The following is a 123,206-nucleotide window of genomic DNA, read 5'->3' as shown; positions in this document are numbered from 1 at the left end:
TAGAGGCCATATTAGGCCTGTGATGCCTCAAAGGAGCACCGAACATTTACCTGCAAGCTCCCAGCCCACCGCTGTGACTTTAGCATCCGCAGGGGCTGTACATAGAATCAGCAATGGGTGGGTCAATTTTTTTTTTGCAGTTTAAGACGCTCCAAAGACATCAGGTTCTCAAAATGGAAAAGTGTTGTTTATTTCCATCCACGGGTTCTAGGTTAAGTTTTACCTGTTATTTCAGAGAGGTGTCGTTTTTGTTTGTAGCTTTGTGACCATACTGAACCACTGTATCAAAATTCTCGATCCCCCACACCTCCCCGGATATATATATATACAGTCCTGATCAAAAGTTTAAGACCACTTGAAAAATGGCAAAAAATCATATTTTACATTGTTGGATCTTAACAAGGTTCCAAGTAGAGCTTCAACATGCAACAAGAAGAAATGAGAGTGGGACAAAACATTTTTTGAGCATTCAATTAATTGAAAATAACGACTAAACTGAAACAGGCTGTTTTTCAGCTGATCAAAAGTTTAGGACCACATGCCTTTAAAAGGCCAAATCTGTGCAAAGATGTGGATTCATTGTCATTTTCTGTCAGGTAGTCACACGTTGTGATGGCAAAGGCAAAAAAACTCTCCTTTTTGAACGTGGTCGGGTTTAGGAACTGCATAAGCAGGGTCTCTCACAGCGCGCCATCACTGCTGAGGTGGGACGCAGTAAGACAGTCATTTTGAATTTCTTAAATGATCCTGAGGGTTATGGAACAAAAAAGTCAAGTGGAAGACCCAACAAAAATTTCACCAGCACTGAGCCGGAGGATTCAATTGGCTGTCCGTCAAGACACTGGACGATCCTTGACCCAAATTAAGGCCCTTACTGGTGCTGACTGCAGCCCCATAACCATAAGACGGCATCTGAGACTGAAGGGCTTCAAAAACAAAAAACGTCTTCAAAAATCTCGTCTCCTTGAACGCCACAGAACTGCTCGTTTGGACTTTGCAAGAGAGCACCAAACATGGGACATTCAAAGGTGGAAGAAAGTTTTATTCTCTGATGAGAAAAAATTTAACCTTGATGGCCCTGGTGGTTTCCAACGTTACTGGCATGACAAGCAGATCCCACCTGAGATGTTTTCTACGCGCCATAGTGGAGGGGGCGCCATAATGGTCGGGGGTGCTTTTTCCTTCAGTGGAACAATGGAGCTTCAGGAAGTGCAGGGGCGTCAAACGGCCGCTGGCTTTGTCCAGATGTTGCAGAGAGCATTCCTCATGACTGAGGGCCCTCGTCTGTGTGGTAACGACTCGGTTTTTCAACAGGACAACGCTACAGTACACAATGCCCGCAGGACAAGGGACTTCTTCCAGGAGAAGAACATCACTCTTTTGGCCCATCCTGCGTCTAAATCCAATTAAGAACCTTTGGGAATGGATGGCAAGGGAAGTTTACAAAAATGGACAACAGTTCCAGACAGTAGATGGCCTTCATGCGGCTGTCTTCACCACTTGGAGAAATGTTCCCACTCACCTCATGGAAACGCTTGCATTAAGCATGCTGAAACAAATTTTTGAAGTGATCAACAATAATGGCGGAGCTACTCATTACTGAGTTCATGTTTGGAAGTTGGATTTCTGTTTTGGGGGTTTAGTTTTTTTTGGAGGTGTGGTCCTAAACTTTTGATCAGCTGAAAAACAGCCTGTTTCTGTTTATTCGTTGTTTTCATTAAATTGAATGCTCAAAAAATGTTTTGTCTCACTCTCATTTCTTCTTGTTGCATGTTGAAGCTCTACTTGGAACCTTGTTAAGATCCAACAATGTAAAATATGATTTTTTGCCATTTTTTAAGTGGTCTTAAACTTTTGATCAGGACTGTATGTATATATAATTACCAAAGATTCTTTAGCCCACCTGATAATTACAGTACGAGTGTCTCAAACATTCCGACTCCAGACTGTGTCCGTTATTATGACATAAAGCGTGACCAGTAAACAGGGCATTGTGCAATTGCCTGCTGAGTCAACGTGCTTGAAATGTTGGTGAAAATTTCCAGGTCTCGCGTGTTGTTGTCGATTGGAATGGTGATGTGATGAAAAGCTGAAAGTCATACATACAATGCATATGCTGACACACTCTGCCGAGCTGGTGAACCTATTACCGTTGTTGTAGATATATGGGTAGATTCAGGTAGGGGCGCCTAAAAATAGGTCGGCGTAGCCTAGCGTGTTTACACTACGCAGCCTTAAGTAAGAGAGGAAAGTACATGATTCAGAAAGCACTTACCTCCTTACTTAGGGCGGCGTAGTGTAAACACGGCGGGCGTAGGGGTGCCTAATTCAAATGGGTTGGGGGGGCGTGTTTAATGCTAATGAGGCTTGACCTCACGTTTTTTGACGTTTTTTCTTACTGCGTCGGGCGCCTACATTTCCCAGGGCGCATTGCGGCTAAGTACGCCGTACGGGCCTATTGATTTAGACGAGGACGTAAACGACGTAACTCCTGATTCGCGGACGACTTACGCAAACGACGTAATAATTTCGAACCTCGCGGTGGGAACGGCGGCCATACTTTAACATTGTTATTCCACCTCATAGGTGGAATAACTTTAGGCCGCCTAAGGCCTTACGGAAACGACGTAATTCGACTGCGGCAGGCTCGCGTACGTTCGGGAATCGGCGTAAAAGCTCATTTACATAATCTACGCCGGCCGCAATGGAAGCGCCACCTAGCGGCCATCCGAAAAATTGCAAGCTAAGATAGAACGGCGCAAGCCGTCCTATCTTAGCTTTGTTTAAGCGTATCTCTGTTTGAGCATACGCTTAAACAAACGCCGGCGTAGATTCAGAGTTAGGCCGGCTTATCTACTGATAAGCCGGCCTAACTCTTTGTGAATCTACCTAATAGTCTCTAGCTGCCTTTTTGGATAGCTTTGTGCATGATTCCTTTCCCTGTTCCTGCACAATCTAGGGCAGGGGTCTCCAAACTGCGTCCACGAGGGGCAGATGTGGCCCTTTGCTAGCCTTTATCCGGCCCTTGGGGCACAATTCCTCCCACTGATAGGAGGCACTATTTAACCCACTGCCACCAACAATGGGGCACTATATCTTCCACTGATACCAATGATAGGATACTATTCCCCCTACTAATAGGGGGAATACTCCTCCTCCTATTGACCACCAACCCTAAGGCCATATTTATGTTTACTGATGCTGGGCCGTGACATTTTCTGCCGCTGCTGGCCACAACCTGGCCCTCCTTAAGTCTGAAGGACAATATAAGTGGCCCTTTGTTTGAAAAGTTTGGAGATTCCTGATCTATGGGCAGGGATGTCTAACTCGATTTCACTGCAGGCCTCATCAGCATTATGGTTGCCTTTAAATGGCGGTTGTATCTGTAAGACTAGATGTCCATAGTGCCCCCCTTACATCATATGTCAAGAGCCCCCCCATCATCAGAATTCAAGAGTCCCCCACCCTCCCTTGCATACCAGTGCACACCTTACTTTGTGCTGCTGATGTGAAAAAGCTGGGGGTGGACCTGGGAAGCAGTAAGTGCAGGGTCTGGAGGAGGAACAGAAGAGGGCTGGAGTCAGCTGAATGCTGAGACCAGAGTTGTCAGAAATGAGGAGGAGCTGTGGCTGCACAGAGGCACCAGATCTGCAGGAGGAGTTCTGTCCTCCTCCTCTGCTGCCGACTGCTGAGACAAGATGGTGGCAAAGATGAGGGGGATGCCACAGCTGCAGGAGAGCTGCAAGGACCACATGGAATGGCCAAGCAGGCCGGATACGTCCAACTGGCCTTGTGTTTGACACATGTGATCTAGTATGTTCCCTCCTTCTCTCGTTACATTTTTTTTATTTATAATGCCAAGTAAAAACCCAACAGGAAGAGTGGGCCCCCCTTGTAACGGCCTCAGCAGATCCAGGAGCTCAAGAGCAGAGATTTCAGCACTGGAGTCCTGGATCCATAAAGCCCAATCCAATTTACAGAAATAAATATGCAGTCAGACAGGCATTGTAATAACAGACTCCATGCTCATAGTCTTACCTAGCGTGTTTCCCCAAAAATAAGCCCGGGTCTTATATTAATTTTGGTAACAAAAGACACAGTAGGGCTTATTTTTGGGGTAGGTCTTACCATGTAATGTGCTGTCTTCTCTTCCCCTCTCTCGACCTGCCTGTTAGGAATCCCCAGTGTGAACTTAGTTAAAATGCTTGTAAAATCTTGTAATCCACTCTATTACTGTAGTATATAATGTACAATGTGTGTATTTCTGTAATATAATTGTGCCAAATACCTTCATTATAGCACCGCTCTGCGCTTTTGTGACCTGCCGGAGCTCTCTTCCCTGCATTTATGTTACAGAAACACACACATTGTACATTGTGTACTACTGTAATAGAGTGGGTTATAGGATTTTAAACTAGGGCTTATTTACGGGGTAGGGCTTATATTGCAGTTGTCCTGGAAAAGTACGCTAGGTCTTATTTTAGGGGTAGGTTTTATTTTCAGGGAAACAGGGTATACTTTCCTATTAAGCTGGGTACATACGGACAGTCTTTCTAAACGAAAAAAAAACCTGACAGATCACTGTACCAACACAAGCAATGTTGGACAAGCAATTAAGACAGCAGTTAAGGTCTACTGACCCCCCCAGCCAGACGGCCCCACCCGAATTCACATTGGTTTTCCAGCATGTCCCTTCAACAAAAGCCAGTTGTTAGACTAGCTTCTGTCGGACAGACAGCTGTACGCACTGACCGAAAGTTGGGCAGTTCCTGCTGAAGAAACCAATTTTTATTTTATTTTTTACCAATGTGTACCCAGCTTTACAGCAGCTATGTGGGGTGTTTAAATAAGACTGTGCCATGCAACAGGCACCAGGGCTGGAAGCATTGCACTTAGTATTGTAACTGTCACCTCTACCCCAACGCAGGTGGTCAAACACTATAGCTGGATTCTGTGCTTCACCTATAGAAGCCCCCTTTCCCTTAAAGCAAGCAGGATCTACCGGTACCTGATTTCCCCCAGGACTTACAGGTGAAACTCGAAAAATTTGAATATCGTGCAAAAGTTCATTTATTTCACTAATGCAACTTAAAAAGTGAACCTAATATATGAGATAGACTCGTTACATGCAAAGCAAGATAGTTCAAGCCGTGATTTGTCATAATTGTGATGATTATGGCTTACAGCTCATGAAAACCCCAAATCCACAATCGAATAGAATATTGTGAAAAGGTGCAATATTCTAGGCTCAAAGTGTCCCACTCTAATCAGCTAATTAAGCCATAACACCTGCAAAGGGTTCCTGAGCCTTTAAATTGTCTCTCAGTCTGGTTCAGTAGGAATCACAATCATGGGAAAGACTGCTGACCTGACAGTTGTGCAGAAAACCATCATTGACACCCTCCATAAGGAGGGAAAGCCTCAAAAGGGTAATTGCAAAAGAAGTTGGATGTTCCCAAAGTGCTGTATCAAAGCACATTAATAGAAAGTTATGTGGAAGGGAAAAGTTTGGAAGAAAAAGGTGCACAAGCAACAGGGATGACCGCAGCCTGGAGAGGATTGTCAGGAAAAGGCCATTCAAAAGTGTTGGGGACTTTCACAAGGAGTGGACTGAGGCTGGAGTCAGTGTATCAAGAGCCACCACACACAGACGGATCCTGGACACGGGCTTCAAATGTCGTATTCCTCTTGTCAAGCCACTCCTGAACAACAAACAACGTCAAGCATGGGCGTAAAATGAAGGATGGATGGCCGCACTCCAAACCAAACAGGTTGTCTTTATTTAAACGAACAGCAAAACATACCAGATCACAGCAACAGAAACAGGAGGATAACCGACGTTTCGCACTGACTTAGTGCTTATTCATGGCTTAAGCCATGAATAAGCACTAAGTCAGTGCGAAACGTCGGTTATCCTCCTGTTTCTGTTGCTGTGATCTGGTATGTTTTGCTGTTCGTTTAAATAAAGACAACCTGTTTGGTTTGGAGTGCGGCCATCCATCCTTCATTTTACGCCCATGCTTGCCTAGTGCACTGCCAGCACCCTTGGAATCCTACACCTGTGTATGACCCTATAGCAGACCCACCTTGAGCGGTGATTTTCCTTCTTCTATTGCTTTTGAACAAACGTCAGAAGCGTCTTACCTGGGCTAAAGAAAAACACACCTGGTCTGGTGCTCAGTGGTCCAAAGTCCTCTTTTCTGATGAGAACAAATTATGCATTTCATTTGGAAACCAAGGAGCCGGAGTATGGGGGAAGAATGGAGAGGCACACACTGCAAGATGCTTGAAGTCCAGTGTGAAGTTTCCACAGTCTGTTGATTTGGGGAGCCATGTCATCTGCTGGTGTTGGTCCACTGTGCTTCATTAAGTCCGGGGTCACCGCAGCCGTCTACCAGGAGATTTTGGAGCACTTCGTGCTTCCTTCCTCAGATGAGCTCTATGGGGATGCTGACTTCATTTTCCAGCAGGACTTGGCACCTGCCCACACTGCCAAAAGTACCAAAACCTGGTTCAATGACCGTGGGATTACTGTGCTTGATTGGCCAGAAAACTCGCCTAACTTGAACCCCATAGATTTCTATGGGGCATTGCCAAGAGAAAAATGAGAGACATGAGACCAAACAATGCAGAAGAGCTGAAGGCCGCTATTGAAGCATCCTCGTCTTCCATATCACCTCAGTAGTGCCACAGGCTGATAGCTTCCATGCCACATTGAGGCAGTAATTGCTGCAAAAGGGGCCCAAACCAAGTACTTAGTACATATGCATGCTTCTACTTTTCAGAGGTCCGATATTGTTCTATGTACAATCCTTGTTTTATTGATTGCATGTAAAATTCTTATTTTCTGAGATTGTGGATTTGGGGTTTTCATGAGCTGTAAGCCATAATCATCACAATTCAGACAAACCAGGGCTTGAACTATCTTGCTTTGCATGTAATGAGTCTCTCATATATTAGTTTCACCTTTTAAGTTGTATTAGTGAAATAAATGAACTTTTGCACGATATTCACATTTTTTCAGTTTCACCTGTAGTGCCTGGCCACCACACCAGGGCAGATGCGAACTGAGCAAAGCCAAGAGATACTTGCAGTTAGAAGACAGGTAGCGTGGTTCTATGACAGTCCAGTTAAAAGGCAGGCTGAGTTCAAGGAATAGTCCAATAATCTGGTCCAAAGTCATACACAGGGAAATCCAAACTAACAAAGCAGGGCACACAGACAGGGGGCTCGATCAGGAACAACACACGTATCACTCACTATCACAAGCAAGGCACTGAGCGTTTGGCTTGCTTATAACAGGTGACTGACCACATCAATCACCTTGCAGATAGTCACAGACCGGGAGAATGCCATAGCCAAAAACTGGATGCTGGAATGAGGAGCAGGAGCACTTACAGTAAGTGATCCTGACATTATCCCTCCATCTGAGGAGGGGCCCCTGGACTCTAAGACAAGCTGGGCACCCAGCACTGGACCATTAGACTGGGCAGAGGTCAGTGGATCTGCAAAGTCAGGTTGGTTAGCAGGTGATGTGTCACAGGATAGCTGAAACAATATCAGAATGTAATGAGCCTTAAAAAAAAAAGGTTGAAAGCCCCACCTCGCCGAATGAGGCAGTCTATCCAAAGGATGGATTGAACCTCTTGGACAGGTTAGAATAGGTGTAGTAGAAGTATGGTATGGTGAGGCCAGGTTGCAGAAGGTTCTGAATAAGAAAAAGCAGGAGGCTCAATGGGCTGGACTGGCATAACTGGCGTATTGACTGTCTGAATCGCATTGCCAGGCGTAGTGACTACCTGAATCATATCGCCAGTTGTAGCGACTGTGGAACTAGCGGACAAATTAACTTGGCTTTGCATCCAAGGGAGTTTAGCGACAGGCAAAGTTAGGGGTAATCCAGGGGGCCTGACTTCTGAGGACTTAGAGGGAGTTTCCAAACAGGGCGCAAGGCTGCGAGACAATGGATAAGTTTGGCTTCTAGGAGGAGAGGATTCAGGCTGTAGCAATTGGCTTGAGAGGTGGCCTGTAGAGAATTCAATAGCCTTGTCAGCATCTTTTGCTATAACAGAGTCATATAAAGGCACTTGGCAATGCAAACTGGAGTCACACTTGGAAACTGTCATGATAAGGACCCCAAATAGGACTTTAATAAAGGCACGTGACTGGTACTGGCCACAAAAAAAAGTTATAAATGGGCAACTGGTTAGCAGTTTTAATGCAGGTCTGGGACCAGGACCCAATCTCCTCTGCAGCCTCTGTGCGGGCTGTGAAGTTTTAGCCAGGGATACCCTAAGATAGGGTGACCAGACATCAGGGGACAGTCCCCTGATTGAGGACACTGTCCCCAGACCAAGTCTGTCCCTGGTTTTCTCCCCAGATTGGATTTAATAAGGGGCAGGGGCAATTTCAAAGACAATCAGTGCAGAATTAAAAGAAAAAAATTAGAACTACACCCCCCCCCCCGCTCCACCGTGCCTACAAGCATAGGGGGGGTTGTATTTTTCCCATTATCTGTGCCCCTTTCTGATGATCATGTGCTGGTCGGAGCGGAGGGAATATTTCTTCAGTTTCGGGCGCATGCCCATTTAGCGTCGCTCGCATGTTCTTCTGCCTTGGCTCAAATCCTGGCCAGCCACCTGCCTATCTCCTTGCCTTCCCTGGCGGATTGATCTTCCTCCACTCCCCATCCAGTAGTAGCCAGGGCCCGAAGAGTAATGCCGCGTACACACGATCGGTTAAACCGATGAGAATGGTCTGATGGACCGTTTTCATCAGTCAAAACCAATCGTGTGTGGGCGCCATCGGTTAGTTAACCATCCGTTAAAAAAAAAAAGGCAACTTGTTTTAATATTAACCGATGGATTCCTAACCGATAGGACAAAACCGATCGTTGGTAGGCACGACCATCGGTTAAAAATCCACGTATGCTCAGAATCAAGTCGATGCTAGCTTGGAAGCATTAAACTTCGTTTTTTTCAGCACGTCGTTGTGTTTTACGTCACCGCGTTCTGACACGATCGTTTTTTTAACCGATGGTGTGTAGGCGCGACGGACCATCAGTCAGCTTCATCGGTTAACCAATGAAAACGGTCCATCGATCCGAACTGATCGTGTGTACGCGGCATAAGACTTGAGAGGCTGTGAGGGGGGCGGCGACAGGCAGAGAGTCGCTGATTGCTGCCATTACTAGTAAAGAAAAAATATGTCCCCGGATTTCATTTTAAAAATCTGGTCACCTTACCCTAAGATAAAGGGATAAGCAGAAGAAGAGATCAAGTACCTGATTGTTTCCCTATGAAATTCCCCAATGGTCAGGGTAATAGGTACAGTGCACAAGGTGACCAGGCCCATGGACAAGGGAGTTATCAACAGCTAAGACTATGAAGGGTCTGCGCACCTTACCAAAATCTGTGGACGGTGTGCTAGGTTCCTATCAATGAAATTGCAAGCAGCACCAGAATCCATGAAAGCTGAGAGGTGATGAGAAAACTTTGCAGAACTAAGTTGTGCAGGAACAAATAGTTTATCTCTGAGGGAAACTGACACAGTATAGTCTATAGAAGCAGACCCCATCCTTGGCGTTTCTCAGCTTATTAGGACAGCTAGTGACAAAGTGGCCAAGGTTGCCACAATATAAGCAGAGTCCCTGAGATCTCCTTCTAGATATTTCCCCAGGGGATAAATGGGTAGCGCCAATTTGCATGGGCTCATCCTCCTGGGAGAGGTTGAGAGGGCTCAGCAAAGAAACAATCCTCTCTGTACGCCTTTCCCGTAAACGCCTGTCTATACATACTACTTGCTACTTGCATGGCTTCATTCAATTACTTTGGTTCAGGGTAGTGTACTAAGGAGTCTTTGATGGAGTCTGATAAGCCTAACCTGAACTGGCTTCTTAGAGCTGGGTCATTCCACCCTGAGTCAGGTATTCAGCTGTGGAAATCAAAACAGTATTGTTTAGCGGTGGGTTTATCCTGACGTAATGACCTAAGGTTAGCTTTAGGTGAATGGGCACGGTCAGGATCATACAGTAAACATAAGGCCTTGAAAAAAGCTTCAGCTATTTTTAAAGTTGAAAAACACATGGGGGTCACCAGATAAACGATCAGGCGGGTTAACTTTGGGCTCTGCTGGAGGTGCGTTTACACGCACAGACAGTTCCTGGACTTTGCATGTCAGTTTGCAAATTTCCTCAGCAAATAAGGGAGTCTATTAAGAGTCCATCTTGACAGAATTTTTTTTGTTAAAGGTTTGTGATAATGTCACGTCTACCCCAAACGCAGGTGGTTAGACACTATAGCTGGCTACTGTGTGCTTCACCGATAGCAGCCCCGTTTCCCTTAAGGCAAGCAGGCCTACCGGTACTTGGTTGCCCCCAGGACTTATACACCATGCTATAGTGCCTGGCCACCACACCAGGGAAGATGCAAACTGAGTAAAGCCAAGAGATCCTTGCAGTTAGCAGACAGGTAGCGTGGTTCTATGACAGTCCAGGTAAAAGGCAGGCTGAGTTTAACCTCTTGACCACTAGGCACTTAAACCCCCTTCCTAAACAGACCAATTTTCAGCTTTCGGTGCTCTCACAATTTGAATTACAATAACTCAGTCATACAACATTGTGCCTATCTGAAATTTTTGTCCTTTTTTTCCCACAAATAGAGCTTTCTTTTGGTGGTATTTGATCACCTCTGGGTTTTTTATTTTTTGCGCTATAAAAGAAAAAACACTGAAAATTCTGTAAAAATAAAAAAAAATTCTCGTTTCTGTCATATTAGCAGGTATTGCGGAGTATTGGGGGTATTGCAGAGTATGGGGGGTATTGCAGAGTATTTATGTTATTGCACAGTATGGGGTGTTATTTATTGCAGAGTGTTGCGCAGGGAGGGATGGCTGGATCTGTGACTGCATTTGTCACAGATCCAGCCCACAGCAGCTGCTGTTGCTTCCGCTCTCCCCCCTCTCCTCTCACACTGTACCGATCGGTACAGAGAGGAGAGGGAGGAACCGGCGTCATGACATGACGCCGGTTTGTTTACAAGTGATCGCTCCGTCATTTGACGGAGTGATCACGTGGTAAACGGCCGCTATCAGCGGCAATTTACCGCAATCTGTGATGCGCCGGGTCTAGCTCACAGATGATTCCGGGAGCGCACCCCAGGGGGCGCGCCAGTGAAGGATTCTGGGAGGACGTCCCAGAATAACTCCACCGCGCTGTAGACGTCTTTTGTCTATGGCGCGGTGGGGAAGTGGTTAAGGAATAGTCCAATAATCTGGTCCAAGGGCATGCACAGGGAAATACAAACTCGCAAAGCAGGGCAGGCAGACATGGGAGCTTCGATCAGGAACACAGGTATCACTCACTATCACAAGCAACGGACTGAGCATTTGGCTTGCTTATAGAAGGTGACTGACCATATCAATCACCTTGCAGATGGACACAGGCAGGGAGAACGCAATAACCAAAACCCGGATTCTGGAATAAGGAGCAGGAGCACTTGAGTGGTCCTGACAATAACAGACTAGGTCAGACCAATACATATCTGTGTGAGGATATGTGTGCTGAGGGGTGTGGTTGTTACTTATCTCTGCCAGCACAGACCTCTACAGTGGGAGAGCAGGAAGCAGCATTGTCACAGAGAGTAAAGGCAATTAAAGGTGTTTTCTAGCAAAAAATCTAGGGGGCATAACGTGGTTTACAGGACTTTGAAGGAGAAGTTGTACCAAAGCTCATTTGGCCCTGCTTCTCCTGCGGATCACAGGGGTGCAGTTAGTTCTGCACCCCTGTGACCCAGATTCAGCCAACAGCAGCCTAAAGGCCTCTGTTGGCTGACATCACTCAGCCGGTCCAGGCTCCGGAGAGATCCCGACTTTAATATTGGGGTCTGCCCAGGTGCCTGAGTGGCAGCTGGATCAGCCTCCCAGGCAATTACACGTGCCTGGAGTTTCTACCACTGCGGGTTACCGGTGCTGCCTGGACTGATATGGCTATCTCAGCGAGCTGCTGAGAGGGCCGCTCCCTGCCCCTCCACAGACAGTTTTTTTTTCTACCACTGCGGGTCACCGGTACTGTCTCATTGGCTAAGGAATTGCTGCCAGCTCCTCCTGCACAAGATTGCAGGGTGCTGTGGGACTGGTTTTGCAGCCTCCTAGGTGTGCAATGTGTTCATTCTCGCCTAGGCACAAATTGAGGAAGTGGGAGTGTGTTACTGGGGGGGGGGGGCACTTTAACTTTTGAGTGACGGTCCACTTTAAGGAGACAAAATGGTGTGAGGCTGTATTTGGGCTTTAAGACACTTTCAAGTGATCTAGAATTGACACAGCAGTTTTAGTTTTTCTCAGCCCCCCCATAACTTAGTTTTATTACCTGTTAAATCCTGCCAGTAGATCTGTAATTTATCCACTTTCTTTAACCAGTGTTGCCAACCTACCAGATTGGAATTTACTGACACGACACTCAAAATTTACTGGCACAACCACCTTTTTACTGACATTTCCAAAAGTTACAAAATGACTGTTTTAAGTAAATTTCAGTATTTGGGCTACAAACAAGTACAATGTGCAATTAACAATGTCATTTAAAAGTAGATAATAAAGCAAAAGGCATATTTCTTATTTTTAACATAGGTGAGTGTGTATCGTCATTTAAATAATGCACTGCGTCCCTTAATTTGGAAAAAATGGAAATAGGACGTTCCTTGGGACCTTTAAGATGCAATACCACATCTACAAGATTCATTAAAGGAGAAGTTCAGCCTGGGCTTGCACCCTAAGGCTCGTTTGGCTGGGCTTGCACCCTAAGGCCGCATACACACGATAGGATCGCCAGAGGACAACGGTCTGAAGGACCGTTTTCATCAGTCCAAATCTTTAAAATTTAACCGATGGACGCCTAACCGATAGGTCAAAACCGATCGTTAGTATGCAAAAGCATCGGTTAAAAACCCGCACATGCTCAGAATTGAGTCGACGCATGCTTGGAAGCATTGAACTTCGTCGTTGTGTTTTACGTCACCGCGTTCTGACACGATCGGTTAATTAACCGATGGTGTGTAAGCGCGACAGACCATCAGTCAGCTTCATCGGTTAACCGATGACAACGGTCCTTCGGACCGTTCTCATCGGATGGACTGATCGTGTGTACGAGGCTTGAAAGTCCCAAGGAACTTCCTATTTCCATATTTCTTACTTTATTTTGGATATTGTATGTAAGTAGCTCAGGGACAGGACTTAGAATGGGCTGGTACAACATAAAATTGACTCTCACAGTGACACTGACAGGTCACATCCCCGCCTGAGTCACAGTGACAGTCTCTCTCCATGCCAGGTGGTCGCTTCAGTCCACTCCATTGCAAACAGCACTGACAGTCCTGCTCCCGGCTTGCCTTTCTCCCATTCCGCCGACCTGCACACGATGCTCCTGCCGCTCCTCTTGGCTCCTTTGCACCATGACATCACCAGACATGCTCAGGCACCACCTCCCCCAGACTCGCTCCCCGCCGGTGCTGCCCGAACACACTCTAGCTGGCACTCGGATGGTGTCGGATGGCTCCGGACTGGAACTGCGCATTGGGTCACAGCCATATTTATTACTGGCAACCTTTTCCTGTCACCTGCATTTACTAGCATGTGAAAAGTGCCCATATTTTACTGGCTGCCAGTGAGAGGATGGTGGGCGGCAGCTGTCCTCAGAGAAAAGCCAACTCTGTTTATGAAAGACAAGGAGACAAAAAGGGAAGCGCCACCAAAGTGCAATATGTCAGATGCAAAGTTTTAATCTCAGAGGAAATGCACTTACAAGGTACAAATGTAAAACAGGCTCATCAGGCATAGCTCCCAACTGTCCCTGATTTGGAACAATGTCCCTTTGTCCCTCATTCTCCTCATTTGTCCCTCATTTTGGTCTGATCTGTATAGTTGTATAGAAAAAATGCACTTTTTAATCTCTCAAAAAGTGTTTTCCAGCCATAAACATTTCATCAGATTTCTAAATTGCTGCATTTGTAAATTCCATAAACCAATATAGGAATAGTAGTGATTAACCACTTAAGCCCCGGACCTTTAGGCAGCTAAATGCCCAGGCCAGGTTTTGCGATTCGGCACTGCGTCGCTTTAACAGACAATTGCGCGGTCGTGCGACGTGGCTCCCAAACAAAATTGGCGTCCTTTTTTCCCCACAAATAGAGCTTTCTTTTGGTGGTATTTGATCACCTCTGTGGTTTTTATTTTTTGCGCTATAAACAAAAATAGAGCAAGAATTTTGAAAAAAATGCAATATTTTTTACTTTTTGCTGTAATAAATATCCCCCAAAACATATATAAACATTTTTTTTTCCCTCAGTTTAGGCCGATACGTATTCTTCTACCTATTTTTGGTAAAAAAAAATCGCAATAGGCGTTTATCGATTGGTTTGCGCAAAATGTATAGCATTTACAAAATAGGGGATATTTTTATTGCATTTTTATAAAAAAAAAATTTTTACTACTCATGGCGGCGATCAGCGATTTTTTTCGTGACTGCGACATTATGGCGGACACTTCGGACAATTTTGACACATTTTTGGGACCATTGTCATTTTCACAGCAAAAAATGCATTTAAATTGCATTCTTTATTGTGAAAATGACAGTTGCAGTTTGGGAGTTAACCACAGGTGGCGCTGTAGGAGTTGTTCACCTAGTGTGTGTTTACAACAGTAGAGGGGTGTGGCTGTAGGTCTGATGTCATCGATTGTGTCTCCCCTATAAAGGGGATGACACGATCGATGCGCCGCCACAGTGAAGCACGGGGGAAGCCGTGTTTACATACGGCTCTCCCCGTTCTTCAGCTCCGGGGAGCAATCGCGACGGAGTGGCTAGAAACGAATAGCCGCGCCGTCGTCCCGGATCGCTCCCCGAGGGAATCCGCCCGCCGCACGCAGCGGGGGGGGGGTCCCGATCGGACCCCCGACCCGCGCAAAGGCAAGGACGTATATATACGCCCATCTGCTTGTCCGTGCCGACGTAAATAGTCGTGCGGCGGGCGTTAAGTGGTTAAAAAAAGCACTTGTGGGTTTAACCAATCTTTTTTTTTTTGGTACAAAACTCCTTTAAGGGGGCGTGCCAAGGGGTGTGTCTTATGCCTGCATACTTTTGTTGACAGGTGTCCCTCATTCCCCTCTCAAAAAGTTGGGAGGTATGATCAGGGTCTCATATAGCGCGGTGCGGTCTCGGGTCCATCTGGATCCATGGATCTGCAGGCAGGGTGTAAAATCCATCCTGTGGCCACCAGGAAACAGCCAGGTTCAACGTGGGGCACAGATGATGACGTCACCGGAAAGCGGGACCAGGGAGAGCACCGGAAGGAAGGTCAGACGAGAAACTACAGGCTACGTGCTCGGAGACAGGCTCCTTCTACAGGCCTACTGGAATACTGCAAGTGTTAGGCCCCATACACACGACCGAGGAACTCGACATGCCAAACACATCGAGTTCCTCGTCGAGTTCAGTGTGGAAGCCGCCGAGGAGCTCGGCGGGCCGACTTTCCTCATTGAACAACGAGGAAATAGAGAACATGTTCTCTTTTCGGCCCGACGAGTTCCTCGACGGGTTCCTCGCTGAAAAGTGTACACACAACCGAGTTTCTCGCCAGAATCCAGCTCCGATCGAGTTTCTGGCTGAATTCTGCCGAGAAACTCGGTCGTGTGTACGGGGCCTCATGGAATTTATGTGCTGAGGCCGCCAGGAGGACAGCAATCCGCAGCAGGCCAGCAGCATATGGGAATGTCAGTGAACTATAACACAGGTCTGATCTTGGGTATGTAGCACTACCCCCCTAGGAGCTGCTGGTTTAGATTTTGGGTTTTGTACGTTACCTCTAAGTTCGGGAAGAAAGTTTGTAGTAATTGGAATGTCCACACAAGATGTAAACCCTGTAGGCTTTATTTTCGCTGCATAAAACTTGTGAAGGAAGTAGAGAGTATAGAGAGAAGGGGAAGGTTCAGGTATGCGGTACAAAATGCACAAAAGTATTCAAAGTTCCAGTATTCACCACTCACTCCTGATTGGGTATTGCTCACCCGGATAGACCCCTCTCCCGCATTTTGCAGGTCTGTCCCAGGCACATTCATTCCAGGACAATACAGTGTCCCAGAATGAAACTGACACAGCCACCCCTCAGGGCCAATCTGATGCCCCCAAAAAAGGCCGCCACATCACTGCTTTACTCACTGACAGTACTTGTCCTGACCAGGAATGCCTGGAGGAGCACAATCCCCGCCCCCTGCTTGTGATTGGAGAAATCCTAAATCCCGCCTTTGATGTCCAATCACTGTGCTGTGATTCGTTACACCACAAGCTGATTTTTGGGAAGGGAGGGTGTCCCTGAATGGTAGTTTGGAAATGTGGTCACCCTAGCCTAGAGCGTAGGCCCCAGCCAGGATAACTGGGCCTACCAGGCAGAAATGCAGCCTTGGGCCAGCATGGCCCCGAGGCTAAATAATAACATGACACATACCTCACGCCAAGAGGGCCACGCGGTGAAGGGCCCCGAAAGACTGCGTCTGCCCCTTAAGTATCCCCTCCCAGCATGCACAGCGGGGTCACCACTCCCACTGCACCGCTGCCGAAGGAGGGACACCTAATACACCATGGTACACCTGCGTTCCAACATGGGCCTGAAGTGGTAACGCCAGTACCACAGCCAGAACAGAGGCAAATTTGTATATAATTCAACAGGTCTGGGCCCAGTTATTGGCCCAGACACCCCTTAATTTTGAAATAGCGCCTCCATCTTTGGGAGCAGGGCGTTCATACACCCCACATCCTACCCCCCCCCCCCCACCACCGCCACCACCCCCAGTGTCTGAGGGAAAAAAATAAACAAGCCTGAAGGTATAGTACCTGAACCAAAAACAACTGGGAGGGGGAGGAAAAGGAAGGAAAGAAGAAAAAGGAGAAGGAGAAGGAGAAGGAGAAGGAGAGCCCACCAGTGCCACCTATCAATGCCCTTCAGTGCCACCTCTCAGTGCCCACCAGTGCCACATATCAGTGCCCACCAGTGCCGCCTATCAGTGCCGCCTTATCGGTGTCCATCAATGCAGCCCATCGGTGCCCATCAGTGCAACCTCAGCGTACATCAACAAAGGAGAAAATTTACCTGTTTGCAAAATGTTATAACAAAATATTTTAAAACAATGTATTTTTTTTTTAAATCAGTATTTTTAATTGTTTTTAACAAAAAATAAAAACCGCAGAGGTGATCAAATACCACCAAAAGAAAGCTCTACTTGTGGGGAAAAAATTATCAAAATTTAATTTGGGTACAGGTATGACCGCGCAATTTTTATTCAAAGTGAGTCAGGGCTGTAAGCTGAAAATTGGTCTGGGCAGGAGGGGGTTTAAGTGCCCAGTAAGCAAGTGGTTAAATTCGCCTCAGAACCTGTGTACTTCATGTGTGTTTGGATTTAAAGGGATGAGGTGGAAACCTTGAAAGCATTTGGGGGGGGGGATAAAAGCACAGCTCAACCATTAGGCATTACTGCCCTGCAACTGCTCTTAACTAGACTCACTGAATCATCATGAGCCGCAGATCTAATCCAAATCATGTAATAAATGGCCGCAGCCGGGTCAGTATTTGAGGGTACGCCAAACCGTAAACAGCAACACAAAACACTGGCAAGCTATATAACTTGGATTACTGTATATTTAAAGTGGAGTTCCACCCAAAATTGGAACTTCCACTTTTCGGATTCCTCCCCTCCGGTGTCACATTTGACACCTTTCAGGGGGGGAGAGGAGCAGATACCTGTCTGATACAGGTATTATGCTCCCACTTCCAGGCATAGATCCCCCCTGCTGTCTTCTGGGAGACACACAGCAAGGGACCAGTGGGATTGTGCAGCACGAGTCGCGCATGCACAGTAGAGAACCAGGAAGTGAAGCTGCAAGGCTTCACTTCCTGATTCCCTTACCGAAGATGGCGGCAGCAGCACCCAAAAAACGAGCGATAGATCGGCTTCGGGTGCCATCAGCGTGGGCGCCCTGGACAGGTAAGTGTCCTTATTTTAAAAGTCAGCAGCTGCAGGATTTTTAGCTGCTGACTAAAAAAAAATATTAAAATTGGCGGAACTCCGCTTTAACCACTTAAGGACCCCTTCACGCTGATATACGTCAGCAGAATGGCACGGCTGGGCGCATCAACGTATAGGTACATTGTCCTTTAAGCCCAGCTCCGTGACCGTGACCGTGGAACTCGCGGACCCGATCGCCGCTGGAGTCCCGCGATCGGTCCCCGGAGCTGAAGAACGGGGAGAGCCGTGTGTAAACACGGCTTCCCCGTGCTTCACTATGGCGGCGCATCGATCGTGTGATCCCTTTTATAGGGGGGACACAATCGATGACGTCACACCTACAGCCACACCCCCCTACAGTTGTAAACACACACTAGGTGAACCCTAACTCCTACAGCGCCCCCTGTGGTTAACTCCCAAACTGCAACTGTCATTTTCACAATAAAGAATGCAATTTAAATGCATTTTTTGCTGTGAAATGACAATGGTCCCAAAAATGTGTCAAAATTGTCCGAATTGGCCGCCATAATGTCGCAGTCATGAAAAAATCGCTGATCGCCGCCATTAGTAGTAAAACATTTTTTTTAATAAAAATGCAATAAAACTATCCCCTATTTTGTAAACGCTATAAATTTTGCGCAAACCAACCGATAAACGCTTATTGCGATTTTTTTTACCAAAAATAGGTAGAAGAACACGTATCGGCCTAAACTGAGGAAAAAAAATATTTTTTTTTATATATTTTTGGGGGATATTTATTACAGCAAAAAGTAAAAAATATTGAATTTTTTTCAAAATTGACGCTTTATTTTTGTTTATAGCGCAAAAAATAAAAACCGCAGAGGTGATCAAATACCACCAAAAGAAAGCTCTATTTGTGGGAAAAAAAGGACGCCAATTTTGTTTGGGAGCCACGTCGCACGACCGCGCAATTGTCAGTTAAAGCGACGCAGTGCCAAATCGCAAAAAGGGGCAAGGTCCTTTAGCTGCATTTTGGTCCGGGTCTTAGGTGGTTAATATATAATTTTTTGTCGAATATATATATATATATATATATATATATATATATATATATATATATATATATATGTAATTGGTCACAGATAATATGGTCTGTCATCTGTCTGTCTGTCATCCTGAACCTCTGGCTTCGATACATTGGGTCACTGAACAAGCAAACAAACAAAATATTAAAGCCAGAGGTTGATAACAGCCAGTTCGGTTATGGAAGCTCCCTTTATTTCCAGTAAGAGATTCGTTTTAATGAAAATACACTGATGTGGACTGACATTGCAACTTGATGACAAGACTGAGCACTACGCATGCGCAGGAGTGACGTTCCGTCCATTTACACTTTTGATAAGTTGGAACTTTTGATAGAGCAGTGCAGTGACACTTCGACGTCATGCGTCCCGTTTAACACGTAACGACGTACGTGCGTGACTGCCTGCTTCTACGCCTGCGCATTACGCGCCAGCCGCCTCTGCGCCTGCGCAGTGTAAACTTACCAGTTTTCCGGGGTTGCGAGCCTGCGCAGTGGCTCGGGGCGCTCTCGCGGTATTACCGGCGAACGGGAAGTGCGGCTGTCGAGAGGGAGCGGCTGGGAAAAGTAACGGGACCTGGTCTGTTACGTCACTCGGCCCCTCGACCGGGCACCCCCAGCGGCCCCTCTCTTTAAGGGCTGATATGACGTCATACTATCATTAGGCCTTCCCTGCGATGACGTCACCCGCGCCCTCCCTGGACATTAAGATGGAGGACCCCGGGCAGCAGCCTGACAACAAGAACACCCTGAAGAAGACCAAGTTCGACCTGCGCATCGTCCAGTCCTACCTGCAGCGGGCCCGGGAAGAGCGCCCCCTGCTGGCCGTCCCCGTGGAGGAGCTGGACGCCCACCTGGCCAGCTTCATCCGCACCCACCGCAAGCAGGACGGCTCGGAGTACGAACCGGGCACCCTGCGTGGCATCCTGGGCAGCCTGGACCGCCACTTCGAGAGGTGCGGCTACCCGCACGCCATCTACCGCTCCCGCGACACCAAGTTCCTGAGGACGGTGGCCGCCATGAAGGAGAAGCAGAGCTACCTGAAGACCATCGGCAAGGGGAACCACCCGCACCACGCCGAGCCCCTGACCGAGCGCGAGATCGAGCTGCTCTACGCCACCGGCGCCATCGGCCTCCACAACCCCACCGCCCTCCTCTACATGCTCTTCTTCAACATCGGCCTCCACTTCAGCCTCCGCACCATGGAGCAGCACAACCTCAAGTGGGGCGACATCACCCTCAAGGCCGACGCCCAGGGGCGCAAGTACCTGGAGCACACCAAGAAGCTGTCGCCGGGCCGCGGGGGCGGCGGCGGCGCCAAGTTCCACCCCTCGCACACCATGCGCATGCAGATCTACGAGAGCCCCGAGCAGCCGGAGCGCGACGTGGTAAAGGCCTACGAGAAGTACTCGGTGGAGAGGCCGGAGAAGATGAAGTGCGAGGACGCCCCTTTTTACCTGACGCCACAGCCCGACTGCCGGCCCGGCTACGCCCGCTGGTTCAAGAACCTGCCAATGGGGGAGTCCAGGATTCGCGGCATCATGAAGCACCTGAAGATGGCCGCCGGGCTGTCGCCGCAGAGAAAGATCTTGGGGCGCTCCCCGCTAAAGAGCCCCGTCTTGCTGGGGAGCAGCATGGCTTCCATTCTGTCCGCCCAGGTCAAGGCCCTGAGAGGGGAACCGTCGCTGAACGGCTGCCGGAGCAACGGTGTCGCCATAAAGAAGGAGGGTGGGTAGAAAGCAACGGTGGGGGCCATGGCACTCACCAGACATCCGTCTAATCCAGGGGTCTCCAAACTACGGCCCTCCAGTTGTTCAGGAACTACAATTCCCTTCATGCCCAGTCGTCTGTGAATGTCAGTTTTACAATGCCTCATGGGACGTGTAGTTCCTCAGCAGCTGGAGATCTGTAGTTTGGAGATCCTTGGTCTAATCCATTATATCATGTTAGCCAACTAACAAAAGTATTGGGACGCCTGCCTTTACACGCACATGAACTTAAATGGAATACCAGTCTTAAAGCGGAGGTTCACCCAAATAACATGCATATAAGATCATATTCTTTATACTTCCAACATGTACAGTATGCCCTTTTTTTTTTTTTGGCTCTACGTACCTTATTATGGCTATTTTTAGGGCTGCAACGGATCACAGGTGATCCGAACGGGTCACCCCCTTCGGATCGGCACACACTGTGATCCGCGGATTGCCGTGGCTCCGGAGCTAGGCCGAAGCCGCGGCCTGTCCTAATGTTATGTCCGCGGCTCCGGAGCTAGGCCGAAGCCGCGGCCTTTCCTAACGTTATGGCCGCGGCTTCGGCCTACCTCCGGAGCCATGGCTATAACGTTAGGAAAGGCCGCGGCTTCTGCCTAGCTCCGGAGCCGCGGCAATAACGTTAGGAAAGGCCGCGGCTTCGGGCCTCCAAGGCCGCGGCCATCTTGGTACACCCGGCAGCAGTCCTCCTCCTCTGTTTACACCCACAGAGGAGGAGGAGCCCGCACTCGGACACACCGCTGGAACGGAAGTGACTCGGTCTTACCTGAGAGGGGGGGTTTTCTTGCCTGAGGGGGGGGCTGTTTTGCCTGAGTCAGAGGGCTGTCTTGCCAGAGGGGGGGGGGGCTGTCTTGCCTGAGGGGGGGGGGGGCTGTCTTGCCTGAGGGTATGTGATGTGGATATTACAGTGGGGGGGATTTTTTTTTTTTTTTTCGATCCGAAAAATGATCCGATCCGTGACTCCTGATCCGAGGAACAATCCGAACCGTGAGTTTTTTGATCCGTTGCACCCCTAGCTATTTTCCACCTGGCTTCCGGGTACTCACTCCGGCGGGAGTAGGCGTTTCTATGCAGAGGCGCAATGTCACCTGGGACTTCGCCCAGATGATTTTGACGTCCTTGAGAAAAAGTCCCCCCCGCGCCCCCCTATTGCGTAGGCGTGTCACGAGAGTCACAGAGTTTTCGAAAGTAGCCGTACTGCGAGTCCGCTCTACACGGCGCCTGCGCACCGACTAGGAGCCGTGTAGAGCTGACTGCGCAGGCGCCGTATAGAGCTGACTCGCAGTTCGGCTACTTTCGGAAACTCCGTGACTCTCGTGACGTGCCTACGCAATAGGGGGCGTGGGGGCTTTTTCTCAAGGATGTCAATCATCTGGGCGAAGTCCCAGGTGACATTGCGCCTCTGCATAGAAACGCCTACTGCCGCGGGAGTGAGTTCCCGGAAGCCGGGTGGAAAATAGCCATAATGAGGTATGTAGAGCCAAAAAAAAGGGCATACTGTTCATGTTGGAAGTTTAAAGAATATGGGCCATATTCTCCTAGATTTCCCGCGGGCGGCATGTAAGCCATTTACACTCCGCCGCCCCAACCTACAGGAGCAAGTGCTGTATTCCCCAAACACTTGCTCCGTAGTTTGGGGCAGCGGAGTGTAAATGGCCCGGCGTAGCCACGCGTATCTCCAAGGGGGCGGCTTCTATTTAAATTAAGCGCGCCCCCGATTCTAACGAACTGCGCATGCGCCGGGCTTAAAATAGCCCAGTGCGCATGCTCCAGTTCTCGGCGTAAAACGTCAATGACGCCGACGTGTGCGTCATTGACGTAAATTCGTAGTCAAGAACGACTTAGGGAAACGACGTAGCCGACGGAAAAACACGACGCGGACCCGACGCCATACTTAACATGGCCTACGTGGGACTTGCGTAAACTTACCCCTCATATAGCAGGGGTAAGTTTACGCTTACGTTAGCGACGGTTACGCAAATTCGTTCTGGAATCGGCGTATCAGGCTCATTTGCATAAACAAATGAGACCTGAACGTAAACGCCATCTAGCGGCGGGCGGAGTAATTACATTTAAGATCCGACAGTGTAAGTGACTTACACATGGCGGATCTTAAGTGTATCTATGCGAAAATGATTCTAAGAATCAGTCGCATAGATACGCGGCCCAAAAAAGAGAGATACGATGGAGTATCCTGAGATACTCCATCGTATCCTTACTCAGAATATGGCCCTATGATCTTATATACATGTTATTTGGGTGAACCTCCGCTTTAAGCCTTGTTTTCTCGGCAAGAAAGCTGCTAGGTGAGCTTTTTTGCAATGAAAAACATGCGTGTGTATGGTTTCTCGTCGGGGAAAACTGCAGAGAATCTCGACGAGAAAAATAGAACCTGCTCTCTTTTCCACGTCTGGATTCTCTGCAGTGTTTTCCTGCCGAGAAAACCGAGTGTGTGTATGCTTACCTGGCCCTGGTAAGCCTGCGCATACTCGATGAGACTTCAAAGCATGCACGATAGCTTACAAGGCATAGTGTGGGGTGTAGCAAGATGGCGGCGACGGCATCGAATGTGAAGAGCGCATGCACACGTCACCACGTTCTTGCCATTCAAAAGAACGGTTCTTTTGAATGGGATGTGTGTACACTCGGCGAGCAAGAAAGCTTGCCAGTAATCTCGTCAGGAAAACCAACGCTTTTTTCCTGATGACATTACCGGCCGTGTGTACGAGGCTTTAGTCTGAAGTATGTGTAGGAGAGGAATAAGGAGGGTAAGAGGGTAGGTAGTCTGTGCAGAAGGAGCGAACCGGCAACTCGGCAGCTTCTCCATAGAAAACTTTATCATAGCATCATAGCAGTAACATCATCGAAAATGTTGACGCGTTTCGGCCCAATCCTTCATCATAGCATCATTTTTTGTTGTTTTTAATGCTATGATGAAGGTTTAGACCGAAACGTGTCAACATTTTGGATGATGTTACTGCTATGATGCTACAATAACGTTTTTTTTGAGTTGCCGGCTCATGCTTGTTATGGAAACTGGGAACTCAATTAGCCAGAGCACTGACCACTCTGCACACTAAATTGTACTATACAGCGGTAGAAAATAAAATACTGACAAGAAACACAAACTCCTGCGCACAAGTGGGATCCTTGATAATTAGTCAGATATCTACATACAGTTCTCCTTGAATGTCAAAAAAAACCCGTAGTAACAGAGGCCTTGCTGCCCTTCATGGATGGGGGAATCCTAATAGAAGACAAAAAGGGAGAAAGAAAGGCGCACCAGCCTCGTGTACTACCGTTTGACAAATTTTACAAATTTTATGTTGTTATTTTGTTATTTCATTAAAATTTGTCAAACGGTAGTACACGAGGCTGGTGCGCCTTTCTTTCTCCCTTTTTATACAGCGGTAGAGCTTGGGTGAGTTTTCTCTTGCTAGTATATGCAGAAGAGGGTAGAGCAGTTGGGGGTATGTTCAGGAGAAGGGGGTAGAGCAATGGGGAGTATGTGCAGGAGAAGGGGGTAGAGAAATGGGGAGTATGTGCAGGAGAAGGGGGTAGAGCAATGGGGAGTATGTGCAGGAGAAGGGGGTAGAGCAATGGGGAGTATGTGCAGGAGAAGGGGGTAGAGCAATGGGGAGTATGTGCTGTGCAGGAGAGAAGTTCACAGGGTAGAACAATGGGTAGTATGTGCAGCAGTGGAGTGGGCAATATGGGAGAGGAGTGGAGTGCTCAGCATAGGAAAGCAGGCATTATGTGGGAGAAGTAGTTCAATGTATCTCTTTGTGGTGGTATACAGAGGAGAGGATCCAATGGGTGTGCTGGTTGTGGGATTTAGAAGGGAGTCCAATGGATGTCGTGGTGGTGGTATACAGAGGAGGATCCAATGGGTGTGCTGGTTGTGGGATTTAGAAGGGAGTCCAATGGATGTCGTGGTGGTGGTATACAGAGGAGGATCCAATGGGTGTGCTGGTGTTGGGATACAGAGCAGAGTCCAGTGAGTGTACTTGGCGTGGGATATAGAGGAGTCCTTTTTGTTTGCTAGGTGTAGGATTTAGAAGAGTCCAATGGGTGTGCTGGTGGTGGAATACAAAGGGGAGTCCAGTGAGGGTGCTAGGGGTGGCACACAGGGGAAGGTCCAATTGGGCCGCACTGCTTGCCTTTTAAAAAAATAAATTTAGTGATGTATTAATGAATACAGAGCTGGAGAAAATTACGACAATGACGTCTTGTCGGGAGGCAGCAGTAAGGCACAATGGCGTCTTGTCGGGAGGCGGCAGTAAGGCACAATGACGTCTTGTCGGGAGGCGGCAGTAAGGCACAATGACGTCTTGTCGGGAGGCGGCAGTAAGGCACAATGACGTCTTGTCGGGAGGCGGCAGTAAGGCACAATGACGTCTTGTCGGGAGGCGGCAGTAAGGCACAATGACGTCTTGTCGGGAGGCGGCAGTAAGGCACAATGACGTCTTGTCGGGAGGCGGCAGTAAGGCACAATGACGTCTTGTCGGGAGGCGGCAGTAAGGCACAATGACGTCTTGTCGGGAGGCGGCAGTAAGGCACAATGACGTCTTGTCGGGAGGCGGCAGTAAGGCACAATGACGTCTTGTCGGGAGGCGGCAGTAAGGCACAATGACGTCTTGTCGGGAGGCGGCAGTAAGGCACAATGACGTCTTGTCGGGAGGCGGCAGTAAGGCACAATGACGTCTCTACTTCCTGATTGGCAGAGACACAGATGCACCCGCTGCTGTCAATCAAAGTCAGTAAGCTAATCAAGAGAGAGAGACAGAGGTCTCTGATCGCTAATCAAGGTGCTTGCTGTGGGGGCACCCGACAGAAGTGGGGGACCAGGAGAGCAGAAGAGGAACCCGAGAATAGCAAGAAAGTATAATGTGTGTCTAGTTTAAAAAAAAAAAAACTTTACTATCACTTTACGTTTTTTTTACCACTTCCCGCAAAGCGACGTACCTGTACCTGACGGGGTAAAGCCTGCGGTACTACTAAGTGCAAAGGAGGGATTCCTCCATAAAGAGTACCTGTCACTGCCTATTACTGTCACAAAGTGCTTTACATTCCTTGTGACAGCAATAAAAGTGATCAGATTTTTATTTTTTAAAGGGACGGTGTAATAAAAAATAAACTTAAGTCGCGCCCACAAATGTAAACAGTGTTCAAATCACACACGTGAGGTATTGGCGCGATTGTCGGAGTGAGAGCAATTCTAGCATTAGATCTCTGTAACTCTAAACTGGTAATCGTTACATTTTTTTTTAAAGCATCGCCTATGGAGATTTTTAAGTAACGTAGTTTGTCGCCATTCCATGAGTGTGGGCAATTTTAAACCGTAACATGTTAGGTTTCTATTTACTCGGCGTGACATCATCTTTCACAATATACAAAAATGTTGGGCTAACTTTTTACTGTTCAGTTATTTGTGAAGTGTATTTTTTCCCCAAAAAATGTTTGAAAAGCCGCTGCGCAAATACAGTTTGACATGAAATATTGAAACGACCGCCATTTTATTCTCCAAAATTAAATATTGTTTGGGGGTTCTAAGTAGAGGTAGACCGATATGGGTTTTTCTCTGGCCGATGCCGTTATTTAGAAATCGGGGCGGCCGATATATGATGCCGATTTATGCGGCCGATATTTTAGGCCGATTTTATTTTTTTTGGTGGCACTGGCTCGTGGCACTGGATGCCACTAATTGGCACTGGAAGATGGCACCAGCAGAAGGCACTGATTGGCAGGTGGCACTTATTGACACTGGCAGGTTGCACTGGATGGCACTGAAATATGGTACTAGCAGATGGCACTGATTGGCAGGTGGCACTAATTGACACTGGCAGGTGGCACTGATTGGCAGATGGCACTGGTTGGCACTGGCAGATGGCACTGACACAGGTGACACTGGCAAGTGGCACTGGTTGGCACTGACTGGCAGGTGGCACTAATTTGCACTGGATGGCAATAGTTAGCACTGGCAGATGGCATTGGTTGGCATTGGCAGGTGGCACTGATGGCTTTAGTTGGCACTGGATGGAAGGTGGCACTGGTATTGGCACTGGATAGAAGTTGGCACTGGATAGAAGGTGGCATTGGATGGTGGCACTGGATAGAAGGTGGCACTGGATAGAAGGTGGCACTGGTATTGGCACTGGATAGAAGGTGGCACTGGATAGGTGGTACTGGTATTGGCATTGGCAGATGGTACTGGACGGCAAGTGGCACTTATTGGCACTGTCAGGGGGCACTGGTGCAAAAAAAAAATAGTGTCACTCACCACCCTCAGTACAACAGACCCCCTCCCTTCAGGATAGACACCCACCCCCCTCCTCAGTACAGACCCCCCCCCCCCCCCACCGTAGTACAGACACCAGAGTGCCGTGTCTGTCCCACGAGCGCGGGCCCCTCCTCTCTGTGGGTGTAAACAGAGGAGGGCCGCCGTGCTGGGTGTACCAAGACGGCCGCGGCTCCGGAGCTAGGCCGAAGCCGCGGCCTTTCCTGATGCTGTGACCGTGGCGTCAATCCGCGGATTGCCGATGCCGATTTCTCCAAAACGGCCAAATATCGCCCGATATATCGGTCGACATCTAGTTCTAAGTAATTTTCTAGCAAAAAATACAGATTTGAACTTGTAAGCAACAAGTGTCAGAAATAGGCTTGGTCCTTAGATGGTTAACCATTGTTTTGGCGGTTATGGGGCTGACAGGGAAGCAGATTTCTGATATTGTGTGTCGCCATCTTTTTCTGTGGTTTGTCTCAATCTGAAGCTTCCTGCTCACTAATATCGCTCTCTCCTGTAAACAGAAGAGGACGCGTATGGTCAGGACGATTCATCGGACACAGAGGTCGGGTACAAAGCTCTGGGGCTTCGCAGCTTCGGTACCAGAGAGAGACTGTCGGAGAGCGACAGAGCCATTCCTTCCAGCGTTGTCGGCAGCCCCAGACTCGCCAAGATTAAGGAGGAGTGGGAGCCAGAAGAGGCGTCGGCCAAGGGAGTCAATGTGAAGGAGAAGAGCGTCTTTCCGGGACAGGTGAGGGTGATTGCGCTTCTGTGGATACGCTCAACATCCATTTGGTTTCCCAAAGACCAGATTGTCCAAATGCCAACGGGCTAAGCCAGGGTTTTTCAAAGCATGCCAAAATACGAATGTAGTCATGTTTTTTTTTTGTTTTCTTCTAAGAAGCGAAGGGTGTTAGAGGTAAGTGGTTGGATACAGCTTATTAACCACTTAAGCCCCAGACCATTTTGCTGGTCAAAGACCAGGCCACTTTTTGTGATTCGGCACTGCGTCGCTTTAACTGACAATTGCGCGGTCCTGCGACGTGGCTCCCAAACAAAATTGGCGTCCTTTTTTTCCCCACAAATAGAGCTTTCTTTTGGTGGTATTTGATCACCTCTGTGGTTTCTATTTTTTGCGCTATAAATTTTGAAAAAAAAATCTATTTTTTACTTTTTGCTGTAATAATTATACCCCAAAAATATATTTAAAAAAAATGTTTTTCCTCGGTTTAGGCCGATACGTATTCTTCTACATATTTTTGGTAAAAAAATCGCAATAAGCGTTTATTGATCGGCTTACGCAAAAGTTATAGCGTCTACAAAATGGGGGATAGTTTTATTGCATTTTTATTAATAATATATATATTTTTTTTTTTTACTAGTACTGGCGGCGATCAGAGATTTTTTATCGTGACTGCGACACACATCGGACAATTTTGACACATTTTTGGGACCATTGTAATTTTTACAGCGATCAGTGCTATGAAAATGACACTGGCAGTGAAGGGGTTAACCACTAGGTGGCGCTGTAGGGGTTAAGTGTGCCCTAGGGAGTGATTCGTACTGTAGGGGGGATGGGCTGTGTGTGACAGAACAGTGATCACCGCTTCCGATTACAGGAAGCTGTGTACACTGTCCTGTCACTAGGAAATGCTTGTTTACATAAGCATTTCCCCCTTCTTCCTCACGTGACACGATCGCGGGTATGCCCACGGACATCGAGTCGGTGGGACCCGCGGTCCGAGTCACCGAGCTTGCGGCGGGCATGCGTGTGCACAATGCCGGCTTCTTAAAGGGGACGTATATGTGTGTGTGTGTGTGTGTGTGTGTGTGTGTATATATATATATATGTATGTATATATATATATATATATATATATATATATATATATATATATATATATATATATATATATATATATATATATATATATATATATATAATATTTTTAAAAGAGAAGTATTGGAATATTTTTTTTTTACCGTAATCATACTTACCTAGATGGATGCAGCATTGGACCCCCGGTGCCTCTTCATTGAGAACCGAGCCACTGAACATCGCCAATGGCTCGGTTCTCGCAGATCTCCGCTCTGCCTCCCCATGCTCACTGGAGCGTTGAGCTGTGGAGGGAAGGGGAGCGGCCGTCTCAGGCTCTCATTGGTTCGCTGAGATGGGTATCAGTCCAGGCAGCTGATGGAACAGGACTGCCATTGTCGGGATGATGCGGTGCCTGGACTGTGATGTCAGCAGGGAGTGGACTTCAGATCGCTCTCTGCTGAAAATGAGTCACAGGAGTGCAAAACGAATTGTATTCCTGTGTCCCAGAGGAGAAGCCCAGCCAAACGAGCTCAGGCTGGACTTCTCATTTAAAGTAGTTGTAAAGAAAAAATGTTTTCACCTTCATGCAATCTATGCATTAAGGTGAAAAAACATTGAATGCTGACGCCCCCCCTCCCCCAAGCCCCCTTTATACTTACCTGACCCCTCGAAAGTCCAGCGCGCGGTCCCGAGATCCTCTTCGCCGCTCAGCCTGGCCGCTGATTGGCTAGAGCGGATGGATTGAGAGCAGCGCAGCCATTGGCTGGCGCTGCTGTCAATCACATCTAGTGACGCGGCGCACCGAGGGCCACTCACTGTATCACGGGAGTGCACCCGCAATTACTCACCACCATGCAAGCTCTCACATGACTGTGGTCAGTACTTGCGGGGAGGACCAGAGACAGCCGCCGAGGGACCCCAGAAGACGTGGATCGGGGCCACTCTGTGCAAAACGAACTGCACAGTGGAGGTAAGTATGACATGTTTGTTATTTTAAAGGGAAAAAAAATCCTTTAGTAACCCTTTAATAATAATAATGATGTCATAAGCCAAAAAAATAAAGGGGGTGGTTGTGTATCACATATAATAAATACAATAAATTCATAATAGACAGGTACATGATAATATTCCTATGAACAACTAAATAAGAAATATAGGTTGTAAAAATCAGCACATTACTGGGATTTTTTTTCTTCTATATTATAGTATAGAAAAGTAACCTGGTAATAATTACATAATAATACATAAGGACTATAGGCTGTAGAGGTCAAACTGTCTTGCCGTGGTGAAACTCGTCTTGCATAATATAGACATATGTCATAATATTGCATGATTGAAGTATAGATCCAACTGTCTTGACATTGGATTCAGTATACAGAGATGAGGGGGGGACATGACACCAGGGACACTATGCAGGGAACACTTAACCCCTACAGCGCCACCTAGTGGTTAACCCCTTCACTGCCAGTGACCTTTTCACAGTAACCAGTGCATTTTTATAGCACTGATCGCTGTGAAAATGACAATGGTCCCAAAAATGTGTCACATGTGTCCACTATAATGTCACAGTCACGGAAAAAATCACTGATCGCCGCCATTACTAGAAAAAAAAAATGTATAAAAATGCCATAAAACTAGCCTCTATTTTGTAAACGGTATAACTTTTGCGCAAACCAATCAATAAACGCTTATTGTGATTTTTTTTTTTTTTTTTACTTCCAACTGACTTGACTACGCGTTTCGTGGCTCATGACCACTCGTCAGGAGTAAAAAGTCAAGGATCTCTATAAGTGTAAATAATTAACAAGGTGTATAATGGAAAAAGATTTCCCGAAGGAAAGGATCTATACAAAACATGGGATCTGATACTTGCATATTAACTCAAACAGAAAGCTCAGCTTCAAGAGCGGGAGAAGGGGGTGACAGATATAACGGCTGACCCGGGGCTGAGGCAGGGATTGCCCATACAGACCCTGGGAGCTGCCAAGGAAGAGGGGCAGATGACCGTATGATGGTCCACATGGAGTGTCTGGTATTCCCTGCTTCCTTCACCTGCGAGGAACTTCCCTTGAGTTTATCACCGTGTTGCAATATATGTACATTTTTCCTGGAGGTTTCTTGGGACCCCTTGTATTCACCGAGCAACTTTGCATGTGGTTGGTTCTTCTCATTCCACTGCCGTGATTTTTTATTTTTTTTGTATTTTTTTTTGTTCTTTTCACATTCTCACGGTTCTATAGAGATATGCTTCAGCATGCCTCTCCCCTCCCTGATTTCACTCCTTGCATATCCCTTCTGGGTTCACTGGGACACATCTCTACCACATCATCACACTTTTCCTCTATACATTAATATAATCACGTAGATGTCTTTTACTCAAGAATATTTTTATATTTTTCACGCTTTTTATTTTTTTTTATTTTTTATATCAGTGTGGGTTAGATGTCCCCCCCCTTTTTTCTCACTCCATGTGCACCACCATACAGTTATCTGGCCCTCTCCTTGGCTGCTCCCAGCGTCTGTATGGGCTATCCCTGCCTCAGCCCCGGGTCAGATGTTATATCTGACACCCCCTCCTCCTGCTCTTGAAGCTGGGCTTTCAAGTTAAAGCGGGAGTTCACCCAAAAATTTTTTTTTAACATTAGATTGGGCCTAATTACGGGAAGCAGAATCGGGTGTTTTGATTAAAATCAATGCAGTACTTACCTTTTTTGAGATAGATGTTCTCCCGCCGCTTCCGGGTATGGTCTTCGGGACTGGGCTTTCCTATTTGATTGACAGCCTTCCGACGGGCGCATACAGCGCGTCACGAGTTGCCGAACGTCGGTGCGGCGCTATATGGCACCTGTGCACCGACGTTCGGCTACTTTCGGAAACTGGTGACGCACTGTATGCGACGGTCGGAAGGCTGTCAATCAAATAGGAACGCCCAGTCCCGCAGCCCATACCCGGAAGAGGCGGGAGAACATCTATCTCAAAAAAGGTAAGTACCACATTGATTTTAATCAAAACACCTGATTCTGCTTTCCGTAATTAGGCCCAATCTACTGTTAAAAATTGATTTTTTGGGTGAACCTCCACTTTAATATGTAAGTATCAAATCCCATGTTTTGTATAGATCCTTCCCTTTTTTTTTTTTTCAACTTTTTCCATTATACACAACAACAAAGGCCCAACAGGCCACATACAAATGTAAAACAAATCATGCAATATTATGACATATGTCTATATTATGCAAGAAGAGTTTCACCACGGCAAGACAGTTTGACCTCTACAGCCTATAGTCCTTATGTATTATTATGTAATTATTACCAGGTTACTTTTCTATACTATAATATATAAAAATAAAAAAATTCCCAGTAATGTGCTGATTTTTAGAATGTCAATACAGCCTTATTTTTACAACCTATATTATATTTAGTTGTTCATAGGAATATTATGATGTACCTGTATATTATGAATTTATTGTACGGTATTTATTATATGTGATACACAACCCCCTTTACTTTATTTTTTCTTTTTTTTTTTGGGCTTGTTATGACATATTACTAAATCACATCATGTATTTTCAATTATGGAACCTTTTACTTTGATTCCTAACTAAGTTTTCAATAGCATGCATTTATTACAATATTTATCTTTAACCACTTAAGGACCGCCTCCTGCAGATATACGTCGGCAGAATGGCACGGCTGGGCACAGGTACGTCGCCTTTAAGAGCCCAGCAGTGGGTCTTGCGCGCGCCACCGGCGTGCGCATGCGACCCGGTCCGAAGCTCCGCGGGACCCACGGACCCGATCGCCGCCGGTGTCCCGCGATCGGGTCACAGGAGCTGAAGGACGGGGAGAGGTGAGTGTAAACACACCTTCCCCGTCCTTCTGTGTGGCAGTGATACTGATCGTCTGTTCCCTGGTATAGGGAACAGACGATCATTGACGTCACTCTTACAGCCACACCCCCCTACAGAAAGAATCACTCCCTTAAAGCACACTTAACCTCTTAGCAGCCCCTAGTGATTAACCCCTTCACTGCCAGTGTCATTTTCACAGTAACCAGTGCATTGTTATAGCACTGATCGCTGTGAAAATTACAGTGGTCCCAAAAAATGGGTCAAAAGTGTCCGATGTGTCCGCCATAATGTTGCAGTCAAGAAAAAATCGCTGATCACCGCCATTACTAGTAAAAAAAAAAAATAATAAAAATGCCATAAAACTACCCCCTATTTTGTAAACGCTATAACTTTTGCGCAAAACCAATCAATAAACGCTTATTGCGATTTTTTACGAAAAATATGTAGAAGAATACGTATCGGCCTAAACCTGAGGAAAAAAAATTTTTTTATATGTTTTTGGGGGATATTTATTACAGCAAAAAGTAAAAAATATTTTTTTTTTCAAAATTGTTGCTTTATTTTTGTTTATAGCGCAAAAACTGAAAACCGCAGAGGTGATCAAATACCACCAAAATAAAGCTCTATTTGTGGGGAAAAAAAGGACGCCAATTTTGTTTGGGAGCCACGTCGCACGACCGCGCAATTGTCAGTTAACCACTTGCCGTCGCCGCACCGTCGAAATACGTCCACAAGGTGGCTCTCCTAGGCGAGAGCACGTAATATGACGTCCTGCCTATTAGCCGCCACTAGGGGCGCACGCGCGCCGCCGAAGGCGCGCGCCCCCCGCTCGCCCCCGACTCCCGTGCGTGTGCCCGGCGGGCGCGATCGCCGCCGGGCACACGCGATCGCTCGGTACAGAGCGGGGAACGGGAGCTGTGTGTGTAAACACACAGCTCTCGTTCCTGTCAGCAGGGGAAATGCTGATTTTCTGTTCATACAATGTATGAACAGAGGATCAGTGTTTCCCCTAGTGAGGCCACCCCCCCCCCCCCCCCCCCCCCACAGTAAGAACACACCCAGGCATACTTAACCCCTTCCCCGCCCCCTAGTGTTAACCCCTTCACTGCCAGTGGCATTTTTATAGTAATCTAATGCATTTTTATAGCACTGATCGCTATAAAAATGCCAATGGTCCCAAAAATGTGTCAAAAATGTCCGAAGTGTCCGCCATAATGTCGCAATACCGAAAAAAAAAATCGCTGATCGCCGCCATTACTAGTAAAAAAAAATATTAATAAAAATGCCATAAAAATACCCCCTATTTTGTAAACGCTATAACTTTTGCGCAAACCAATCAATAAACGCTTATTGCGATTTTTTTTTTATGAAAAATATGTAGAAGAATACGTATCTGCCTAAACTGAGGAAAAAAAATGTTTTTTTATATATTTTTGGGGGATATTTATTACAGCAAAAAGTAAAAAATATTCATTTTTTTCAAAATTGTCGTTCTATTTTTGTTTATAGCGCAAAAAATAAAAAACGCAGAGGTGATCAAATACCACCAAAAGAAAGCTCTATTTGTGGGGAAAAAAAGACGCCAATTTTGTTTGGGAGCCACGTCGCACGACCGCGCAATTGTCTGTTAAAGCGACGCAGTCCCGAATCGCAAAAAGTACTCTGGTCTTTGGGCAGCAATATGGTCCGGGGGGTAAGTGGTTAAAGCGATGCAGTGCGGAATCACAAAAAGTGCTCTGGTCTTTGACCAGCAATATGGTCCGGGTCTTAATTGGTTAAAGGTGGTAAAATAACCTTCAGTATTTTGGTACAGGTGGGCCATTAATTCTGGTATAAAGCTTATATTCTGTGCATGTACAGCTGTTTTACTTTGCTAGGCCTGGTAAAGTGGTAAGTTCCCCTCTTAGGTTGGCGTTTTACGGCTTTCTGTTGTCTAATAGTCTTGTTGTTTCTTTATTGCGTACCAGGGATCTGTGACGTTCCGTGACGTGGCGGCCTGTTTCTCCCCCAAGGAGTGGGGTGCGCTGGAGGACTGGCAGAAGGACCTGTATAAGAACGTGATGCGGGAGATCCACTCGGCAATGGAGGCCATGGGTAAGAAGACATTGAATTTATGGTCATAACCTGGTTTTCATGTGAAATAAAGTTTCCTACATTCAGCCATTTTTGGTGTCCGTAGTTGCACCTTTGGTGGGGTGTAAGTATAAAGTGGTTGTAAAGGCAGAAGGTGTTTTATTTGACTGCATTCTCTGCTTGAAGAACCCCCCCCCCCTAAATACATACCCGAGCCTGGCCTCAATCCAGCGATGATGTGCATGAGAGCCAAAGCTCTCTCCGTCCTCCACTGGCTCAGATGCAGCAGGAGTCATTGGCCTGCTGTCGTTTAGAGCCAGTGAGGAGGGAGCGATTTGACTGAGCCCCGCTCTTTGTGTCTTATGGAACAAGGGGGCACTCAATAGGGGGAGGGAACCAGGAGCACTGACGGGGGACCTAAGAAGTGGAGGATCGGGGCTACTCTGTGCAAAACCATTATACAGAGCAAGTATAGCATGTTTTTTTAATATATATATATATATATATATATATCCAAAAAAAAAGTAACATATTTATTGGGGTATTGCGCGCTCCGGCGTATAGCGCGCACCACTAAAGTGGACCCGCATTCCTGTGAAAAAAGATTTTAGTACTTAGTTTTGGTGTCTTGCGCGGCGTCCATCGGCGGCCTCGTCGGGTCCGGCGTCCGTCTGCGGCTTCGGTGGTGTCCTCGTCGGGTCCGGCGTCCTTCTGCGGTGTCCTCCCCGCTCGATCTCTGCTTCCCGCGCTGAGTTTGAACTACTACGCCGGCGTATACCGAGCGCAGTACACTCGTGTATAGTCGGGCAGGCTCCTCTCACGGTCACGTCCTGTGCGTCCTGTACGTCCAGGACGTGACTGCGAGAAGAGCCGAGCCTGCCCGACTATACATGAGTGTACTGTGCTCGGTATATGCCGGTGCAGTAGTTCAAACTCGGTGCGGGTATCGGCGTATATCGCGCACCCACGATTTTGCCCTGAATTTCAGGGCAAAAAAGTGTGCGGTATACGCCGATAAATACGGTATTTATTTTTAGTCCACGACCACAGCCGTACTATACCTGTTAACCACTTAAGACCCGGACCTTTATGCAGGTAAAGGACCTGGTCAGTTTTTGCAATTCGGCACTGCGTCGCTTTAACTGACAATTGCGCGGTCGTGCGATGTGGCTCCCAAACAAAATTGGCATCCTTCTTTTTTTCCCACAAATAGAGCTTTCTTTTGGTGGTATTTGATCACCTCTGCGTTTTTCTCTTTCGTTCATAGACGGACACAGCATCCTTTGACCTTAGGGTTATGTTCCTCCTACCAGGAGATTTTAGGCAGAATTCTTACAGCACCCAAGGTGTTAAAACTTTCCTTCATGCCGCTCCTCCCAGGGGGCGTGGCTCCCCCAGGCATAACCCACACCCTGCTTCAGCAGCTTCAGTTTGTTTCTGCCTAACCGTCAGGAGAGTCAGGCTCTCTCTGGAGTCCTGGACTCTGGAGTTTTTTCTTGCAAATTTTTTTGCATTTTGCGAGTTTTTTCTCGCTTTTTTATTTTATTTTTATTTTGAATCCTGCGATTCTTCTATCAACAGCCGACTGGGTGACAGGCTGGGTCCTCGACCCTTGTAGTCCCCCCAGGTTCGGCCTTCGAGCGTGTGCCGGCCCTCAGCTCCGCTTTGGGACGTCCACGACAGGCCCCATTGCTCCAGGGGCGGCCGGGGAACTTCGGTTCTAGGGCACACATATGACCGGTCTCTATGGCCTTGTCACAGTGTGTCTGGCTGACAGCCATGCCGTTCGCGGACGTTGGTTCTGTCTGGGATACCTCCAGCCGGGTAGTCGCAGGACAGGTAAGTAGTGGCCCCTTACTCAGGTAAGTGGTCTGGCTGGAATGTTTTCCCTTGGGAGGTCGACTGAGGGTTTTCCCCTGCTTTCCTCTCTCCCTGATTCCTCTCCCTCCTTCCCCCTTTGGGTGACGGCTGTGCAGGGGGTTTTTTCCCTGGGGCTTATATTTTTTTCACTCGGGTATGGCTGGGGCTGTTCTGTGTCACTGCAGGGGACTGTGGTGGACATTCTGGGCATTTTTGTGTGTGCTGTGTACTGTTTTGGTGTACTGTCATTTTTGGGTACACTGTCTTTTTAAAACTGCGCAACGGCGGCCATTTTGCCGGAGCCGCGCTTGTATTATTCGGCGGCCATTTTCTTGTGGCCGGCGCCGTTTTCAGCACTAGTTCGGCCTCTAGTGGCCGTTTCGGCGGGGAAAAAAGACCGCGAATCATCTGAGGGGACAGACGCAGCGCTGCAGCTTCTCCTCAGCACACACTTGTCCTTCACAGACCGCGCTGTACCAGAGGGTGGTGAGTCTCAGGGGGCCCCATACTGTGCTCTAGCGGCCGGGAGGTGACCTGTGGGGGACTTTTTTCCTGCCATTGGCAGTGGGGGTGACACGGCAGCTGCAATATGGAGCCTGAATCAGGCCCCTCATTCCTCACAATGCCGGAATTAACCCTTAGCGCCCCTCCCCCTGCCACATCTGTTGAATCGGTGTCGGCTGTCCTGGAGTCTTTTCTCACCAGGTTTGAAGCTGCCAGTGCTTGGTTGGGGGGTAAAAAGCGCCCCCCCCCCGGAGGCTGTTTCTGGGGATATCTCTGACGCAGAATCTGATAACGCTGTTGCTGCTTCTGGTTCTGTCATGTCAGAGGATGCGGGCTTAACCCACATGGACAGCGAGGATGACTCTGCTGCGGAGTCTGCTGACAAGGAATTTGTTGGAGCTCTTATAACTGCGGTACGTGAGACTCTTCATTTAGAGGATGTGGCGGAGACACCAGCGGTGTCAGTCCCTTTTGGATTCCGCAAACCACCGCGTACCGCTAAGGTATTCCCTTGTGTTCCTTATTTGGACAATTTGTTGTATAAGGAATGGGATACACCGCAAAAGGCTTTTACTGTTCCTAAAAGCTTTGCTAACCGTTACCCCCTGGAGGAGGACTTTTTAAAAAAGTGGGTCACTCCTCCGTCGGTGGACCCTCCTGTGTCCAGACTGAGTAAGGCTACTACGTTGCCTGTGGAGGGGGCTCCTGCTTTCAAGGACCCCGCTGATAGGAGAGTGGAGGCCGTGGCCCGCTCCCTGTTCTCGGTGGTGGGTTCGGCGGTAAGGCCGGCTCTGGCCGGCGCCCTGGTTGCTCAGACGCTAACTGAAAGGGCGAAGCTCCTGCTGCAGGATCTGGAGGTCCAGGGTGCTTCCGAGTCCTCTAGGGACCTGGCTGAGCAGTTGATTCAGGGTCAGAAGTTTCTCTGTGAGGCGGCTATGGATTCGATTCCTTTGCTTTCCAGGGCTTCTGTCTACGCAGTGGTTCTGCGCCGCCTTATATGGCTGAAGTGCTGGTCGGCTGACCAGTCCTCGAAAAAGGCCTTGGTGGATTTGCCCTTTAAGGGCGGACGGCTCTTTGGGGCATCCCTGGATGACATCATTAAGGATGCCACTGGAGGCAAGAGCACCTTGCTCCCTCAGTCGGGGAAGGGTAAGGAACCTCGCCGCAAGCAAGGTCCTACTTTTACTACCCCTAAGCGTTTTTTTCGTGCGCCCAGCGCGGCTGGAAAAGGTCCGCAGGGGGCAAAAGCCCCTGCTGCCGGGCGTAAGCGCCCCTGGTTTAACAAACCAAACAAGCCTGCGGAAAAGCCTGCTTCCGCATGAAGGTCTGCCCCCGCCCGGGTCTCGGGTGGGGGGACGGCTTCACGACTTCGCGGATCGGTGGAACTCTCTTCTGACCGACCGTTGGGTTTGCGAGGTGGTCACCTCGGGGTACAAGATAGAGTTCCTCTCTTGTCCCCCAAACAGATTTTTTCCATCCAACCTCCAGCTTCCTCCGGATCGTCGGCTAGCCCTGTCCGGGGCTGTCCAGGATCTTCTGGACAGAGGGGTGGTTGTGCCGGTTCCCTCGCTGGAACGGTTTCGGGGGTTCTACTCCAATCTGTTCGTGGTTCCCAAGAAGGGAGGGGTTCGCCCTGTCCTGGACCTAAAGGCCCTCAACTCCTTTGTCAAGGTGCAGCGATTCAGGATGGAGTCGGTCCGTTCTATCATAGCGGCCCTCCACCAGGGGGACTTCATGGCGTCCTTGGACATCATGGACGCATACCTGCATGTCCCCGTTTGCACAAGCCACCAAAGGTATCTGCGTTTTGCGATCGGGGAGGACCACTATCAATTCGTGGCCCTCCCGTTCGGGCTGGCGTCGGCACCACGAGTGTTCACCAAGGTGCTCGCCCCGATCCTGGCCTTGCTAAGGCAGCGAGGGATCGCTATCGTGGGATACCTGGACGACCTTCTCCTGAGAGCTTCTTCAAGCTCAGAGTTAGAGGAGGACGTGTCCATCACATGTCGGACTCTGCAGGAGTTCGGCTGGCTTCTGAATCTCAAAAAATCAGTGTTGGTTCCGTCCCAGAGGCTGGAACACCTGGGGCTGGTTTTGGATTCGGGGGAGGCAAAAGTGTTCCTCCCATCGGAAAAACTGCGGACCCTGCAATCTGCAGTGAGACAGTTGTCGACCCAGAAGTGGTCGTCTCTTCGCTTCTGCATGCGGGTTCTGGGTCTGATGGTGGCCTCCTTCGAGGCGGTTCCGTATGCCCAATTCCACACCAGGGTACTACAGAAGGAGATTCTGTCACGATGGGACAGGGTCCCATCTTCTCTGGATCGCCAGATTCGGTTGAGCCAAGTCTTCCCTGGCATGGTGGCTGACGTCTCCGGTTCTTCGGTCCGGGAAGTCTTTTCTTCCGTGCCGCTGGACAGTGGTCACGACGGATGCCAGCCTCTTCGGCTGGGGGGGGCGTCTGGGGCACCCAGTCAGCCCAGGGGCGTTGGACTCAGGAGGAGTCCCGCCTGCCGATCAATATCCTGGAGCTCCGAGCGATCAAGCTGTGCCTTGTCAGGTGGTCCCTGGAGCTGCAGGGCCGTCCTGTCAGGATCCAGTCCGACAACGCCACGGCCGTGGCGTACGTCAATCATCAGGGCGGCACAAGGAGCTCGGCCGCGGCGACGGAGGTCGCTCACATACTTCGGTGGGCCGAAAGGTCCGTTCCGGCCCTGTCAGCGGTATACATTCCGGGAGTTCTGAATTGGCAAGCCGACTTCCTAAGTCGCACGACTCTGGATCAAGGGGAGTGGTCTCTCCACCCGGAGGTTTTTCAGATCCTGTGTCAAAAATGGGGCACTCCAGACGTGGACCTTCTGGCGTCCCGTCTCAATCGGAAGGTACCACGGTTTGTGGCCAGGTCAAGGGACCCGTGGGCAGACGCGTCAGACGCGTTAGTGGCTCCCTGGGGTCAATATCACCTGATTTACGCCTTCCCTCCTCTAAGGCTCCTACCCCGCCTGCTGCGCAGGGTGGAAGCCGAAGGGATTCCAACGATCCTGATCGCCCCAGATTGGCCGCGTCGCTCTTGGTACGCGGACCTGGTACGTCTGGTGGCAGACGCCCCCCTGGCGCCTGCCTCTGAGGGAAGATCTCCTGTCTCAGGGCCCGATCTTCCATCCTGCTTTACGGTCACTGGCTTTAACGGCGTGGCTGTTGAGAACCAGGTACTGAAGGACCGGGGCCTGTCGGGCCCGGTAATCTCTACCATGATATGTGCACGGAAGTCCACTCCTCGAAAAATGTATCATCGTACATGGAAAGCATACATCTCTATGTGTGAGGAGATGAAGTGGCACCCCCGTACTTACGCGGTGTCCCGGATCCTGCTGTTCCTACAGCGGGGAGTGGACCAGGCTCTTGCCTTGAGCACGATCAAGAGTCAGATTTCTGCTCTGGCTGTTTATTTTCAGCGTCCCGTGGCAGCGCACTCTTTGGTTCGCACGTTTGTGCAGGGGGTCCGGCATGTGGCCCCCCCGGTGCGCCCTCCGCTACCTTCTTGGGACTTGAACTTGGTCCTCTCGGCGCTTCAGCGTGCCCCCTTTGAGGACATTCGGGAGATCCCCTTGCTGACTTTGTCGCAGAAGGTGGTCTTTCTGGTAGCTATTACCTCTATCAGACGAGTGTCTGAGCTGGCGGCCTTGTCTTGCAAGGCCCCCTACTTGGTCATCCATCAGGATAAGGCGGTGCTGCGCCTGCGACCTTCTTTTCTTCCGAAGGTCGTTTCGGCCTTTCACATTAACGAGGACATTGTTGTTCCATCATTATGTCCTCAGCCGAAGAACCCGAAGGAAGCCGTTTTACATTCTCTGGATGTGGTTCGGGCCCTTCGAGTTTACTTGTCGGCAACAGCTCCGTTCCGGAAGTCGGACTCGGTGTTCGTGTCTGTGTCCGGTCCCAGTAAGGGCCTGGCAGTCTCGTCGGCCACCATTTCCAGGTGGATCCGACAGGTTGTGCTTCAGGCCTACGCCCTGAAGGGGCGGGCGCCTCCCTTTCGGGTCACGGCGCATTCGACCAGGGCGATTGGAGCCTCCTGGGCTTTCCGACACCAAGCCTCTGTGTTACAGGTGTGTAAGGCTGCGACCTGGTCGTCGGTCCACACTTTTTCAAAATTTTATAAGGTGGATGTGAGTGCATCTTCTGATGCCTCATTCGGCCGCAGGGTGTTACAGGCGGCAGTTTAAGGTTGGAGTTCCTCCGTTGAGTAACTCCGGTTTTGTTTGGGGTGTAACCTGTTGTTTGCTGTGTTATTTTCCCACCCCTCGTTTTTTTGACACTGCTTGGGGACGTCCCTAAGGTCAAAGGATGCTGTGTCCGTCTATGAACGAAAGAGAAAAAAGGATTTTTGTACTCACCGTAAAATCCATTTCTCTGAGTTCATAGACGGACACAGCACCCACCCCTCCTTGGTTTGTACTGCTTGTTACGAACTGAAGCTGCTGAAGCAGGGTGTGGGTTATGCCTGGGGGAGCCACGCCCCCTGGGAGGAGCGGCATGAAGGAAAGTTTTAACACCTTGGGTGCTGTAAGAATTCTGCCTAAAATCTCCTGGTAGGAGGAACATAACCCTAAGGTCAAAGGATGCTGTGTCCGTCTATGAACTCAGAGAAATGGATTTTACGGTGAGTACAAAAATCCTTTTTTTTTATTATTTTTTTTGCGCTATAAACAAAAATAGAGCGACAATTTTGGAAAAAAAAATCAATTTTTTTTTTGCTATAATAAATATCCCTCAAAAAAGATATAAAAAAACATTTTTTTTCTCAGTTTAGGCCGATACGTATTCTTTTACCTATTTTTGGTAAAAAAAATTGCAATAAGTGTTTATCGATTTGGTTTGCGTAAAATTTATACCGTTTGCAAAATAGGAGATAGTTTTATTGCATTTTTATAAATATTTTTTTTTACTACGATCAGCAAATTTTTTTTTTTCGTGACCGACATTATGGCGGACACATCGGACAATTTTGGGACCATTGTCATTTTCACAGCAAAAAATGCATTGATTACTGTGAAAATGACAATTGCAGTTTGGGAGTTAACCACTAGGGGGTGCTGAAGGGGTTAAGTGTGACCTCATATGTGTTTCTAACTGTAGGGGGCGGGGCGGGGCTGGATGTGTGACGTCATTGATCGTGTTTCCCTATAACGGGGAACACGCGATCAATGACAGTGCCACAGTGGAGACCGGGGAAGCTGTGTTTACACACACCTCTCCCCGTTCTTCAGCTCCGGAGGACCGATCGCGGGACACCGGCGGCGATCGGGTCCCGCGACCCACGGCTGGGCACTTAAAAAAGGACGTACCTTTACGTGCTTGTGCCCAGCCGTGCCATTCTGCCGACGTATATCTGCAGGAGGCGGTGGTTAAAGTGGATGTAAACTCGCTCTCAAATTAGCGGACCTCCAGCTGTTGCAAAACTACAAGGCCCATCATGCCTCTGGGCGTCATGCTTGTGGCTGTCGGAGCCTTGCTATGCCTCATGGGACTTGTAGTTCTGCAATAGCTTGAGGTCCGCTAATTGCATATCCCTGATGTAGTGGATGCATCGTCTCAGGAATAATGTAAGAAATGAGGACGGTTCCCTGTAAACATGAGCGTTTTCTTCCTCTCTTATGTGATTTATATTGCTGTTGGATTTCAAATGTCTAATTCTTCAGAATGTTTGTCTTGTTTCCAGGTTACAAAATTGTGAATGCGGATGTTCTATTGAAGATTAAGGATGAAGAGTGTGCGAAGAAGAGCAGCCTGATTAATGAGAAGAAGAAGTCCGCTCCAGGTGAGGATTTCCCCAGTCACCCCGCCGGCACTTCATACCTCCGACACTCACACTGCCTATCTGGCCTCGGGGTCACCTCCGTGATCTGTGTTTGCTCCTGACAATTGCCCTAAAACAGACCAGCTTTATCTCACATCTCTGTTATCCATTCCACAGGTTAGTAATTCTCCTTGTCTGTTTTTTTGCAGCCTCCAGCAGAAGCATCAGCCCTGACATCTTACTTAGGATAAAGCACGACGAGGTGCCGGATTGGAGGGACATGGAGGAGGAGGCGGAGAAAGAGGAGGAGCTGGACACCTCCAATTCCAGTGAGTGACCGCCATTGGGGCAGATTTTTTATTTCTTTTATTTCCTTTTTGTTCATAGTTCTGTATAGAGTTGGGAAAGATAAAATCATCTTCCTAATAGCAAAATAAATGGCATTTACTGTATATCCAAAGAAGTAGAAAAGACACATAACATTTACTGTATATCCATCACATACATTTTTGGGAGGGTAGGTTCCCTTTATTAGGGCACTTTTGTTTTACAGTGGAACCTTGGATTATGAGCATAATCCGTTCCAGGAAAATGCTTGTAATCCAAAGCACTCGCATATCAAAGCGAGTTTCCCCATAGAAGTCAATGGAAACGAAAATAATTTGTTCCACATTGACTTCTATGGCATGCAATACCGCATGTGGCCAGAGGTGGTGGGGGAGCGGCGGAGAGACTCAAATACTGGAGATCGTTGAAACCCCCAGAAAGGCTCAGAGCCACTCGAAGCTAAGTATTCCTGAGTATTTCCGATTGGCTCCGGTGCCCCCGCACCACTGGCCAAATGCGGCACTGCACACCGAAGAGGCTTGAATCCTGCTTGTTTTGAGAGACAACACTCACAAACCGAGACAGGATTTGAAAAAAAAACATTGCTCGTATTGCGAAACGCTCGCTAACAGCGTTACTCGCAATCCGAGGTTCCATTGTATTTATTAAGAGCTTCTAGTTTGCGACTACAGCACCCTTTCGTTTCTGTAACCTTTAACCAATCAGTGTGGCTGGTATCTGTTGAGGATATCTCTCCTGTTTTCTTGACCTTAAGTTCACAGAGTTTTTCTGTCGTGTTTTGCGTTTTTTGAACATGCATTTTTGATGCGTTTTTTGTGTGAGGGGTAAGGAAAGGTAGGAAAGTATGACAGTTCTGTTCTTGGAGTGCAACTTTACACTCTCTGGCACTTAAGTCACATCAGAGTCACATCAACGTAGTACAATGACATCCTGTTACACTTGGTTTACACCTTTGGGAGTTCTTTAGTATGTTTTGCAGTATAGCACTATAGTCTATTTCGATATTGGGTTTTTTATGGATCAGGTTCACACCTGTGCATTTTGAGCTGGTGTGTTTTTTTTTGGAAAGGTTTGGGGACTTTTTTTTTTTCCCTGTAGCAGATTGTGTTTTGCATGTTGTTGTTGTTATTATTATTATTATACAGGATTTATATAGCGCCAACAGTTTGCGCAGCGCTTTACAACATCAGGGAAGACAGTACAGTCACAATACAATTCAATACAGGAGGGATCAGAGGGCCCTGCTCATTAGAGTTTACAGTCAGAAGGGGGGGGGGGGGGGGGCAAGTGGAACAAAGGGTAGTAGCTTTGGGGGGATGATCAGATGGACAAAATGAAAATACAGTTGTTAGGTGTGGGTAGGATAGGCTTCTCTGAAGAGGAGGGTTTTCAGGGATCCTCTAAAAGCCAGTAGAGAAGAAGATAAACGGACAGATTGGGGTAAGGAGTTCCATAGGCCTGGAGAGGCTCTGGAAAAGTCCTGGAGACGAGCATGGGAGCAGGTGATTAGAGAGCAGGAGGTCTTGAGAAGAACAAAGAGAACGATTAGGTTGGTATGTAATAGACTTTAATGGACTCTCCTCAAAAACGCAAGTGTTTCATGTTTTTTTTTTTTTGGGTCCAATAGTAAAGTATGACAGTTCTGTTCAAAGAGTGCGACTTTGATGTGAGTTTACACTCTGGAAATCAAATCGCATACAAGTAGTGCAGGGACCTTTGTGTGTCCAAAGTTGCGTGTTAGGGTTAAAGCGGAGTTCAACCCAAAAATTGAACTTCCTCTTTTAAGTGCTGGTGACCCCCTGACATGCCACAATTGGCATGTCATTTTTTGGGGGGGAACGGGTACGCTGTTTTTACAGGCAGCCAGCTCCCACTTCCTCCCTTGGCGCAGTCACAATGCCGGCGCCCCAGAGAGGAGGAGGAGACAAGTGGGGCTTTGTACACCCGCATCGCTGGAACCTGGGACCTGGGACAGGTGAGTGTCCTATTAATAAAAGTCAGCAGTTACACTTTTTGTAGCTGCTAACTTTTATATTGGTGGAACTCCGCTTTAACAAAGAAGGAAAAAAAGCCAAATCTATCGGCAGAATCAAAAATATCATTTTATTTTTCGTCCATTGAGGAGCACAGGAAATCTGAACCTTTGAGTTATACTGCCAGTTTCAGGAGGATTGGAAATTGGTTGGCAAACAAACTGCACCCTATCCCAGGCTAACCAATCTCACTTTCAGCGTGCCTCAGTTTTTGGTTCTAGTTTCTTGGGACAATGAATATATTTTAGTAACACAAGCTTTTTTTTTTTTTTGCACCTTTTTTGCTTTGGTGAAAACTTTTTTCTTCATTGATGCTGGAGATGGTTTCGTTAAATCGGAGGTCCGCCCACCGCTGCTAAAATGAAAAGCCAGCAGTTACACATACTGCAGCGACTGGCTTTTAATAGGACACTTACCTGTCCTGGAGTACAGCAATGTCGGCGCCGCAGCTGATGTTTCCATCAGCTGTCAGGTGCATGCCGCCGCATTTGTAGGTAAGGGAACCTGGGAGTGTAGCCTTACGCCAGGAACCCTACTGCGCATGCACGAGGCTCTGCTCCTCTCTCCTTCTGGCCCGGCGACAGGGGAGGAGGGAGCCGAGCGGTCAGCCGAGTGGTGACGTCAATATCTGCGCCTGTGTCTTCCAGAAGTGGGAACAGGATACCTGTTAGACAGGTATCCTATCCCACCCCACCCCACCCCACCCCCCCCTCCACCGAAAGGTGCCAATTGTGGCACCGGAGGGGGAGAGGAGACAATTGGTTAGAAGTTACACTTTTGGGTGGAACTCCGCTTTAATAGCAATTATGTGGCAAAGTCGTCCTTAGCCTGCCTTATCACCACCCCCCAGACCAGGCCTTTTCTGGCCCCTTTTTGTGTAAATGTAACAATCAGTGTTTTTTGTTGGAAATTATTTTGATGTCAGGTCATTGCTTCCGGGTTACCATATCACAGAACCGAACAAAGCTGATCCGGTCTTTTTTGGCTCTGTGGACAGCCTGCTGAAGCACCGCTAGGATTGCTTTTACAAAAGAGCCAACTGTCGGCTCTAAAAATCTGTCTCGGTATAACCACCTGAAGGCCAGAGACGTAGCAGGTATGTGACTGTTCAGCAAGTGGATAAAGTACCTTGCTAGACAGGACACCGTGGAGATGGCCTAAAAGTGATCTTCGAGCTCTGGGTTCAAGGTGAGACACTTTTAAAGCAAAGTTATCTATCGCATGCTTTCCAAGTCCAGAGCCATTGGCATTTTCGTCACTTGCTGGTCTCATGGCTGTGATTGGCTCTTTACCCTGATCTGTGATCAGCTGTGTCCGAAGGATACAGTGATCACAGATCACTGCTGATGTGCAATGCAGGGGGTGCGCAAGAGGCACAATCATTGGAGAATGTCATATGACACCCTCCTGGCAATGCGTGACCGCACTGTGTAGCTGTCATTCGGCTATAGCGCGGTCGTGAAGAGGTTAAAGTGGGAATCGGCACTCCCATGAGGGTCTGTGTTTGAGATTTACTGTGGTAGAGTGGGCATAATGTGAACTCTGGTGGTGATGATAACCTTGGGATTCATTGTCTGTGTCCTTCAGGCTGTCATTATACATTTTTACCTGCAGGTATCCCCGTGTTCGATCACGATCTTTCCATGTGGATATTCAAGGAGAGTCCAGACATCAGTCTTCCAGAAGATGAGAGAGACCAGCCGCTGCCTGCTGATACCGCTCCATGTACAGGTACCAATTTAAAGTTGTAAAGGTAGAATTCTATGTGAACCTCCCCCTGCCCCCTTATACTTACCTGAGCTTTTCTCTCGATCCAGGGCTGTGCTCTCTCCTCTCAGGGCAAATTAATAGCAGTGGAAGCCATTGGCTCCTGCTGCTTTCAATCAAATGATTTAATTGACAAGCGGGTGGGGCCAAGTTGCACTGTCTGTGTCAATGGATAAAGACGGCACAGCTTGGGATCATGCCCGCAGGTGCGCCACCATAGGAAGTGGCTTTCTATGGTGGCACACGGAGAAGAGGAGGAGCCATGGGTGCTGACGAGGGACCCAAGAAGAAGAGGATCGGGGGTGCTCTGTGAAAAAACAGAGCAGAGCAGATAAGTAGAACATGTTTGTTATTTTTTAATTAACTTTGAAGCGGAGCTCCACCCAAAAGGGGAAGCGCCGCTTCGTCGCGCCCTCCACTGCCACAGTTGGCATTTCCAAAGTCGCATGACAAGTTGAACTGTGAATGGAGTCTTAAAGGGGTTTTAAATTCTCGTGTTTTTTTTTCACCTTATGGTGAAAAAACTTCTGACACTGACCTCGCCCCCCGTTTTACTCACCTGAGCCCTTCGTTTTCTTGGCGGAGACGCGCTCTTCCTCTCTGCCCGGGGTTCTCTTCTCTTGATTAGATGGATTGATAGTGCAGCCATTGGCTCCCGCTGCTGTCAATCAAATCCAATGAAGTGGGCGCCGGGGGGCTGGGTCAAGTCCAGCTGTTTTTTTGTGTCTATGAACGCAAAAGCTGGACTCGGTAGCACGCCCGAAAGGTAACCCCCAGGAAAAGCGCTCCTCCCAGGGGGTTTACTGATGCAAGGAGGAGCTGCCGGGGGACCCCAGAAGAGGAGGATTAGGGCCACATTGTGCAAAACTAACTGCACAGTGGAGGGAATTACGATATGGATGTATGTTTGCGTTTAAAAAAAAAAAAGGTTTACCTACTCTGAAGTGTTCCTATTCCTCCTGTTGTATCCTATAACTGTCAGGGCACTGAATTTCCAGCATCCACTACAAACAGAAAATAAATCCAGTTCTCGGTGTAGTGAAATGATGAAGAAAATTGTTCATTGAAAGGTCTTGTTTTTATCTTCTGCAGTTGACGGGATGTCCATATCACACTCTGCTCCCTCAGCCTTTAAGGGACCATTACCGGAGATCTCCACCCTGCGTCGTCCTATTTGCCCAGAGCTCCCCCGCCCAGGTAAGCGGAAGAGACGCCCGCCCCAGCGAAGGACCAGCGAGCAGCAGCCGGAATCAGACGACGATGAAGAGAAACCAAACCACCGCCTCCCTAGCCGTAACCTACCATCACTGGCTGTAGCGGAGGAGAGGAAGGATTGGACAGTGCAGAAGCGGATGTATCAGTGCGACCTGTGCGAGAGGACCTTCAATGACCTCTGTAATCTGCAGGAAATGGTCCACTCCTGCCCGCAGTGCGGTGGCTCCCTGAACCCTCTACTCGGCCAGCTGGCTGACACCGAAACGGGTAATTCCCAGACGCTGGACTTCTCCGAGCCTGGCTCGGACACCGGCTTGCCCCACTTTATGCAAGGACCGGTGGGGTGAGGTGTCGGATCATAGTGCCGCCTCCACACTGGATAATTTATTTGATTCCTTATCCTCCACAAAAAATAGGGGGGTACCTTTTACATGTCTTCCTGGTACAGGAGAGGAAAATTCCCATCTATAGGTTACTGGAAACCCCCAGACCGCAAGAGCAATACAGCCTCAGTTTATGGGACGGCAGTGCTTCCTCCCACTGTTACTGGTTCCACCCTATTGTTACTGGTTCCACCCTATTGTTACTGGTTCCACCCTATTGTTACTGGTTCCACCCTATTGTTACTGGTTCCACCCTATTGTTACTGGTGCCACCCTATTGTTACTGGTGCCACCCCACTGTTACTGGTGCCACTCCGCTTTCACTAGTTACACTTCTCCCTTTCTGGTTCCTCCCACTGTTGCTGGTTCCATCCCACCCTTACTGCTATCACCCCACCTTTACTGGTTCTACCCCAGCTTTACTGATTCCACTGCATCTTTCACTGGTACCACCTCACCCTTACTCATTCCACTCAACATTACTGATTCCACCCCACTATTACTGGTACCACCCCACCCTTACTGGTTTTACCCCCCACCCTTACTATTACTACCCCTCTGCTGTGCACCACTAGCTCTGCTGTATGTGTATCCCTTGCACAGTGGTCAGCGCTCTTCCAGTTTGGCACTAGACACATGAACGTTTTAGAGTTTCTTTGACGATTGTCATGCTGCACTGAATGCTTCTGCTTCCACTTTCTGCACACCGTACATTAATATTGATGCTTTTTGGAGGGCTCTGGTTGAGTATGTGTAAATTTCAAGCTGAACTTCTGGCAGAATTTTTCAAGCATTTTTTTTAAGTGACATTGCTCAGCAAATATGGTCTTATTCAATACCGGGCATTTTCACCCCCTTCCTGCCCAGGCCAATTTTCAGTTTGCAGCGATGTCGCCCTTTGACAATTGCGCAATCATGCAACGCTATACCCATATGAATTTTTTTATTTATTATTTGGTGGTATTTGATCACCTCTGCGGTTTTTATTTTTTGCACTATAAACAAAAGAAGAGCGGCGACAAGTTTGAAAATAACACAATATTTTTTACTTTTTGCTATAATAAGTATCCTAATTAAAAAATTATAATAATAATAATTTTCCTCAGTTTAGGCCGATACGTATTCTACATATTTTTGGTAAAAAAGTGTATATTGATTGGCAAAAGTTATTGCGTCTACAAAATAGGGGATAGATTTATGGCATTTGTTTTACTACTAAAGACGGCGATCTGCGATTATTTTTTTTTTATTTTTTTATTATGACATTGCAGCGGACATAACGGACACTTTTTTGACACTATTTTGGGACCGTTCACATTTATACAGCGATCAGTGCTATAAAAAAGGAACTGATTACTGTAGAAATGTCACTGGCAGGGAAGGGGTTAACACTAGGGGGCGATCAAGGGGTTAAATGTGTAGGGGGGAGGGGACTCACAAGGGGAGGAGACTGGTCGGTGTTCCTCTGTACTGGGAACACACCATCACTCTCCTCTCACCTGACAGGACGTGGATCTGTGTTAAAAAGGGGGGAGAACGGGTAGTGGGACTTTAAATGAAGCACACGGCAGTAAAATAATATATATATTTTTTATATATATTTTTTATTTATATATATATATATATAAATATAATTAATATATAATATATATATATATAATATAATTTTTTACTGCCGTGTGCTTCATTTAAAGTCCCACTACCCGTTCTCCCCAGGGCTGTGGAGTCGGTAGATTAATGTTTTAATGATTAATGTTTTGACTCCTAAATGTCTCGACAATCTAAATTTAGTAGGAGTCGGAACATTGTTTGCCGACTCCAGGTACCCAAAATTTCCTCCGACTCCTCGACACCGACTCTGACTCCACAGCCCTGGTTTTCCCCCCCTTCTAACAGATGATAATAGGGATGGAGGAAGTTACCCCTTTGGTTCTAGCCTCATTTAAAGTCCCAAAAACTTTTATTTTCCATTGTATAAACGTGGATCTGTGTGTTTACACACACAGATCCAGGGTCCTGCCCTGTTATCCGGCAATCGCGGGTGCCCGGCGGACATTACGGCCCCCGGGCACGCGCATCGGCTCCCGAGTAACGCGGCGGGCGGACTCGCGCCCCCTAGACGGCCTGGAAGCCCAGCATGGGAGATCCCTCCTGCGGATGTCATATGTATATGGGCAGGATGTGAAGTGGTTAATGACAACAGTGTGGATATTTTAACCACTTCCAGCCCAAGGACGGCGTATGACGTTTGCCCAGGATGAGAGATCCCTCCTGCGGACGTTATTTGACAATGGGCAGAGTATGAAGTGGTTAATCCACTTCTGTAACCCCTTTGAAGTCATTCAAACTAATATGATCAGTGTCCTTATTTTCCTTTTGTAAAGCCGGCCATAGAGGGTTAGAATACTGGCCAGTTCCTGCTGAACCATCTAAGATTCAAATTATATATTGGCGGGCTGAATGCACCAAGTTGTTGCTCAATTTGGGTACAACCAGCCTGTTGGATTTCACATTTTTACATTTAAGCTAGCAATAAACACTGTGTTCTCCCGACGGGTGTGGCTTTCCCTGCCCCCCCAGCTGGTATAACACAATGGCTTGGCGGCAGGGATTGGGGAATAGAGCGATTTATGTTAACGGCAACCCGTGGTTGCAAGAAATACATTTTGCTCCGTCTATGGTCAGCTTAAGACCGGTGGCTGCTGTACCACTTCTTCCCCGGCCACCAGTCTTAAAACATCCCTGCTATAGTTCCCTTTTACCAGCAGCCACATAATTGCATTACCGCTGGCTGCAGTGGAAAAAAACCGGGCATCTCAGACTCTGTCCCCCCCCACTAAGCTGTGACCGGCTATGCAGCGATGTGGGGGATTCAAGCATTGGCAGCAAAACCCGACCGCGTTAACGCCCAATAATGGCTGCAATTTTTATTGTGTAAATTGATTTGTAGTTGTTTCCCGTGGCCTGGAAATGACATCAGAGATTCTGTAATTACTACCCCAGCTCGGGTGTGGCTGCGGTTTCTAATGCACAACGATGGCATCACCTCCTTTTGCAAAGTATTTTACTAATGGAGTGAATTTCTTTCCAGCAACCCATATTGACAAGGGAATCCCTCCCGCCGATCCATTACATTCTCCTGATAGGGGGGCGGGGTAAGCCGTCCCCACCCGGAGAAGACAGTGATTATTGCTAGCGGCTAAACCAGCCACTAACGATTATGTAAAGTCCGGCAGGCTGGTTGTACCCAAGTTGATCGATCAATCAACTTGGGTTCATTCAGCCTGCCCATACGTGGTTCCAATCTCAGCCGGTTTCTGCTGATCCAGCCAAGATTCAAACCGTCTAAGGCCGGCCTCAGAAACTAGGTGGTTTTTAAAAGTAACCCCAAAAATCAAAGTATTTGACAAGTGACCTGCCTGGAGTTCAGCTTTAAAGGACGGCTGCAGACAAGCAACGCAAATGTAAAAAATGTTTTATCGGCCATAAGATTTGTAAAGTAACACGCACGCCCTTGTAATCGCCCCCATCCCTACTATACTATATAGCTACATACAGCGAAGGTGAAACATTTCAGAGCCTTTGCGGCTGCCCCACCTTTTGCCTGCCCATTGAGCCATTAAGACCCCTTTCACACGAAGGATCCAATAAGGTCCACCTGTCCGTTTTTCAGGTGGACCTGATCAGATGGTCCCATTCGCCCCTATGGACCGACAGGTGTAAACGGACTTGTGTCTCCGGTCAGCTAAAAAAGGACAGAAGGGGATCTGTCATCCTCCATCTAGGCGGATCAGAGGTCAGTCTGGTGTAAACGGATAGTGTAGTCTGTTTAGTCCTTACTGCCCATGTCCGCTCTGCAGAAACGAAACGGACACAGATGGCTCGTCCGCCCCGCTCTGTTCAGCACGGACAGATCCCTTGCAGATCTCAACAGAATCCTCCCTGTGTTATAGGGGCCTAATTCCATTTTCCTGGCTCTACTCATACTGCCATGGAAAGCTCCCAGTCACACAAAGCGACAATAGGATGGGCTGCCGATCACATGATCGCTGTGCCAGCCAGTAACACGATCGGCAAACTCAAGGGGCTAGCAAAAATGGGTCAACAACCTCACCTTGCTGGTGACGCTTGCCTTACTCTAAGCCCATCTAGATACCGCCCCTTCTTACCTATAAGCTTACAAAGCAGACCCTCCCACCGCAAGCCTGATTTCTGTTCTCCTTTGTTGCTATAAAGGGCACCGGCGAGGCTGAACATATTTTTTGACGTTTGTAGGACTCTGTAAGTGAAAGGAGTGTTGTGTTTTATAGATTTTCTCTGACTTATCCTTTTAAGTTAACTTGAGTTTGGTAGACAAGCCGTGCCGATTTTGTTTCACAGTAAGGAGAGCAATTCTGCGGCCTCAAAACGTGCCTTAGTGTAAGATCCCAGTCTTCCTGAACTCCTCAGGGGAGGGCAGAAGTGGGCGGAGCCTGTTTGCAATGTCACAGTCTGCTTTGTTCAAAGGTCATCAAGATCACAGTCATTCTTCAGACATAACCATCAAAAGATCTTCCTCTTTCCTGTGGTCTGCAGATGGGATCAAATAAAAGCCCACAGTCTTCCAATGCAGAGTCACAAGTCCGATTACTGCCTGGACTACACGGGTAACATAGGTCATCCATCATACCTGAATACAGGGTTTATTTTCCATGGAAGTCAAGCTGTGGGACTGTTGTGTAGATGATGAAATGCAAGCAAGAATATTTTGGTTGGGCTGCATAGTGCTGAGGTTTGTGAAGCTAAGTGTTCTCTGCATGACTTTGACCTGTTTTGCAGTCCCTGTACAGCAGGGCTGGAGTGAGAGAGGAAGAAGCAGTACGAGATTCCAATCAATTTTGTGTGCTGCAGAGAGATGAACTCGTCATTGCGTTACTTCTCCTTTCACTGTCCAGCCACAGACTACCCAAAATTCTCAATAGGCAACACTTTTTTTTTTCCACCAGTTTAGAGTTAACCAAAAGTGATGGCTTCAGAAATATTCAGCTTACGTTGGCATGCCTAATATGTGTTATACAATCATTCTTTCTGTACGCATACTTGTCTTTTGTGTTTATACGTTCGTGTGTGTGTGTGTGTGGGATGGGGGGTTGTTACTTTTTTTTTGTTATACTTATTTATTTTTTTATGGGCAGGTACTCTTTATGGAGACTTCCAGGGATTTAGATCCCTAATTTCTCCCCTTCACTCCTCCCAAACAGATTTAGGACAAAAAGTCCCCAATCCACTATGTCAAGGGGTTTGACAGCTCTAAACCCAGAAGTGCTCAGAGCTGAGCGCTTCCGGGTTCCCAATCTGCAGAAAAGATCAAGGAACGCCGTCCTGACAACCTTTGTTGTGGTCTTGGCGCCCAGGAGGAGTCAGTACACCCTGGGGGGGCACACAAGGGAGTGTACCTATCACAGATATAGGCTTGTTTTGAGGCCACACATGTGTCTCTGTGCCTGTTATTAGTTAGACAAATAGCCGTCTTGGCTACCCCTAATAAGATGCATCGTATATCGGGCCTATTATGTGTAACGGCTGGTTATTTGTCTGGAACCTGCTGATTTATTTCCCTGCGGGACCTAAAGATTATGTGACCTTATTTTGTCTTCCAAATGCTGCACCCAGAAATGTACAGAAGTAGATAGTTCTGCTGTGTGAGTTTATTCCTGAGGTTTATGCTTTGCCTGGCGTTCTCCCTTTAACATTCTACCTTGTAAGTCATATGACTATGCTGGTTGTCAATTAACAAATGAATTAACAATTAGCTGTGGTTTGATGGATATCCCAACATACTGGAGTGATACGTCATTTTGTGAACTATCCTATATGTCTAGAGCATTGGACTCCAAACTGTGTGGCCTGGGGACCAAATGTGTCCCTTTGTTGGGGCACTATGCCATTCATTGACACCAACAATGGGGCATTATTTCTCCCACTGACGTCAAAGGGGCACAGTTCCTCACAACACCACCAACGATGGGGCACTATACTGACACCAACGATAGGGAACTATTCCTTCCACTGGACGCCGGGATATTTTCAACTCCCATTGGCCCTAGTCAAGGACGGTAAACTGGCCCTTTGTTTAGAAAGTTTGGAGACCCCACTCTCTAGCATGAGCTTGCTGCTGAAACATATGCTGCAAGGTGGCATAAAGGCAGTAAAAGGGGATACCACAAGGTGACAGTACATACCATTGCATCAAAACTCAGCCTTCTCGCCCAAAGAAACCAAGCACCTGGTACACCTAATGTAGTATAGGCTTATCATGTGAGCTCTGTTACCACCCTAGCCCCCCCCATCTTACTATGCAAAGTTGGGGGGCAATAGTCTACAAATTATTTCCAAGGTGTTAAGCAAAAGGGCCCTTTCACCCGAGGTGGATTCGATTCCGATCAGGGGATCAGTGAGCTGATCGGAGCAGGGTGGATGACGGGGTCAGTTTATGCAGAGTGGCTATGGACAAGACCCTACTCGGCTCTATGGGTGTCTGGGCGTAAAAGGAATCCGCTGTCAGTGTACACCTTGGCTGCCTCCGATTTGGTTCACCAAAACGGATGGGGAAGCAGTTCTCAGACCAAGAGGGCACAATTTAGTTTATACCCTCCAGTCCATAGGAATGCACGGACCTTCCGATCAGGGATCGGAGGGCCCCAAAAACTACCTCCCCCTTACTTCTGAGCTCCCTCGTGTGGCCTAAACCCAGGTGAAGACCCAAGAGCATAGTAGATGTTGCATGTCTTTAGAGACTGCAGAGAATATTGTTTTAAGAGCTTGTGTGTATCCAACGTAAATCTGACTGCTTCCTTGTACTTTATGTACGGTAATTTAACAAAAATTTTCAAAAAGTTTGTTGGCAAGAGAAGGTAAATCGGTGGATATGAAATGTCAGAATCGGGATTGCGCCTCCATTTTAGGACAGGGATCCTCAAACTACGGCCCTCCAGGTGTTCGGGAACTATAATTCCCATCATGCCCAGTCATGGCTGTGAATGTGAGAGTTTTACAATGCCTCATGGGACTTGTAGTTCCACAACAGCTGGAGGTGCCGTAGTTTGAGGATCCCTGTTTTGGGGTATTCCCTCCTAATTTTTTTGTCACTGAAAAACCCAACAGAGCTGTTAACCCAAACCCACTTCTGTCCATAAAATAAAAACCTTGTTTAACCGCTCTACCAGAGATTTTTTATTTATTTTTTACTTTTTCAGGCATTTTTTGGTAACACATATAAGATGGGGGTTGCGTCAAGTAAATGGATGTGAAACGGGCCCCGTTCACACTTTGCATAGCGGTAACTCGCTCTCCCACTCGCAGTTTTGTGTGGGCGGTCTTCACGTGATTCCGCGTGTCATTTACTAGTAATGGCTGCGATCAGCGATTACATTTTTATTGTGACTGCGACATTATGGCGGACACATAGGACACTTTTGACTTATTTTTGGGACCATTGTCCTTTTCACAGCGAAAAGTGCTATAAAAATGCACTGATACTGTGAAAATGACAATGGCAGTGAAGGGGTTAACCACTAGGGGGCGCTAAGGGGTTGAGTGTGCCCTAAGGGAGTGATTCTGACTGTAGGGGGGTGTGGCTGTAGTAGTGACGTCACTGATCGTCGTTCCCTATATCAGGGAACAGACGATCAGTGACACTGCCACACAGAAGAACGGGGAAGGTGTGTTTACACTCACCTCTCCCCGTTCAGTTCCTGTGACCCGATCGCGGGACACCGGCGGCGATCGGGTCCGTGGGCGCAGTCACGGCGCTTTGGACCGGGTCGAACGTGACCCACGGCTACGTACAGGTACCTGCCTGTGCCCAGCCGTGCCATTCTGCCGACTTATATGTGCAGGAGGCGGTCCTTAAGTGGTTAAAATTGCGTTCTGACGCGATTACAGCGTGATTCTGTTACACGGCAAAACCGTGCTGTGTTTGGTGTGCCATTTAGAATCAATGGCACCTACATGCACGTTTTGCACCGATTGCAATTTGGAATTGCAGTAATTACGCCCATGATTCTGACTTGCCAAGTTTGAGCAGGTCTTCAAATTGTGTGTACCCGTGAAATGGTAAAAAAAAAAATGGCACCCCAAATTGTCCATAAGCTACAATTTAATTTTTTTTACAGGTGATTCGTTTAGACATAATAGTGTGTAATAATGTGTGTTGCGCTTTCACTGTTTACATACACGAGGGCGCCCTGTGTGCATGTTTGCTTTTTTTGTGTGTGCAGAGAGAAGCGGGTTGCTTTTTAACATTTTTATTTTAATTTATTTTAATATTGTTTTTTTTTTTTTAAACACTTTTTTATATTTTTATCTTTTAACTTTATTGCTTTCACAAAGGGGCAAGCAAGTCCCCTAAGTGATAGCGTTGGCAGGTGAAAGATTCTCTTTATGGAGATAATAGGGGTCTATCCGAACCCTCGAGGTAGATTTACTAAAACTGGAGCACACAGAATCTGGTGCCGCTGTGCATGGCAGCCAATCAGTTTTTAACTTGTTCAATTAAGACTGGCTATAGACAGCGATTTTTTTTTTTTCTTTCCTGCAACCAGTGATCTCTTGATGCGCCCATCAACACTGACTGTGGGGAACCCCTCCTGCGGAGCTATTGTGTTCTCCCAGCAGGGACACCTTCCCCCACCGGGAGAACACAATGGGCCAGATTCATGTAGATCAGCGGATCTTTAGATCCGCTAGATCGACGTGTTTTACGATCCGCCGGTGCAATTTAGCGAGGCTAGTGCAGTATTCATCAAGCACTTACCTCGCAAATTGCACCGTCGGATCGTAACTCCCCCCGGCGGAATGCAAATTCCGCGGCTAGGGGGAGTGTACAATTCAAATCAGGCGCGTTCCCGCGCCGATTTAACTGCGCATGCGCCGCCGGCGAAATATCCCAGTGCGCATGCTCTAAATGACGTCGCTAGGACGTCATTGTTAGCGGCGGGTACGTCAATTGCGGCCATCCGTATTCCCGATCGACTTGCGCAAATGACGTAAAAATTTGAATCTCGGTGCGGGGACGACGGCCATACTTAACATTAGCTACCCCTCATATAGCAGGGGTAGCTATCCGCCGGAAAAAGCCGAACGCAAACAACGTTAAAAAAAAAAAGCGGCGGGCGTACGGACTTGAATCGGCGGTTGTCCTCATTTGCATATGCGACGCGTAAAAAAAAGCGACGACACCTAGCGGCCGGCGGTAGATTGCAGCCTAAGATTCGACTCGTGTAAGTCACTTACACCAGTCGGATCTAAGGGAGATCTATGAGGAACTGATTCTTATGATCCGACCGTGGGATCTCACAGATACGACCGTCGTCTCTCACAGATACGACGGCAGATCAGGAGATCCGCCGTCGTATCTCTTGATGAATCTGGCCCAATGGGTCTGCGGGAGAGATTCCCCCACCAACACAGTAGAGCGATTTTCTATAACAGCCGGCAGCAATAATCGCATGTAAAATCCGTCAGGCTGCCTGTACCCAAATTAATCAATCAAATCAACTTGGGTACATTAAGCCTTGCCCATACATGGTTTGGAATCTTGCTGAAACGGCTGAGATTCAAACCGTCTATGGACAGCTTAAGCTTTGACAATAAAACCTGGAAGCTAATAGGTTTCTGAGCTGCACGCGATTTTACACTCCGCAGTTTTATAAATCTTCCCCCCCCCCCCCCAATGTCTCTCCTGCCCTCGACTCCAGCTAATCAAGCACAGGACTGTCAGCGGGTTTCCCCACATTTTGGTCAGCGGGTTTCCCCTCATTTTAGCCAGGATTCTGACCGCTCCTAACCTGGAAGTGCCCTGAATTGAGCGCTTCCTTGTTCATTGGCCTCAGAATAGGATTAATCCCTGATCTGTTCCTTCTCGCCATCCTGGCAATATTTCCCAGGGTCTCAGGCTTCCTGGAGCAGAGGAAGAGCTCGGGAACCATCATGGGAGGGGAGGGGGATTTGTCTTCCGATTAAATAAAAGCAAGGAGCATGTTGAACAAGACATTGCCAGCTTGTTTTGACCCCTTGACTACCAAGATGTTTAGAGACCTACCTTGGCAGACAAGTCGTTAAAAGGCGTTCTTTTGAGTTCTGGGAAAAGCTGTGAGACAATCGCATGAGCAGATGGAATGTTCAGAGGGTTCCTCGCGGAGTACCGTTTCCATTAGTCGTAGGAAATGTAATATTTATATCACAGTTTTAGAAGTTATAGCTGACCACAGATTGAATTTCGAAAGAAACATTTCTAATATCGTGAAATAGTTTATAGGTTATGTAGCAAATATTTGTTATCAATCTTTTAACTGACCGCGGAGCTTCTTTTATACACATATAAGTTTGGGCTTTAGATTTACTTGAAGTTGATCTGTTTCATATGTGTAATAATAAAAAAAAGAAGTATAAATCCCCTTGGAATGAGGATTACACTATGGCAGGGATATGCAATTAGCGGACCTCCAGCTGTTGCAAAAAGTCCCATCATGCCTCTGGGTGTCATCCTTGTGGCTGTCAGTCTTGCAATGCCTCGTGGTACTTGTAGTTCTGCAACAGCTGGAGGTCCGCTAATTGCATATCCCTGCACTATGGGATGCAGGAGTGTGTCTGGCTTTGAAGTGAAGATTGGCATACTGTGGGTTTTGGGAGTAACAATAGAGTAGTCGTGTACCTTCACCTCCTGTTACCTTCAGTCTTTACCTATTGCCCCCCCTAGCTGTAATGACAGGTTTTCTTTAATCGGCACAGGAAGCTTTGCGGCTGGAGTTGCCCTTGGTGCAGGAGGTCACCCCACACATTGTATTTGTGGCTGTTGGTGGAGGCTGCGCTGTGTGTCTCTCTGGACTGCCACTGTTTTTTGTCTTCCTCCCCCCCACCACCTTCTGTGTTAGCTCTGCGAGTCAGTATGTTCCTGAGTTAGAAGTCCGAGTTTTATAAACCTTTCTTACTACCTGTAGTCACAACTTCAGCAATAAAATTTCTCTTTCTAGAGACCTGGCTTTGCGTTTTCATTCCTGATGAGTGTGTGTGCTGAGAATATTTGTGTATATTCAAACCTACAGTAGTACCTTGGATTACGAGCATAATCTGTTACAGAAGCATGCTTGTAATCCAAAGCACTTGTATATCAAAGCGCGTTTCCCAATAGGAATCAATGGAAACACGTATAATTTGTTCCATAATGACTGCTATTGTATGCAGTACTGCATGTGGCCAGAGGTTGGGGAGGGGGCGCCGGACCTGCTCGGAAACCTCTCAGGGGCAATCAGGAACGGAGTGTTTGAGTGTCTCCGAATGGCTCCAAGCGCCACCGGTGCCCACGCACCTTTGGCCAAATGCGGTACTGAAAAACCCCAGAGGCTTAAATTCTGATTGTCTTGCAAAACAACGCTTGCAAATCGAGTCGGAATAAAAAAAACGGCTCGTATTGCAAAACGCTTGTAAACTGTGTTACTCGCAATCCAAGGTTTTACTCTATTTATTTCTTGACCATTGAGGGACACAGGAGTTCTTTTAGCTTCAAGTTATAAATATACTGGCGCCCACAGGAGCAGTACCTGGACAGGTTCATGCAGCCCCCAGGGCAAGGATGCAGGACTGCACCCCCTCTCCTGCTGCTAATGCATGATTTAGAATGGGTGTACTGCCCTGCCCCCTTGCTCTGGCTGTCCTATGTTTGCATGGACTGTGCACTGCACATGCCTGGCCACTACTTTCTAGCAGCTACAGTGCTGTGAAAAAGTATTTTCCCCCTTCCTGATTTTTATTTTTTTTTTATATATTTTTTTAGCATTGTTCTGGAAATTTTATAGATGGGCAACTCCTATCCTCATATTGATAATTGGTTCCAAATTAATAATTCGTCACCCTTGATCCATCATTCTGATACAGTGACTGTAACGGCTACCCTGGTAGTGAGGGGGTATCGGCCATTGGAGTAGTCCTTTTCCCTGGCAAGTTGCGATATGCAGGTACAGCCGGTATATCCCATCCACGAGATCCAGAGAGAGAGTCCGGTTCAGCTGTAAAATGAGCAGAATAGTAATCCCATCGAACGCCCTTTCAAGAACGAGACGGGGCTACGTTTTGAAGGGTCAAGTAGGACTGATTTTTAATGGTTCACTCTGAGATTTTATACAGTCTTCAAGGCACATGAACAATCAAACTGTCCCCACCCACACATCACACCGTGGGGAAGCTTCAAACACATTCTTTGAGCTAATTACTAAACATTCCTTCATTAACAGAACTCAAACAAAACACCATCACACAATGATCTCCTTCCAATCCACATCTCTAGACAGACGTTCTGTCTCCAAGTACATTCCACACATAAACAGTATTTAGCATACATAACACCTTTACACAAGGGACAATGAAATGTCTAGGAGTAGATGCAATTAACACCTTTCAAAAGAATGTGTCCCCACATTGAATAGCCAACAACTTGTGATATCTCCAGACATCCTGCAAACATGGATTATGATTCACTTGCCACCCCATCTCCTGGCTCAATCTGTGCCCAAAAGTCACTCTACAATTAACCCTTTGTATGCCTCACTGCATGATGATTATAGATGTCCAGGCAGAATACATAGTTCCATTACAGTGACGACATAACATATAACCACCAATCGATACCATTCGATTAAAGGGAGTAACGCCTGTAAATTCCCTCCTGGCTGGCTCGCCAACTGGTGTGGACAGTTTATGGATAGGCAACTCCTATCCTCATATTGATTAGTGGTTATTACTGCAGTAGAGAGCAGATACAAAAGATGCACTCGGTATCTTTCCAAATAAATGTTCTGTTTATTTGGTGCAATTTAAGTTTTTTTTTATACACAGGATTACGTAGGTATCACATTAATATTACAATTGTACTTTTATGATAACAAGGGGAGTAACATAGGCAAGCTAATTCTAATCAGGACCTTAAAAGAATGCAATGTAATGAAAACATTAGGGCCGTGTGCACAGGGAGTGCAGTGTGCAATACATAGGCAAACATACAAAATAGAATACAGTTGTAATATTAATGTGATGCCTACGTAATCATGTGTTTAACCACTTCATTACTGGGCACTTAAACACCCTTCCTGCCCAGACCAATTTTCAGTGCTGACGCATTTTGAATGACAATTGCGCGGTCATACAATGCTGTACCCAAATTATATTTTTATCATTTTTTTTCCCCACAAATAGAACTTTCTTTTGGTGGTATTTGATCACCTCTGCGGTTTTTATTTTTTGCGCTATATACAAAAAAAGACAGAAAATTTTGAAAAAAAAACACAATTTTTTACTTTTTGTTATAATAATATCCCAATTTTATTTTTTATTTTTTTATATTTTTTTTTCCTCAGTTTAGGCCGATACGTATTCTACATATTTTTTGTAAAAAACAAATCGCAATAAGCGTATATTGATTGGTTTGCACAAATGTTCTAGCGCCTACAAAATAGGGGATAGATTTGATTTATTTTTTATTTTTTACTAGTAATGGTGGCGATCTGCGTTTTTTTTTTTTTGTCAGTCCTGTGATATTGCGGCGGACATATCGGACACTTTTGACACTATTTTGGGACCATTCACATTTACACAGCGAACAGTGCTATAAAAATGCATTGATTACTGTATAAATGTGACTGGCAGTAAAGGGGTTAACTCTAGGGGGCGAGGAAGGGGTTAAATGTGTAAACTGGGAGCGATTCTAACTGTGTGTGGAGGGGGACTGACTGGAGGAGGGTGATCGATGCTGTGTACCTATGTACAAGGGACACAGCATCGGTCTCCTCTCTCCCTGACAGGATGTGGAGCTCTGTGTTTACACGCAGAGCTCCACGTCCCTGCTGTCACCGCCGATCGCGGGTACCTGGCGGACATCGCGGCCGCCAGGCACACGCATTGGCTTCTCAGCGATGCGCCGGGCACAGTTTTTCCCCGCTGCGCGCCCCCGGGGAATGAAAATAGGACGTCCACCCGGCACTTGAGAGCCGCGCTGTGGACGTCTTTCGTCTACAGCGCGGGTCTCAAGTGGTTAAATAATGTCCGTTTGCGCAGAATAAACAAAACCGTTGTTTGGAAAGATGCTGTTCCCTACTGCAGCAATTATTATTAATTTGGAACCACTAATCCATATGAGGAAAGGAGTTGCCTATTTGTCACATTGCAATTTAATGGGGTGGTCTGGGGCTGCTTTGCATCTTCAGGACCCGGACAACTTTCCATAATTATTGGAACCATGAATTCTGCACTCTACCAGAAACTCTTGAAGGAGAATGTCTGGCCATTAATTTGTGACCTCAAGCACAAGTGCACTTCGGTTACGCAGCAGGACAATGGTCCGAAATACACCAGCAAGTCCACCTCTAAATGGTTAAAAATTAAAAAAAAATTAAGGTTTTGGAGTGGTCTAGTCAAAGCCTTCACAGCGATGTGAAAGACTCATTCATGCATCACTCACTTGTCCATGGACATCCACGCATCACTCACTTGTCCATGGACATCCACGCATCACTCACTTGTCCATGGACATCCACGCATCACTCACTTGTCCATGGACATCCACGCATCACTCACTTGTCCATGGACATCCACGCATTACTCACTTGTCCATGGACATCCACGCATCACTCACTTGTCCATGGACATCCACGCATCACTTACTTGTCCATGGACATCCACGCATTACTCACTTGTCCATGGACATCCACGCATCCCTCACTTGTCCATGGACATCCACGCATCACTCACTTGTCAATGGACATCCACGCATCACTCACTTGTCCATGGACATCCACGCATCTCTCACTTGTCCATGGACATCCACGCATCTCTCACTTGTCCATGGACATCCACGCATCACTCACTTGTCCATGGACATCCACGCATCACTCACTTGTCCATGGACATCGACGTATCACTCGTTTGTCCATGGACATCCACGTATCACTCACTTGTCCATGGACATCCACGCATCACTCACTTGTCCATGGACATCCACGCATCACTCACTTGTCCATGGACATCGACGCATCACTCACTTGTCCATGGACATCGACGCATCACTCGTTTGTCCATGGACATCCACGCATCACTCGTTTGTCCATGGACATCCACGCATCACTCACTTGTCCATGGACATCCACGCATCTCTCACTTGTCCATGGACATCCACGCATCACTCACTTGTCCATGGACATCCACGCATCACTCACTTGTCCATGGACATCGACGCATCACTCGTTTGTCCATGGACATCCACGCATCACTCGTTTGTCCATGGACATCCACGCATCACTCACTTGTCCATGGACATCCACGCATCACTCACTTGTCCATGGACATCCACGCATCACTCACTTGTCCATGGACATCCACGCATCACTCACTTGTCCATGGACATCCACGCATCACTCACTTGTCAATGGACATCCACGCATCACTCACTTGTCCATGGACATCCACGCATCACTCACTTGTCCATGGACATCCACGCATCACTCACTTGTCCATGGACATCCACGTATCACTCACTTGTCCATGGACATCCACGCATCACTCGTTTGTCCATGGACATCCACGCATCCCTCACTTGTCCATGGACATCCACGCATCACTCACTTGTCCATGGACATCCACGCATCTCTCACTTGTCCATGGACATCCACGCATCACTCACTTGTCCATGGACATCCACGCATCACTCACTTGTCCATGGACATCCACGCATCACTCACTTGTCAATGGACATCCACGCATCACTCACTTGTCCATGGACATCCACGCATCTCTCACTTGTCCATGGACATCCACGTATCACTCACTTGTCCATGGACATCCACGCATCACTCACTTGTCCATGGACATCCACGCATCACTCACTTGTCCATGGACATCCACGCATCACTCACTTGTCCATGGACATCCACACATCACTCACTTGTCCATGGACATCCACGCATCACTCACTTGTCCATGGACATCCACGCATCACTCACTTGTCCATGGACATCCACGCATCACTCACTTGTCCATGGACATCCACACATCACTCAGTTGTCCATGGACATCCACGCATCACTCACTTGTCCATGGACATCCACGCATCTCTCACTTGTCCATGGACATCCACGCATCACTCGTTTGTCCATGGACATCCACGCATCTCTCACTTGTCACTGGACATCCACGCATCTCTCACTCGTCCATGGACATCCACGCATCACTCACTTGTCCATGGACATCCACGCATCACTCACTTGTCAATGGACATCCACGCATCACTCACTTGTCCATGGACATCCACGCATCACTCACTTGTCAATGGACATCCACGCATCACTCACTTGTCCATGGACATCCACGCATCACTCACTTGTCCATGGACATCCACGCATCACTCACTTGTCCATGGACATCCATGGCATCACTCACTTGTCCATGGACATCCACGCATCACTCACTTGTCCATGGACATCCATGGCATCACTCACTTGTCCATGGACATCCACGCATCACTCACTTGTCCATGGACATCCACGCATCACTCACTTGTCCATGGACATCCACGCATCACTCACTTGTCCATGGACATCCACGCATCACTCACTTGTCCATGGACATCTATGGCATTACTCACTTGTCCATGGACATCCACGCATCACTCACTTGTCCATGGACATCCACGCATCACTCACTTGTCCATGGACATCCACGCATCACTCACTTGTCCATGGACATCCACGCATCACTCACTTGTCCATGGACATCCACGCATCACTCACTTGTCCATGGACATCCACGCATCACTCACTTGTCCATGGACATCCACGCATCTCTCACTTGTCCATGGACATCCACGCATCACTCACTTGTCCATGGACATCCACGTATCACTCACTTGTCCATGGACATCCACGTATCACTCACTTGTCCATGGACATCCACGTATCAATCACTTGTCCATGGACATCCACGCATCACTCACTTGTCCATGGACATCTATGGCATTACTCACTTGTCCATGGACATCCATGGCACCACTCACTTGTCCATGGACATCCACGCATCACTCACTTGTCCATGGACATCCACGCATCACTAACTTGTCCATGGACATCCACGTATCACTCACTTGTCAAGGGATGGCCATGTTACCGTTTGCTTATCAATGGACGTCCATGACGCCGCTTACTTATCAATGGCCAGCTATCCAGTGGTCATCAACCTTGTCCTGCAGGGCCCACTAACAGGCCAGGTTTGCAAGATAACTGAAATACATCACAGGTGATATCATTTGCTCCTCAGTGATTGCAGTATTCTAGACTGCATCTTCCCAAGGTAATACATAAAACCTGGCCTGTTAGTGGGCCCTGCAGGACAGGGTTGATGACCACTGAGCTATGCCACCTCTCTTTTGTCAATGGACTTTCATGGCCTTGCTCACTTGTCAATGGACATCTGTAGCACCTCTTACTCATCCACGGATGTCCATGGACTGCCTTTGTCCATATACATCCATGGCACAACTTAAAGAGGAGGTTCACCCTCAATTTGAACTTTCTGTCTATCATATCTGCAGCCTTAATAAATCCCTGTAGCGTTGTCTTTTTTTAAGATCTGTACCCTTACCTGTATTCAGCATGACTTCCGGGTCTTCTTCCCTGCGGGGAGTGGGCGTGTCGCTCCTTTTCCCCCGACGACTCGGGGCGTAATGGGAGCTGTGCGCAAGGTCTCCTGGGAGTGACGTTTCAACACTCCCAAGAGACCATCCGAAAAAGCTAGGCGAGGCATGTATTCTCACGCTAGCGTCCCACGTGATGTGACATGGGTCACATGACTCGCAAAGCGCGTCATGCGACGAGGGCGCATCACGGAATCCAGGAACTGTTTGCTTGTGGGCTTCACAATGCCCACAAGCAAGATGGAAAAGCCCTGGACTTATTTTTATAAGTTATTCTTCTTGACGAAAAAAGAGAACCGGAGGGAAGAGCGGCTAACAAGTGAGTAGTAACGTGCTAGCTATATTACAAAGCATTGCAGATTTTATAAAAAAAAATAAAAAATGCATAACCCGCGGAACCTCCGCTTTAATATACAGACATGGCACCATTGACGTATCAATTAATATTTGTGTTTACTTGTCCTTGGACATCCCTGGTGCCATTTAATTGGTCCAAACATGTGATTTATTTGCATCGCTCATTTTTTCCCAGCAAATTCTGGTTATTTTCTACGATCTTATTTATTTTACAACTTGTACTGTAGCTCAAAAATAAAATTTGATCACTATGAAAATAAAAATGTGCACTGCCGGAGAGAAGTCCGTGATTGGAGGAGAGGCCGGTCACATGACACTGGTCATGCTATTAAGTCCTATCTTTAGTTTTTATTTTCGAGTTCTCTGCTTTTTTTAGCGCCCATTTGGAAGGATTTATTGCTTCATAGAGGTAACCTGTGCTTTTTATTCTCATGTGAAGACTTCTGCCTCTCCTACAACAGACATCAATGAACACACCATGTGACCACAGAGGCATCAGGCAAGCTCACGCATGCGCAGTAGAGCAAGCTACCCGTACCCCCGCGCAAGCGCAGTGGGCGGTGTGGAGGCGCTTAGCGCATGCGCAGTACGCCATCCTCTCGAGGTCTGGTCCTGCGCGGTGGGCGGTGGTCAGAGACCGGAAGCGGTGACCGGGCGGAGGAGCTGACAGGAGACCGGAAAAAAAGATGGAGGAGATCCGGGACCCGGTAAATGCAACAGCCTAGTCTCCTCTCCTGCAACCAATGAGAGCACGGGAGTCCCGGCCCTCCTCAATTGTGGCACCACAAGGCTCAGCATAGCACTGCGGGGACCAATCGGGTTCGCTTCTCCCTTACAGGACCGTGCATGGGGGTTTCCTGAGAGCTGCAGGGTGGGAGGGGCCTGGGAGGTCACTTAGGCCAACCTTGGAGGACTACTACAAGTCCCAGCAGGCCAGTTGCCTGTCACTGCAGTGGCATGCTGGGAGTTGTAGTCCTCTGCAGGGGGTGCTATGAACTAACACACCCCTAGCCAGGCTGAGCCATCTAAAACTGGACCATCTGCTTCACCGATACTGAAAACTATGCACTGAGGGTCGGAGGCCCCCCCCCCAAGTCTGAGCTTGAGGGGGTCAGAGGTCCCCCCAAGTCTGAGCTTGAGGGGGTCAGAGGTCCCCCCAAGTCTGAGCTTGAGGGGGTCAGAGGTCCCCCCCCTCCCAAGTCTGAGCTTGAGGGGTTGGAGGTCCCCCGAAGTCCTGAGCTTGAGGGGGGTCGGAGGTCGTCCCCCCCCCAAGTCTGAGCTTGAGGGGTTGGAGGTCCTCCCCACCTCCCCCAAGTCTGAGCTTGAGGGGGTTGGAGGCCCCACCTCCCCCAAGTCTGAGCTTGAGGGGTTGGAGGTCCTCCCTTAAGTCTGAGCTTGAGGGGGTCGGAGGTCCCCCCAAAGTATGAGCTTGAGAGGAAGGAGGTCCCCCTAGTCCTGAGCTTGAGGGGAAGGAGGTCTCCCTAGTTCTGAGCTTGAGGTTTCGGAAGTCCCCCCCCCCCCCCCGAAGTCTGAGCTTGAGGGGTCGGAGGTCCCCTGAAGTTTGAGCTTGAGGGGAAGGAGGTCCCCCTAGTCCTGAGCTTGAGGGGAAGGAGGTCCCCTGAATTTTGAGCTTGAGGGGAAGGAGGTCCCCCTAGTCCTGAGCTTGAGGAGTCGGAGGTCCCCCCCTCAAGTCTGAGCTTGAGGGGTCGGAGGTCCCCCGAAGTCTGAGCTTGAGGAGTCGGAGGTTCCCCCAGTCTTGAGCTTGGGGGGTCGGAGGTCCCCCCCTCAAGTCTGAGCTTGGGGGGGTCGGTGGTCCCCCCCTCAAGTCTGAGCTTGGGGGGGTCGGAGGTCCCCCGAAGTCCTGAGTTGTTGGAAGGAGGTCCCCCGAAATCTGAGCTTGAAAGGTTGGAGGTCCCTCCGAAGTCCTGAGGTCGGAGGTCCCCCCCCCAAGTCTGAGCTTGGGGGGGTCGGAGGTCCCCCGAAGTCCTGAGTTGTTGGAAGGAGGTCCCCCGAAATCTGAGCTTGAAAGGTTGGAGGTCCCCCCGAAGTCCTGAGGTCAGAGGTCCCCCTCCAAGTCTGAGCTTGAGGGGTTGGAGGTCCCCTTGAGAGTTGGGGGACTTTTCGTTTGATTAGTTCTGACTCCTTGAGTGTGAGAGCTCAGAAGACCCTTAAAACGACTTGGCTTGAACATCAAGGATCAGAGGCCTGCATATGTGCCAGTTTGAGGGTCAGAGGTATGTCCTCTTAAAGATTCAGATTGCGGGGTTATAGGTATAGCTCAGTTTGAGGGTCAGAGGTTCTGTAAATTATTTGCTTGTGTTTCAAGGGTCAGACGTCCCCGAAATTCTCAGCCTAAATTAAGTTCGCATTTGCTGCGCTATATAAGTCACTCACTCACTCACTCACTCTAAATGACAAAGGTCAGAGAAATCCTAAAGTCTCAGGTTGAGCATGAAGTGCCAAAGGTCCCCTACTTAAGGGTCAAAGGGGTCAACATGAAGGTCCGAAGCTCTCTAACGTTTCAGCCTTAGTGCTGTGGATCAGAGTCCTCCTAAAGTCTCAGCCTATGTGTTAGGAGGCAGAGGAACTCCTTCAGCTTTAGTGTCAGGGGTCCCATAAAGTCTGCTTGAGCATCAGGGGTCAAGGGTCTCCTAATGTCTTGTCTTCTGGGTCAGAGACCCTCTGAAGTCTCAGCTTGTGGAAGGTCAGACGTCCTCTAAAGTCATCACCTGAGTTTTAGGGCTTAAAAGTCTCCTAATGTCTCGCTGGAGTATCGGGGGTCAGAAGCCCCCTAAACACTTTGCATGAGGGTTTTAGGTCTCCTAGAGTATCAGACTGAGCGTTAGGGTCAGTAAAGTCTCAGACTGCTAATCAGATGTCACCTAAAGTCCTCGCTTATTTGTGGTCCTTTTAATGTTTCAAATGTCCTCTCAAGAGTGTTGTCAGAGGTCTCCTAAAGTTTGAACATCAGAAACCTTCCAAAGTCTCAGCCTGAATGCCAAGAGAATAAAGTCTCAACTTGAGGGTCAGAGGTCCTTTTAGCGGGCATCCCCAGCAATGTGTTCAGGTTTACCGCACCTGCTTCACATTTAGAACATTCATTCTCAATCTGGGTCTCTAGGAGTTGCTGGGGGTTCCTTGAGTTGTGGCTAATTGACCTCTAATCTCCACAGTTCCAGGACCAATGCCACTTGGCGGCATGAGACCAGGGACCTTTTTAGCAGTCAGTAAAAGGGGCATTTTACCCCCTGACTGGTTTTGGCAGAGATTCTGGGGTTTTCTCTGGGGTAATAAAGTTGAGAAGGGCCGTTCCTGGAAAGTTTCTGAGGGTGGTTTCTACATCATTGGGACTAGGGTTGTCCCGATACCAGTATCGGGACCGATACCGAGTATTTGCGTGAGTACTCGTACTCCCGCAAATACCCCCGATACCTAAATAGAATACTTAGGCCCCCCCCCATCGCCGCCGTATATCGTTTATCACCGTGCGGCGAACATTACAGGCACCTTTAGTTTGAATAGCTGTTTTGCCCGCCGCACCGTGTATAGACACTCCCCCTTGGACGGATCTGTCCAATCCTGAGTAAGGGGGAGTGTCCTTTACACGGCATGGCAGGGAAAACGGCTATTGAAACGAAAGCTGCCTGTAATGTTCGCCGCACAATGATTAACACGGCGGGAGGGCGGCATCGGCATCATGATCAGGTATGGGGGACATGGCTGCATATGTTTGGGGACATGGCTGGATATATGTGGGGGACATGGCTGCATATACTGTATGGGGGACATGGCTGGATATATGTGGGGGACATGGCTGGATATATGTGGGGGACATGGCTGGATATATGTGGGGGGACATGGCTGCATATACTGTATGGGGGACATGGCTGGATATATGTGGGGGACATGGCTGCATATATTGTATGGGGGACATGGCTGCATATATGGGGGGACATGGCTGGATATATGTGGGGGACATGGCTGCATACATGGGGGACATGGCTGCATATACTGTATGGGGGACATGGCTGCATATATGGGGGGACATGGCTGGATATATGGGGGGACATGGCTGGATATACTGTATGGGGGACATGGCTGGATATACTGTATGGGGGACATGGCTGGATATACTGTATGGGGGACATGGCTGGATATACTGTATGGGGGACATGGCTGGATATACTGTATGGGGGACATGGCTGGATATATGGGAGGACATGGCTGCATTTATGTGGGGGGACATGGCTGCATTTGTGGGGGGGACATGGCTGCATTTGTGGGGGGGACATGGCTGCATTTGTGGGGGAGACATGGCTGCATCTGTGGGGGGACATGGCTGCATATGGGGGGACATGGCTGCATTTGTGGGGGGACATGGCTGCATTTGGGGACACATTTAAAAAAAGTATCGGTATTCGGTATCGGCGAGTACATAAAAAAAAGTATCGGTACTTGTACTCGGTCCTAAAAAAGTGGTATCGGGACAACCCTAATTGGGACTGATCATGTGATTATAATAGGCAGAACATCCCACACAGTAAGTTCACAGGAGTGCCCCCCCCCCCCCCAGCGCTAAAGTCCTTGTGCTGTCTGTAGTTCCACGTTAGAGGGCTTTTCAGGACCAGTTGGTTTTGGTGATTATGGTGAGCCTGATTGTCTACCCCCCGATCTTCCCGTGTCCCCGGTGTTCTCCTGTGGTGTTGGTGTGACTCTCATCGTGCCCCCCCCATCCCTTTCTATCTCAGGGCACCGTGACATTTAATGATGTGGCCATCTACTTCTCTCAACGGGACTGGCAGCTGTTGGCAGACTGGCAGAGGAAGCTGTACCGAAATATCATGAAGGAGATCCACGGAGCTCTCACCACACTTGGTAAGCTGTCTCTACCGCAAATGACACAGACAATGTGGGGGGGGGGGGGTTCATAGAGAAGACACACAGGCTGGGAAATTGGGTAAAAATAAAAAGCTGTATGAACCCTCCATTGTGATTGTCAATATTGGTGCATTGCAGTATGGTAACCTGTCTCCGACCCAAGCCCACCAACCACCCCTCCTCCCATGTGATATTAATATTGGTTCATTATGCCCCTATCATATGGTTACCTGCCATCTACCTCCCCATTGTGGTATCAATCTTTGTGCATTCTGCCCCCCCCCCATCATATGGTTGTCTGCACTCTACTCCAACCATACCCTCCATTGTGGTATCAATTCTGCTGCATGCTGACCCCATCATATAGATGCCTGCCATCTACCTCCCCATTGTGGTATCAATATTGGTGCATTCTGCCCCCCATCATATGGTTGCCTTCCTTCTACCCCCCCCATTGTAATATCAATATTGGTGCATTCTGCCCCCCATCATATAGTTGCCCTCCTTCTACCTCCCCCATTGTGGTATCAATATTGGTGCATTCCGCCCCCCATCATATAGATGCCTGCCTTCTACTTCCCTCATTGTAATATCAATATTGGTGCATTCTGCCCCCATCATATGGATGCCTGCCTCCTACCTCCCCCATAGTGGTATAAATATTGGTGCATGCTGTGCCCACCGTATGGACCCTACCCCCCCCCCCCCTCGATTCCCCATTGTGGTATCGGTGCATTCTGTCCCCATCATATGGAGGGCCTGCCTTCTACCTCCCCCATTGTGGTATCAATATTGGTGCATGCTGTGCCCGCCCTATGGTTTCCTGCCCACTTCTCTAACACCCCCCCCCCCCATTGAGGTATCAATATTGGTGCATTGTGCCCCAATCATATGAATGCCTGTCTTCTACCTCCCCCATTGTGGTATCAATATTGGTGCATGTTGTCCCCATGATTATCATTGGCTGTCGTGACCCACCCCCCACCTCCCCCATTGTAATTTCAACATTTCTTTATATATATATTTTGCACCCATTGTTATAGTTGATAGCCTGCCCCCCTCCATTCCCATTTTACAGAATCTTGCACAGCCCTTCTTGTGACCACTCACTCACTATCCCTGCACAACCGCTGTTCACCCCTCTTCTCCACTTAGTGTCACGTGTCCCAGGCCTTCCTTCCCAACTGCTCCACCATACCAGAGAGGCTTGTTGGCATGTGTGTCCTGCGACCATTGCTTGTAGAGTCTCTACTTTTACATACTACTGCCGAGGAAATCGCCTCTCTGGTTCTTTGTGCCCCCAAGGTGATGTGACACTTTAAAGCAGGGGTCTCAAACTGGTGGCCCTCCAGCTGCTGCAGGACTACAAGTCCCATCATGCCTTTGCCTGAGGGAGTCATGCTTGTAAGGGCCCTTTCACACGTACGGACCGTATGTCCTCATTTTCATCCGTCCGTTTGCGGATGAAAACGGGACATACATAGGTCCCTATGTGATTACGGGTGTCAGCGGATAAACATCCGCTGACACCCGTAATTTGTCCGCCTCCGCAAAGATCCGCATTTGCAGACGGAAGAAATCCTATTTTTCTTCCGTCTGCCGGATCGGATGAACACGGACATACGGTCCGTGTTTGTCCGATCCCCCATAGCCGCGCTGTCCCAGCGGAGGAGGAGAGGTAAACACACCGCTCCTTCTCCGCTCCAAAGATGCGGCAAGCAGGACTTTTTTTTACTGTCCTGCTAGCGCACTGCTCCAGTGTGAAAGCCCCACAGGCTTTCACACTGGAGTGAATGGGGACAGATTTTTAAGGGCGTATTGCAGGAGCTATTTTTAACGCTATAGCGCCTGCAATACGCTCCAGTGTGAAATGGGTTTTACTGGGAAAATTGCACAGTTTAACACCATCAATTCTTCCAAATAAGCCGTAAGAGCCTTTTCACACTGGTGTGTTTTTGAGGTGTTTTTGCAGCGTTTTCGCGGTAAAAATAGCGCTATTAAAACACTCATAAAACGCTCCAAAAACGCCCCCTCCATTGAAATGAATTGAAAACGCTGTAAAATCGCAGTAAAATAGCGGCGTTTTAACGCTCAGCTATAGGCGTTACCAGTGTGAAAGGGCTCTATATGTGTCTGTTTATGATGACCCCAGACTGTCTTCTTTCCCCTCCTCAGGGTACGAGATCGCCAACCCCGGGACCCTGGTGAGGATTCATCATCATGAGGATCCGTATTTCAGGGATGAACTCAGTAAGGAAGAAACGGCAGCCAGTGGTGAGGATCTATAGCACTGTACACACATGACACCAGGCAACCCAACGCTACCCTAACCTTATCCCAACCACCCACCTTTTGTAACATAAATAAATGCACCCACGTTTGCCAAATTTAAGAAAGTTTTCTGCAATTGAGCCCGTAAAGCAGTGCATGTACTCAATGGGTCACACACAGGCTCCTGCAGACTCTTCCTTCAGCTCCCTGCCCATGCTGTACAGACTTCTAGTTACAGAGCTCAAGGAAGTGACGACTACAATCGTGGTAATCTTTAGTGCCACAGTGGCAGTTGGGGTTTCTAGTTCATTCATTCGCAGATCTCTGTGGATGAATGACAAGGTTGTGGTGGTCGTCTACAGAGCCGTGCAGAACCCAAAGGTGACAGATGCCACCAGGGAGGAGAAGAAGAACGCAATGCACACGGTTGCGGCATGCTAGTGCAGGGTTAAAGCAGGCAACACAATGCCTCCTCACCGCCTATCAAATGCCCTCTGAAGAGGTATCCGAGGCAGATTGCTCTTTAACCACTTCACCCCCGGAAGAATTTAACCCTTTCCTGACCAGAGCACTTTTTGCGATTCGGCACTGTGTCGCTTTAACTGACAATTGCGCGGTCGTGCTACGTGGCACCCAAACAAAATTGACGTCCTTTTATTCCTACAAATGGCGCTTTCTTTTGGTGGAATTTGATCACCTCTGCGGTTTTTATTTTTTGCGCTATAAACAAAAATAGAGCGACAATTTTGAAAACAAAAAGTAATATTTTTTTTTACTTTTTGCTATAATATCCGCAAAAAAATATATAAAATTATATTAGGCCTATACGTATTCTTTTACATATTTTTGGTAAAAAAAATCGCAATAGGCGTATATATTGATTGGTTTAAAGGAAAAAAAACTGCTATACAGTGCATCCGGAAAGTATTCGCAGCTCTTCTCTTTTTCCACATTTTATGTGACAGCCTTATTCCAAAATGGATTACATTCATTATTTTCCTCCAAAATTCTACTAACAATACCCCGTAATAACGTGAACGAAATTTGTTTGAAATCTTTGCAAATTTCTTAAAAATATAAATAAGGATCTGCTCTATAATTTCCCCCCTAATTTTTCCCCTAATATTTTGTATCTGGGTAGGGGTGGTGTACATTATAAATAAAGAATAATCCCCCCCCAAAAAAAACATTGGGGAGTCTTTAGATGATTGGTTATACTCTCTTCTGTTTGTTATTTACTGTTGGGTTATGGCGCCACCTTCAGGAGTAGGATGCTAAGCACACAGAACCAAGACACAGCCTAGTGCTGGTTGGCAGACCCTCACCTGCTAGAGAGAGCTCGGTCTTTCACCCAGCGTCAAGGAGCAAGGACCCCCCTATTTTCGGGAAGCGTGACGCGCCAGAGCCGGCCGTCAATCATCTTCCCTCTGCATAGGAACGCCCATTCCCCGCGGGGAGTCTGAAACTTCACTACGGGATTAAACTGCGAGTACGGCGCCAAAAAATAAAATAAAGGCATACTGTAGCTCGCGCTAGTATGCTTGATGGCATGCTAGGAAAAAAAAAAATTTTAAGGGTGAACCCCCGCTTTAACTATGCCTCAGCTATGAAAAATAGTCAATGATTGGTTTGGATCCCTGATTCTATTTTATTCATTAAGAAAAGCAAGGGCCCTGTAAATTACACAATTACCGGCCCCTTCCCCGCCCCCTATCCTCATATATCCACTACAGCAGTCAGCGGCAGAGGGGAGGGGGGAAGCTGGCAGCGCTGCGGGGGATGAGGCAGGTGCTAGATAGGAGAGGCGGCAAGGTGGCATGTAAAGGGTCCAACCGTGGGCACAGTGTGAGGCTGCAACCATGGGCACAGTGTGAGATGGCTGCAGATGGGCACAGCGAGGCTGCAGATGGGCATTGTTTACCCAGTAGCTGCTGCATTTTCCCACCCTAGGCTTATACTCGAGTCAATATGTTTTCCCATTTTTTTTGTGGTAAAATTAGGTGGCTCGGCTCATACTCAAGTATATACGGTAATTAAAATTGTAAAAAGTTATAAAAAATAACTGCAACCGTGGGCACAGTGTGAGATGGCTGCAGATGGGCATTGTTTACCCAGTAGCTGCTGCATTTTCCTACTCTAGGCTTATACTCGAGTCAATATGTTTTCCCATTTTATTGTAGTAAAATTAGGTGGGTTGGCTTATACTCGAGTATATACAGTAATTAAAGTTGTAAAAAGTTATATAAAAAATAAAATAATAAACTGCTGACACTAGTGGAACTACCAGGGCCCCCGGCGGTCCGCAATTGAGGTGGGACCCTTTATGATTTCTTGCACCGGGGGCCCTGGTGGTTTTAGTTATACCTCTGACAAAACCTATTGCTTACATTCCCTTACAAAGAGGCCCTGTAGTAATTTTCCTGACGCTCCTCTGTTGTTCTCCCTCCAGCCTGGGTGTCTCACGGCGACGACCTGGAAGAACGCATGGCTGCCGTCTCAGGCAGCGTGTCGGGACTGCCGTCCATCAAACCTGACATCTTACTGCGGGTGAAAATGGAGGGCGTGACCAACGAACGGAGCAGCCAGACACCAGCGCCGAAAATGGAGGAGGAGAGCAAAGACTCCGGTACGTAAGCAGCTGTCAGGTCACATAAAGTGCAAAGAGTCTTAATAACCAATCAGGTTTCAGATTACGGGGGCCAACCGAATGGGAACATTTTTTATCTTTAGGAAATTTTGATTCATATGTGAATGTGGTCAGATCGGCTTCATTGAAGTAAAAGTCAAGCTTTAGACAGATGTAAGAGCTGATCTAAAACAAATAAAAAATGACTGCGCTGTCTGTGAAACAAATGAATTGGTGAATGGATGATAAATATAATTGTTCTTAAGAAGATAAAGCTGCAACTTCTTGTGAGCGGCACACAAAGACGGCAGTTAACAATAATAAGTTGCGCAAATTTTTCTTATAAAGTGAACCTGTGCAAAACCATTGATGTATTAATTAATTAATTAATAATAACACAAACTGTGATAATTTGTTATCTCAAAGTGTCACACAATAAAGTCCATTAAGTATGAGTATATTTCCAATGTGCAAATATCGCACGATGCACCCAAGGAAAAGTGGTGAGAAAAAACATGTAACTTCCACCTCTGCACACACTGCCGCTTACCAGCTCCCAATGATCTCCTATTACGGGAGATCACGCGTTGTTTGATTTACTACACAAACTGGGCCTTTAAGAAGCAGAGCAATGGTCTCAGCGTCTTCTCTCGTAGTGTCCCTCAAAGGTGTATATTAGGGTTGTCCCGATACCGAGCATTTGCCCAAGTACTTGTACTCGGGCAAATGCTCTGATGCCTAATCCGATACTTTGTCAGTGACGCTCCTGTCCCCCCCCCACCTGCCGTGTACCGCTCCTGTCCCCCCCTTCCGCCGTGTACCGCTCCTGTGTCCCCCCCCCCCCCCCGCGCCGTGTACCGCTCCTGTCCCATCCCCTGCCGTGTACCGCTCCTGTCCCATCCCCTGCCGTGTACCGCTCCTGTCCCCCCCCTGCCGTGTACCGCTCCTGTCCCCCCCCCTGCCGTGTACCGCTCCTGTCCCCCCCCCTGCCGTGTACCGCTCCTGTCCCCCCCCCTGCCGTGTACCGCTCCTGTCCCCCCCCCTGCCGTGTACCGCTCCTGTCCCCCCCCTGCCGTGTACCGCTCCTGTCCCCCCCCTGCCGTGTACCGCTCCTGTCCCCCCCCTGCCGTGTACCGCTCCTGTCCCCCCCCTGCCGTGTACCGCTCCTGTCCCCCCCCTGCCGTGTACCGCTCCTGTCCCCCCCCCCCCTGCCGTGTACCGCTCCTGTTCCCCCCCCCCTGCCGTGTACCGCTCCTGTCCCCCCCCCCCCTTGCCGTGTACCGCTCCTGTCCCCCCCCCCCTGCCGTGTACCGCTCCTGTCCCCCCCCTGCCGTGTACCGCTCCTGTCCCCCCCCTGCCGTGTACCGCTCCTGTCCCCCCCCTGCCGTGTACCGCTCCTGTCCCCCCCCCTGCCGTGTACCGCTCCTGTCCCCCCCCCCTGCCGTGTACCGCTCCTGTCCCCCCCCCCCCTGCCGTGTACCGCTCCTGTCCCCCCCCCCTGCCGTGTACCGCTCCTGTCCCCCCCCCCTGCCGTGTACCGCTCCTGTCCCCCCTGCCGTGTACCGCTCCTATCCTCCCCGCCGTGTAACGCTCCAGTCCTCTGCTCCCCTCTGTGTACCGCTCCTGTCCCCCGCCATCCCCCGCTCCCCTCTGTGTACCGCCTCTGGTTCTCCGCTCCTCTCTGTGTACCGCTCCTGTTCTCCACCGTGTACCGCTCCTGTCCCCCATGTACTGCTCTGGTCCCCCTCTATGTACTGCTTGTGTCCCCCGCCGTCCTCTGCTCCCCTCTGTGTACCGCTCCAGTCCCCCGCCATCCTCCGCTCCCCTCTGTGTACCGCCTCCGGTCCCCCGCCATCCTCCGCTCCCCTCTGTGTACCGCCTCCAGGCCTCCGCTCCCCTCTGTGTACCACCTCCCGCCCTCCGCTCACCTATGTGTACCGTTTCGGTCCCCCGCCGTGCTCCCCCCCCCCTCTGTCCCCAATCTTTTAGGATGGAGAGCAGAGGAAGGAGCCCTTTTCCGAATGAACAGTCAGTGATCACTGACTGTTTATTCATAACTGAGCATAGTAACTGTGTTACAATGTCTCAGTTTATGAATGGAGAGGAGCCGCTGTCTCCTTTTTACATTTATCTACAGTGCAGTTGAGGCTGCAGAGAAAGGGACTGGAGAATCTGTGTCCTCTGTCCCTTTCTCTGTCTCAAAGAGGAGATATCAGGGGTCCAATATCTCACCAAAGCCCCCCCCCAACAGAGCTGATAAAAAAAATAAAAATAAAGAATTGTAATAAATACCTGTTTAAAAGGTTAAATTGTAAAAATAATAAAAAGTTAAATAAAAAAAACACACTGACACCGCCCACTCCCCCCTGCCCCCCCCCCCCCCCCAAAAGTAAGCATTGTAAAAAAAAAAAAAAAAAAAAAAACTGACAGTCCACGCGTCGTCAGTACTGAATATTAGTGCCACTGTCAGAATAACATTTTTAAAAAAAGTATTCGGTATCGGCGAATACTTGGAAAAAAAGTATCAGTACTTGTACTCGGTCTAAAATAAGTGGTATCGGGACAACCCTAGTGTATATAGTCAGTTGATCCCCATAAAAGACAAAATGCTTCCATAGCATAAAATCCTTGGTGGTTTTATTTAATAAACGAACAATATTGCACTTACATTTTAGATGAATCAAAAATACCGAGCCGGCCGACTCTCGATTTGCAGCCCGTCACTCCGGGACCTGCGTGTACGCGATGACGTCGGCACGTCGCTGACGTGGGATTCTAAGCCAGTTCTTAGCTGGTGCTGCTTAGGTTGTGTTTTTTTCCAGCCAGTAAGATGAGGGATCATAAATTTCATAAATTTATAGAAAAAAAAAATATATTTTTGAAGCTGAAATCCAAGCAGATATAATAATCTACCACAATACGTATTGTTTCCTAGAAAATATTTTATATAAATATATAATTTTTAATATCGTTTTATACTTATCATTTCAGTATCATTTTATATCATAATTTTATAGAAAAATATATATTTTTGAAGTTGAACTCAAAGCAGATATAATAGTATACCACTACCGGTATATGTATTTTTAACCTTTTTCTGCCTACGCTACAGCTACAACGTGGGCCTCTACTTCTGGTAGGACGTCTGTATACATCCACCCACGTGTGCCCCCCTGTGACTGTTGTGTGCTTTGGACACAGATTAGGGTAAAGGGCCAGTCGCACCTTTTGCCATGTGATCAACAATCACAGTTGGTCACATGCAAACAGACTTGCCAGTAATCGACTCTCCTTACACAGACAGCGTGTGCAGAAAGGAGTGCCGGTCTGACAGGGCACAGTGAGCACACTGTTTACACTGATCATCAGGGCAGCCTCATTGGCGTCCGCCAGGGCAGCCACATCAGCACACATCAGTGAAATCGAAAATTTACTTACCGTATATACTTGAGTATACGCTGAGTTTTTCAGCACAGTTTTTTTGTGTTGAAAATGCCCCCCTCGGCTTATACTTGAGTCACCTTTTTGCGCCTGATCTCCCAGACATTGGGGACCCGGTAAAGGCCGGCTATAGGTTTTCAAAGCCGGGCACCCCTTCCATAGACTCCCATGTTAAACGTCAGTCTAGGCATGGACACAGTGAGGCAAGGACACAGTGAAACATGCACATGGGCACAGTGAGGCATGGGCACAGTGAGGCATGGACACAGTGAGGCATGCACATGGGCACAGTGAGGCATGCACATGGGCACAGTGAGGCATGCACATGGGCACAGTGAGGCATGCACATGGACACAGTGAGGCATGCACATGGGCACAGTGAGGAAAGGACACAGTGAGGCATGCACATGGGCACAGTGAGGCAAGGACACAGTGAGGCATGCACATGGGCACAGTGAGGCAAGGACACAGTGAGGCATGCACATGGGCACAGTGAGACATGGGAACAGTGAGGCATGGGCACAGTGAGACATGGGCACAGTGAGGCATGCACATGGGCACAGTGAGGCATACAGATGGACACCCTAGGCTTATACTCGAGTCAATACGTTTTCCCATTTTTTTGTGGTAAAATTAGGTGCCTCTGCTTATATTCGGGTCGGCTTATACTCGAGTATATACGGTATTCGCAAAATTGTATAACGGAAACAAAGAGAAACTTAAAAATGTAAAAACTCGAAAAATGATTGAAATGTCATATGGGTACAGTGTTGCATGACCACGCAATTGTCATTCTAATGCACACGATCGGACATTCCGACAATAAAACCGTGGATTTTTTTTTTCCGACGGATGTTGGCTCAAACTTGTCTTGAATACACACGGTCACACAAATATTGCTCGGAAATTCCGAATGTCAAGAACACGGTGACATACAACACGTACGACGAGCCGAGAAAAATTAAGTACAGTGATTCCGAGCATGCGTAGGATTTGGATACACATGATCGGAATTTCCGACGACAACTTTTGGTGTCGGAAAAATTGAGAACCAGCTCTCAAACATTTGTTGTCAGAAATTCCGACCGCAAATGTCCGATGGGGTTTATACACGGTCGCAATATCCGTCCAAAAGGTCACATCGACCGTTTGTTGTCGGAAATTCCGATCGTGCGTACGCTGCAAAAGTGTGACGCACTGAAAATTGGCCTGGGCAGGAAAGGAGTAAAAGTGCCCAGTATTGAAGTGGTTGAATAAGCTAAATCTGGTGCAGTTCTGCATAGAAACCAATCGGCTTCCAGGTTTTATTTTCAAAGCTTAATTGAACAAGCTGAAGTTAGAAGCTGATTGGTTACCATGTACAGCGGCAGCAGATTCTGAGTGCTCCAATTTTAGTAAATGTTCCCCTCCCCCATTTATTTCCATGATGCTATTTCACTTCTGGTTCTCCCCCCATGCAGACAATGCGGTGTTTAATCCAGAGTTGGCGCTGTGGATCAAGCAGGAGGAAGCGCATTCCTTCCCGGGGAAAGAGGACGGGACACTTCCTGCTGTGGAAGGTGAGAGAACATCGTACATGAATTAAATTTGCCATGGACCAAGCTGCCCAAAGGTTGGCACCAAGAGTGTCTAGTGAGCCCATGAAAATGGGAACTCCGCCTACAGAGGTCAGCCTCCACCTCTCAATGAGGAGCTCGGTTACGCCCCCTGCAGTACCTGTTTGTAGCTGCAGCATTTCATTGGGGGATGTAAGTTAGAGGGAGGGTCTGGTCATGGCACAGCTTGGACATTGGAGAGAGAGGCTCAGACAAGGCTGACACCTCGGGGGCCGGCTTTGGACAGCAGGTTTTAGGTATAGACTGGTATAATTTAAATAGCAGGCAAGTGTTTTTTTATTATTTATTATTGGATCATTTACCTGAGTATAAATTTAGCTTGAATTTTAATACCTCCTTGCTGTCCATCATAGTTTCTCATATGGATCTGTAGATTGTCCTGCTATACAGATATATATATATATATATATATATATATATATATATATATATATATATATATATATATATATATATATATATATATATATATATAAGCAGAAGATAATAAAGGCCTCACATTCTTAAATTTCCAGTCTCATTATTTGTTGAATCTATTGACCTGAACATGCATATTTCAAGCCAGAGAAAAAAAAGTCTGTTAACTACTTGGGTTTTAGTTGCTTACATTTGCAAATGCAGTGAAACCTCGGATTGCGAGTAACGCGGTTAACGAGCGTTTCGCAATACGAGCACTGTGCCGGATTCACAAAGAGTTACGCCGGCGTATCGGTAGATACGCCGACATAACTCGGAATCTAAGCCCGTCGTAAGTTTAAGTGTATGCTCAAACTGAGATACACTTAAACCTATCTAAGATACGACGGCCGGCTTTTTCGGCGTAAGGTTGCTCCTGCTTTTGTGAGGCGTACGCAATGTTAAGTATGGACGTCGTTCCCGCTTCGAATTTTGAAATTTTGTACGTCGTTTGCGTAAGTCGTTCGCGAATAGGGCTGTATGTAAGTTACGTTCACGTCTAAAGCATTGACGATTTGCGGCGGAATTTCGAGCATGCGCACTGGGATTCTTTTACAAACGGCGCATGTGCCGTTAGTAAAAAACTTCAAATACGTGGGGTCACCATTAATTAAAATAAGACACGCCCACATCATCCCCATTTGAATTAGGCGCGCTTACGCCGGCCCCATTTACGCTACCCCGCCGTAAGTTAGGAGGCAAGTGCTTTGTGAATACAGCACTTGCCTCTCTAACTTACAGCGGCGTAGCGTAAATACGATACACTACGCCGCCATAAAAATGCGCGGATCTACCTGAATCCGGCCCACTGTATTTAAAAAAATCCTGACTCGGTTTGCAAGCGTTGTCTCGCAAAAGAGCAGGATTCAAGCCACTGCGGTGTACAGTACCACGTTTGGCCTGAGGTGGGGGGCGCGGAGCCGTTAGGAAATGCTCGGAAAATCTTGGAAATACTCAGTTCCCGAGCCCTTACTAGGTTTTCCGAGTTCAGCCGAGCCGTCCTCAGGCCTTTCCGAGTGTTACCAAGGCTCTCCGATGCCCCCCCACCTCTGGTCACATGTGGTATTGCAGGGGAAAGAAAGGTTGGGTCTGGTGGGTCTGCTGGACAGTCAGTGGCTGCTCAGGAGGCCAGGAGTGCCGGCAATGCACGAGGCAAAATGTAGAAGCTGAAAGGATGGACAGCCGCACTTCCAAAAAAAAACTTGGGTTGTCTTTATTAACCACTTGCCCACCGCCTCATGTCTAAAAGACGTCCTGTTTTTAAAGATGTATATCTCGGTAACGGCAGCAGCTGCTGCCACAACCGAGGTATGCATCTTTAGTGCCGACGGTCCTGTAAACGATAACGGCGGATTCGCCGCGGGATCGCCGTTATCGGTGGCGGGAGAGGGCTCCCGCCGCTCTCCCGCACCCTCCGCCGCTTACCGGAGCCGTCGGTAGCGGCGGAGGAGATCGGGTCCGTTCGGCAAGTGACTGGGGACGAGACTGAAGGAAAAATCTCCTTCGCCCGTCCCCATAGCTCTGCTGGGCGGAAGTGACGTCAAAACGTCAGTCCCGCCCAGCGTCTTAAAGCAACATTTTTTTTTCTGTCATTTAAAAAAATGACAGTTTAATTTTTTTTTTCTTTTTTTGCATTTAAGCCTAAATATGAGATGTGAGGTCTTTTTGACCCCAGATCTCATATTTAAGAGGACCTGTCATGCTTTTTTCTATTACAAGGGATGTTTACATTCCTTGTAATAGGAATAAAAGTGATATTTTTTTTATTTTTTTTTATTTCAGTGTAAAAAATTATAAAAATAAATAAGAAAACAAAAAAAAAAAATTAAAAACGCCCCGTCCCGACGAGCTCGCGCGCAAAAGCGAAGGCATACGCCAGTAGCGCCCGCATATGAAAACGGTGTTCAAACCACACAAGTGAGGTATCGCCGCGATCGTTAGAGCGAGAGCAATAATTCTAGCCCTAGACCTACTCTGTAGCTTAAAAAATGCAACCTGTAGAATTTTTTAAACGTCGCCTATCGAGATTTTTAAGGGTAAAAGTTTGACGCCATGCCACGAGCGGGCGCAATTTTTAAGCGTGTCATGTTGGGTATCATTTTACTCGGCGTAACATTATCTTTCACAATATATAAAAAAATTGGGCAAAAATTATTGTTGTCTTATTTTTTAATTCAAAAAAGTGATTTTTTCCCAAAAAAAAGTGCGCTTGTAAGACCGCTGCGCAAATACGGTGTGACAAAAAGTATTGCAATGACTGCCATTTTATTCCCTAGGATGTCTGCTAAAAAAAATATATATATAATGTTTGGGGGTTCTGATTAATTTTCTAGCAAAAAAATTGTGATTTTCACATGAAGGAGAGAAGTGCCAGAATAGGCCCGGTGGTCAAGTGGTTAAAAACCGTGGATGGAAGTGCCGGCAATGCACGAGGCTATGACCAAGCACTGATCGCAGTGCGAAACGCGTAGGCTGTATCCCACCCGTTGCTGTTATTTGTAGTGCCTTTTCCATCCACGGTTTTTAATAAAGACAACCCAAGTTTTTTTTTTGGAAGTGCGGCTGTCCATTCTTTCAGCTGGTATTGCATGCCATTGAAGTCAATGCGGAACAAATTATTTTCGTTTCCATTGACTTCTATGGGGAAACTCGCTTTGATATGTGAGTGCTTTGGATTGCTAGCATTCTCCTGGAACGGATTATGCTCGTAATCCAAGGTTCCATTGTATATGTGGAAGCCACACTGCTACATCAAAGTACCTCTGATAAGTGTGGACCGCAGCTCTAAACTATCTGAGTTTCTATTGGTGACATACGCTGATCTGCCATAATGTTCTGACCCACCTGCCATAACCAGTCAAGGCATGGATTCCAATAGACCTCTGAGGTTATGCTGTGGTATGTGGCACTAAGCCTTCAGTAGCAGATCCTGTAAGTTGTGAGGTGGGCCTTCATGGTTCTGACTCGTTTTTCCAGCACGTCCCAGAGATGCTCGGTTGGATTGAGATCTGCAGAATTTGTAGGCCAGGTCAACACCTCAAACTCGTTGCTGTGTTCTTTTGACCATTCTAAAATTCATCAGACCAGGCCACTTTCTTCCATTTCTGTGTGGTTCAGTTCTGATGCTCATGTGCCCATTGTAGGTGCTTTTGGCTGTGGACATGGGTCAGCATTGGCACTCTAACTGGTCTAGGGCTACATAGCCCCATACACAAAAAACTGTGATGTATTGTGTGTTCTGAAATTTTTCTGTCTAGCATTACCGTTTTCAGCATTTTGAACTACAGTAGTTCGTCAGTTGGAATGAATTACATGGGCTAGCCTTCGCTCCCCACAATCATAAGTGAGCCTTGGCTGCCCACGACCCTATCTCCGGTTTGCCGTTTTTCTGTCGGGAAGTGCTCCCCCCCCCCCCTATCGAATGGTGCCAGGACGAATGCGCCGTACGTCATAGCACAACTGCTGATTTGCCGATCAGCTGGGCTGACGTAACCATGGCGCATGCGCACATCGTAGGCCGTATCTCTCGATGGGAGATACCATTTTCTCTTTTTGTCCATGGAGGGACACAGCTTCCTTAAATCTTAACTTGTGGGTTATGTTCCTGTTCTATAGGAGAGGACTAGGCAGAACATGTTGGATATTTAAATACATGTTACTTTAAACAGAGTTGAACAGCCCCACCCAGGGGGTGGTCCCTCCAGACATAAGCCTCCACCCTGCAGTCAGCAGCTCAGTTTTTTTCTGCCTAGTAGAGGAGTAGGACCTGGCTCCCTTTGGACTCGGGGTCCTGAAGTAATTTTTTATTTTATTTTTATGATTTTATTTTGAAGAATCAACTGTTGGCTGGGTGACAGGCTGGATAATATAGATCAGGGATATGCAATTAGCGGACCTCCAGCTGTTGCAGAACTACGATTCCCATGAGGCATAGCAAGACTCGTCACAGCAACAAGCATGACACCCAGAGTCAGAGGCATGATGGGACTTGTAGTTTTGCAACAACTGGAGGTCCGCTAATTGCATATCCCTGATATAGATCCTTGTAGTCCCCCAGTCTGGCCATCAAGCACGAGCAGGCCTTAGCTACGCGCTGGGTCGGCCATGACATACCCAATGGTTCCAGGGGTGGCTGGTGAGCTATATGCTCCAGGGTTCACATATGACTGGGCTGCTTGCTGTCTCAGTCACAGTGGACCGGGCCGACAGCTACTCCGTATTACTTGGTTGAAGGTCTGTCAGGAACGCACCAGCAGGGACTGTAAGTAAAGTTCCTCCTGCCTCGGCAGGATGGAACAGCTGGGCATTCCCGGGAAGGGGGTTCTCCTGTCGTCCTCTTTCTTTGTCACCCTTTTTCCTCCTTCCCTTGCGGGGCTCGCTGCGACCGGGGTATACCTTTTGTGGGTCTCCAGGTCCCGGGTATGGTCTGTGGGGGTGTCCAGGACATTGTGTTGTCATCTTTTTGTGCAAATCCTAAATAGAAGGTGATTTAATCTTTGGATGATGTTCGAGCTGTTCAAATTTATCAGCATCTAGTAATAGTAAATCGATTTCATTATGTTGAAAATTCTGCAGCCAGAGTCCTGACCTAGGTTCGGTACAAGTGATCATATTACCCCTATCCTGAAGTTCTTGCACTGGCTACCCGTCAGGTTTCACATAGACTTTAAGATCCTCTTGCTCACCTACAAGGCTCTTCATGGCTTGGCACCCCATTATCTCTCTGAACTTTTTTTTCAACCTAACCCCCCCCCCCCTCCTCTCGAAACCTCCGCTCCTCAAATTCTGGTTTACTGTGTGTCCCCCCTATTCACCAACACTCAATGGGAGACAGAGCCTTCTCATGCTATGCTCCAAAACTCTGGAATTATTTTCCTAAGAAAATCAGAGAGTCACTGTGACAGGAGGGCCCGTGGAACCCAGAATCCGTTGGAAAAGTTGGGAAACCCTTGTTTCAGCTCCCCATGCACCTCTTATGTCTAAGTCACCATCCTGGCACAGGGTGAGTGAGAAAATGTCTTGGATTACTTAAAATGGGACAGTAATATTTATCCACAATATCTCCCAGGATATATGTAAAGACTATTCTTGATTCTTTTTATTCTGAACTCAACACGTTGAGAGAGCTGATAGCATTGGCCTCTGTATAATGTAGGAGACAGGCTGACTCTTACTGGAGCTCCTGTTATTGTGTGAAGGTGTCCTGTGTTTATACTTATGATAAAGTATAATCTACTGTGTGAAGCTCAATGACAACAAGTCTGACCTGTAGTGAAATCCTGATTAATCATAACAATGCCCGGGAGGAGGCATGGAGTCGCGTCGGCTGCTTTAAGGGATTAGTTAATTAGCTCATGTTAATTTGTTTCTGGTTACAGGTGTATTAGAATAATATGAGCAGGAGGTAGTAACCTCCTCTTTTAACTGTATATAAGACTTGTATTTTGGTCCTAATAAACAGTTAATGTTCTGCAATCAAACGAGTATCGTCTTGTTGTAGTTGTTAGCGGTTTGAATATCTGATATCTATATTCAGACTGGGAGGAAGTAGTATATGACGAAAGAACTCAAGCGGAGTGTGGGACGTTTCGTCACAGTCACCGTCTCTAAACGCATAAAAATCAAATCTAAAAACATTTTTCTTTAGACAAGCTTTCACTTAACTGTCCGTTTTTTTCCCCTTATGTTATCCTGTGTATTTCTTGTGTCTTTCTTGTAAAGCGCTATGAAAAGCCACCTTTTAACCACTTGCCGACCAGCCGCCGATCCCGCGAACCACTGTAGGTGTATGTCAGTCCCTTTTAAAGTGAGATAGCAGGCGCGCCCGCTGCATCACGGGTGTGCCAATGCTCGTGACTGGCGGTCGTGAGCATGTGAGGCAGAACAGGGACATGTGTGTGTGTGTGTGTGTGTGTGTGTGTGTAAACACGCAAATACCTTTTTTGTTCTGTGAGTAAAGACAGATCGTGAGTTTCTAATACCGTGTTTCCCCGAAAATAAGACGCCGTCTTATATTTATTTTTCCTCCAGAAATCACACTATGGCTTATTTTCGGGGGATGTCTTATTTTTTTTACCGGCAAGTATGGTACAACAGTATGGAGCCGACCTTACCGTATTTATGGGGCTGCCGACACCTCTCCGGTCACTTAGAGATAGCGTGGAGCAGATAAGAAGGGCTGCACAACTTCTTTACAGCTCCTGAGCTCCGCACCAGTACAGTACGCCTATCACGTCTTGTTGTCCCGCCCGCGCCGCTACGCATACGACACGCCATCGCTACGTCTTATTTTCGGGGGGATGTCTTATATTTCGATCTTGCGTCGAAATCCCGCTACGGCTTATTTTCGGAGTACGTCTTATTTTCGGGGAAACACGGTAGCTAGGAACCACGATCTGTCATTTCTTCAGTCCCATCCCCCTACAGTTAGAAACACACCTAGGGAACACAACCCCTTGATCACCCCCCTAGTGTTAACCCCTTCCCTGCCAGTGACATTGTTACAGTAATCAGTGCATTTTTATAGCATTGATCGCTGTATAGATTTCACTGGTCCCAGAAATGTGTCAAAAGTGTCCCATGTGTCCGCCATAATGTTGCAGTCCCAATAAAAATCGCAGATCGCCGCCATTACTAGTAAAAATAAAAATAAAAAATGCTATAAATCTATCCCCTGTTTTGTAGACATTATAACTTTTGCGCAAACCAATCAATATACACTTATTATTTTTATTACCAAAAATATGTAGAATACATATTTGACCTAAACTGAGAATTTTTTTTATTAAAAAAAAATTTAAAAGAAGTACAAAATATGCTGTGTTTTTTTTTCTTTTTCAAAATTGGCACTTTCTTTTTTTTTTTTGTTTTTTTTGTTTATCGTGCAAAAAATTAAATCGCAGAGATTATCAAATACCACCAAAAGAAAGCTCTATTTGTGGGAGAAAAAAAGGACGTCAATTTTGTTTGGGTACAGCATCGCACGACCGCGCAATTGTACGTTAAAGCGACGCTGTGCCGAATCGCATAAAGTGGCCCGGTCATTGAGCAGCCAATTCTTCCGGGGCTAAAGTGGTTAAAGGCGCTATATAAAATGAATAAAAAGTTTATTATTACTATGATGGTTGAGGGAAATATATTAATGGATGGGAGCATCTTGGCAATGTTCTAGCTGCAAGGTAGGATGGGAGAACACCACATCTGGGAGTTTCCCTGTCAAGGCTTTGGGAAGGTGAATGCAGTGCATCCATAAAGTATTCACAGCACTTCACTTTTTCCACATTTTGCCATGTTGCAGCCTTATTCCAAAAAGGATTAAATTCTGTATTTTCCTCAAAATCCCCCATAATGACAATGTGAAAGGCGTCTGTTTGAAATCTTTGTAAATGTATTAAAAACGAAAAAAATCTCATGTACAAAAGTATTCAAAGCCTTTGCCACAACACTCAACATTGAACACTAATCATCCTTAAGATGTTTCTACAACTTGATTGGTAAATCAACCTGTAGTAAATTCAGTTGATTGGACATTATTTGGAAAGACACACGCCTGTCTATATAAGGTCCCACAATTAACAGTGCATTGCAGAACACAATCCAATCCACGAAGTCCAAGGAATTATCTGTAGACCTCCCAGACAGGATTGTATTGCGGCACAGATCTGGGGAAGGGTACAGAAACATTTCTGCAACATTGAAGGTCCCAGTGAGCACAATGGCCTCCATCATCCGTAAATGGAAAACATTTGGAACCCCCAGGACTCTTCCTAGAGCAGGCCGCCTGGCCAAACTGAGATGGTCACTGACAGAGCTCCAGCGTTTCTCTGTGGAGAGAGGAGAACCTTCCAGAAGAACAACCATCTCTACAACGCTCCACCAATCAGGCCTGTATGGTCGAGTGGCCAGACGGAAGCCACACCTCAGTAAAAGGCACATGACACCCCGCCTGGAGTTTGCCAAAAGGCACCTGAAGGACTCTCAGACCTTGAGAAACAAAATTCTCTGGTCTCATGAAACAAAGATTGAACTCTTTGGCCTGAATGACAAGCGTCATGTCTGAAGGAAACCAGATACCGCTCATCACCTGGCCAATACCATCCCTACAGTGAAGCATGGTGGTGGCAAAATCATTCTGTGAGGATGTATTTCAGTGGCAGGAACTGGGAGACTAGTCAGGATTATTTTTTGTGGATATTTATTATAGCAAAAAGCAAATATTGCTTTTTTTTTTTTTTTTTTTTTAAATTGTCGCTATATCTTTGTTTTTGCCCCCATGGCTGGGCATCTTAAAGGGGGCGTGCCTGTACGTCCATATGCCCAGCCGTGCCACTTTGCCGACGTAAATAGTCGTGCAGCGGTCATTAAGCGCTTAAAAGAATAAACTTCCCAGCCCTGGGAGAGGACGAATGGGACGACTGTATATCTACCTTCATTCCGTCTATGATGGCAGTTAAGGACAGGTTCATCCAACTTAAGTTCCTACACAGAGCATACTATACTCCACAGAGAATGGCAAATATATACCCACATCTCGATCCCAATTGCTCTAGATGTAGAAATGAAGTGGGAACATTTTGGCATATGGTCTGGTCCTGCCCTAAGCTCCGGTCATATTGGGAGGGGATAGCAGAGACATTGAACGACCTGAGCGGGACAAGGGTACCAGCGGAACCCATGGTGCTTCTGCTGAGGTCGAGGGGGACCGATATAGCAAATTGTGTATTACCTTCTCACTGTTCTACGCCAGAAGGGAGATAATGCTACACTGGAAATCGGCCACCCCACCCACCCCTGTATCTTGGGGAAAAAAAGCTGTTAACTGTATTACCCTTGTACCAACTTACCTACGAGAGCAGGCAATGTCTGGGTAAAATTTGATAAAGTGTGGTCAGCATGGATAGACGCTTGTGGGTGAGGGAATGCGAATGGGGGGACCCAAGGTGAACGGTTGAGGTACTTTCCCTGGGCATCGGGGGACCCTCTCAGTCAGGCTATGCTCCTACAGTAGGGGCGAAGGACTAGTAGCTGAAGCTAGACCTGGAGCTACCCACTCAATGGTTTGGGGGGGGGACTATCACGGTACTGATAAATATGCATAAAACATAATGATGTAAAAAAGTTTATTATATAAAAATTACAAAACAAATAATTGTACAGTTCATTGATTGGTCAACGTCGACTAGTTTTGCGGGGTTGCCGTTTCGTCAGGACTGCCAATCTATAGAATAATGCAATACGAATATGTGACAAACATCAGCGATACAATAATAATTAAATAATTATTTAATTATTATTGTTGTATCGCTGATGTTTGTCACAAACTGTACAATTATTTGTTTTGCAATTTTTATATATTAATAAACTTTTTTACATCATTATGTTTTATGCATATTTATCAGTACCGTGATAGTTCCCCCCCCCCCCCAAACCATTGAGTGGGTAGCTCCAGGTCTAGCTTCAGCTACTAGTCCTTCGCCCCTACTCTCCCCCATTTTCTATTATAATTGGGATGATGGTACACTTTTACTCTATTATTTCATACATGAGGCCATACTCCCCATTTTATGCTCCTACAGTGTCCCATGAGGTGGCACTGGGTTTTTGGCAGCCCTTCCACCCCCCCCCCCCCCCCCCGAGACACAAAGTCGTCATCCGGTGGGATCTGAGGGTAAGCTACCCTTTTCCCCCGAAAATAACACAGTGTCTTATATAAATTTTTGCTCCCAATGATGCGGGATGTCTTTTTTTTCAACGAAGAAGAATACGGTATACATTTATTGTTGAACAAAAAAATTAAATGTATTACCTGTATACGACGGGGAGGGGGAATCAAAATGACACAGGAGAATCAGAGGGGGGGGATTACCATTTTAGTAACCCCTTCTGATCCTTCTGTGTCATTTTGATTCCTCCCTCTGATCCTGCTGTGTCATTTTAAGTGATCCCCCACCCATGTGCCAGTGGACACTTTCACTAGACATCCCCCCCACTCATTTATCAGACATTTCCCCCCTACCTCAGTCACCCCTGTGTGTCAACACAATGTGCCTGACTCCTGCTCCACACTACTCACTGTCTAATTGTGAATCTTCCAGACTCCGTCAGGGCAGAGCAAGCAGCAGACGGCAGCTTGTCCTGGCGGCGGCGCAGGCTCTCTGATGAAAAGAGACCATGCACTTCCTGTCTGCGTTGCGGCCAATAGTGAGCTGCGTTGTGGCGCCCGCCGCTACAGTCCAGGGTACAGAGTTACGGTAGCTTCAGTGGGCTTTATTATCGGGATGCCTTATGTTCGGGGGAGGCCCTATTATCGGGGAGGTCTTATTTTCGCGGTGGTGCCTTATATTTCAGCGAGAGGCAAAACTGTAGATAGGTCTTATTTTTGGGGGATGTCTTACTTTCGGGGAAACAGGGTAATGAATAAGGAACCAGACAGCAATCCGTTTTGAGCGAGTCGCAGTCGGTACGCTCCCCTGCGGGATTTGACTGTTATGTGTACTGTTATTGACATTCTTTCACTGCGAATTGACTCTGTAAACAATATTTATAGGGAATGAAATGTATGTCTATAGCGGACTATGCTGTAATGATGAATTGTTTAATAAAAATGTTTTACTGTTAAAAAAAATAATAAACTATTTAACGGCTATTGACGTGGAAATTATGAATCTTGTGCCTGGAATTAATGACCATCGGTCAGGGAGACATTTTCTGGTGATGTTGAGTTGTGTTGATGTAGGGTTGTTGGGTTCTAGCTAGTCTCCACCTTTTGGAACGTATACAGCTTTGGCTCACCTTCGGCACACAGACCTGTAACCTGGTTCCTTCCTGTCCCTTTCAGCACTGAGCCAGCACGCCCCAACTGAAGGGACACATTGGACAAAGGCTGGAAGCCTACCCAAGCCTTCCTGCGACAAGCCGGCCGTGCACAAGCGCAACGGGCTAAAGCTGAGGGAGAAGATCCTGGTGCTGTGTGCCTTTGAAAACAAGGAGTCGGTGGGATCCCTGGCTACCCAATTCGGAGTCAGCCGTGCTCAGATCGTCCAGATAATAAAGCGTCGGGAGGAACTACTAAACGCTCTGCAGAACAACGTGAGCGGAGATCGCATCAGAAGGCAGAGGAGGACTGCTAACGATCAGGTTAATTCAGCAGTGTGGGACTGGTTGCTGTCCGTCCGTGGCACTGACATCACGCTCTCCGGCCGCATCATCCGGGAGAAGGCCCTGCAGGTTGCTCGGGACATGGGCATCCAGGACTTCAAAGCTTCCAATGGCTGGTTGGAGAGCTTCAAAAAAACGCACAACATCCATCGGAGCTCTTTGTCCTCCTCCATGATGGCACCTGGGGATGATCGGATCGATGAGTGGCTGGCCAGCTTCACTACCACAGACAGATAGCGACAAGCTCCCGTTCTGGAGACCTTGCAGACGGAGAACTCGTATATTTATTTTTGGATTTATTTATTTTTCTAGTCTGGAGTCTTCTGTTTGTGCCATCACGGCCAGAAAGTAATGCAGTCATTGGAAGGCTCTGCAGATTTGGACTCCTGTCCGTGGACTTGGTATGGCCTTGAAGAACTGCATTACCTTGGTATCAAGCTACGTCGCAAAGCATTGCCTTATTGGTCAGAATTTCATACCCTGGTCGTGGTTAAAGTGGAAGTAAACCCCCCTATTGTTTCCAGCCAAGGAAGCTGCCATCTTGGCCTATGTTTAATCTACAACTTCCATGATGTTTCACATGTGATCAGTTATGACACCAGCCATTGGATGGTTTGATAGTTTGGTTGAGAGCACAACCAATGGGAGTGTTATATTTCCGGCGCATCCCGGAAAGGTAACTGTTTTATGGATGGGTTTACTTCCGCTTTAATGATGATGGTTGTTAAAGATTCTGTTAGAGTTGTTCAAAGCACTGATCTGAGTTACGTTATTTGTACTGGTTTTATGGTTTCTTGCCTTGGTTTACTTGAGAGACATTGTAATGCCGCGTACACACGATCGGAAATTCCGACAACAAAACCTTGGATTTTTTTTCCCCCAGCGGATGTTGGCTTAAACTTGTCTTGCATACACACGGTCACACAAATGTTGTTGGAAATTCCGAACGTCAAAGACGCGGTGACGTACAACACGTACGACGAGCCGTGATCATTGAAGCTCAATAGGCAGTTCGGATCTTCTGCTTGATTCTGAGCATGCGTATATTCTTGTGCGTTGGAATTGCATACAGACGATCGGAATTTCCGACAAGAACTTTTCTTGTCAGAAAATTTAAGAAACAACTCTCAAATTCTTGTTGTGGGAAATTCCGACGGCAAATGTCCGATGGAGCCTACACACGGTCGGAATTTCCGACAAAAAGCTCCCATCGAACGTTTCCAGACTGTTTCGTCCAGGTCTTGTCTTCATGTTTCCATTGAACATATAGTTATATTTTTATCCTAAAGCAGATATTTTAGCTTTATAATTATTAAATATAATAAATAAATAATAAAAAGTTGCCCAGTACTTGAATTTTTTTTTGCTGCAATTCTTACCGCTAATCCAGCACTGTCACTCTGAGAAAGTCCTTTCTAAATACCACTAGGTGTCTTCAATCCTCCAGTGTTTTAATGTCGGACAGCATCATCCAGTCACACACCAAAAGAACATTTCCTATGGGACTGTTAACCACTTAAGACCCGGACCAATATGCAGGTAAAGGACCAGGCCCCTTTTTGCGATTCGGCACTGCGTTGCTTTAACTGACAATTGCGCGGTCGTGCGACGTGGCTCCCAAACAAAATTGGCGTCCTTTCTTTTCCCCACAAATAGAGCTTTCTTTTGGGGGTATTTGATCACCTCTGCGGTTTTTATTTTATGCGCTATAAACAAAAATAGAGCGACAATTTAAAAAAAATGCAATGGGCTAGATTCAGGTAGCTGCGCCCCTTCTTACGGCGGTGCAGCGTATCGTATTTACGCTACGCCGCCGCAACTTACAGGAGCAAGTGCAGTATTCACAAAGCACTTGCTCCGTAAGTTGCGGCGGCGTAGCGTAAATGGGACCGGCGTAAGCCCGCGTAATTCAAATGTGGAAGGGGGGGGGGTCGTTTTTTTATGCTAATATGTGATGACCTGATGTGATTTACGAATGGCGCATGCGCCCTCCGTGTGCATATCCCAGTGTGCATTGCTTCAAATGACGTCGCAAGGATGTCATTGGTTTTGACGTGAAAGTAAATTACGTCCAGCCCTATTCGCGAACGACTTACGCAAAAAATTCAAATTTTGAAGCGGGAACGACGTCCATACTTGACATTGGCTGCGCCACCTAATAGCAGGAGCAACGTTACGCCAAAAAAGCCTTACGCAAACGACGTAAAAAACTACCGCCGGGCGCACGTACATTTGTGAATCGGCGTAACTAGGTAATTTGCATACTCTACACCGAAAACAACGGAAGCGCCACCTAGCGGCCTGCGTGAGAATGCACCCTAAGATACGACGGCGTAAGAGACTTATGCCAGTCGTATCTTAGGCTAATGTTGGCGTATCTTGCTTTCTGAATACAGAAAGAAGATACGCCGGCGCAGCTTTGAATTTACGCGGCGTATCTATGGATACGCCGGCGTAAATCGTTGCTGAATCTAGCCCACTATTTTAAACTTTTTGCTATAATAAATATCTCCCAACAATTATATATAAAAAAAAATGTTTTCCTCAGTTTAGGCCGATACGTATTCTACCTATTTTTGGTAAAAAAAAAATCGCAATAAGCTATTCATTGGTTTGAGCAAAATTTATAGCGTTAACAAAATAGTGGATAGTTTTATGACATTTTTATTAATAATGTTTTTTTTTTTTTTTTTTTACTAATTAGCGATTTTTTTTTTTCGTGACTGCGACATTATGGCGGACACATCGGACACCTTTGACACATTTTTGGGACCATTGTCATTTTCACAGCGAAAAGCTATAAAAATGCACTGATTACTGTGAAAATGACACTGGCAGTGAAGGGGTTAACCAGGAAGGGGCGCTGTAGGGTTTAAGTGTGTTCTAAGGGGGTGTTCTTACTGTGGGGGGGCGTGGCTGGACGTGTGACGTCACTGATCGTTGTTCCCTAACACAGGGAACAGACGATCAGTGACAGCCACACTAGGAAGAACGGGGAAGGTTTGTTTACACTCGCCTCTCCCTGTTCTTCCTCTCTGTGACCCGTTCGTGGGACACCGGCGGCGATCGGGGTCCCACGGCGTGGTCACGGAAGACAGGACCGGTCCGGCGGCGCGCTTGTGACCCATGGCTGGGCATCTTAAAGGGGGACGTACCTGTACGTCCATGTGCCCAGCCGTGCCAGTCTGTTAATGTAAATAGTCGTGCGGCGGTCCTTAAGCGTTTAAAGGTACATGCCCATTTATGAAGAAAAGATGATCCGCGCTCCAGGCGTTGCTCTTTAAAAAATCGTCATATTTATTGACGTTTGTTCACTGTGGCTTGTCAATAAATACGACAATTTTTTAAAAGAGCAACGACCGGAGTGCGGATCATCTTTTTTTCATTACTCTACTCAGCCAGCGACTGTGGATCGACCATCCGGGAGCTCTGCTATCTGTGTGATATATGGGTAGTAGCACTGACTTTTTTGTTTACACCCCCATTTATGCAGTAACCACAGTGGTTGTAAAGGCAGAAGGTCATTTGCATTCTATGCAGTAAAGTAAACACCTTCCCCTGCAGCACCCCCAAATACATACCTGAGCACAATCTTGATTCATCGATATTGCAGGAAAGCTCAGGCTGTCTCGGCTCTCTTTCTCCTCATTGGCTTAGATACAGCAGCGGGAGCCATTGGCTACTGCTGCTGTCAATTGGAGCCAGTAACGAGGAACAGAGGGGCGGGGTCAAGCCCCGTTATGCATGTCTTATGGGCATACATAGCAGGGCTCGGGAGCGAGCATGCACGAGTGGCCCCATAACAAATGTCTTGCTGTGTGTGGGGGGGGGGGGGGTTGTGAAGCTCAAACTGCTGACGGGGGACCCCAGAAGAGGAGAGGATCAGGGCTGCTCTGTGCAAAACTATTAGGCCTCATGCACACTGAACGTTTTTACAGCTGCTGTTTTTGGCTTGTAAAACACCTTTGGGATGAATTAGAGAGCAGACACTGAGCCAGGCCTTCTCATCCTGACCTCACAAATGTGCTTCTGGAAGAATGCTCAAACATTCCCATAGACACACTCCTAAACCTTGTGGACGGCCTTCCCAGAAGAGTTGAAGCTGTTATAGCTGCATAGATTAATCGTTGCATTACTGTGCAATAAGTAGCGTAGTGCTTTTTTTTATTAAAAAAACAGAAGGGAGGTGGACAGCTATTTGTGGTGTGACAATTATAAATGTCCACCTGATGTAAACACTATTCTGTTTACGTTTCTGATTGACCGATCGCAGGTTTAAAAACAATGCCACAATCGATCCCTCTCCCCTTGAATCTGCTGCTGACTTGGAACTAGTTAATGATCTTTCATTAATATAGAAAAGTTTCCCCAGTGGGGGCTTTAACCACTTAAGCCCCGGACCAATATGCAGCCTAAAGACCCAAGGTGTTTTTACAGTTCGGGACTGCGTCGCTTTAACAGACAATTGCGCGGTCGTGCGACGTGGCTCCCAAACAAAATTGGCGTCCTTTTTTCCCCACAAATAGAGCTTTCTTTTGGTGGTATTTGATCACATCTGCGGTTTTTAGTTTTTGCGCTATAAACAAAAATAGAGCGACAATTTTGAAAAAAAAGCAATATTTTTTACTTTTTGCTGTAATAAATATCCCCCAAAAACATATATAAAAACATTTTTTTTCCTCAGTTTAGGCCGATACGTATTCTTCTACCTATTTTTAGTAAAAAAAATCGCAATAAGCGTTTATCGATTGGTTTGCGCAAAATTTATAGTGTTTACAAAATAGGGGATAGTTTTATTGCATTTTTATTTTTTATTTTTTTTTTACTACTAATGGCGGCGATCAGCAATTTTTTTCGTGACTGCGACATTATGGCGGACACTTCGGACAATTTTGACACATTTTTGGGACCATTGTCATTTTCACAGCAAAAAATGCATTTAAATTGCATTCTTTATTGTGAAAATGACAGTTGCAGTTTGGGAGTTAACCACAGGTGGCGCTGTAGGAGTTAGGGTGCACCTAGTATGTGTTTACAACTGTTTGGGGGTGTGGCTGTAGGAATGACGTCATCGATCGTGTCTTCCCTATAAAGGGAATGACGCGATCGATGCGCCGCCATAGTGAAGGACGGGGAAGCCGTGTTTACACACGGCTCTCCTCGTTCTTCAGCTCCGGGGAGCGATCGCGACGGAGCGGCTATAAACAAATAGCCGCGCCGTGGTCCCGGATCGCTCCCCGAGCGGACCCGACCTCCGCATGTAGCGGGGGGGGTCCCGATCGGACCCCCCACCCGCTAATAGGCGAGGACGTACGTGTACGCCCATGTGCCTGTACGTGCCATATTGTGGACGTATATGTACATGCGGGGGTCGGGAAGTGGTTAAAACAGAAATGTAACAGAGTCAAAAAAGTTGAATAAATGATGCTCTAAGAGTTGTTTATTTAAAGAGTTGTCTAATATCATGGTATAGTTAAGTACAATGTATAAATATTAAAATCTGGTACGGTGATACAATACATGTTCCACAATGCAGTAAAACAAACACACTTATGCATGTCGTTACATTACATAATGCTATATGGTGTGCGACCCCAACGCGTTTCGACCTATGTACCTATTATGATCTTTCAATAATTCCTTTTTCCTCCATTATAAGAGAAAAGGAGGGGGAGGGGTGTAAACACTATACTGTTTATATTTGTGATTGCTCTGATTTGTGTGATCCGAGCCGTCGGATGACTGCTCATTTGACAGGCATTAACAGGCACACCTCTAGACACCACAAATAGCTGTCCCCCCTCCTTTTTTTATTTTTAATAAAATATGGTGGGGGTGAATTAACCACTTGGCCACCGGAAAGTTTACCCCCTTCATGACCAGGCCATTTTTTTTTTTTGCAATTCAACACCGCGCTACTGGTAATTGCACAGTAATGCAGCATTTTACCCAAATTATAAAACAAAATTCACAGAAATACAGCATTTTTTTGCTGGTGTTTGATCACCACAGGTTTTTTTTCCTAATTTCTGTAAAACATATTGAATTAAAAAAAAAATATAGGCCAAAATGTATTCTGTTATATAGTTAGTTGGAAAAAAAAACACAAGTCTATCTAGTTCAACCAATAAGAATAAATAAATACATTTATACTCTTATGCAAAAATCTTTATGAACCAATGTAACTATGTTGGTTACAAATGGCTAAACGTGAATGGCAATCTGTATTGTTATTTAAAAAAAATTGCAATAAAAATGTATTTGTTGGGAAAAAAAAAAGAATAAATAAATATCATACAATTCCATATACACAATTTTATACCCACGGTTGATCCAGAGGAAGGCGGAAAACCCCAGCAGATAATGATCCAATTTGCTACAGCAGGGGAAAAAATTCCTTCCTGATCCCCCGAGAGGCAATCGGATTTACCCTGGATCAACTTTACCTACAAATGTTAGTGCCCAGTTATATTCTGTACATTTAGGAAAGTATCCAGGCCTTTCTTAAAGTGCTTGTAAACCCTTACAGACCACTTTTTACTACAGGTAAGCCTATAATAAGGCTTAAATGTAGCTACCCCAGATATCTCCTAAACCTACATGGTTTAGGAGATATTCCCTATATTGGCATGTGCCAACGTCATTGGGACATACGCGCTGAAGCAGTGGCACGGGTCGTGCCGTTGCTTCAGCTAGTGTGCCGTTACCGGCGGCTTCCGTGTGCATGCGCAGGAGTGACTTCATTGTGGCTCCGGTCAATCACAGTGCCGGAACCCGCTCATTATGCCTTTGATTTGCAGGTTTTTTTTTTTTTATTATTGTGGGTTTACAACCACTTTAAAGCAATCTACTGAGCTGGCCAGAACCACCTCTGGAGGGAGTCTATTCCACATTTTCACAGCTCTTACTGTGAAGAAACCTTTCCGTATTTGGAGATGAAATCTCTTTTTCTCCAGACATAAAGAGTGCCCCCTTGTCCTCTGTGATGACCTTAAAGTGAATAACTCAACACCAAGTCCACTGTATGGACCCCTTTTGTATGTAAACAGTTAGGGCTGCAACTAACGATTATTTTCATAATCGATTAGTTGGCCGATTTATTTTTTCGACTAATCGGATAATCTTTAAAAAAAAAAGTGTGGTGTACAGTTTAGTTAATATGTAAATAATAGAGAAGAAGAAGGCTGAATCATGGCTGATTAAGCACTAGCAAGAGTGCGAAACTAGTCGGCTGTCCTGGTTTATGGTTGTGGTGATTATGCATGTTCCTGCTTGAAAATAAAAGACAACTTTTTTGAAAAGTTATTTCGGAGTGCGGCTGTCCATCTCCTTCCTCCTATTGCTACTCCTAATGGGCACAGCAGGTTTGCAGAGCTGGGCACTCAGTGGGGGATTTTGGGAACTCCTCCTAATGGGCACAGCAGGCGTGTGGAGCTGGGTACTCTATGCAGGGATGTTGGGAACCCCTTCATAATAGGTAATGCAGGTGTACAGACCTGGGAGCCAGTGCTGAGATGGTGGAAACTCCTGATCATGTGCACAGCTGGTGTACAGACCCAGGAACTCACAGCAGATATCTCACCAACAGCGTCCCAGAGACACAGAAGATATAGGGGTTAAAGCCTCGTACACATGATCAGATTTTCGGACGACCGTTCATCCGTTTTTTGTTGCATGCTTGTCTCATGTCGAGGTTACTCACCATATAAAAATCCTAAATATATTTGAAAATGTCAAAAATGAAGGACATTTTCACATGGGTTGTATGTGTGTGTGTGTGTGTGTATATACACACACGCATGTGTATTTGAGCTTTGGGGTGCACACCCTAATGCAATAGGCTGCGCACACCTATGCTGTTACCACAAGGTTGGAAGAGCACAATTGTCCAAAATTTCTTTGTATACTGTGGCCCGGATTCAGAGAGCAATTGCGCCTGCGTAACCATAGTTACGCAGCGCAATTGCTTACTTGCGCCGGCGTAACGAATGCTCCTGATTCAGGAACCTCGTTACGCCGACTGCAGCCTAAGATATGCGTGGCATAAGGCTCTTATGCCCGCATATCTTAGGCTGCATTCTTGCGATGGCCGCTAGGTGGCGTTCCCGTTGTGCTCAGAGTATAGTATGAAAATTGCATACTAACGCCGATTCACAACGTTACGCGAGCCCTGCGTACGCAGTTTGCGTACGGCGGTTTTCGCGTAAGGCTGCCCCTGCTATTAGCAGGGGCAGCCAATGTTACGTATACCGGTCTTTCCCGCGTCGCGAAATTTGAACTTTACGTAGTTTGCGTAAGTGAATCGTGAATGGCGCTGGACGCCATTCACGTTCACTTTGAAGCAAATGACGTCCTTGCAACGTCATGCGCTCTACGATCGGCGCGGGAACGCGCCTAATTTAAATGATTCCCGCCCCCTACGGGATCATTTAAATTGCGCGCGCTTACGCCGGGCATTTTGCCGGAGCGCTCACGCAATTTCCGGAGCTACTGCTTCGTGAATCGCGGGTAGCGCAGAAAATTTGCGGGGGCGCAGGGCAAAAACGGTGCCCTGCGTCTACGTAAAAAATGCGCAAAGCTGCTTGAATCTACCCCTGTATTATTAGCAGTACCCTTCACTAGAAACCCCTGAACTCCGTCATTTGGAGGGGGGTCCACATGCTTTTGTCCATATTGTGTTGGTATGATAAGTGTCCACAAGCTTTAATTTATATAGCCTAATAATACTTCTGTCCTGATATTGCATCCCTTCCTCTAATCCATCAATATTAACCTCTTATGTTTCCCTTCACACAGATGTCACCCCCCCACACAACCATCCTGAGGAGCCAGTGAAGGTCGTACATGGCGGGCAGCCTCTTCCAGAGGTGCTGGTGGGAAGCCTGCTGCGTTATTTTGACGAGGAAAAAGAGAGACAGGCTCAGCTGAGATCGTTGCCAACAATGGTAGCTGAGCAGCAGCCGTTGATGGTGGCAGACAGCAGCGCTCATCACTTCTCCATAGACTGGGGTCTGCCTGGCGCGGCCAGCACTTTCCAGGACAGTCTGACCACCGGCGGGGTAAAACAGTACAAGTGTCCGCAATGTGAGAAGACCTTCCTGCGTAGCACACAGCTGAAAGAGCATCTGCGCACGCACTCCGGGGAACGCCCCTACCAGTGTCTAAAATGCCCCAAGACTTTCAACAGAAGCACCCAGCTGAAGGATCACCAGCGTACCCACACCGGGGAAAGGCCCTTCCAGTGCACCGAGTGCGGCAAAACCTTCACACACAGCTCCAACCTCATCCACCACCGGCGGACCCACAGCGGGGAAAAGCCTCACAAATGTCACCTGTGTCCGAAGAGCTTTAGCCAGAACTCCGACCTCAACCGCCACCAACGCACTCACATGGCTGGAGACCGCCCCCACCAGTGCACGCGCTGCCACCGGACCTTCATATATAAGTCTCAGCTGCGGATGCACAGTCGGGTGCACGTAGTGGAGGATATCCTGCGAGGTGTGGAAAGAGGGGCTGGAGGAGAGGATGTTGTATTTGGTACACCGCCACTCTGATGGTTATCCTGTGCACCACGAACCGTGGCACTTATGAGTTTTAGAATCCTATTTGAATGTAATCATTTATGAATAGTACACTAGGTCAGGGTTTGACAAATTTGCTTGGAATCTAGGAGCCAGCTAAAAAAGTTAGGAGCCAGAAAAAGCACCCTGTCCCGCCGAGCTTGCGTGCAGAAGCGAACGCATACGTAAGTACCGCCCGCATATGTAAACGGTGTTCAAACCACACATATGAGGTATTGCCGCGATTGGTAGAGCGAGAGCAATAATTCTAGCCCTAGACCTCCTCTGTAACTCAAAACATGCAACCTGTAGAATTTTTTTAAACGTCGCCTATGGAGATTTTAAAGGGTAAAAGTTTGTCGCCATTCCACGAGCGGACGCAATTTTGAAGCGTGACATGTTGGGTATCAATTTACTCGGCGTAACATTATCTTTCACAATATAAAAATAAAATTGGGCTAACTTTACTGTTGTCTTATTTTTTTCATAAAAAAAAAAGTGTATTTTTTCCCCAAAAAAGTGCGCTTGTAAGACCGCTGCGCAAATACGGTGTGACAGAAAGTATTGCAACGACCGCTATTTTATTCTCTAGGGTGTTAGAATAAAAAATATATATAATGTTTGGGGGCTCCCATTTAGAGGGAAGGAGATGGCAGTGAAAACACTGGGGAAGCTCCATTAGAATTGCTGGTTTACTTGTTATGCCAATGGCCACCACAAGATGGGGCTAGATCACAGAAGCAAGTGAAGGCCGCAAAGCCGTGGCCTCAATTACCGGCCAGCATGATGCGGTCGCACGGCAGGAGAGGTGGGGGCTCAGGGGGTATCCTGTGTCTCTGTGCGCCCCCGCCGCGCCAGCCGGTAATTGAGGCTGCGGCTTTCTGCAGGCCTAAGCTTCCTTCCCCAGACACCAGGTCGCTAATTCGAGTCGCAATTGCGACCAGGCACCCGGATTTTGTTGAACCCTGCACTAGGTAAATAACTGCAGTGTTGGGTATTGAGGAGAATAGTGCCCACCGCTGTGTATGTGTCCTGTCCAAACAGTCCAGCACACCATAGGGGATTGGCAACAAGTGCCCTGAACTGACAGACGTATAGGTACATTGTGTCCTGTCCCATGGATGGATGGCTGGAATGCACTCTGCATCCACAACATATCAAAGACTACCACATGTCCTGTCCAAGGTATCTCCTATTACTGTGTTTCCTGTCCCAAAGATTCTTTGCACTGTATCATCAGTACTGGCCGTCAAAAGCCATCTTTCTAACAAGTCCACCACATTTATGGGTGGAACTCTGCTTTAAAAATGTCCTTAGGCGACGCATTAGTATTTTTTTTACAGGTTACCAGTTTCGAGTTGCAGAGGAGGTCTAGTGCTAGAATTGTTGCACGCGGCGATACCTCACATGTGTGGTTTGAACGGCGTTTACATATGTGGGCGGATCTTACATGCATGTTCGCTTCTGAGCGCGAGCTACCGGGGACGGGGGGCATTTTAATTTATTTTTTATTTTTACACTTTAACAAAAAAATGTTTTTGGATCACTTTTATTCCTATTACAAGTAATGTAAACATCCCTTGTAATAGGAATTGTTAGTGACAGGTCCTCTTTATGAAAAAGAAAGGCTCCTGCGCTATCGGTAACTAAAGCTAGGGGGCACTTCTGCAATCACCTGGTAGTCTGTCCTCACCAGAAAAAATAGTAGGGTTGTCCCGATACCACCTTTTTGAGACCGAGTACAAGTACTGATACTTTTTTTTCAAGTACTCGCCGATACCGAATACCGATACTTTTTTTAAATGGCATGTGACTTTTTTACACAATTTTTATTTTTTACAGTGATTTTTTTTTTTTTTTAAAGGGGGGGGGGGGGTAGTGGATTGTCAGTGTGTGTGTGGGGTTTTTTTTATTATTATTTACATTTTTTTTTTTTATTATTTATTACAATATATTTTTTTTAATCAGTCCTGTTGGGGGGGCTTTGGTGAGATATCAGGGGTCTTAACAGACCTCTGACATCTCCCCTTTTAAGGCAGTGAAAGGGACTAAGGACACAGATTCCCCAGTCCCTTTCTCTGCAGCCTCAGCTGAAATGAATGGAGGGAAGCTCCTCCATTCATAAACTGAAGCATCGTAAACACAGGTTATGATGCTCAGTTATGTGAATGGACAGAGTCAGTGATCACTGACTCTGTTCATTCGGAAAAGGTAGGAGCCGGATTTAGCGGCTCCTACCTCCGCACTCCATCCTGACAGATTGAGGGGGGAGAGCGGCACGGGGGGGACAAGACGGCACGGGGGAGAGCTGCACGGAGGGGGGAGCGGCACTGGGGAACAAGACGGCACGGAGGGAGAGCTGCACGGGGGGAGAGCTGCAGGGGGGGGAGCGGCACTGGGGAACAAGACGGCACGGAGGGAGAGCTGCACGAGGAGAGCGGCACGGGGGGAGAGCTGCATGGGGGGAACAAGACGGCACTGGGGAACAAGATAGCACGGGGGGAGAGTGACACGGGGGAACAAGACGGCACTGGGGAACAAGATAGCATGGGGGGAGAGCTGCACATGGGAGAGCGACACGGGGGAACAAGACGGCACTGGGGAACAAGATAGCACGGGGGGAGAGCTGCACGGGGGAGAGCGACACGGGGGAACAAGACGGCACTGGGGAACAAGATAGCACGGGGGGAGAGCGACACGGGGGAACAAGACGGCACTGGGGAACAAGATAGCACGGGGGAGAGCGACACGGGGGAACAAGATAGCACGGGGGAGAGCGACACGGGGGAACAAGACGGCACTGGAGAGCAAGATAGCACGGGGGAGAGCGACACGGGGGAACAAGATAGCACGGGGGAGAGTGACACGGGGAACAAGACGGCACTGGAGAGCAAGATAGCACGGGGGAGAGCGACACGGGGGAACAAGACGGCACTGGGGGGAGAGCGGCACGGAGGGGGGGAAGACTAGTAACTCCCCCCACCACCCGATACCTGACTGCCCAGGTATCGTGTAAAGTATCGGACCATTTCCCCCCCGAGTACAAGTACTTGTACTAGTATCGGGACATCCCTAAAAAATAGAAATATGAATAAGTGATAGTGACTGCGCTGTGTAACTAAATGAACATATGGTGATACAAAGCCCACTGGGTGGACGAATTGACCACTAGGGGCAAATAACCTCCTATTAAGTGAAGTGAAGTATAAAAATATATATAATAAATATACCAACAAAACAAACAACATGAACTTCTGGTGCAAATAAATAAATGCTCAAACAAGCATGTAGAATGACAGATCGTGAACAAAAAAAAAACATATATATGAATAAGTACAAGTGAATTCACACGGCCGTGAAATGGCAAACACAAATATGTGTAATATAGCAAAGTCTTATGAATGGTGATCCCAAAGGAAAGCCAAACTCCAGTGTTGAGAGAAACAAACTTCACCTCTTGTGGTTCCTAAATGCTCACCTCGCGGCTATAACAAGCACAGCCAGAAACACCACAGGTGTATACTCAGAGATACAGCAAGGCTTCTATGTAGCTGGAGGGCTCCACATCAAATTAGCATAAAAGGGAAACGGCAAAGGGATAATGGCGTAATACTGTGGGGGCACTTGAGGAATGATAAATCACATAGACATGCACTCACATAGAGGCCATGAACAGTGGGCCTATCTCCAACTAACGCCGAGTTCGCAAGTGATCCTGTGTGTGGTATTCTTTATGGAGAGATGCGGGGTCACTAAGACCCCACATCTCTCCTCCAGGCTGGAACTCACGAGATGGTGAAAAAAAATTCATCTACTGACAGAAGCAAGGGCATGCATTCCAATTTTGTGGAAAAGCACGTCCACGCGACTAGACAACAATGGCTAGGTAGAGTAAGGCCCCGTACACACGTCCGAGGAACTCGACGTGCCAAACACATCGAGTTCAGTGTTGAAGCCGCCGAGGATCTCGGCGGGCCGACTTTCCTCATTGAACAACGAGGAAATAGAGAACATGTTCTCTATTTGGCCCGACGAGTTCCTCGTCGGCTTCCTCGCTGAAAAGTGTATACACGACCGAGTTTCTCGGCAGAATCCAGCTCTGATCGAGTTTCTGGCTGAATTCTGCTGAGAAACTCGGTCGTGTGTACGGGGCCTAACAGAAATTCAGCAGATGGAGAATCTGACTATGGGAATAAGAGCAAGAGAAGTATAGACAGGTTTGGTCCCCTTATATAAGATATAGAGAACGGGACCTTTGAGGTGGGAGAGGAGAGAGAGGGACACTAAGGAATTATTAATTTTTTTTGGAGGGTGTAGATGGGGGGTGGGGAGGGTAGGGTATTAGAAGTAAGGGTGGTTTTGGGGAAAAGGGAGAATATAACGATATAGCTACATATATTGGACATGAAGGGGGATTTTGGAGTTTTCGACAAGAGGAACAATGATTATCGAGAAAATGTTTATGAAAGTGTTAAATTGTGTAACAGGCTATGTAAGCTATACTTATCTGTAGATGGAGCTATTGAGAATGAAAAAGATGGAGCTGCGGTGGCTCAACGCGATTGGCACTGCGCTGACAAGCCATTCATCTCTGCAGCTAGGGGTTCGGATCCCGGTCTCGGCTACATGTGAATTGAGTTTGGTGGTCTCAGCCCGGCTCCTGGTGGGTGTGCTATGCGAGGTAAGCCTGCGCTTAGTATGCCCACCCCCCCTCCCACAAAAACCACCACACTTACACGCACTTGAAATTGGGTTAACATGCACGCACTTTGACCACGCGGTCTCTAAAAAGAGAGGCGAAGGACTAATGGGGCTGGTTGAGCGGGCTAGATCCTCTCACTCCCTTATAGGGAGTCCCTCTGCCCCGTTGGGCTTCAAAGCGGAGCAGGTGGGGCGGGCTGTGTGGGAGGACCCCCTCACACACCCACCATTGCCACCCGGGGCATGGAGAAAGGTGGCAGATTGCCTCTGGGGGAGGCCTGCCTACTCCCAACTCCTGCAGTCCGGCTCCTCTCTCGAGTACACGCACAAAATACACTTAAAAAAAAACGAAAAAGATATAAAATAAAGAATAAAAAAAAAAATTCACTGATCTCATGCCGACAGCTGCGATTGCCGCTCTGTTTACTTCCGCAAACTGGGGTGTGACGTCATACCGTCGCGCCCAGGCTTCGGCGGAAATCTCTATCGTCGTGAGCCGGCACGGGAGATCCCAGGGAAGCACCGGATGGGGGTGTCCCCCCCCTGTCGCCTATAAGAACGATCAAGCGGTGGAACTGCCGCTCTGATCGTTCTTATGGTGCACAGAATCGCCGGATGAAAAGATGGATATCTGAATGATGCCTGTAGCTGCACCCATCATTCAGATATCACCCCCGCGCCCCCTGAAAGTCCAGGACGTCATATGACGTCCAGCGGTAGGGAAGTGGTTAATCCAGCCATACAAGAACCGACATGCATCCAGTTCTGCAGGCAACCGATCCGCTGGTCTCTCTCCCGTATAATTTTCATTACCGCATCATCAGCATAGAACATCAGGTTAAAACTTTTAAAACAAACGTATACAGTACCCCAAAGAGCAGGTGACAGTAGGCTTGCGTAGGTAGCAGAATGTCTTCTAGGCAAGTACGACTTCCATTGCTGGCCATAGAACAGTCTGAACTCTGCCCTGCATCCCATTGATCCAATGGGCATCCTTAGCTGCTGGGACCGAGTCCTGGGTCACCGACCTTGCATTGTGGGATGCTCTTAAAGTGCATCTCCGCCTCAAGGCAAGACCAGGGTGGTTTTGGGGTTTGTTTAGGTATTGGGTGCATTCCAGGTAAAGAAGACACTGTCAATGCAGCTGCGTTTCCTCTTTCTTTGTGTTGTAATGGAGTGTTGAAGGTCCCAGAGATTCTACCGGTCCGTATAAGGAGCATTGAGCACGTCTTTAGTAATGGCTGCAGTGACGGTGACATCGTTTATTCCCCCCCAGTGTTCAGTTGCACTGTAAAGATTTTACTGGCGCTAAGTATATCTATTATTTCTATACAGTATTATAGTATATAGGATCACATTATATGGTACTTGTATGACTGCACAACTGCATCCCACTGGAAGACAATACACATGTGCAGAGGAGAGGGTGGACATTGAAGTCTACAGTGTTAATGAGAATATTATCCACCCTGCTCAGTAGACAGGACCTCTTTTCTCTTGTTATTCTCAAATTGTTCATTCTTTTATTAAATAGCCGGTTCTCCATGTGGTTTCGGCATTTGAAAAGTGTCATTTATTTACTTTATTGATTGACTTTGTTTTTGTCTATGCTGGACTGTATACGTGTGTATAATACAAGGAGGACTGTATACAGCACTGTGGGATTCAGTGTCAGAGTATTAAAAAAAAAAGTATAAGACTGAAAAGTGTCTGTTTGAATTTTCCACTCACATGCAACACCCGAGCCCCTAGATCAGGCATGTCCAAAATCTGGCCCACGGGCCAATTGCGGCCGCGTTCCAGTTTCGGGCAGCCCGCCTGGTAACGGTGGGGCTGCATTCATGGCAACGGTGGGGCTGCATTCATAACAACGGTGGGGCTGCATTCATAACAACGGTGGGGCTGCATTCATAACAACGGTGGTGGCTGCATTCATGGCAACGGTGGGGCTGCATTCATGGCAAAGGTGGGGCTGCATTCATGGCAAAGGTGGGGCTGCATTCATGGCAACGGTGGGGCTGCATTCATAACAACGGTGGGGCTGCATTCATGGCAAAGGTGGGGCTGCATTCATGGCAAAGGTGGGGCTGCATTCATAACAACGGGGCTGCATTCATGGCAACGGTGGGGCTGCATTCATAACAACGGTGGGGCTGCATTCATAACAACGGTGGTGCTGCATTCATGGCAAAGGTGGGGCTGCATTCATAACAACGGTGGGGCTGCATTTATAACAACGGTGGGGCTGCATTCATAACAACGGTGGGGCTGCATTCATAACAACGGTGGGGCTGCATTTATAACAACGGTGGGGCTGCATTTATAACAACGGTGGGGCTGCATTCATAACAACGGTGGGGCTGCATTCATGGCAACGGTGGGGCTGTAGATGGGCACTGATTAGGCTGCATTAATGGGCACTGACCCTTAGTTTGCTTCAGAGTTCTTTATTATTAAAAACATTTCCTGAAACTTCCCTGTGAAGGTGCCTGTTGTACGCCGATAAATATGGTATATCCAAATAACACGCCCAAGCTCATCTCTTCACCACACACAGCCACGAAGGCAAGAGAATTCTTGTTGGGCAGTGTATTAGTTTTCAGACGAACACACTTAGACCAAATTTTTATGGTTCAAAGAATGTCAGGCAAAATGGTCGGCCATCATGCATGTTCACTTCATCAAATCTGGCCCTCTTTCAAAAAAGTTTGGACACCCCTGCCCTAGGCCTAGATCATAGCAAATTGTTATCAGAGTAGAGTCCCTATCTGTCATTTAAAGCAGTACTCCACTCCTCCAACCCCCATGTTTTTTCACACTTACCTGCAATGCTGTAGTGCTCTTTTAAAGAACATATTTACCTGCACAGCCAATCCAGCATCGTCCTGCAGCAATCTGCTATTTGGGTGCCACACAATGGGACCAGGCCGCCATCTTGGGCCTCTTCCAGGTGCAGGCAGCCAGCCCTAATGACGTGCCAGGCCACCCCTGGCTGCTTTTTGTGCCAATCCTGCAGCCTCCTGGGAGGTGTGATGTACTCCATGTATTCCAGGAGGCTGCAGGACCAGACACAAATCATTCTGGCCTAGGTTGGAATGGCGGGCGGGGGTCTACAGCCAAAACTAACTTCCTTTTGGGAGTTCTGCTTATAAGGTTGCATTTAGTCAAGTCAAGCTTTATTGTCATCCTACTACACGAGGACATACGGTAGAACGAAATGTCGTTTCTCAAAGGGCCACGGTGCTACATACGAATTAAAAAATCAGCGAAGAACTTAAAAATATATATATAGACCTTTACACATCTGGGAACTATGTATCTGTATTTTTCTAAAAGTCTTTGTAGCAGCAAGTGTTTATTAACCACTTCAGCCCCGGAAATTTGGCTGCCCAATGACCGGGCCATTTTTTGCGATTTGGCACTGCACCTCTTTAACTGACAAATGCGCGGTCGTGCGACGTTGCACCCAAACAAAATTGCCCTTCTCCCCCCCCCCCCCACAAATAGAGATTTATTTTGATCATCTGTGTTTTTTTTTTTTTTTTTTTTACAATATAAACAAAAAAAGAGCGACAATTTTCAAAAAACAAAAAAACACTATTTTGTACTTTTTGTTATAATAAATATCCCCCCCCCTTTTTTTTTTTTTTTTTTTAAAAGCAATTTTTTTTTCTCAGTTTAGACCGATACGTATTCTTCCACATATTTTTGGCAATTTTTTTTTGCAATAAGTGTATGTTGGTTGGTTTGCTCAAAAGTTATAGCGTCTACAAAATAGGTCAATGAGTTTATTAACGCCTTTACGATGACTAAACATAAATATACATGAAAACATACACATCTTCATTGGATTCAAATACAAATCAGTGTATAAAACTCTAAAATACAAAGATACCAGCTGACCATGGAAATGAATCGGACTTGTAGACCATTTCCATGAGGTCACCAAGCTTCAATTCATCATAGCCATATGGGACCTGCAATAAAAATCCCACAATAGAGTGATACATACATTTGCACAGTGATTGGAATAACGATGGTGTTGACATGGGGGGGGGGCATTAGTACTGCATGTATGTTATCATGGATTGGAGTGCATGCAAATAAAAATAGGAACATACAAGGAGGAAGTTCAGAAAGGAAATGAGATGTTTCATGTTAGGGGTAAACAGAAAGTAAGTTGAGAGGTTAGAGGTAAGTGAGCAAAAGTAGGGAGGGGAGAATAATGGAGTAAAGCCTTGTACACACAATCAAATTTTCCGCAAAGCGTCAGACTTTTGTACGAAGGGTGTTGGCCAACAAACACAAACGTAGTGACGTACTAGACGTACTGGGCCAGATCCAGAAAGAAATACATTGGCGCGGCGTATCAGAGATACACTACGCCGCCGTACCTTACCTGGCGCATTTTTTGAATCCTCAGCGAGTTTGCACCGTAAGTTACGGCGGCGTAGTGTATTTCTGGCGGTGTATTTCAAATTGGGCGGGTTGGGGGCGGGTTTCATTCATTTAAATGAAGCGTGTCCCCGCGCCAAATGAAATGCGCATGCGTTGTTCCTAAATTTCCCGCCGTGTATTGCGCTAAATGACGTTGCAACAACGTCATTTTTTGAACTTAGACGTGAAAAAAATAAATAATCAAATTTAGACGCGGGAACGACGGCCATACTTAACATGGCAATTCTATCTATACGCCGGAAAAAGCCGACTACAGACGACGTTAGAAAATGCGACGGCCGCGCGTACGTTCGTGGATCGTCGTAAATTCGCTAATTTGCATACCAACGCGGAAAACGCCACCCAGCGGACGCCGAAGTATTGCATCTTAGATCCGAAGTCGTACGAAGACGTACACCTGTCGGATCTAACCCAGAAGCCGTCGTATGTTGTTTTGAGGATTCAAAACAACGATACGACGCGGGAAATTTGAAAGTACGCCGGCGTATCAGTAGATACGCCGGCGTACTTCGTCTGTGGATCTGGCCCACTATGTGGTTTTTCAGCTCTTGAGCACCACCGTTTCAGCACCTTCAGCTAATGCCGTGTTTGGTGCGCATTGATTTCGAGCATGCATGTTTGCACTTTAGACTTTTATCCACACGATCGGAAAATCTGACAACAGACCGCTGTCCACAGAAATTTTTAAAGCCAGCCATCCAACATTTGTCCACGGAAAATCCGATAACAATTGTCTGATGGATCGTACAAACGGTCGGAATTTTGGCCAACAGTCTGTCAACACACAATTCCCATCGGAATGCAGAGAAAAGAGAGGGGGGAGAAGAGGGAAAGAAGGGGTTTAATTTAACAGGCTGTACCATGGCCAGGAAGCCCGTGAACCCCAGAGATATGTATTGAAACACTTTCTGACCTTCATTGTGCTCAAGAATTATCTCATTCCCAGTTTCAGTGTTATGCCCTGTACACACGATCGGTTTATCTGATGAAAACGGACCAATGGACCGTTTTCATCGGACGAGCCGAACGTGTGTGGGCCCCATCGTTTTTTCTCCCATCGGTGAAAAAAAAATAGAACCTGTTTTAAATTCTTCTGATGGTTACAAAACCGATAGAAAAAAACGATCGTCTGTGGGGAAATCCATCGGTCAAAAATCCATGCATGCTCAGAATCAAGTCGACGCATGCTCGGAAGCATTGAACTTCATTTTTCTCAGCTCGTTGTAGTGTTTTACGTCACCGCGTTGGACACGATCAGATTTTTGACTGATGGTGTGTAGGCAAGACGGATGAAAGTCAGCTTCATCGGATATCTGAAGAAAAAATCCATCGGTCCGTTTTCATCGGATGAACCGATCGTGTGTGCAGGGCATTAAAAGTTGGAAACGGAGGCGACTCATGAAGCCACACGGAACAATTAGCAATTTTCAAAACTGAGCAAAGTCCTACAACATTACGAGGAATGGTGGGACCCAGCCATTTCCTTTTTGCGCTGTTGAGTATTGGGTTCTGGTATTAGGTTAGGAATAAGCTATCTAGGGGGTCTAAATTTGAGAATTTTTTTTCGGGGGTATTCAGTGTAATAGTGATCAGTTTTTTTATTGATCAAGGTTCAATGTAAGTGAGTTTTTACCTTTCAAAATATCCAGTGAAGGAGAATTCAGAGCAGTGGCAGCCCGTCCATTAGAGGCGCCCCCCCCCCCCATCCATCCGTCTGGCCCCCTGATCTACAAACAGGGCGCCGGACTATACAGTAGATTCCAATGAGGGGGTGTGTTTTTTGAGGAATGTGATTAGAGCCAGAGGCTTTAAAAAAAAAGGTGGGCTCGGGGCGCAGGGCACTGTGCCCAGATCCCACTCAGTTGTGTGACAACAGGGGATGATTATTCGCTATTTTCACACTAACTCTCCTCCCGCCAATCAGGAAGCGGGTCATAAGACCCATTTCCCGATTGGCCAATATGTCAGGTGTTCCTATTGAACACCTAGCGCCTAGGAAGAGGAGGAGAAAAGAGACGCATGGCGTGCTGGAGCAGAGGTCACCGGAGCCACAACCCACCATCTAGATGGTGTAAGTGCCGGACCGGTCAGCAGACAGGGAACAAAAAGAAGGACCACCAGCCATCACTGTTTCAGAGTGGTTTATTTGTTTAGTAGCAATTAATATAACGCTAATTTAGCTTAGTTATAGATTGAGACATTTTTGGTTTGTTCAGTAAAGCTTCTACTATATCTTTGTGCAGATTGCAAACCAGCACTGTCTATATTCATGAGTGAACTCTGATCCATAGTCTTTGTGTCTTGGTGCACCACCACCAAGTACGGAACATTGTTCCTTCCTGTCCACATTTACAAAAGCAAGGGGAATGTTAAGGTGCAAACTTGGGAGGGAATGAGGTATGAGCGAAGAAATACTTTATATAATTTCTCCAAAACTAAGATGAAGTAAATTTTGGGCTGTAGAACAACACATTTTCCCCAGTCCTTGTCAGACAGTGTCTTACCGAGTTCTTCCCAGCGTAGCATTTAATGCAGGGGTCTCAAACTGGCGGCCCTCCAGCTGTTGCAAAACTACAAGTCCCATCATGTAACTGTCAGCTTTGCAATGCCTCATGGGACTTTGTTTTGCAACAGCTGGAGGGCCACCAGTTTGAGACCCCTGATTTAATGTGTTTTGGGGTGCTTTAGAGACACAAGGCTGTGAGGGTAGGGCCAAATGATGAGACAGAAGGTACAGAGTTCTCTTACAAAATGTAGCTCTATTTGGATTTGAGGGGGTGAGTTGATTTGATGGCAAAAGGAATCGGAGAGGAGAAGATGTGCCAGGAGGCATACATGTTGACAGTAGCACCAATCCTGTTTAATTTGTTCACAAACGACCTGGAGGAAGGGGTAAGCAGTGCAATCTCTGTATTTGCGGACAATACTGAGCTAAGCAGGGTAATAACTTCTCCGCAGGATGTGGAAATCTTGCAAAAAGATCTGAACAAATTCATGGGGTGGGCAACTACATGGCAAATGAGGTTCAATGTAGAAAAATGTAAAACAAAAAAAATGTAAAATGCCCTCTGAAGACGTGGACCTATCACGAAACGCGTCAGGGCGTGACTACACGACGATTCAGCTTGCAAGGCAGCCTAGCTTCTACCCGGGACTTACGAGGGAAATTTGAGCCTGAGCAATTTGGAGCCATATTCCTGAGTGAGCAGAGGCAGCAGCCTTTATGACAAGCGCTTTTTATCTTTAATCTTGTGTAAGCATGAGCGGGTAGCAGGGGTTTTTATGATTTAAATAAAAGGATTTTACACTATGCAAAGTCTCTCTTGCTTCCCTGCATGACTGCCAAGCTACACTGATTGAAGAGCATATGGATCATCACCATACACCAGAGGAGGAGAACCGATGAGTGATTACCATCAGTGGATGTATCCAATGCTTTTAAAGTACTACTTTTTGGTGAGTACAATACCTTAGGGGGAAATCACAGACAGCTCCTATCAGCATTTGAACGGACAAACAGCTATACTGTGAAATTACTCCACACAAAGAACTGCATATTAGAGGAAGTGCAAGGACTATCATTAATTGATTCACAAAGAGTGTGGACATATGTTACATAATACTTTTTATGCATACATAATTTCATAAACTTTTTCCTCAACTAACTATTGCAGTATATGAGTATTGGACTCATAAGTCATTGATAGGCTCTCTTTTTTTAGCGCTGTTAATGTTTTATTAATATTTTTTAATAACACATCGTTTTTTAATGCATTTGGGTGGCAAAAATATAAATGCAATTTATACACTGGGGGGAGAACCTCTGGGGGAATCTAGGATGGAGAAGGACCTGGGGGTCCTAGTAGATGATAGGCTCAGCAATGGCATGCAATGCCAAGCTGCTGCTAACAAAGCAACCAGAATATTGGCATTCATTAAAAAGGGGATTAACTTCAGAGATAAAACAATAATTGTTCCTGTAACGGAATGATCCGTGACAAACAGAGACTTTGGAAGGATGAGGGGTACTCCTGTACCGGCGCCACCAAGGAGTCTTATGTCTAGGGTCACCTTATGTCCGATAGGGCCATAGGGTGACTCAGAAATTATATCCTAAATTACAGGACAGGGGACATTACTGATAGCTCATATTGCAGGAGATATTGCAAAGTGTTGGTTTATTCTATGACTCATCTCTCTGGGTAGACTGTTGACATGCTAATTGAGTCTGGTCCAGGATCTCTCATCATGTATGCTAAATACTATTTTGTGTGTGGAATGGAACTTGTCAAGCTGTATGCGGAGACAGAACATCTGTCTAAAGATGTGGATTGAGGGGAATTCATTGTGTGATGGTGTTTTGTTTTAATTCTGTTAATGAAGGAATGTGACTTCTCAGGTGCAGTGATTAGGTCATGATAATTATAGACCGGCGACGGGATGTCTGGAATGTTTAGCAATTAGACATCTGAAGGTGTATTGAAGCCCCCCCAGGGTGGGATGTGGTCTACAAGACTCTGGTCCAGCCACACCCGAGAGTATGCTGTCCAGTTCTGGGCACCAGTCATCAGGAAGGATGTACTGAAAATGGAGAGAGTACAAAGAAGGGAAACAAAGCTAATAAAGGGTCTGGAGGATATTAGCTATGAGGAAGGGTTACGAGCGCTGAACTTATTTTCTCTGGAGAAGAGACGCTTGAGAGGGGATATGATTTAAATTTACAAATACAATACTGGTGACCCCACAATAGGGATAAAACTTTTTTTTCGCGGAAGGGAGTTTAACAAGACACATGGCCACTCATTAAAATTAGAAGAAAATAGGTTTAACCTAAACCACTTGTCCACTGAGGACGTCCTCGACTTTGTGCGGTGATATCTGAATGATGCCTGCAGCTACAGGTATCACTCAGATATCACCGTCTTCTGCCAGCGATTCTCTGCACGATAAGAATGATCATAGCGGCAGTTATGAACGTTCGCTTGAACGTTCTTATAGGCAGCGGAAGTGGACGCTCCCCCTCCCACCGCCATCCAGTGCTTCTCCGGCTCTCCCGTGCTATCGGGGGCCCGGAGAACGAATTGGCCGGCGCCGGCTCACGACGATAGAGATTTCCGGTGACCAGATGGTCACCAGTCATCTCTATGACTGTCGGAGGCTCGGGCGCGACGTTGTAACATCAAGCCTGGGTAACCGGAAGTAAACAAAGCCACAATCGCGGCTGTCGGTATGAGATCGTGAATTTTTTTCACAATCTCATACTTTCAAGCCTGGAGGAGAGATGTGGGGTCTTATTGACCCCACATCTCTCCATAAAAAGGACCTGTCACAGTGATTCCTATTACAAGGGATGTTTACATTCCTTGTAATAGGAATAAAAGTGATCAAAAAAAATAAAAACCCCACATGTGAGGTATCGCCGCTTGCGTTAGAGCGTGTGCAACAATTCTAGCATTAGACCTCCTCTGTAACTCGAAAATAGTAACCTGTAAAAAAAAATGAAAGCGTCGCCTATGGAGATTTTTAAGTACTGAAGTTTGGCACCATTCCATGAGTGTGCGCAATTTTAAAGCGTGACATGTTAGGTATCTATTTACTCCGCGTAACTTCATCTTTCACATTATACAAAAAAATTGGGCTAACTTTACTGTTTTGTTATTTTTTTAATTCATGAAACCGTTTTTTCCCCCAAAAAAGGCGATTGAAAAATGATTGCGCAAATACTGTGCGAGAACTAAAGTTGCAATGATCGCCATTTTATTCCCTAGGGTGTCTGCTAAAAAAATATATATAATATTTGGGGGTTCTGATTAATTTTCTAGCAAAAAAATTATGATTTTTACACGAAGGGGAGAAGTGCCAGAATTGGCCCGGTGGAGAAGTGGTTAAACTACGTAGAGGGTTCTTTACTATAAGAGCGGCAAGGATGTGGATTTCCCTTCCACAGGCGGTGGTCTCAGTGGGGAGCATTGATAGTTTCAAGAAACTATTAGATAAGCACCTGAACGACCACAACATACAGTGATATACAATGTAATACTGACATATAATCACACACATAGGTTGGACTTGATGGACTTGTGTATTTTTCCAACCTCATCAACTATGTAACAAAAGTGAGAATAACAGGGGAAAGTGTTCACTTTAGTTAAACATGTATAAAATAAATGTATTGATTTTCTCAGTAACATCTACAGTGGGTGTTTGGTAGTCCTCTTTGATCCAGGTCAGATTCCAGGTCAGCTACTGAACCACAAATCCCCCCTCTCTCCGCATGACAAGTACAGCGGGGCGGGCTAGTACCTCAAACGCATATTGCGCTATCTTAAGCCAGTGGTACATCCTTGACACCCAGTAGTCCTTCGTATGGTTGCTTGTTCCACAAGCCAATTGTTTTGTTTATTTCTGGTTTACAAGTGTGTAGACATCTTTTAATGCATTTGCATGAGCGCTCATATTCTTTCTTTGTTATTTCCAGTACATTAAAAAGCCATAAATTCATCTCCTGAAGAAGATCTTTTGGGAGCGAAACATGTCGAGAAAAATGATCTTATACACGTACCCTCTCAGGATTAACTAAATCTGTTGGATATGTACTGTCTCATGTTTTAATCAATTTTGTAATAAAATTATTTAATATTTTTTCACATTTCTGTATTGATCAGTAATTGGTCATTCTATATACTTTTGACACCGTTAAAATACAAAGGTATGTGACCTCTTGCTCTCCCCTTTTGTTTTCCAATTTAAATTGGCATGTGGTGTCTATATCCGTATATACTCATTCTTAACACTTTAAACCAAGTGTGTAGATAGTCTACTGGTGGATCAAAACTTGTCAGCCTATAACAGTGATGGCGAACCTTGGCACCCCAGATGTTTTGGAACTACATTTCCCATGATGCTCGACTACACTGCAGAGATATCATGGGAAATGTAGTTCCAAAACATCTGGGGTGCCAAGGTTCACCATCACTGGCCTATAAGGTTGAAACAGGATGCACTTCCAGCAGTATGACGCAGCACCTGTTGTCATCTATAATCTTTGATATCTAAAATCTTTTTACACTAATAAACTTTCGGCTGTTCATTTCTGGTCTCAGTAGGATAATGCAACATTTGGGAAGAAAGATGAAGCTTAGCAGTCCAGCACTTGAAGCCAAGATCGCAAATATCTGAACCGCCACGGTGTACTTGCCACTGGTGCTAAGATAGGCCGGGATGAAGGAGATCCAGACACAGCAGAAGACCAGCATACTGAAGGTGATCAATTTGGCCTCATTGAAGCTTCCAGGTAGGTTCCTTGCCAGGAAAGCCACTACGAAGCTTATCATGGCCAAGAAACCCATGAACCCCAGAGACATGTAGTGAAACACTTTCTGGCCTTCATTGCACTCAAGAATTATTTTATTGTTTTCTGTTTCAGTATTCGTAGTTGGAAACGGAGGTGACCTATGAAGCCACACTGAACATATAGCAATCTGTAAGACCGAACAAAGTCCTACGACATTACGAGGAATGGTGGGACCCAGCCATTTTCTTAGTGGGCTGTTCAGCTGGGTAGCTTTGAAGGCCAGGATCACCATGATTGTCTTAGCCAGTACTGAGGAGATACTAACAGAGAAGATCACACTGAAGATGGTTTGTCTTAGGAGGCAGGTGACAGTGGATGGTTTACCAATAAACACCAGACAGCAGAGGAAGCAGATAATAAGTGACACCAGCAGGGTGTAACTCAATTCCCTGTTGGTGGCTTTGATCACAGGTGTGTCTTTGAACCTAATAAATATCAATAGGATGCAAAGTGCCAGGAAGGAGGACCCAGTGGATATCAGTACTAGTATAATTCCCAGTGGTTCTTGATAAGAAAGGAACTCTATAATCTTCGGGATGCATCTGTTCCGTTCTTCATTTGACCACTGATCTCCTGGGCATCGCAGACATTCAGCAGCATCTGGAATGAAACACTTGTGTTATTTTACTATTCCCAGACTTTTTTTTGGGCTTTTTCAAATACATAAATATGTGCTCAGTTTGCACACTAAACCCTTGACCTAATTTTTATTGCAGTATGCAGGTTCCTCAAAGCCTTGGGTGCTCTAATATGTAAATACAGTGGAACCTCAGATCACAAGCATAATCCATTCCAGGAGTGAGTGAGTGAGTGAGAAACTTATATTGCGCAACACATGCAAACTGAATCGCCTCTGGGCGCTTGGTAACCATTCCCTGGGCCCTCAGAAGAAATGGGGTTTGATCTTTCTTCTGAAGGCCAAGTGGTTCTCCTCCAATCAGATGCTGGTTGGGAGCAAGTTCCATAGTCTGGGTCCTTGGACCGCAAATCTTCGTTCTCCTTTGGACTTGTATCTGGCTTTGGATATCTGGAGTAGATTTTGGTTGGTGGATCGCAGAACGCGATTGGTGTTGTGAGCTTTTAGTTTTTCGCATAGATATTGGGGGGCATTTCCTAGAATACACTTATGCGTTAGACAGAGTACCTTGAAAGTGATTCTGTCTTTTGCTGGCAACCAATGAAGGGATCTCAGTGAAGGTAAGATTGATTCCCATGTTTTTTTCCCAGTCACAAGTCGAGCGGCCGTATTTTGAAAGACTTGCAGATGAGTGATTTGGTATTTAGGGAGTCCGAGATAGAGGGCATTTGCATAGTCAAGTCTGGAGTTGATAATCGTTCCCACCACGACTGCTATATCTTCTTTTGGAATAAAGGGAGTGAGTCTGCGTAGTAGGCGCAGCAGATGGTGCGATCCGCTGACTACTGACCCTATTTGTGCATCCATTGTCATGTAGGTGTCGAAGATGACTCAGAGACTTTTGACTTTGGTACTAGGGGTGATGGTTTGACCCAGAATGGGCGGGGGTGTCCATGTTGTTGCGGGATGATTCTTTCGATTGGCGTGAAACAGGAGAAGTTCTGTTTTCAAACCGTTGAGTTTAAGATAACTCTTCGTCATCCAATTTTCTATCAAAGTAAGGCATTTCTCTAGTCCGAGATAATGATCCTTTTTGTTGCAGATGCGAAAATACAGTTGTGTGTCATCTGCATAGGAGTGGTAAAGTAACTTCTGGTTACTGATGATTTCAAAAAGAGGGCGGAGATAGATATTGAACAGAACAGGCGACAGAGGGGATCCCTGAGGGACTCCGCATGACACCGTGCGTTCTTCAGAAGTGAAATGCCCAAGTTTCTCTATTTTCCAAAAAGGAGGAGAACCAGGATAAATCACATTCCGCGACTCTGGCTACTTCAGCTAGCCGAGTCAGTAATATTTTGTGGTCTACAGTATCAAAAGCAGCACTTAGGTCCAACAGTACCAGAAGACAAGATTCTCTTTGTCCGCTGCCTCGAGAGCATCATCTCATATTTTGAGAAGTGCTGTTTCTGTCCCGTGGCCCGGATGGAAACCCGATTGAAACGGATCGAGTAATTTATGGGTGTCTAAATGCTGTTGTAGCTGTTGTACAACTTCTTTCTCCATTATCTTGGAGAAGACATTTAGGCCTGTTATGGGTCGACTGTTGTTTGGATCTTTTGGGTCGAGGGTGTTTTTTTTTAGAATTGGTTTAATTATGCCCTGTTTCAGCAAGGTTGGCACCATGCCTTCTTTGAATGACTGGTTTATGAGCTGCGTGATAGCTGGTGCCAAAATATCGGCACATTCTTTCATCAGTTTGGTTGGGATGATATCATTGGGCGCTGTGCTGTTTCGCAGAGTACCGATGATATTTTTGGTGGCATCGATGGAAATGGGTTTTAGAGTGAAATTAGTTGTTTGCGGCGGTTTTATATGGGTATTCGGTTTGTGATTTGGGGAGAGGTTGATGACGGTTCTATTTTGCTGAATACTTTCACTGATTTTTTCAATTTTATTAATGAAATAATCTGATAATTCGTTGCAAAATGCTTGTGAATCAGAATTGGGGGCCTCTAAGCAGACTGGGTTCATAGTCTGAGTGACTAGATTGAAGAGTTTGCGGGGGTGGTTTAGGGCATTTGCGATGATGTTGGAAAAGTGATTTTTTTTGGCCATAAAGATTTCTTTGTGGCATTTCTTAGTTATTATCTTATAAATGGTGTGGTTTTCCTCTGAAGAGCTTCTTTTCCAAGCTGCCTCCGCTCTTTTACGCTCTTGCTTTAGCAACGACAGTTGGTCATTAAACCAACTGAAGTTGTTTTTCCGGATACATGTTTTGCGTTTTGGTGCTACTAAGTCGGCTGACTGTAGTAGCGCCTTGTTGATGGCGTAAAGTGTTTCCGTGGCTGTTTGATGTTGTTGGCTTGTTATTATTTTGTTCGCTAATGTAGTTTTCAAGAGTTCCCAGTGGAGCTTCTTCTGAGATCTAGTCCAGTGAGTTGTCACTGGTTTTATCGTTTTTTTAGAGGGGGCATTTTTAGTAATTGCGAATTTAATGGCATGGTGATCTGTCCATGGTTGCGTGTCAATCTCCAAAATGTCGATTTCCAAATCTTGTTTGAAAATGAGATCAAGCGTGTGACCTGAGGCATGAGTGGGCCCATGTACTAGTTGCTGCAGACCTAATCTTTTCAGATGGTCGATGCAGGCGTCGGCGACGGGGTCCAGTGAGGAGTTGGCCCAGAGGTTGAAATCCCCGAGCAGCAAGAGGTGTTTGATGTTTAGGGTATAGGTGGAGATGAACTCCGTCAATGATGTGAGAAGGTGCGTTTTTGGACCGGGTGGTCTATAACAGAGTAAAATATGGACAGTGTCCTGGGGATTTGTTTGCAGTTGCAGAGTGAGGGTTTCCATGAATGGAAGCGAGTTTTGAAGGTCTGGTTTGGTGATCGAGAGGTGAGTCTTGTGGATCACCGCCAGGCCTCCTACTCTTTGCCCCACTCTGTTTTCCATTTGAATGCGGTAATTTACTGGCACCATTTCTCCTAGAATGGTGTTGCAGTCAGCTGTTAACCAGCTTTCTGTGATAAAGAGGCAGTCTAGATCGTATTGTAGAATGAAATCATGGATTTCTTGCCGGTGTCTTACTGCCGATCTTGTGTTGACCAGAGCGCATGATATGTGCTTTGGCTGGGGTAAATGGGTGTGATTTTTGACTGTCGATCATCGTTGCTCAGTTCTTAGAGCTTTTGTGGTGAGGGCAGGTATTTTTGAGGCAAATGGCTTTAGACCCCAAATGGTTTCTGCAGAG

The 123,206-nt window shown here is 47.0% G+C and overlaps 2 protein-coding genes across 2 annotated transcripts in view; one reads left to right on the top strand and one right to left on the bottom strand.

The window, feature by feature from the left end:
- Positions 1-19,561: 19,561 nt before the first annotated feature.
- Positions 19,562-102,991, top strand: LOC120935585. Its single transcript, XM_040347633.1, has 13 exons — positions 19,562-20,815; positions 27,667-27,893; positions 34,779-34,905; positions 42,968-43,066; positions 43,255-43,374; positions 47,041-47,157; positions 48,286-48,751; positions 53,367-53,496; positions 71,607-71,733; positions 73,912-74,010; positions 76,457-76,633; positions 81,535-81,633; positions 102,100-102,991. Exons 1-13 carry the CDS (start codon positions 19,765-19,767, stop codon positions 102,855-102,857), a joined length of 3,597 nt encoding a protein of 1,198 aa, XP_040203567.1. The 5' UTR covers positions 19,562-19,764; the 3' UTR covers positions 102,858-102,991.
- Positions 102,992-119,020: 16,029 nt separating this feature from the next.
- Positions 119,021-123,206, bottom strand: part of LOC120935584 (extracellular calcium-sensing receptor-like) — a 22,744-nt gene continuing 18,558 nt past the window's right edge. The window contains exon 5 of the mRNA XM_040347632.1: positions 119,021-119,989. Coding sequence (XP_040203566.1) covers positions 119,075-119,989 — 915 coding nt within the window. The 3' untranslated portion in view covers positions 119,021-119,074. The remainder of the gene's footprint in view (positions 119,990-123,206) is intronic.

The sequence above is a fragment of the Rana temporaria genome, chromosome 4 (genome assembly GCF_905171775.1).
Source record: "Rana temporaria chromosome 4, aRanTem1.1, whole genome shotgun sequence".
In the NCBI taxonomy this organism is placed as follows: domain Eukaryota; kingdom Metazoa; phylum Chordata; class Amphibia; order Anura; family Ranidae; genus Rana; species Rana temporaria.
This window is presented reverse-complemented; position numbering and strand designations above follow the sequence as displayed.

Excerpts from the sequence above, each read along its gene's own strand:
- LOC120935585 (XM_040347633.1), top strand. The coding sequence starts at position 19,765 with ATGACGTCACCCGCGCCCTCCCTGGACATTAAGATGGAGGACCCCGGG. Across the intron at positions 20,816-27,666 it reads TGTCGCCATAAAGAAGGAGG|AAGAGGACGCGTATGGTCAG; the intron begins GTGGGTAGAAAG and ends TCCTGTAAACAG. Across the intron at positions 74,011-76,456 it reads GGAAGAAACGGCAGCCAGTG|CCTGGGTGTCTCACGGCGAC; the intron begins GTGAGGATCTAT and ends TTCTCCCTCCAG.